Raw genomic sequence first — 111,593 nt, 5'->3', positions numbered from 1 at the left:
CTTCTTCTTGAGAACCCCATTACCCTTTTTCACCAAACTTGGCAGGTAGCATCCCTAAGGGGTTAGGATCTCAATTTGTTAAAATGGGCACCATGCCCCACCCAGGGGGCCCCCAGGGGGCCCCCAGGGGGCCCAAACCCCCCAAAATGAAGGAATCTAAAAATCTTCTCTAGAATCAGAAGTTATAGAGCTAAGATAATACTATGAGTGAGTACATTAATGACTGTAGTTTCAAGTTTGTTCATAGGAGATCCAGGGGTGCCCCTTTTGGGGGCAGATGTGGGGGGGGGGGGGGGTGGTTGGGAAGGTCCAAATGGGGGCCTGAATTGTACATTTTCATCTTCTTCCTGAAAACCTCATAATGGATTTTCGTCAAACTTGGCAGGTAGCATCCCTAGGGGGTCAGGATCTCAATTTATCAAAATGGGCACCAGGCCCCACCCAGAGGGCCCCAGGGGGCCCCAATCCCCCCAAATTAAGGAATCTTAAAAAATTTGGGCCCTTATTGTACATTTTCATCTTCTACTTGAGAATGCCTGGTCAAATTTTGGTAGAGCTGTGAATAATTTAGATTAGTGACTGCGTGAAAGGTGAACTTGCGATACTCAGGTGAGCGCTAGACCCGTGGGTCTCTTGTTACAAATGTACTTGAAAATGAATATAGTGTTCCCACTCTAAACGTATGGAAATGAGAGTTTAGACTCTTGGAGACCCGAAAAGAAATTTTAGAAAATCCTTGACATGTAGGCCTACCTCTTAGCATGGCTGGACAGGAAAATGGAATCATAGGTGTACACTTGAATTGATGGTCAGCTAGAGCATTCAGACATTGGTTAGCACAAGTGGAAAAGTACAATCTAACAGTGGTCACACCATGCTTGACCCATGGGGGAGTTTTATTTAAGTAGATTCCATGTGGTGTGTGGGGATGAAGGCCCTACCCTACTGAGTTTGATCTTTTTGTGTGTGACAGTTAGTTCTACATGTGCTGACATTGTCCCAGTCAGTGACCAGAGCATGATTATTCATCAGGTGACCAATGTCCACCTATCTGATTGGTTGAGAGTGTCGTCAAGGGGAGGGACATGCACACACTGAAGGCTGGCCTATTTGAGGGTTGCTAGGAGGGGTGAACTGGGGTGAGATACATGTAGTCTTAGAAAAGATGTGTGCAGGAAGCTGGAGAAGCTGAAATAAAACCAACTGAATATCTTCAAGTAGCTCATCAAGTAAAATTTAACTTCCTTCCAGCCGTTGACTGAATTCATCATGAATATAAAACGGCTTGTGACACACAATGAATGTATTTCAAAGTGTTCTTTATTTGAGAGGTCTTTTGTATAGTATGTCCCCTCACTTCAGCCTCAAATTCCAAGTCCTCTTGCAGCTTACCATTCACTACACAAATGGGTAACTTACAATCAAGGGGTGAATGGGGGTGGAGTCTTGATGTTTAACCAGGGGGTGTAACCCATTGAGGACAGGCTGATTTTGCTTTAACAAACATTTCCTATAGACACCTGTCCGAGTATACTCGGGACTAGTCTTCAACGAGTTAAGAAATGTTTTCAATTGCGCAAAACTTAACCAGTTCCTTACGGGAACCTGATGGCCTGGGTAGTACAGATCTTTGGGCATTTCAGAATTTAGTATGGAATGGGGTATCTAAGGAAACAAAGGCGGGACTAGTCTTGGTGTGGAGGTAGTACTTTTATGGGTTTTAGAGGAGGATTAGATTCAACATCAATTCCAAGTAATGAAAGGGGGTAGGACAGAATGTTTGGGGTTGACTCAACATGGTCGTAAATTGTGGTTTGATTGTACTTGGTCTTCCATTGAGATGGAGAGATGAGGTTAGATGTTACTTCGTACATGAGGGAACAATGGGATCCTCCTAACATTCTGGTGGTATACTCAAGGGATGATGGAGATTGGTGACTCACTGGAGGTAGAGGTCATTGACTGGCCGGAGGTGAAGAGACGTATCCAGTCATCATAGTGGAATGGAAAGGGGTGGTAATAACTTTGGGTATCATTACCCAACAGGAGGCAAAAACTTTTGAATTCATTTCATATTCACATATTGTGGCTCCTCACTGAATTCATGAAAATTTCATGCATGCTAAAATTTCTGTTTTTACAGCTTTGAAATGGACTTTTGGCCACTACAAACTTGTCAATTATGTATTAAATACAGGTGAAAAAGAATGAGGCTGTTGTATGACCAGGCTGATTTTGTTTTCCTTGATGGGTTGCTCTTCCCATTGTAGATGACCATGAGCTAGGAGCAAACTCCAGCCAAGCAACAAAGTCGCAGCCATCATTGTTAGCCCAAACAGGTGCAAATGATGACATCAAATCAAGTAAGAAACGGTTGTTTATGCTAAGCCATACATGTAATTCTAACTGTGGTTACATATCTTACTTACATATTTTTGTTTTGTAGGCATGAGAACTGCCTTCATTTTTTTTCTTCTTTTATGTGCTTCCTTTTCAAAAGTTATTTTGCAGTACTTGCACAATAGAGAGGTAAGTTTTAGAGAAGATAAGGGGTCCAGTGACAGTTTTATGTTATCATGTTTTGTATTGATAGGAATAGATTTGGGATTAATCTTCATAATGCTTTAGAGGCCCGTCACACTACAGCGAATAGCTAATGATTACAAAGAATGCCAAGCATGTTACAAACTATTCTAGTATTACCAACGGATGTGAACACATCTTCAAATTTTCAAATTTGTTGGACATTCGTTGAACATTCGTTGGGCATTCGCTGTAGTGTGACGGGGCCTTCAGCTAGGCTTCTCCACCTCCAGTAATGAAAAGAAGGGAATCAAAATTAGATAATCTGCAGAGATTTATAATTTGCTTTTACAAATTCTGAAACCACAAAACATGGCTGCCTATTGCTCTGTACTCTACAGCCCAAGTCATTGTCATTCTTAAAGCAAAAGAAAAACGAGGCAAAGCATCACATGAAAGCTACAGTTGTACATCCTCTTTCTCTAAAACTTTGTCATCAATTGCTCTACTCACAAAACAAAACAAATCAAACACACACGCACACACACACACAGAGCAAGAACAACAACAACAGCAACAACTGTAATCATAAGGTAAAGACTATGATGCCAACTTGATGACACCAGGGCCCCGTTTCATAAAAGATGTTAGGACGGCAACTCTTGCTGGAATGGCAACTTCCAATAGTAACAGCCAATCAGGAAGCTGGATTCTTGTCGTTACCATGACAATTGCCATTTCAGCAAGAGTTGACATCGTATCAACCTTTTATGAAGTGGGGCCCCGAAGTGTCTGTTGTGAATGTCCATATGAACAGGGTCTGTTTTTTCGCCCCAGATCTGTCATTGAGACCTTTCTTGTTTTACACCAGAGTTGATGTTATTGTTTGATGTGAACAGGGACTCTGTGTTAATTGTATTTGCTGTTTCTCATAAACTAATACATACATGATTTCATTATATCACGGTTGTGACGTCATCATCTCAATACTTACGCTTTTCTCAATAGATGGGTCTTCAGTGAATGGACGGCCAAAGCTGCGGCATTCCTGGCCTGAAATATCAGTGAAGTTGGGCCAAGATGTCACATTTAATTGTTTTCCACGTACGTTTCTTGATTTTTTGTTCTTTTCCCCATAACTTTCTTATTCAATGTGTCCTTATTTGTGAATCTATATCACCTCCCTAAAGAGGCAATTTTTGCCCACACCAAATAAAAAAAATAAAAATAAATCAGGCACTCTGTAATTTATCAGAAGTGTCTTGTCTCTTTTGGGCAATAAGATTTGACTGTGGAATATAAGGTTATTAAAAAGATACACGTCAAAAAAGAAGAAGAAAAAAAACCCCCACTATTCTCAGTGAAGTATCATCTTCTTTGAAAGAGAGTGCAGATATTTCCTTTTCGAACATAAAAGTCTATGGAAGAATGGTGTTTTCAAAGTTTTTGTCCTCTTTGCTACATTGTATCTGTAGATAGTGTTATTAATATGCACCTTTTAATATTTGACACTGCATTTCCACATATGATTAATCGTGCAGAACTTTCTTTTTCTTTTCTTTTTTTTTTCTTTTTAGATGATCAATTGTGTGTATGTGTGTTTGTGATTTAACTCAAGCTGTGCAGCTGTATAAAAAAAAAAAGGTCTGAAACGGGTCCTCGACTTGCACCTGGGGAAAGTGGGGGAGGGGGGAGGGGGGAGGGAGAGGGGGAGGGGGGGGGGGGGCTGTGTCCCAGTCATTTAATCATGCCATGATTAAGTTTTTGATGTGATCTAAATATTCCCCCAGTCTCTTCTGATTCATACATGTACACTTGACTTGTAACTAAAATTAGCAGTGAGGCAGTTCTCATTTCAAACCTACATACATTATGCGCTCTCGATTTGCAACTGCCATTCACCTTTCTAACTCTTTGATAACAAATTTGACACTGCACAATATACCGGTACATTTTTTTTTTTTTTTTTTTTAAATTAACCAACTACATGTACTTTCAGTAACACCGAACAGAGTGACATACAAAATGTTCTCCTTACATTTTGTACTTAAAGGCATTATTTACCATTTGCAGATGAAACAAAAACCCAGCTTTAGTGCTTCAAAAATATAAAAATGTTAGTCATTATAATCATTGTTAAGTTCCATTAAGTATACAAGATGTGCACAATAGCTATAATAAAATGGATTTTTAGAATAAACCTTCTCCAATTATGGTTTATCGAAAAAAAATAGTGGTATCTCCGTACATTCTAGGCTTTATTGCAAAATTTTTATATGGTATTTAAAGATGTTTTCTGATACAACTGACCAACGCATGCACTCTGTGTGCATCAAATGTGATTTAATAAGTGATATTTTTTTAACACTGCCCCCAGTGGCAAACAATTCCTTTAACCCTGGGAGACATCAAGGCCAGGGTCCCCATACCTATGTTGAAGCCCTTCCCTGCAAGATTCTTCAAGTGCTGTAGACTTTCAAATGATTTCATTTTGAAACAAACCAAATCATATCAAATCCTGGAGACAATAGGGTTAATAGCTGTTAGTTGCTCATTCACATTTATACTTGCCAAACAGTGGGTTTTCAGTTTCCCTGGGCTAGTAATGGGCCATTGGGTATTTAGCCCCCCATTTAGTGTGCTTTGTATTGAAAATAACCAGATGTTATGAAATGATGATAAAGGAGAATCGACCATGCTATTCAGTGTGCAGCATCTGTGACTTTGATATTCTGCTCCAATCCTGGTATTTCATTTCTTTGTATGCACACCTGTTCATTCCATGTTAAACTGCAATTACTGTAACTGGCATTTGATAGCAAAATATTCCATATTGTAAAACAGGGATCCCATGAGTGTTGGGCTTCTTGTTGTTGTTGTTTTTTTTTTGGGGGGGGGGGGGTGGGGTGGGGGAGTTGGGGTGGAGGAGGGGTCTGTTTGTTTGAAATTTGCAAATTTACAGAGTAATGCTAAATGCTTTCTGCAAATCAAAACAGCCCAAATCGTTGATACGTTTGCCTAACGTACCCTTTCTGATTTGTGGTAGTGTAGAGCCCATAAAGTGAGGATACATGAGTGTGAGGCACACGCAGGTATGCTTCATATTCTTCCATTCACTCAGACTTGTCTGCTACCTCTGTTTGATTTTAAGTGTTAGTTTTACGCTACAGCATTAAAAAAAAATTTATTGGTTGTTTTAGAAAATGTGTATTGACTTCTCTTTTCTGTCCCTTTTCCCGTTCCAGAGGAGCACTTCAGCTTCGCCTTCAAGGAGCTGTCGTTCGATAAGGAGGTGTCGCCCGAGGAAGATGAGGAAGATGAGGAATTGCCATGTGAGACTTTACTTGTGTGCAAAGTTTGCAGTGAAGAGAGAAATTCGGAAAGCATTTATTTTATGTTTGTGGGGGTAGTTAGACGATTGTAGACTCAGGAGAATGATGGAGGCATGACTGGTTCTTCTTCATTCACTATTCCCCAATATATTATTCCAACACATTTACACGTGATACATCATGTTTACAGAGCATGTCCCCGGTGACTTTCCGGTGTTGTTTACATTTATACACATCTCTTATATCTCGAGATGAGGTGAAGATAAATGGCAAGGGGAGCGGAAAGGAAGTGGGAATAAAAAGTCAATAGTGGCTGTCGACATGTCAGAAGATTAGTTGATCTTGACGAGAGAAAGAAAACCTGAAAACGATAAGAAGTTGACTGTGGAAGGGTGGTTGTGAGATGGATGACTATGGAATGAATGAGACATGCTGTTCACTGGTACACCATATAGACATAATATTTCTTGTACAGACACAATATCCCTTCCAATGACAAACAGTCAGTATTGTAAGCCCCAGTAACAGAAAAGTCATAAGCCTCATCAGGCTCCAGGGCAATATTGTTGGGGATAGCTCTATAGAAAGTAATGATCAATACCAAGTACTGAAAAACTTTTCTGAGTAATGTTTCATGCACGGGCTTGTGTTTGTTTTTTACTCTGCGGAGTTAGAATATGAAATAGTATTATATGAAACAAGCAAAATATGTGTGCTTTTGTTTTTGCCATAGTTTCATGTTGTGCAAAATGTGCACAAATTTCCACACCACAGATATTTCCAATTTTGCAGTACATTGTGTAACTGGGCATGTTCCACATGTTTGTTTGTCTGCATTTGATTGTCTTATTGACAAGTAATCAGAACGATTTCAAAGAAAACATGAAAACTAAGCCAAATGTCAACGTTGTTGGAGGGTGTATATTTGTCTTTTCCTTAGCTGCCTTGATCCTTTAAGATTTGCTTGTGTGAGTTTATGGAAGCTTTATGTCAGGAGGAAACTTATCTTAAGTGGAGTTATAGGAATGTTAGAAGTAGGTCAAAATAAAAGAGAAAAGATGTACAAGTATTAAATGTTATGCAGGAAAAAGAAAAAGAAAATGTAGACAGTTTAAATGCCAATTAATGTCATGTAGCACCCAGAAAAGGTATTCACCAGAGTCTTGGGATTATGCACAAAATCTCACAGGTCCATGACATTCGAAGAGATCGAAGATAAGGGATTATATCTGATGGTTACTTTCTTTAAATCATATCCTTGTATGTTGATAAGCTGGAAGGTAAAACTCAAACTCAAAACCACCTTTTTCTCTCTGTCTCACAGTCATCAAACTGACAGCGTCACCAGAAAACTCCTCGTCCAGGTCTGTCAGTCAGTCGAGGAAGTCTCAGGGAAGGCCGGAGAAAGTGATCAAACTGGCTCATACGAGGAAGAGTGACAGCAAGAGATCGCCAGCCCATAAGGATGCGACCCCGAAGCAAGTCAACGTCTCTGGGGCCCTGCTCAAAACTCGGAGGCCCCCAGAAGGAAGACTCCACCCAGAGTCGTCCCGCTGGCCCCCATCAGCGGGGAGAAGAAAGCGGGCGTGATCGTTGAAGGGCAACTCCCAAAGCGGCCGTTGCTGGCGACCACGCCGCCATCGCCGAAGGCACCCATCCTACCGGGCGTTAGGTCCTCCTCCATGATAGTTGTGCAGAAGGTGCAGAGCGGTCCTCCGGTGGGAGTCAGCACGCCTCCGAAAGCGAGCCTTGGAACTGTCCTGCCACCCACGCCTCCAAATGAGCCGGTGCCAGTGCCACCGATGATCTCGCTGGCTCTGACGTCATCTCTCACAACAACTCCTCCTCCTGCCAGTGCATTCCCTCCAGTCAATGCATCTCCTCGAACCATGCCGCCCCTGGTGGCTACACTGCCCCGCCCAACTGCGCCTCTTGCCAGGCCGCCCTTGACTAGACCCCCTTTGGCTAGACCCCCTTTGGCGAGGCCCCCCTTAGCTCTGCTTCCTCGTCCCTCATCCCAGCCGTTCGACCTCCCCTGGCTGTCTCCCCGGTGGCCCAAGTGATTCCAGCCGCGCGGCTCCAAGTGATTCTACCGTCCAGTCCTCAAGTACTTCCCATGAGTCCCGCTCATGGGTCTCCGGCGGCTCGCCCCCAGACCCAGTCACCGACAGTCCATCTCCTTAGCTCCATGTCTCCGCAAATCCTCACCCCACCCCACCCTGCTGCAGAGAAGCCTATCGCCTCCATACCACCCTTGCGGAAGCTGCAGTCACCATCAACACAAAGCCCAAGTGAACTGCCGGCAAAAGAGCCTGTGAAACCTGTGAATAACCTCGACAAAGGGTGCAAGAACAGTGGGCAGACCTCTTGTGTGGATTCCCGAGGGTGGACGGAGACACCCCCGGTGCTAAACCCAAGCAAGGGGCCAACCAAAGAGCAGAGGATGACGAAGATGGCCTGATTGTCGTCGATGATGAAAAACCAAAGAATGATAATGTCATTCCAAAGATCCCCAAAGACTCGAGCGTAAATGAAGATATGCAGGAAGGTAAAATGCAATGCCTTGTCACTACCAGTGCTGAGAATCTTGTAATCTGCTATTGCTTGTGTGTAACAATCATGATGGAGTCCAGGCTCAAGAGAGATATGTGCTGGAATAGATAAGAAGCCATGCGTACATCTTTTTCTCACAATTTTCAGTCATCCTTCAAACAGTTGGCTGTCTGCAGTGAAGATATTTCATATGGGCTGCTTTGTTGTTCTACATGACACCACTGGGTTGTTATGGTAACAAACTGTTTTGGAAAGGGGGGGGGGGGGGACATTGAAATCTCATTTATCTCAGGCATATTGTTTCAAGGGGGGTGGGAGATTGCTCTCCAATTGTAAGTACTGATACCAGTGGCGGATCCAGAGGGGGGTGCACTGGGTGCATGCCCCCTCTTTATTTGTTGTTGAAACAAAATAGATAAAAAGAAAAAAATGAGATGAAACCTGGAAATAGCACCAGAAATATTGTTTGCCCCCCCCCCCCCCCTTTACCGAATTCCTGGATCTGTCCCTGGATACTGCGGTTGTAGTCCAATCAATGTGTTTATGTGTGTACCATGTTTGTCCTGATGTAAAGAGGTAATGCTGTTATGATGCATAATATTTGCTGCTTTGATGAGATGTGACAATGGAATCCCCCCCAATTTTCAACACACAATCATCATTTTATGTGTCACTAAAAGCAAGTTGAAACAAATTTTTGACTAATGTGTAGGGCAGACAAGTTGATTATCAAATCCAAATCGTATATATGTGACCCTGCACCACAAAACCAACAAAAAGGCGCCAGACATGGATTTTCAGTTAAGGGCAGATTCTGAAAGTGCAGACTCTAAGCTTTAAATTGATGTATAAATCAATACAAATGGACTCCCCTAACCCACCTAAATACTGGAAAGACAGCAAACACTCTGGAAAAGTGTGAACTGAGAAAAGAGGCTCTGAAGTACATGGTCTATTCAAGCGCTTAATCTTTACCAAGCCGTGCTAGCTGTGCCATGAAAGGGACAAAACTAAGGAGGTTAACCACCGGAGCGACAACAATGAAGGATTATCAGATTAAGCTGAAATTGAGCATGTTCTGTTAGCACATTCTGCCCATGATTAATGCCAACTTTCAAAGCAGCAGCGTCATCCTTTCAAAAGTTATTAGACTTGAAAGTGAAGAGTGTGCAAAGGATTTCAAGACATGAAAAGCGGCCTCTAAGACAAGCCTGAGTATTCTACTCTTCCCCCAAAAAGGGTTGTAGAAAAACTGCTAAAAACACACTTTCCCATTCATGTAATGATACCAAACTGAAGAATAATGTAGAAGAAAGATAGCTCTTTCAGAAAATATGAAAAACTCAAGATTGACTCGGTTGAAACATTTCACCTTTTTTGAGTCCTCACTTGAAATCAACGGGTGCGACGTTTAGTTTGTTTTGTGGTGCATGGTCACATATATGGTTTACGGGACAGAATTAAAACTTTTAAGACAAACTTTCATGTGATTGTGAATTGTGTTCCTGAATATTGCAGGAGCCATGAAACCATATCATGAAAGATTTTTTGTTGACAAAGTATTTGTGAGAACATGATCAGCACAGTCTCACTTCAGCCATAAGAGTATCTATGGAAGCATCACATTGATTAGTTTCAGAATTTCGTCACTTCACTTTCGCTCTCTTGCCACCCCACCCTACTCCAGTCCTGTCATCGCTGAAAAGGAAAGCCGCATCTAGTCCCTGCTCCAATCTCCTCAAAATCAAGTGCGAGAAGATTGACGCCGTCGTCAGGATAAACAAGACTCGCGAAGACCTCTACCGAGCTGGTAGGTAGCCCCCAAAATTGGCTAAATGAGAGGAGGTAAAGAAGTAATATTTCGAAGGTGGGGGGGGGGGGGGGGGGGGGAGGAGGGGGATGAGCATTAAAGTTCACAGTGTCTTTGAAGGTACAGTCCCTGGATTTATGTTGTCATGGGGGGGGGGGGGAGGGGAAGAGGGAGGATCCAAAGTACTAGTATGCTTGACTCATCAAGCTGCTCAAAGTGGTACAGACCTATAACACTATATTGCAACAGTTCCAGACCTCTTGGTTCTCTTCCTAGAGAAGTACATGTACATGAAGATGTCGGCAGAGTTTAAAGTGAGTCGGATGAAGTGCAAGGGAACACATTATCATTACCCATGCAGTTGAAACCAGAATATCTGAAATTTATGTCAGCTATGCTATTATGATACTAAACGGCACGTTTCGATGAAATTTAGCATATGGGGAGAGAAGGCCTGCAAAATCCTGAAGAGCTAATGATGATGATGATGATAATGGTAATGGTAATAATAATAATAATAGTGATAATAATGATAATGGTAATAATAGTGACAACAATAATGATGATAATTATAATGATAATGAAAATAATGATAAGATAATATCAATGAATACCACTATTATGAAATAACAGTTGGTTCTGTATGTCATCATGCCAACACGTTGAGGTGATAATACTAGCCACTTTAGTTGTACTCGATTGTGGTTCCAAGTGCTCCTTTCAAACTTGTTATCAAATTAGATTTATTGTTCCAACATTTCCTGGACACATACCTCATCAGATGTATGACTTTGCCTCCAAGTATATTTAGAGCTCCCCCTAGATCTTATTTTCATTTATTCTTGATACTTTTCTTTACCTAGAAATGATTCTTTGAACTTTGACAGTGTGTTTGCTGTGATCCCTCCGTGTGTGCCACTTTTTTACCCATTCACCTGTGTATCATTATGCTTGAAATCATTTTAATAGTTGATTTACATTTGATTAACCAAATAGTCATTGTTTCTTCGGGATTAATAAATGCAACAATGTTGTGCACATATGCACCATGTTGATATCTTTTGTTGCTTAATTGCACCGATGGCCTAAACAGATGTTGAAATATATTTTCAGCTATTTTTGCCAAGTGTCTTAATAGCAGGTGGTCACTAAGGTAGTACTGACATAGGGGGTAAATATTCTGAAAGGGCATCTCATAATCTTTCACGAACAGTCATCAGAGCTTGTACACTCTTAATTGGGATTGGCTGTTGGTGTTTCAGATAATCATGATTAGATATTATAAAGTCATTCACCATATTTTAGATTTGGCTTTAAACCTTACTCTAGTAGCTTTACACTCAGAGATTTATTTTGAAGAACGCACTTAAAATGCGCAAAGTTTTGCCAGAATACACTAGAACAAAAAACTTGAGTGAATATGAATTTTGCGTGCCCTCTGTCCAAAACATGTCAAATGATCTGATTCAATTCCTTTCCCAGAAAGAGGCCCCGAGAACTGTCCAGGCCCTGCCCGTAGAGGGCGCAGTTCAGGTGGGTTGTCAAATGGTCAAAGATATGAAAGTATTCCACATTTTAGTGGAAAACATGCTTTTAGTGTTATTCATTTTTTGTTTTTCAAAACTAACCAAAAGTGAAAACGTTTGCGCCAGTTCATGCAAACTTTGGTATTTGAAGCATACTTTGGCATATGCACTTTCATTGTAAGTATTTTTAGCAAATTTTTAACAAAATCTGTTTGACCAAACTATGCAACCCAAGTCAGAAGAAAGTAAAAAATGAATTTTTCTTTTTCAATGTCATGATATTTAGGCATCTCTGCTAAACTGCATTCCTTAAGGGAACGTAAATGTAATGTATTAAATCTTAGATGGAACCAACTGCATTTTTCCTTCATATTTTCATTAAACAAAAAATGTTTGTTTTATGTATCAATGTCCTGTCCCTAATTGGTAATTATTTTGTCTTTTATATGGGGAGATACTAACACACTAACTTAATTGAGTGTTGACTAGACTGGTTTTCTTCTGTGTTTTAGTTAGGTGTCTAGGGATGTTTTGGGGTTGTGTGTTCAAAGTGTTGCTGCATTGATATGACACTGATATTGTTTCTGTCCTTCACACCAACTTCAATTCGGCAGTGTTGACTTGTGCGATACCATTTTCAGACTTCTAGTAGTTTCTTTCATGTACTAAATTTTTATCTGTGGCAGTATTAGCACTCATTAAATTAACCCGTTCCTTCCGCAATTCTCTGAGTGCCTTTAATGCCCCCAAACGAGATTCTTTTCGCCCGTCGACAGAGAGGCACACAGGTTGGTAATACAGCTGTGTGAAAGCAGTCAAGCGGTTCATTGTGTCCCCCTTTCTACGGGCAACTACATGTGCCCGTGAACAATATCGATCGGGTGCGAGGTATGAATAGAGCGTGTGCTGATGAGCTCTCAGAATCTTTTGTTCTACACAAAACCAGGTACCTGAATGAGGTGACTGGGGTCAGCGAACCCGCATTTCTAACTGATCTCAGCCTTGATCATTATGTACATGTTCGTATGAGTTTACAGCAGAACGAGCAAAAAACTAAATCAGGAAAAGGTACATAATACTGTAAAACTCCTTTTTTTTTAAACAGCAGGAGAACAAATCCTGATAGAATAAACTCTGAACTTTTTATCAAACCCACTTTTCTGAGCATTTTAACACAAAGAAACATGAATTTAGGCCACTGAAGCAGGCACCCTTGTCTTCATTTTGGGAACCTGGTAAACCAGGTTCCCGTATATCAGTTGCTCCCACGGGAACCTGGTAAACCAGGTTCCCGTAAGGAACGGGTTAACATGTTTTGGTTCAGATTTGAATGTTGACACCAGTGCACCTAGGTGTGAAACTGTGAAAGATGTTCACAGATCATGATCAGTCTGCATATTTTGAGCCTTTTAGCACTGTCCTACTAACAATAATTATCATAATTTGAATTCTGTAGCTGTGCATTCCATAATTCTATAATATGTTGCACAAGTCTAGAAGATTGTGGTTCATCAGATAGTGATAATGCAAGTTTTGATGGAAAATGACTGTAAAAAAAAAGGGATAAAAAAACAGAAGTGCCAATAATAAAAATTAATCTTAAGGTCAAAGAGTCTGTACAAGGAAGGTTAATAGAGCTCTTGTTTATATAACATACACTTCGTATGTAGATGAGGCTCTACAAACGTTCCTCAGAACAAAACAGACATTGTGTGTGAATTCTACCCAATGCACACATCCATTAACAATCAATTGATGCACCCGCAATGTCCTTCTTTCCTCTTGCATAAAATGGTCACCAGAAAATGACAAGGTTAAGTTTATTAAAAGGCAGGGCACCCAGAGAGGGTAGTGATAACACCGACGTGGTTACTGTGGATTATTTAGACCAGAGCAGTCCTTTAAAAATGTAGTATCATCATCATCATCGCTACCAATGTGGATGAAATTTGCAAACTTTAATAGTCGAATAACATTTGATATCATGATAGGCGGTAGCTGCAAAATGGGAGTTTTCAAGGCTTTTGATTCCTCCAAAATCTCTCTTTGCCCTCATTCATTGATGTGTATGAAAGGCAAAAACTCTTTTGTCAAATACGTTTGCTTGTGCATTACAAGCTGAAACTGCTTTAGGCACTTTTCTTTGTGTTAATCACCATATTTTGCAGCAAAACAGCGGTGAGCACATCATGACGTTGTACACACGTGTAGTGTTTGTCTCACATGTACACATACATTGTACACTCATGCACACACACACACATGCACTCACTTGACACACATACACAAAGGTACACGTACAGGACATTGTACTTCTGCCCGCATGCACTTTCACTGTTAAACAAGAATCAATTGTTTCATCACCTACTTTTGTACATTGTAGTTTATCCACCTTCCACGCCTTTTTCGACCGCGAACAAACCAAAATGTTGCTGCAGTTTCTCATTGTTGTTACAAGAAAAGTTTCCTGTTGGATTAGTCACACTTAACCTTCATTTGCTGTTTATTTGTCCTACACTACATGTTGTGTCCGTAAAATGTCACTTTTAGTTGCATACAGTCTTGCCACATTACAAAGTAGGGCGGTGATTTGGCTCAGTCGGTAGCAAGTCTGCCTCCAGATCCAAAGGGTATTGGGCTCGATCCCCGAGTCTCACTGAGCAATGTTGTGTGTAAGCATTCCATCCCTTCTAGTAAGAGGCAAAAACACTTTGTCCCTCCGATAGGACAGTAGATGGAGGTCTCATGTGTGAGTTAGCCACAACTCATACACGTAAAAGATCCCAACTCATACACGTAAAAGATACCACTTCATTCATTCATCGCAGAGAGCAGGGTGCTATCCCAGTGAAGTGGTCCCCCTACCCACCCATACAAGAAAAATGAGCTAATGATACCGACCCCTCGTGGTTCGAGCAGTAGTCAGCAAATGGTATCTACCAGGCACTTTGTGCTGTACGCTTGACTGAGTGAATGAATGAACGGTACAAAGTGGCGGTTATTTGACATATTAGGTATATCTAACACTCGTATCAGGGCGATTACCCTCCAAGGGCAATTACCCCCTGGCTAAATACTGGTTAGTGGTAAGGTTAGAGTAAAGATTAGGGTTAGGAGTTTGGGTTTGGATTGGGATTAGGTTCAGGATTAGGATTAGGATTAGGGCCAGGGGAAGGGTCCAGGGTAATTGCCCTGGCTGTAATTGCCCTAAACCCCTAACACTCTGTTTAGAATATATGGGTATTGGCGGAGAATGATAACCAAGAAGCGGAGATGGTGTACATTGTAGGATGGTAGTCTGATTCTAGAGTGAAGAAAATATGCTGCTTGATGATTTTTGATACTGTGACTAACATACTAGGCAAAGTCATCATTCGATTTTATTGCATAATCTGGTGTGGATTACGAGATTACTTGTCAATATTGCCATGTAGCAATGTCGCATGCAGGTATTACCCAGTCTCCCTAGATTATTCCAAGACAATTTATGGAAACATTAGCACTTGTACAACCGATTTTCTTTGGACATATGTATGTCATTATTCATAGCAAGAGTGTCACCTGAAGTGTGGAATTACTTGTGTGAGGAAATTTACCATGCTTATGACCAGTCCGTATGTAAAGAGAGTCTGGCCAACTGCAGACAAAGGGTGCCCTGCAATCACTCCGGGCAATTGCAAGCAACCCCAAGCTTTCCCCAGGAGCAACTAGTCTACTGTGAAAGTGGACATTTTTGTGCATTCATGCAACCAGATGCTATTGCAAAAATAAAAGCACGAGAAAATTTTGCGTGCCAAATGTTCCAATATTTAATGTCCCAATTTGGTGGGATTCAAAACGTGAAATTCATCTTACCCTGACGAGCATGAAAAATTACTCCTGCGAAAAATATCCACTTTTACAGTATGTCAAACAAGTGTGAATGGTCCAAGTGATATTTGGGAGGGGAATGCCGATATACATCAAGGAGCAAGCTGAGTTGTTCAGATGTATCCAAATTCCTTCTTAGTTCTAATATTTTCATTGCTAATAGTTTTTGATGGCATCCAAGTTTTGTGTTTGATGGTTAATTATTTGTTTCTTCTCTTTCTTGTTTTCACTTGCTTTCTCTTTTATGTGTGCCTGTGTGTTTGTTTGTATGCGTGTCTTATGTGTTGGTGTGTGTGACTTGCGTTTCGTCTGTGCTTTGCTTCTCACAGCTGCTGAGCAGGGCTGCTTCTTCAACGTTGTTGAGAGGGAGCGACGACTCGGGATTTGTCCTTGCGGCCGCGCCAACAGCTACGACGCCATGATCGCCTGCGACAACCCACGGTGCGCGGTGGAGTGGTACCACTTCACGTGCGTCGGGGTCACCAAGGTGCCGAAGGACGAGTGGTTTTGTCCGTTCTGCTCCGAAGGTATCTGAAACGTTTGGGTAGGGCTCGCATTGTAAAGGAGGAGGAGGAAGGTGTTGTCTTGATTGCATATTGGCTGATTTTAGTTTTGCAAAGAGGATGTCTTGCTGGTCACTTGTCTTTCTGCCCTTTTCCAAAAGTATTCATAAGCAGGAAATGTTAGGGTCTCATACTGAAAAGAATTGCTGATTTTGCAGTTTTCAAGTTTTGCACGAGTCACATAGCAGGGAATGTTTCATACTTTATGAGAGCAGGCCCGGCAATACGGTGCAATTATATCACTGATAAGAGGCCAAAGATTTGAATTCCTAACGGTCATCGACGCACTGTGCGGAGGGAAGGACAAAAAATCTTGGAAGTTCACCTCCTCATATCTCCCTTATTTTATCACCAAATCCCTTGAAACTTCACACATAATATGGATATATCATTCTTCATATGATTTTTGGGCGAAAATGCTGGTATATCTTTTGAGATATGTGTATTTTTCTGTTTGAGTCGACTGTGGGAAAGAGTTACCCAGTAAAAAATGCACCCAGTAAAAAGAAGTCCCATAAGTCTAGATAGAATAAATTACAACCCATCAAAATCTAGCTAACATTGAGGAGGATGTTTGTGTGGTCAAGCCCTTGTTTGATGAACATTTCTCCCAAACCGTCTCTTGACAGAGGCTGCCGAAGTGCTGCGGAGGAAGAAGGAAAAGCGTCGGGAGAAGAGGAGGAGGAAGAAAGAAGCAGAGGCCCGCAGGAAGAAGCTGGCGGAGGCTGGGGCCAGGAACAAGGCTAAAGAGGCGGAGGAGGAAGGGCTGTGTCCCTGCGGCCAGCCCAACTCTTGGGACCGCATGATTGCCTGCGACGGGAAGGACTGCTCCGTCGAGTGGTACCACTTCAAGTGCGTGGACGTCACCAGTGCCCCCGACTCCGAGTGGCTCTGCATGCTGTGCCGAGATAGCTCCAAAGGTATGGTTCTTGTAGCGGGGCGGTCCGCCAGCTTGACATCAGAAATGCAGTATCAAAAAGTGTTGGAAGAAGGAGTGGGAGAGGGCAGGGGCATAAAAGATTATATACTGTTTAAAAAGCAAACCTCAAATGTAATGTTTTGTGTGACCCTAGAGAGGGTGTCCAAATCAAGAATTTACATCATCATTTTTCTTTCTTTGTACTCCACAATGGTGCTGTGGAAAAGTGCAGATCGTCTGAGAGTTGCACTTTTCAACCTCTATCCATAAAGGCCTCATCTATCAATGTGCCAGCTTTCATGTTGTACATGGCAAGTCAGACACGAACTGACATTCATCCAAATTCAGATCTCGATTATAGAGCATCAAACTAGTATGCATTTACCATATTTTCCTTTTTTTTTCTTTCTTTATTCAAGAAGGAAAATATGATTTGTAATGAAAAATAAACTTCTCTCTTTGATTTGAACGTTTTTATGTGCAGTATACCTACTTTTTGCACCAAAGTATGTGTTACCTATAGAATGTTTTTTTTTTTTTCACTTGCGGTTTTGTCAACATCCAGAGCCAAACTCCAGTCCGTACGTGCGGCGGCGGCGGAGGTACCGACCAATCCGCTTCTCCATCTACGGGGAGAACCCAGACAGTGAAAACGAGGCAGACGCTGCCAGCAAGAATGACGACGATGACTGGAGCGGCAGTGAGGGCGGCAGCAGCAGCGGGAGCGGGAGTGAATCGGATGGCTCGGCTGCCAATGGCAGCAGTGAGGAGTGGGCCGGCGGGAGACAGATCACCAGAAGGACTGCACAAGCGAGAGGACAAAATGTATTGTCGTACCAAGAAGATGAGGATGAGGAGGAGGACTTTAACGACGAACCCAAGGGTGGGTCGTCTGACGCAGACTTGACCAGAAGCAAACGCACGAGGAGGAAGCGGCATAAAAAGATCGATCTGGACTTCGAAGACGGGTCGCAGTTTGACGATGGGTACTACGACAGCGATGAGATTCTCACAGGGTACGGGGAGTCGAGACTCTGGCAGCGACGAAAGAGGAAAATCTCTTCGTCCACCGAGGCCACCAAGGCTGAACAGGGCGTGGCATGCAACAGTGTTATCGAACGGGACCACATGTATGGGAGGACGAGTGTCAAATCAGCAAAGAGTGTCGCGCAAGTCGATCAATCGGCCACTGCGCCGGGAGACAAAGCATGCAGCGATGGTGCACAGGGATCGGGAGGAGAGAGCGGTACAAAGACTGCTACAGGTATGCCTCTGTCTGGGGACAGGAACTTTAAAGTGGGCACAATAAAGCTGGCTAGGCAATGAATGTGGGTTTACAGGATCAACCCGAGCAAAGAAATGAAATGCAGGTGCACACTCCCAGACCGATATGGGAGTATAGGTTTCTCATGAGCTGTAAGTTTTTTAAGATATGAAATCTACATCTTTTCCAAAATATTGCATTACACTACACATTTTGTAGATTGACCATTTTTTCCATGTCATCCAAATATGTAATTGTGATGTAATTGTGAATATTCAAGTATATGTGAGCAGTCAATATTGCTTTTTAAATAATAACAGAAAAAATTATCCTATATCCGTTGTTTTTACTGCTATTCACTTTCAAATTCTACTTCAAGAACAGGAGCTATAAAGAACAGAGAAATTGCAAAACTTCTTGTTACTCTGTACGCTACTACATCCTGTCTTTGTCATTGATTTTGTTTTTCCTTTTTTTACTTTTCCTCCATTTGCTTGGGAGCGGAAGTGTGTTCTTTATTTTAGAAATGATGAGTTTGATTTAAAGAACAGATAGATATCATTTTAACATTTTTTGAAGCGAGTTAATCATCAGATAGAGAAACTTAAAATCTTTTCAGTGATCCTGCACTCATTGTATAATGAAATATTTTTGACAATATCATTAAGATAATCACATCTATACTGAAGTCATTTTCATTAAGATTATCACATCTGTATTTCAATTATTTTCTTTGTTTTCAAACAATGTACTGGAAGTAAGGGTTGATCTCTCGAGGACTGATTTTGTTTTGTTTTGTTTTGTTTTGTTCTGTTGATATCTCTGTTCTGTCAGAGTCAGAAAACGAAGCCAAGACGTCGGTGGAGCCATCCGATACTTACACGGAGGTGGAGACAGATGTGCCCTCCAGGGGTGAGGAGGAGGAGGAGGATCGGGAGAAGAAGAAGGAGGAGGAGGAGGAGGAAGAGGAGGATATCAGTGGTGAGTGGTCCAGGCCAGGAGTGTGGGGCTGAAGACGAGATCTCCCTGTGGAGTCAGAGCTGCCACATCTCCCTGATTCTATACTAATGGCTGGGTATATGTGACTGTGCATCACGAAACTGAAAAAAAGTCGCATGCCCTGATTTTACCCAAAGACTCAAAATGGGAGAAACAGATCTTTAACCCTAAAAAGACTGGGCTATTTTGGTAGCTCGAAAGACTGGGGGGGGGGGGGGGGGGGGGCCTAAAGGGCCCCCCCTTAAGATCTCGGCCGTGGATCGCGCGATCGCCGCAGAAATTTGCACAATGATAGTGTGCGATGTAATCTACAAGATCGTATATTTAAATTTTCCAAAATAGTCTTCTTTTATTTTATTTTGATTAATTATACTAATTTATGCGAGAAATCAGACTTTTTTATCTAAATCAGTAAATAAAGCTCCAAAAGTGCTCATTTTTGGTCTAGATATTCTTTGTAGCATTCTTAGCAAATGTACTTGAAAAAAAATTCGGTATCAAAATTGATTTCTTATTTATTTTATTGTTTTATGAATTTCTTATGTATTTCATTGTTTTTTCGACCTTTTGTTTTTGTTGTTTTTTTCAGCAAAATTTGTGGCAGACCCTTTTTGAAGCATAATACTACTAAAACAAATTGATTTTAGCCATTGAGAGTAAAAATAAGCATATTTATATGAACCATGTGATAAAACTCAATTTGTATTGACTTTGTACACAAAATCACATTTTTGAGCCATTTTCGGTCTCACATGCATGTACAAAAAGTTATGTAACTTCAGAACCGTACCCCCGGGCGTCACAAATTTGGTGTCAAAATGTGTGGGAAACTCGAAAGAAAAAAGTCATAGAGCATCGCGGCGAGAGCATTGCGTGTTGCTGAGTAATCGCGCGAAATGTCGAGGGGGGGGGGGCCTTTTAGGCCCCCCCCCCCCAGTCTTTTTAGGGTTAACCAAGACAGCCTTGAGTTTTTCATGTTTTCTGAAAGAGCAATTCTTCTTCCACATTATTCTATAAGTTTGGAATCATAAAACAAATGGGAAGTGTTGAATGTTTCTAGCAGTTTTTTATCACACTTTTTTTTTACAGAATGGTGAAATGGACGTGTGTCAGAGGCTCCTTTCCATTTCTTTGATATCCTGTACACGCTCTTCTCTTTTAAACTTGAATAACTTTTGAAAGGATGATGCTACTGCTTTGAAAGTTAGTCATCTCACAAATGACAGATATTTGACAGATTTGTAACATCATTCATTTTTCAATTTTGTTTGTAAAGTTTTGGGCGCAACCCTCAGCGATTTTCATCAGGATAGCAACAAAAAATGTATCAACACCTGACTCAAGATGCACATACAGTGTGTGCAGTTTTGATTCGAAGTGGTTAAATTTTTGCGAAGTGGGTGAGTTGACCGAGTTTTGCAAAATTTCCTCCTGTAACAATAATGAGCTGTATATATTGTCTCCTTGGTGGAAAATATTATCTCCATGGTATTAGATGTTATTTCCATAGTGTAAAATATTACCTCCATGGTGTAACATATCTCCTTGGTATCTAATATCTCCATGATGTGAAATATAATCTCCATGGTGTAAATACTATCTCCATGGTATAAGATATTATCTTAATGGTGTAAAATGCAGTGTATCTCCGTGGTGTATAAAATCATCTCCATGGTGTAAAATATCATTTCCATGGTGTGAAGTACATATGTACAATCCATGGTGTGAAATAATTCACTTTTCTCCTGAAAAGGAAGAAAACATCCTTGTAGTTAATTCTCAATGGCAAATGGAACCACCTAGGAAATATGTGACCCGCTACAACAAAATGGTCCTAAAGTCGCGCACGGTCAAAGCCGTAAAAATCGAGTTTGAAGTCAGAGCATCAAAATTGGTCAAAACTTACGATTTTCTGAATTTGACATATTATTAGAGTGTGACATATCTTCTATCGTCTGTCGAAATTTTGAAGCAAAATGATGAAAGGAAAGACCAAAAAATAGCGTTTTTCTGGGCCATGTTTTTTTGCGTTTCAACGAAGCAGAAACTGGTTCGAACACTTGGATTGAGCGCCACAGATAGGCTACGCCCCTAACAACGACCAGAGTGATCTCATTGGTCAGTTTGCTGCTTGCCGCTAACCGAAGCGTGAAGCTCGCACACTGCCTAGTCGACTGGTGCGTGCTGGCAGGGTGCGCTATGCCCAGCCGCTTCTCCTGGCATTATGGTCCCTGATTGGTCGGTGATGAGACCGCCGACGCTGTGTTTGAATGAGCATTTCGGGGGTTGCTAGGGCTTACCTTCTATTGTCCGGAGGTGAATACTGACTTGCGTGTCCCTTGATCGTGATTGCGTCGCAAGGAGATCTTTTAGGGCGCTTTTCTCGAAACAGTGATTTCCCAGACGTCTCGACATGCTCTCTTTTAAACATTGATATCTCCACAGCCGATTATTTGTATAAGGTGTGTTATACATCAATTTAAAGCAGAAAGATTAGGGAATTGTGTCATGCAATTTTCAAATAATCGGCCTCGCCCGACTTTAGGACCATTTTGTTGTAGCGGGTCATATATATTGTCGTACAAGTCTCAATATATTATATAAGATATTGTACTGGCAAAATAATATGTGTACAGTACAGCAGATATCATGTACCAGTGTAAACATCTTCCGGTAAACGCAGCAGAAGAGGAATCTTATGTGTCGTGACATGTTCATGACATGTTCATGTGACCAAGGAGGCCAATTTTATGTGTCTGGTGATACTTTTCAAGAGAACGTCGCATCTCTTCATGCAAGCTGTGGGGGGCGGGGGGGGGGGAGAGAAAGTTGTATGTGACATTGTAGGAGTTTGAGATCTTTTCGAATTTGTGCTTGTCAGAAGTAATTAAAGCTCTTAAAGCTGATATGACTTGTACATTGTGCCTTTTTCTTAAAGGTCGTTTCCTGATCCACCAGTGCGAGTTGTGCGGGCAGGACTTCATCGTCGCGTCTTGCAAGAAGACAGCAGACGGCAAGACAGCCGATGTCCAGCTGTCATCCCACTGCCCTACGTGTGTGAAGAAGTCCCGCCGGGCCTACAGCAGCAGTGGCGGGGGCGGCGACGCCGACGCCGGGAAGGGAACCAGCTCGGATGATGCGGAGAGGAGGAGAGAGGAGGAGGAAGGGGGGCACGCGGGAGGGACTCGGTCGACCCGCTACCGGGCGATAGTCTCCTGCAAGGTGTGCGGGATGGGGTACCACACCCGAGTGGCCCTCCTCATACACATGAAGGCCAAGCATCTGGGCCATTTGGGCAGCTTTGAGTGTGCGCCTTGCGATAAGCTCTTTGTCAGCCAAGAGGAATGCCAGCAGCATCTAGTGTCCGTCCATCACATCTGAATCATCATCCATGTCCTCTTACTCCTTCCCTCCTCCGTCTCCTCCTGTTTCTTCCTCCTCCTCCTCCTCCTCCTTCCATTTCTACTTTCATCCCCCCATTCCTCCATGCTCCTCCCTCTCCAATGCAGATGATGGCCTCTTCACCCTAGGGTACTTGGAAGAGTGGTGGTAGCCAAGAGCAGAAGTTGCTCAACCACCGCCACCATCACCTCTACCACTACCACCACTACCATCACCACCACCACCACCATCACCACAACCACCATCACCACCACAACCACTATCACCACCATCACCACCACCACCATCCACCATCACCACCATCACCACCACCACCACCACCACCATCTACACCACCATCACCACCACCATCACCACCACAACCACTATCACCACCATCATCACCACCACCACCACCATCACCACCATCACCACCACCACCACCACCACCATCTTCACCACCACCACCACCACCATCAACACCATCACCACCGCCATCTTCACCACCATCTTCACCACCATCTTCACCACCACCACCATCACCACCACCACCACCACCACAACCACTATCACCATCACCAGGGGAAGAGACGTCGGGCAGAGAGATCATTTTCATTGAAAGGTACCTTGCCAGGACGGTCAGCAATGAAGAACTGTAGAAGCAGGACGTAAAGATAATGTCAGCTCTGAAATTGAAAGTACCAACAAAAACCAGCAACAACACAGAGAAAGTCCAAAGTGTGTCACCACATGTACAAAGCAATTGAATTCTGAAGTTGGAACAACTAGTTTATGTCATAAGAACAAAGTCAACACCAAATATCTAACTTATTAAGCTCTGAGAGCATATGAAGAGAAGAATTCAGTGACTCACTCCAAAGTATCAAAGTATGTTGTAAAAGTTTAGGCACAAGAAGAGGAGGTGGTAAGGAATTTAGGCTGTTGTTGTTGTTCAAGTCTATGGCATTTTACATTCAGCTTTTATGTGTATGCCAAGGGAAAGACAACCTGTGTCGACACTCCTAGTCTCTATACAAGGCTGAGTGCATTATTTTGTTCAAAGTTCTGAGATGTGTGTTGTCAGGGAATGATGATAACACAAAGTTGTTTTTCTCATGGTAGTTGACTTTGCAACATGGAAATGTTTGTATACAATGTAAGTGTTTGACTGTCTTGGAGTACATTTTGAGTGCGTATTTCTGTTGTGGTACCCCAGCTTTCATGGAACAGAATCTTTCGCAAAGTATTAAAAGGGGGATATGTGTATGGGATGAATTGTGTGCAATTTGCAAGAGACATCTTCCGCGAGATAATTGGCGAGCACCCTTTTGGCGACAACAGCCTTCCAACTTCCTTGTTTTTGTTGATGCTGTGTTTAATGTGTTGAGTGTTTGTCTGCACGGGTGCAGATTTTGTAATAGGTAATCAATGAGCATTTTTTTCAAGCAATTTTGTGACTCAGCAACGCCGGTTATTCGAACTTAATGTGGCATTCTGACAGTTTTTTACAAGTTGATCCATATTGAATTTCCTTATTCCTATTTCCTTATTGAGTAATATATTAAACTTCTTGCTACGAACTTTGAAATTACTGGCATTTATGATATTTTGCATGCTTGTATTCAATTTGAATTATGGTGTAACAATCAACTACAAATGCTGTGTTTAGAATATCTCTTCAGTTCCTTGCCAAGGAAAAAAGAAGCTTTCTTTTTTTTTTTTAGATCTGTTGACATGAAAATTCAGAATTATGCAGTAATGACAGCTCACATTGTATTATGTATTTGGTATTTGATGAGAATGTTTGTTAAATTGTTGAGTATCAGAACTGAAACCAAACGCAGTAGCGCCAGAGGCAAGATGTGAGCGTTACAGGGTTCAAATGGCGAGCATCCAAGAGCAAGAAAATGCGGTGCATGTGTGCCGTAAAGCGTGTTGAAGTCTTCGATTTTGATGTTGGACTTTGGTTAATTTTCATGAATGTGGATATGTGTTATGTGTCTGATAGTAGTCCCCAGAGCACATTCGAGTCGACCCTTTGGGTTGGCGATGGAATATATTCTTCGCGCAAAGATGTTCTGCTTTGACACTGTGGTTTGGCCGTTATTGTTGGCCTCAGTTTACAAAATTTTGTTGTAAATTGCATTTTTCATAGTTTCTGAGTGTGTGAGTTTATCATACCAATGTTTAAATCTTTTGTGTCAGTGTGTGTCAATGTCGTCATGGAAGTTGCAGGTGGAAATAGTTACGAACGAAAACCATGTGCTGAAAAAATTGCTTTGTTTTTGTTGCCTTATCTCATTTTCACCTCCCCCTTTCCCTCTTCCCCCTCCTCTCCCTCAAAATTTTGTTTAAATTTATTTTATTCATCCTATGCCTCATCTTTTGATTCCTTCACTTGTTTCTCTTTGTGGTTTACTCATTCTACTAATATGACAGTTTAATACGTACAGCACATCTTTCAAGGTCTTATTGACAATTTTTTTTTTTTCCTGTCTGGTCTTTCGATATTTTCACTGTGTGTTCAATTGATGTGTTTTTCACCTGTCAATGACTAATATTCTCTGATCTGTTTTTTTTTCTCTCTGTCCTCTCCCAAGCTTGAAATTTTATCCTGTTACCTTTAACTCCATTCTGGTATTCAGTATTCTATTGACAAGATTTCCTCGAGAATGTTTCGTTTCTCACCACGTAGCATTCTTTGACGAACCAGCATTAAACATGTTGTGGTTTGAATGATGTGAATGGAAAGTAAGAATAAAGCAATGTTTACCTTTTCACAAGAAGCAATAGATTAGTTCCAAAGGTTTTTTCCCAGTATTGTGAGCTCAAGCTATGCAATATGCTTTGTCAAGTACGCAAGTAATTGATTCATATCGAATGTATTTGATACTTTCATAACACCTTATGAGGAGGTAGTTTAATGCTAAATATTTTTTTAAAATCCATTTCTTGATTCTATGTGTGTGAAAGGATGATGAATACATGTATCTAATGTGGGGAGAGCATCGACAAGACACACCTAGGCTCCCATTTTTAGTAAAAGTTGCTATGATGGCAACTCTTGCAGAAATGGCAGTTGTCATGGTAACGACAAGAATTCTTCTTCCTGATTGGCTGTTGCTATGGGAAGTTGCCGTTCTCGCAGGAGTTGCTCTTGTGACGTCATGTAGGCCTATGACATGGGATGCAGATCCAACTGGGTGTTTTCCACAAAGAGTGGACAAGATTCTTGTGAATGACCACTCAGAACTGCTCAGTGGTCAAGAGTCAGTGATAAGATTAACTGTGAGATTACTGTTGAGACCATGAACTCCCATCTCTTCTGTTTAGTCAATGTTGACATATAAGGACACATCGTCAGCCGAAAACCTTGTCCACCTTTGAGACAACCTTTTGAGTTGCCCGGTAGTGTCATGCGGATTTTTATGCAGCGGTGATGTATTAAGCAAGACTTAAACTCTAACTGAGTTTTATGCCCCTTTGTGATGTGAAATGCAAAGGGTCATTCTCAATGAACTTGCTGCTATCTGACCTTGAAATGGTAGGGGAACCCCCATAGAGGCATGTCGCAAGCAGCCTACCACGTCTCTACGAGTTGCCAGGGTTATTGTTTTTTTTTTCTCTTAGATTATTGGTGCTGTTCCTTTTTCTTTGTAATCATGACGAAGATTATGATTGAGATTAATTACTGTAATGGTGACGATGATTATGATTGTAATTCTGATAACATAGATGGTGATGATGATGATGATAATGGGAGTTCATCTATTAGACAGATTTTAGGTCATTCATTCCATTGGACGAGACAACTCGGAGCTCAGATGGCTTTGCCAAGAGGGGTCAGTGACATATGTAGCCAGCAGACTGTGAATCGGTCATTCATCCTGTTCTGTAAGGCCAGTATAAAATGACAAGGGAGCCCTCGTGTGAGGCATTTGCGCACAACTGCATGCAATGCAAGTTTTTACTATCTGGGGGGAATGTTATGTCTTCCATCTGACCCCTCCCCAACCCCCCACCCCACCCTAAATACACACACCTACACACAAAAACCACATTTGAACCTCATTATAAAGAGGAATAGATATAACAAAACCCTCCTAGAACAGTGGTTTTGCTGGTCCCAACACTCTCTGTATGTATATGTATATTTATATTTTGTTTATATTGTAAGTACCAAGACTATAGTGAAAAGGCTGATATAACAAGATATTGTCATTGTTTGGTCCTCGTTTTACCAAGACTCCCCTGTATGCTTTTAATGCATACCAAAGAAGATTTGGAGATAACAATTAAAAGGGTACTTCAAAGGGATGGAAGTTAAAGCCCCCGGAATATCACTCTTATGTTCAGAAGCAATAGGTGGCAGGTCCGTTCTGAGCCACAGCACAGTGATAACCCTTGCCCCTCATGGACCAAATAGTTGTTAAAAAAAAAGCGATGCTCTGAGAGCACTACATGGAATCTGTAGAACTCCTCTGTTTTGAGAGGTTTTTCCAGAGTTTCGTTTAGCATCGTTGAAAATAAATGCATTTGTCTCAGGTTTTGTACTGCTACTGCCAATGGCTAATTTTAGAAAGTAGGATAAATCAAATTAATATTTTACGTCTCTGCAAAGTGTATAATCAGCAGGGGATATCTCTTCTTTCCTTGACTGCACCCATCACAAATAAGATGAGTATTGTTGCTTTTAAAGTGTTCCAGGAAGGTGCTTGCAACACAAGCTTCACGTGAAATGCAGTTTTCAGTTGGAGGTCCTCATTTCAGTTGTCAGAATAGGAGTGGCCTTGGGGTGAATCTGCACACAGAGTTGGAACTGTGACTAAAGCATTTTTCTTGGTTGCACTGTGCATTTTTATTTGAGTTTATTGTTGGGCCTATGCATCAGTGGTCAGAAGGTTTCCAAGTCGGTTTGCGTGCAGATTACTTTTTTCCCCCCTCTATTTCTTTGTGCATGGTACTTGCACCACCAGTTAGAGCAAGAATGCAATAAGTGATTTGTAGACCATGACCGACCTATGTGGCTTCAAGTCGACTTGTCACTACAAGCAACCACTAGTCGATACCCCTCAATTTGTATGCTCATGTCAGATTTTCACCGTTGGCGGTAGTAGTGGTCAAAGTTTTGGCGATCGTAAAACTGGTGAAGGTGCTTGCAAGTTTGAGAATTCCGTCTCTGACTCGGATTAGAAGTTTGATATATCAGTATGTTGCAACACTCAGCAATCCATCACAACCATCTGCAATGGTTTTAATATACTGTGTATTCAAATTTAATACTAGACAGAAAAATAAATCTGGGTGTTTGGAGGAGTTTCGTAACATTTTTTGACTGTGATGGTTTTCCAAATCCGTGAAGCCAGATGTAGTCTCCGTGAACATATCCCTGACGAAAAATGCAGACTGATCTTTTAGTCTAATTTTATGCATACTTACACCTGTATGTGACATAAGATTTTTTTCTCAGACAAATGAAAAGCTTAGCAAAGGTTTGCAACGGCTGAAAAAACAAAACAAAAAAAGAAGAAGAAGAATGCATTCCACGTTTTTGACATGCATCAAGTACAGGTTGATGGAGTAGCTCATTAGTTGGTCCTTAGGGGAAAATGTGCATAAATTTGAATACATTAGTAACCTTGCCTACAGAGAACTTCCAATGCATGCAGTGAGATTTTAAACAGTCACGCATGTCGAATTTCAGCATTATCATTAAAAGAAAATGGCATTTTTTCAAGCCAGCCGTGTTGAAATGCATATTGGCGTTGTATTTGTGTCATGAAATACATACAAGTTGAATGACCTTCCAATACACTCTTGAGATGTGAAAAAATACTGTATGTGCCATATGATATTGCGAGGCTTTTATGTTTGCCAATTTCACTAAGTCAGGTGCTACTGAACTACTAGAAAATCTAACAACACATGAAAATATCAACTCTGATCCCGACGTGAATGTGACGTGCACACGTACATTTCTCCAGTCATTACTACGCTCCCGGATCGCGAATTTAACCTCTCGCGAAATTGTTGGGTAGTCCTGATGCGCAAAAACTTAAGACTCGCTAAATGTACAGTGTAGGGAGTATTGTATGTAAATCACATTCGATGTAATATACTGATATTGTGTCGTAATTGTTGGAAAGAATGGAAAGTTACCCTCTGCCTGGAATGTACCTGGACTTTTCTACTGGCGCCCGCTGAAAGCTGTTTATTTTTCATGATGCATTGTTGATGCGTTGTACATGCCAGGCACAGTATCATTAAAATTGATTTCTTGTTGTTTTTTTGTACAAAAAGTTACTTTGGGTGTGTCGATTCTTGTCTTGTGGTCGTGCTGATTACATGTGACATGCTTTTGTTGAAAGGAGAGAATGAAGGAAAAGAGAGAACAAAAAACCAAAACAAAGAATGATGAGATGGTTGAAGAATGTGAGAGATGCAGGAAATGGAATGTGATCAGCTTGTGATTGAAAAACAATGCCCCTATTCCTCTCTAATATGTACAATTAGTTCTGCAAAAGTCAAATTGGATTACTTGTACGCTGAAACAGTAGTTTCACTTGTGGCCATGGCAAGGTAAAATGTAGATGAAAATATGAGGGATGGTCATAAAGTATATTATGTCTACTCCAACATTGCCCAGGTGCAAACATAGAAGCTTGCGACGAGTCCTAGTTGACTTGAGTATTGCAGAATTGATTTTAACTATAGTGTATAATGTACATGTATCTACCTTCCTTCCAATCTACTGCATATACTGTACGGTTGTATCTATATTCGTACACATGTGCACATGAAAATAACAAATTTATAATAGTGCTTATAGGGATGGTATAGTTTTGATTGGGGTTGGGATTCACATTTTTGAGAGATGATTAAACACCACATTTGGAGTTTTATAGAGCATACTATTCTGAGAGAAATTCCATTTTTTTTAAATAAAAATCACTTTTGAAATGGCCAAGATATCCATAACAAAGTACATGTGAAACAAAGTGATCCTGATTAATTGGTCCGTCCCATCTTTTATAAGGACCTCTGTTTTGTTGTTGTTGATATCTCGGCCATTTCAAAACCAATTTTCATCAAATAAACCAAAACTATGCTGTATAAACTATTCCTTTAAAGCATAGACACACAAATCAATTACCAAATTATCTGTAAATCTGCTTCAGTACCTACATGCACATCATATATACAAAATTGTACGTACAAATACGCACAAAACCCATGCATACACACACACAGACTAATGCTAAGTATATCTACGTATATACCTACTTCCATATAAGAGTGTACCTACATGTACACGCATATGCATGCATATAGACAAAAATATGAATACACACGCACACACACAAACACAAACCTGTGGAGAATGCCCGACTGATGTGTGTTATTTGTGAACTGTTACAGCCAGAATTACATCTTGGTGTCCACCCCTAACTCTTTGTGTGGCACATTTGCATGCCCACCTCAAGGTGGTGGCTTGCCAGCTTCACATACTGTAAAAGTGGATATTTTCGTGTGACCAATTTTTCGCGCCGGGCCGAGTAAGAGGAGTTTCGCTTGTTTTTAATTCCGCGGAATCAAGACATCACACACAGGAACATATGGCTAGCTGAAATATTTGCGTGCTTTTATTTTCGCGATAGTTCCTTGTTGCGCGAAATGCGCGAAAATTTCAACACCGCGAAAATTTCCACTTTTACAGTACAAAATGTACATTGCATTTTGCTCAAACACATGCACTGCTGTGCACTAAGCAATCAGAAAATTGCAAATTGCGTATGGTGTGTGGTGAATGAAGAGCAGTGTTCCATAGGGATTTTTTGAGTGCATAAATCTGATTTTCCATCAGATTGCGTCTTCAAAGAGTCATACCTACTGCACTTACTCATACAATGTATGTTTACTGTGATTAAGAAATCACAAAAATGTTGGTCATGTAAAAAAAAAAATGAAACTAGAAATGTCGCTATGGCGACTGGTATGCCTCCGCCATAATGCATGATTCTCCTAAAAGGTCTATAGTACATGTGGACAATGTGTGATTACATTTTCAGAAAATTGGCAAAATATTAAAATGACATATTTGTCACAAATGTATTGAATGTTTACCTTCCTTGACCTATGTTTAATTGGATGAATAGGAGAGCATGTATTTGGGGATTTAAGAACTTTAACTTGACTTTGACCCTTTCATAATTTTATGCACTGAGTAATTTTCAAGGTGTGGAGAAAAAGTGTAATTTCTGTATTGAACAGTAAATTGTTATCATTTTCATCTGGCCTTTGATTTATAAGAGAATCACTGTCAGGCAGAACATACATGAATATGTACTAAGTTTCAAGATAACTTGAGCCACTTCCGAGATATGGAGAAAAAAGTAAGTTTTGCACTTTCACTTGATCTTTGACCTTTTGACCTTTGACCTTCTTGGCAAAAAAAAAAATCCCAGACAATCTCTATTGGGTTATACAAGCTTACATCAAGTTAAAAAAAAATAATCCTGCTGGCATTGCATAAATATAAGGAAAAAAATAAAATTTTGGAGTATTGCCCTTGACCTTTGACCCCTGACCTTTGACCCCATGAACCCTTAATTCCCTAGATAACCACTGCCAGTCAGTACATGCATATATACTATGTTCCATGAAGATACCTTGAATAATTTCCAAGATACAGAGAAAAAAGTAAAATTTTAACATTTTACTTGACCTTTTGACCTTTGACCTTTTGACCTCATGACCCCAAACTTTCACCACAGAATCTTAATTTGGTAATACATGTATACACTCAGTTTCAAGAAAATATCTTCAGGCATTGCATAGATATGGGGGGAATGGTGAAATTTTAAGCATTTGACCTTGACCTTTTGACCTTTGACCTTGAGCATGTGCACCCAAAAGTTGATAGGCACAACTTCACCCCCTAATACACATACATGCCAAGTTTCATTAGGATACCTCAAAAGGTTTTGGTAGTTACCCTGTCCACAAAATTCATTACGGAACGGAAGGAAGGACGGACGGACGGAAGGACGGACGGACGGACGGACGGACGGACAACCCGAAAACATAATGCCTCCGGCACCACTTCGTGGCGGAGGCATAAAAAATAGCCAATGCCGAGTCATGAAATCTTAAATCACACCAATTAAAGCTTGGAATTTTCTCTACAACTTTGCTGTTCTACATTTCTGGCATAAGCACAACTACAAAAAAATTTAGCAGCTTTAAGAACAAAAGGTTTACAAAACACACTTATGCTGTAAACAGTCTCAGAATGATGTGGCACATTGGAAACACCAAGAATTAATTCTTCTGAACCTAAAACCATGGCAGTGTAATGTGGGTATTACAGTGAAGAGTTTGGTTGCAAAATGGGCCAAGTGCCATTTTCAGTTTTTGTTTTGTGTGTGTGTAAAGATCGTCATCAGATGGAGCAAAATAAAACCTTTCAAGCGATACATTGTACCTCGCTTATTACAAAACAAGTATTTTTGAAGTTTGATAAAATAAAGCACATACATGTACTTCTTATTTTCTTTGTATTTCAGCAGCCTTAATGACAAATATTTCAAATTAACAGATGATGTTGATTCATTCTCCAAGTGCATCCTGTTCATCTCAATAGACCCTGAACACACGAGACAGAATAAAGATTCCATGCAAATTTTGCCATTGCAAAGAAGTCAAGTACTGACTGTGATTTATTTACAGGTTCTTTTGACAAGGCTGAGGCACATGTCCACATGTACAAGTGTATGTACAAGCTGAAGAGAGAAATCTGTGCAGATGGTCAAAACAAACTATTGCTTGGCATGGACAGAACTACAATACCCATTTGGCTGAAAAAAGATCATGACATGACATGACATGACATGACATGACATGACATGACATGACATGACATGACATGACATGATAAAGATCTTGCATAACTCAAAAAAAGAGAAAAGAAAATGATGTTGGACTGATATGACAGAATTTTAAGAAACTTGAAGAAAAATTTTGGGATGTTAGAACTTGAACAAAAAAAAAAAATGTGTTTGTGACTGATGTTTCTGAACTTTCAAATGTTCAAAGTATGGGTTGAGAGTGTTTCCTGACCAAGACTGGCCATACATGACTTGAGAAGCAAGTTCGGAAGACATCAGCTTGAGGTTGATTTGTTCTGATTTTCCTACAGACATACTGTAAAAGTGGATATTTTTGCGCGACTAATTTTTTGCACTCGGCCAGTGAAGAGTTTCAGGTTTTTAATTCTGTGAAATCAAGACATCAACTACTGCAACATATGGCAAGCAAAAATATTTGTGTGCTTTTATTTTTGCACTAGTTTCTGGTTGTGCAAAATGCGCGAAAGTTTCAACACAGTGAAAATTTCCACTTTTACAGTAGCGTGATGAGCATGAGATATGCCTCTGGACAGGTTTCAAAACAAGATCTTTTGCTTGTACATGGGAAATCCTGAGGTTCTTGGAGTACCTTGAAGATGAGATGACTCACCCTCCAGAATTTTAACTGCTGAGGTAGAAGTGTGAAGTTTATCAAAACTCCTCAATGAACTTGACTTCCTACTGTGATGAACTTGACTTGTCAGTCTTAGTGAGGCATCTTGTTTAAATAAGCCACAAAAAGACACTGAACTGAATGCAAATCATCCCTCTGCTTGACTCTCTCATATTATGTGACCATGCATCCCTGCAAACAACAAAAAGTCGCACCAACTGATTTTATGTGAGGACTCAATAAAGGTGAAATGGGTCAACCCAGTCAGTTTTTTCCATATTTTATAAAAGAGCTAATTTTAAAGCTGAGAGTCTGCTCTATTTCAACCTGACCTTATATAAAAATCCGTCCAGCGACTTTTTGCTGGTTTTGTGATGTAGGGTCGCATACATTCTTGTCCTGGCCTGAGAGGTACGTAGGTCATGAGTAATTGATTTTTTTTTTTTTTTTTTTTTTGGGGGGGGGGGGAATTTTGAGAGAAGATTGCAGAAGGATGCTGTGCTCGCAACAAACTCCAATGGCTTCCAAATGCAAAGCAAAATTTGCTTTTAAAAGCAAAGAGTGCAGAGACCTCCTCATACACCGAATCAATTATGAATATCTGCGCTAGAAACGAACAAGTACATGAGCGCTGCTCATTTAAAGAGGTAACTACACATAGATGACAAATCGTCATCCGATAAAAATGTCACAAAATGCAAAACAGTTCCGTCTATGGGAGGAAGTAGCATATCTTTACAGATGCAAGTGTCTCTGCGGGGTATCACCAGATGACGCTAGCTCATCGGTCCCTTGGCAACCAATGATGTCATCGACGTCGGGGTCAGGATCGGCGCTGCCGTGAGCAGCGATCGCAGATTGTGGCTGTCGGAGTGGACGGGCGCCGTCGACGGAATGCTGCTGGTGGCAGCAGTGGCTGCAACGGATGACGACGACGCTGCTGTGGTAGTTGTGGAGGTAGTGGGTGAGGAGGAGGAGGATGCAGGGTTCTCTGTGGCAGGCGTGGTGGCAGCACTCTGCTTCTCGTCTGTGGGAGACAACAAAGATGAGTGATCATCAGAAAACTGCTGCTGGAGATTTCAAATCCGCCTAAAAACCAAAAAATTATTTTCCCTGACATTATATGGCCTTTGTGATGATGCTCACATATACAAGAATAGCATAGATACAAGTTGATTTGAAAATAGACAAGGCGAAGGAAAAATATACAAGCCAGAAAATGCTTAAAGGATGGTACTGTTTCAGTTGAGATGGGACTTCGGGTTTCCAACTTTTTTTAATGATGATTCTTTTTTAGATAATGAGAAACTTCTTATGAAATATAAAAGAGCATATAATTCTAAGAGGAAGTCAAAGTTTATTTGATGAAATAATGGCTAAGATATCCAAAACAAAGTGATCGTAACAAAAGGTGGGACACACCTTTTTATTAGGATCACTTTGTTTTGCTTTGTTTTCAGATATCTCAGTCATTTTAAAACCGATTTTCATCAAGTTAACTTTGAATTTCTCTTAGAGTTGTATGCTCTTTAACATTCTCATAAAGTGGTTTCCATGTTTCTGGCAAAACGTTAAAACCTGAATCCTCACCTCAACCAATACTATACCATCCCGTTAACCCACTCACCCATTCTCTTTTTGTAAGCCTTGGTCAGTGCCTGAAAGCACACCGTGGGGTCACTCTCGTACCAGTGTGCAATCTTCTCCCGCTCCTCCGGCTTGCACTCCTCGAAGCGCAGCCAGCGGTAGGAGGCGCAGCGGCTGGCCCCCGCCAACCCCTGGATCAGGTTCTGGATGGTCGGGTGCGAAAAGCCGAAGAACTCCATGGCGCGGTCCCGCGACTCGTTCACGATGTCTTCCCCGCTGGAGAATGAGATGGGAGAGGAACAATATCCAGTCATACAAAGAAAATATGACATACAATTTTAAGCTAATGTAACACCAGAAATATTAGTGGCATGTAGCTCTCATGAATTGGAGGTGATGGGCCTTTTCGCAGCACAAAACTTTTGCGAATTGTCACTGGCATTCAATGCAATGTTTAGACAATACATAGATATATAGATTTCTTTATTTTGTAATACATTAAATCATTACAAGAGATTAGAAAATCTGCTTTAATAGAAAGGTATTACCATTCAAGGAAAAGAGATTGCTGTAACCGAGTACAACAAAAAATAACAGATAGAGAGAGAGAGAGAGACAAAGAGGGAAAGAGAAAGAGGAAAACATGGGAAGAAAGAAATGGAGGTGGAACCGACATGGCTTGAAAGAGATATTGGAAGATCTCAGAAAGGTACAAACGACTGCTGTATAATCAACAGGGGAAAAAAAGGGTTTCTGCTACTTGGCAAAGAAAAAAGGAGAGAGAGAAAAATAGGGGAGGGGGGAAGAAAAAGAAAGGGAGAGAGTGAGTGAGTCTTACAAGAAAGTGGAGGAAAGAAAGCAGCTATCACACTCACAATGCTTTGTTGACGGCCTGCAGCAGTTTCTTGTGACATCTGGATGCGGAATTTGCCGAGAAGGTGACCGGAGGATCGCTGTCGTCTGTTATTTCAAACTGAGTAGGCAAAGATATGGCACCAGAAATCATTGCTTGATGTAGTCATTATTCTGTAAATATTCCTTATGTCCTAGGAAAATTGCCCGAGACGAAAAAAGTGGACATTGTCAATGTTGGAAATATGATGCATCAATAGAGGACTTTAGACAGCACATTACTCCTTGTTAATAGACCCAAGTAGCGACAAAAAGGAACTGAAAATAAAAATGATATAAAGAATTGAAGATACAGGGAAATCATTACCCCTTATAACAAGATCACTTACAGAAGGATAACATTTTGACTGAGGTGAATTCTGCAGTTCCAATTCTTCATTAATGTGCTTAGCTGGTCATTTTTTTTGTACGTTTAAAACAAGGTACCGTTATAACAAAGTAAAAATCAGTGGGCCCGGCAACCTTGTTATAAAGGGGTTTCCCTGTAAAACTGACTCTTAAAATTAGCAGCACACATGAAAGGATTAAAGATCCTGTTTCTCTTTCAAATCAGCATATCTTGAACTTTATTGCACAGTTTCTATGAATTTAACCAGTGTCTTCTAACATTTCTCTGATGAGTACTGTGTAAGTTATTTTCATGAGGGTCTAATTTTCGCAAATTTCGCAAATTTAACAACACACGGAAATCTCTTGAACTGATAGGCATTAGTGTACTTACGACAGCCTTGGTGTCAAAATTGAGAAAAGAACAGCTCATGAAAATGTCTGACTTCCACATTTGCAAAAATATCGTAACACGAAAATAGCAGCTTACACAGTAACAGTAATATTAAGAGTGGCCTGTGAAATGAGGACAAGACGTGCATTTTTGCAGTGAACTTTACAAGGACCTGAGGACCAGTTCAACTTCATATACATGTGGATAGAGTGAAAGCAGCAACATCTGCAGAACACATCAGTGAAAGTTTGAGGAAACTCGGACAATCCAATCAAGCTGTCCTTTGATATATGTGACCGTGCACCTCAAAACGAACATAAAGTCGCACACACTGATTTTGCGTGAGGACTGAAAATAAGTGAGACGGGTCAACCCAGCCGAACTTGACTTTTTCATATTTTCTGAAAGAGCGGGTCTTCTCTTACATTATGCTAAAATTTGGTATCATAAAACGGGCAGGAAAGTGTGTTTTTTTAGCAGTTTATCTTGAACATTTTTGGTAGAATAGTGTGATTAGGTGTGTCTTTAGAATCCCTTTTTCATTTCTGAAAAAGCTTGTCCACACTCTTCACTTTCAACTCTAACAACTTTGGAAAGGATAGTGCTACTGCTTTGAAAGGTGGCATTAAATATGGACAGAATGTGTTAATGAGGCATGCTTAATTTCAGTTTAATCTGATAATCCCTTCATTGTTGTTACTCTGGTGGTTTACTTCCTGTTTTTTGTCCCATTCATAGCACAGCCAGCACGGTTTGGTAAAGATTAAGTGCTTGAATAGACACTGTACTTCAGAGCCTCTTTTCTCAGTTCACACTTTTCCTGAGTTTGAGCTTTCTTTCCAATACAGTGGAAACTCGATATAACGAGATGGTCGGGACCGAGTCATTTTCCTCGTTATAGCCGATATCTCGTTATATCAGTAGGCATAAAAGAAGGCATAAAATAAAGACATTAATTTGCACATGTGGGACTACCCATCATATTTCAATCAATTCTGATAACTTGATATTATGTGTAAGGGAATTACTCACCTTTATGGGTAAGAAGATGTTTTTCGCCAAGGAAATCCAATATCAAGAATGTGTTTCTTATTAATTGTAGATGTTTGAATTTGTAAATTTATATAGCTTGCGATTGTATGAAGATCGTCTGTGGATTGGTATGTGGTTATCGTATGGGTGTGTGTTGTGTGGAAAGCTTGAATATGGTCTGCACAATGCTGTGTGTGTATGTGACACATTCTGTATATGACTGCGTGTGTGTGTGTGAAGACGGGGAATTCCCTAAGTAGAAGGTCAATCACAGCATCAGATTGCCTCACACCTGCTAAACGTCATGATGATGTCATGTATACATATGGCAGTCCCACCACATTTTCTGCATGTATCAGTGTGCGTGCACACACACTTCACACGTACAACATGCAGTGCTAGCTGGAGTGCACTGAAGAAAATGATTGTGTGTGTACAAGACAGTTTTTGGCGCATCAAGCTTTACAATCTCGGAAGATGATAGCACAGGCGAAGTAAAGCCTTACCGAAGGCATTTTGCTTTACCTCGCTATAGCAGGTTTGATTTACTATGTTTTTCTTTGTTTGGAAGTCACAAAATTTATCTCGTTATAGCAGTTATTTCGTTATAGCCGATCTCGCTATAAGAGTAGCATTTTACATAGACTTGTGTGGAAGGAAATTTGGGACCGAGAAAATTTCCTCGTTATAACCGATATCTCGTTATAGCAGTGTTTGTTATACCGAGTTTCCCCTGTATTTAGATAGGTTAGGAGAGTACATTCGATTTGAGTTATACATCATTTTAAAGCTTAAAGTCTGCTCTTCAAGAATATGTCTTCACTAAAAATTCATGTCTGGCGACTTTTTGTTTGTTTTGAGGTGCAGGGTCACATATTTATCAAAGAAAGCCCAGAAGAGCTCACCAGGGCTTCGCCGTCCGAGTTGAGAATCTTGCAGGTGTAGACGCAGCGCTTGCGGGGATCCGTCCTGCCGCCGTAGACCCGCGTGCTGTGGAAGCCGGCTGGGTAGATGTAGCGGTCCGAGTGGAAAGTGGATTTCTCTGGTAGCACCTCGCCCAGGCTGTGCACTGTCAGGCTCCCTAGTACAATGGGGAAGATTGGCTGGTCTGGGGGCAGGGGAAGGGGGGGGGGGGGGGGGGGTGAAGATGGGTGTGGCGTATTGATTTGGATTTTGTTTCAATTTGGATTTTGTTCATTCATTTCCGGACAAATGAAATTCTCTAAAAAAGATGCATAATTAAACACAAAACAAGGCAAACAACAGCTACTGCGAATAGGTGAAAGTTTCCTCAAATTGTTATGTGGATTCCACATTGCAGAAAGATTAATGAAGCAATCCATAGGAATTCTAAGAAAAGCAGTTCATCTGTTCAAAAGCTTTGAATCTTTTAATTCCACATGCCACCCTCTCCTCCTGATAATCCTTAGATTATATGTGATATGAAATAGCAAAATAATGTAAATAAAGTTACCAAAAGAGGACACAGGTCTTCTTTTTCCTGTTACCTGTTTTTTAACACACATTTGGAGAAAATAATTAAGTAATTAAACTAATCAACTAAATTTCTTCTACGTCTTCTAAAATGGCGTTTATGCTCAACTTTTCGGGGCTGGAAACAGCATTTTGAGAGCAAAACACAGTTGCATCCCGACTCATCTTGATATAAACAGTGTTTCAAAACATTGATTCAAAATGCAAGAATTTGTGCATTAAAAATCAGCATGTTGCTCTAATCATGTTTACAGGGGACGCATAAATACACAACACATAATTATAATGATGTTTATGTGACATTATCTCTATCCCTTTCCATTTCACATGAAGTAGAAACGTATGCTGAACAGTTCATTACAATAGAGGTTTAGACTATTTCACCAATGCACAGTGTATGTTTGTGGCATCAACTCTTTCTTGAGCTTGAAAAAAATGGAGAATAAACAGTACCCCTGTGAATGGCGTTTGGAATCAACGTGATTTCAAAACACTAATTTTGCCTTTGAAAACTCAGCATAAATGCATCCAAAAAAGAGCCAGGTCAAATCCATTTCAAAGTCTTTAGAGAAAAGAATCTTTGTGAAGGTTTCCCTTTAAAGGCAAGCTTGAACACTGAAACGATTCCCCCTATAGTATAAAATGTCCCAATTAGGAGAAGCAAGTTTAGAATGAGACACCAACCTGCAGCATCCAGTGGAATGGGAAGAATGTGTCTCTTGAGGCTGCTGCTGGGTTTCTTCTTCTTCACCACATTCATTTCCTGCTTCTTCTCAGCCTCTGTGGGGATTTTTTATAAAACAAATACTGCATCATCAGAGGTCAGCTTTCATCATTTCTACATTAACAAGCAACACAAACTTTATGTAGTGTCGACTACACCAGTATCAAGGAACAATCATTAAAAGAAATATATCAAAAAAAAAATACTAATAACAATTTCAAACAAAAACCTTTTGAAGCGTGAAAGGCAATTTCTTGCTCCTTGAAAGCACAACAAACAAGCAAAACAACATCAAACATATGAGGAAGACATTCCATTATTCCACCTCCACTATTCAAACAAATAAAAACAAACACATTCAAATTGTGTAGAAAGGAATTGAGATAGCTTTGTTGATACAAAGAACTCATTACATAATACTTTCCAGTCAACTTATTAAATCCAAATCAGATTTCAACATGATAAGCTGATGAATCAACAGTCAAACTGTGAAATTGTAAACAATAACTGAACATCTATGAGACAGGTCATTGGAAGAGGTATAAGCAATGTATTTGTAAAAAATGTCTGTAAAAGTGGGAAAATGTGGACTATATTACAATGCTAACTTTGGACATCACTTTATATACTTACAATCTACAATTTGTGGGGAGATTTTGTATTTTCAATGCACCAGTCAACTGTTACACGTTCTGTGACTGAAATAGACCCACATTTACAGGGAAAAAGACATATCATGATATGAATAGTATGTACAAACGTACTTCAGTGCTTCACAATTTGACTTGGTATCATTCATGGTCTTAAGTGCCCCTTTGAACTCACCTTTAGCAGCCTTCTTGTTTTTCTTGTGCTTGTGTCGATTCTTGTCCTTCTTCCTCTCTTTTTCTTTTTCCTTCTCCTTCTCCTTCTTGGCCGCCTTCTCGTTCTTCTCCTTCGTCTTCTTCTCCGCCTCCTTCTCCTTCAGCGCCGCCTCCTTCCTGGCGGTCTGCCGGTCACTCTCCACGATGGACTGACCGGTCAAGGCCTGGTAGTGGAGGAGGCGCAAGAGGAGGAACCGTCGCTCTGCCCTGGCTCTCGGGAGCTTTGCCTCGGTTCTGGCAACCTCGTCGCACAGCGCTGCATTTTCCTGGATGTCAGAAAAATGAGTCGTGTCTGGTCAAAGCACTGATGTTTGGTCAAAGTATTATTGGCAAAAAGAGTACTCCAAAGATGTGACGGCAAGAAAAGAAAACAGTTATGGTCAGGATGACCACAAATAATGCGTGTTTTACTCCATGGCAAAAAGGTGCAAGTAACAAATGAGCTAGTTCTCAAGAATAAGCAAAGTACAAATCTTTCCAAAACAGTGACATTACTGCAATGTTACAATGTTTTGATACTGACCTCATTCTGCAGAAAAGGTGTTACTACTTACAGATTGACATTCAAGAAGGATAATTATGTTTAGTCTTCTCTCAAATATGAATTACTCAGGAGTGGCTGGCTGGTCACTTCCTCTTTTTTGACAAAGTACACTTGTAGAGCGTCGGTGTAATGCAAGTTCTCAATTCTCACCATACACAAACAATCTTTGAGACAGAAAAGTTAAAATAATTGTTGAGTGAACTCATATTCATACATATAATATATAAAACCTTTTACATTGATGGATTAACACAATGAATAAAATGGTTCTTGAAAAGGTTCATGATAACTCCATAACATTTAATGCTTATTCCATATGTTTCATTACATTCTTATCTTTGTGAATTTTGCCAGTCATCTGATACTAGTAAAGAACGGCTGCTCCTTCAGCATAAATGCAATGATTCTTTTATCAAAGGTGGGAGATCACAAACAGCTCTCTTAAAAAAAAAGAAGAAAAAAAATGTAATTTACTTCTCATTCTGTCACTGCACATGGTTCTCAATTACAGATTTAACTAACCATGAAATTCTCTGCAAGTTCCAGTTCAGGAAACTAATTCACCAAATGTATGGCATATACATATGATATATACATTAAGCCCGTTCTCAGTTACAATTTGAGCACAAGCAGAAAAAAAAGTGATTGCCGAAATAGACGTATGAAAAACTAGAGAGATTTCCATGAAAACTATGGTATCATATTCATGTATGAACCAAGGTGCATATTGGTATGTGCAGATGGATGGGTATTCTTTTCAACCAAATCAACAAAAGCTATCGTGCAGCACTTACAATACATGTTCATTACTGCTCTGTACTTGGCTTTCTTTTTTCAATTGCTCTCGTAATTTGAATAATCTCTAATTAATACATGTTTCAAAGGGTTTGTGTTTCTTAAGGGCATAGCAGACCAAACTGTGAACCAGCTTATTTCACCCTGTGGAAACAGTACATAAGAATGCATCAGGATGTTGTCTGGTATAAGGACAAAGGGTGATGACTTACAAAGACCAGGGCCTTGATGAGTCTCCGCAGGTTCTGACTCTTCCTCCTGAACTTTTCCCGCTTGGCCAGGAGCATCGCTGCTGCGCTGCCCGGGGCCGGTTTCGATGATGCAGACTTCGACAAAGATGCCGACGATGAAGCGCTCTTGGCTGCCGAGGCGGCCTTGGCAGTGGCTGATGACTTTGTGGTAGTGGATGTCTTGGCTGTTGTAGTTGCTGCTGCAGTTGTCTTGGTGGCGGATGTGGTGGCAGAGGAGGAGGAGGACTTCTTGCTTGACTTCTTGGCTGCCTTCCGCTCTTCGGGGGTCTGGAAGAGCCAAAATGAATCACAGGAACACATGATGAACTTGAAAAGCACTAAGAGAGCACAGACCTCTGCCAAGTAAGCAACTTGTTTCTCCCCATACATGCTAGCAATGTCCAGCACGGAAGCCGTTTGTATCATGTCATCAACTTCCAGCTGCGCGGAGTATGTAGACCTTCAGTAAGCGCAGTTTGGACTCCCAAGTTCATTGACCTTGTATGCCAAAAGATTTGATAATCCTTCAAAAATCCTTTTTAAAATTCCTGGATCACTACCGAAATTTAATCATCTGTTCCTTGTGTCATCAACTTTTCCTGCAAGTTTAATTCAGATCCATTAAAAACTTTTTGAGTGATTTTGCAAACAGTCAAACCAATGCTGGTGTCACTTAAACTCCGTCCTTAGTGGAGGTAATAATGGGAAAGTGGAACACACTTGCAAAGATCTATGAAGCAAGTCCCAATCATACAGGGTGGAAAAAAATTGAAATGAAATGGCAAAAAAGCCTACTACAATAAATCATAAAACATGCACAGATTGTCTCTTTCATGAAATTAGAGTAATGCACTAGTAGCATTTTCCATGGGGAGAAGAAATGTTATGACTGACAATCTGCAAATTCATATGCAACTGTATAGATTTGGCATCATGTACCAAGCACCTGATACTAAAGACAAGTAGCTTTGTGACTACAGTTGACTCCCTTCATAGTGCAGTCCTCGGGACTGGCAGTTTTCTTTCTTTACATTGAAATTTCATTCTAAAAGAAGAAATATAGTACATAAAGATTCTCACAAAAAGTTATTGTAGGACATTAAGTTTGACTTTGTTCAATCAGGAATTTCAATATAACCGAATTTGTTATCACGAAAGCGTACTATACAGAGTTTGCAACATCTCTTAAGGGTCAAAATGACCAGGTTAGGATGGCAACTCTTGCTGGAATGACAACTTCCCATAGCAACAGCCAATCAAGAAGCTGCATTCTTGTTGTTACCATGACAATCCAGCAAGAGTTGCTATCAAGACTATCATATCAACTTTTTATGAAATGGGGCCCAGATGCCATGGTCACTCACCATCAGGCTGAAGACGTCCAGCTGGGGGTCCAGTCGCTTGAAGCACTTGCTGCCCTTCTGAATGTCCCTGTGCATCAGGGTCTCCAGGCTGGAGCGGGCATTGGGTCCAACCAGGCCCTGGGCCACTATCCGCTGCTTGATGTCCTTCAGGGCCAGTGGCTCCTGGGCCTCTCCGAGCACAATCTGGACCAGAACAGATAATGGAAGGGCAGGGCTCGACAGCAGTGGCCTTGGGCCATTAAAAACTGTGAGATTCCATCTCATATCACAATGTAGAATGAAATCAGACATAATTTGTAAAAATTCAATTTCACAGGACAAGACATGCTGTCTTCATGTTGCAGTTAAGTGTTGACGTGACACTTCTCTTCTATACTAGGGTGAAGATTCAAGTTTATTAAAAGTGGGTGATACGTTCAAAGCTTAATCAGTATTTGCCTGACACAGCATGAAACAGTATACACACATGTGTGTGTGTGTGTGTGTGTGTGTCTTTATACTAACCTCAGCAGCATCCAACCAGGACATCTTGTCTATTGGGGGTCCCCTCACTCCATTACCCTGGACGTCAAATGCACTAAAAGTTGAAAAAATATAAAAACAGAACAAATTAAGAAATCAATCTACCACAAACACAAGCACGAAGATGACACAGAAGATTACACTAATATTTTCCTCTGGTGTTCTCTTAAGGCCACTAAAATAGATGAATCTGAAATTATGGTGGCCTGAAAAAGAGTGTAGTGGCCTGAGTTGTGACCCAAAATAAAAGGAAATATAAACTGCCATTTTGAATTTTACCTGCCCAATCAGAGAAAAAAAAAAGACCTTTTGGAAATTTGGTGGCCCCAGGCCATCGAGCCACAACTAATGTCGGCTTTTAGTATGCCTACTACAAAATGCTGAACCAGCTGAAATAATTACAAGAAAAAGAGACAATTTTGTAGGACTGCTAGCATTGAAACAACAAAATTAGGAAGGTTCTACTAAAAAAAAAAAAGATCTAGTCTCAAAGTTGCATCCATTCCCTCCAGACTACAAGGTAATAGCTAAAGGATTCAAATCTGATTGATGTGCCCAATGAAATCCCGTCAAATTGTGTTATAATTAGTCCCTAAACAAACTCACCTTGGAAAGAAGACCTGAGAAGGGTGCATGGCCGTGTGTTGTGGGAAGGGGAACCCCGGGGAGTGCTGGAGTCTCGCCTGGAGAAGGTTTGTGGGGGACTCAAGTGCCGTCATGGCCGGTGGGTAGGCAAAGCCACCAAACGGAGAGTGGCCCATGGGGGACAGCTGGGTGTTAAATGAGAAAGGGCTTTACGTTATGATAGACCACAAATTATTCATGACAAACAGATACATCACGTAAAGAGAGGTCCACTGGCCACATAGAGGTCCACATAGAATATAGGCATGTTGAATGGAAGTAATCTTGATATTGTGCATAATGGACAATATTGTTACAGCTAAGTGCAACAACGTATATGTGAAGTGTCTTCGAGATACTTGGCACACTAGTTTTGAGGGCTCTAGAACTCAAGATGGTATCTGCTCTGGTTTCGTCTTTACCGGTATGGTACCTTATATTATTTCTGAACATATTTGACCACAACAAATTAGCCCCAATCAAAGGACAAACCTTTTGCGAAATTTGTCTGAAGTATGTTTGCAGAACATATAAATCTATGGATCCTCGGAGTATTTGACTCACTGGTGGGGGACTAAATTCTTCTTATTATGAGCATGAATGTTTCTTCACAATCCTTAAAATACAATTTTATAAAGATGTTGCGCAAAAATATATTTGTAGCACATTGCCGTTAATTTAAAAACAGAAAAATCTGTCTGTCCGGTGGAGTCTTTTATCATTTTTTTTTTTTTTTTTTAATTGGCTCTCCTCCATGGACATATAGGAGGGGATCTGTGAAGCCAGACGCAGTCTCCATGGAACAGAATTCCCGACGACCAGATACAGACCGATCTTTCGGTCAATGCTGTGATCGTATGCTATCTCCTTGAGGAGAACCCTGAATCTATTTGACGAAAAATTGTATAACTACTGATGAAAGCAAAAATTGAGACGTAAAATTCAAACAGCAGACACAACAATCCACAACAAACTGGATGGTTGTCTGGCAAACAGTATTTGCTACGCATTACTCGTTGCCTTGCAGCATTTTTCAAAGACAGCTCCGGACTAGAGACTAGAGAGAGTAGCTAGCTACCACTGCTCTGTGGGCATCTCTTGAATGTGGGACAAGGTATCAATGACTTAAAATCCTGGGAATGTGATGATTATCATGTTAAGTTGTTGATGAAGCCTGCGTCTATAGAACCATGATCTAACCGTTAGCCGTTAGACCTATCACTTTTCTACCAAATAGAAAAGGGAATATTTTCGGGCAACCTCCTTGTTCATGTGTTTGAAAAATTCAAAGAGGTACTAGTCCCGTGTACGATACAAAAATGACAATAAGATTTCAGCACGGTTGAAAAAGTTGCCAAAATAGCTTGCTAACATTACAAATCATTATATTTACCAACGGCTGTCCGTCTGGAGTTCGTGGGCCCGGAGGCAAGCCGTGCAGACCGACAGGGCCAGAAGACATGGAGAGAGGCAGTCGTAAGCCCGCCGCTGGAGGGGCCGCAGCCGCGGCAGATGTGCTTGCACCGACCATATTCCCAGCAAAGCTCATGCGGGGAGTTCCGGTGGCACTCATCATCGGCGACATGCTGTATGCACTGACGAGGTTCGTGGCGGCAGATGAACTCGCATTCCGAGCAGATTGCGGCGGCTGTTGGTCCATTGAATGACCAAGGAATGTGACCCCAACTTGACTGAAATCGTGGTTCGTCGTGATAACAGGATTTTCGCCATGACTTGTTGTTGGGTGTTGCATTTTAGAGATTAATTCCGAGTTAGCTTTGACTCAGTGGGGTACACACTCACAAAAAGAAGGCCCTACTGAGTACTTAGTGTACCAATAGAGGGCAGCAGATTTTTTTTTTTCTTTTTCTGTTCCAAACAATGCTTCTATCATCCATCCCGATTTTTATAGCAAATACATTGATTTGTAATGTTAGCAAGTTATTCTGGCAACTTTTTAACCGTACTGAAGTCTTATTATTTTTTTTCTATCATGCTAACCTCTTTCAAACAAGGAGGTTGCTCTAAAAATAACACAAACAGTTGAAATTTACCCTGGCCCTTACTAATCAATAGAAACTTGATGCAGACTTTTAAGTTCAAGTCAAAACTTAAATTAATCACTGTTAGTGTGATAATCATTGACATTTTCTATGCTTTGCCTTTGAAGTTGTTGATACTTATCCCACATTCAAGAGATGCCTAACGGCATTAGCTAGCTAGAGAAGAGTGCAGCAGTGGCATGCAGCTACTCTCTGTCTGTGAATTGCTGCAAAGCTCCTACATTTTTACATATCTACTCCATACTTGCCAACATTTTGAAATCCTGATTTTGCGAGGGAGCGGTGCGCTTAGTCTTTATTCAAGGCAGCGAAGGGAATATCCAAAGGTTATGATCATGTCCAAAGCACTTAGTGTTTATACAAGACGGCGAAGGGAATATCCAAAGCTTATGATGCATAGTACATGTATATCCCTTTATCTAAAAACAACAACAACAACAAAAGCAATTCCTAGTGAATTTTACCGTATTTTTCAATCATTATCATTTTCCGGTGAAAACATTACGGTGAAAACACTAATACCACGCCAATGTCGCTTTATTTCCATCCAACAATGAGAGATAATGCAAAAAACAATGTACCGGTACAATACAATACATTTAGATAAATAATGTTGTAAATGAACAGGGTGATTTTTGTTTAAAACTGATCTATTCGTTGAGAGGGTAGTATAAAAACAGTATAGATAATCCCTTTTATTAGGAACTTTAGATATGATAACGGTACATTGGTCTAGATAAAGACTAAGTGCATCGCGTGACAGCTATGGACATCATAACCTTTTGGATATTCCCTTCGCTGCCTTGAATAAAGACCAAGAGCACCGCGTTTACAACAGAACACCTGTGAACATACAGAAGACAGTCGGCTCTTCTTTATATAGTGCAGTTTCGAATCAGAACTATAGGGATATAAAAACGAGACCAAATTGGTTAAAAATTCATTTATTATGACTAAGCTACTCATTTGGAAATGCTATCATAGCTCGATAAGCATATCTATGCCCGACAAACAAAATGACACCAAAAAGGTTTTGCCACCTCAGGTGGTACCAATAACCCATTTTTCGGGTCTTGGCCCATGGACTATAGTGGTTTTGAGGGGAATGCGCATTACGAGCTCTGCTTTTTAGATAACCCATTTTCAACATTTCAATCATGCATCCTGGCTTCACAATTTACTGTGTATTTATATCATAATCATTATTTTGGTATATGAAAGAATATATATTTTTTTCTTTAATGAAGTATTTTGAACACTTATATGGCCTATTTTATATAATATTATATATGATATACAAATTGTATTTATATATAATATATATCATATAATATATTATATATATATATATATATATATATATATATATATATATATTATAATGAATAAATAAATGAAAATTGTATCCCGTTGTTCGTGTGTTTGGTGTGAACATTTGTGAGTAGGTTAGAGAGCGAATGATCTTGCCAGGCAATGGCATGATCGCCTGAAGCAATTTGTACACTATCTTCTATGTGACACAATAATGATATTGTTGCGGCAACTTGTTGCTGCAACAGTATCATTATTGTGTCAATAGTGTGCTTTCATAAAATCCCATTACTTTCTCATTGTGAGTCCCTACATTATAAAACTACTTTTGCCTCTATTTTTGCTTGTTTATATTTATAGATAGCTGTCAACTTAAAATGAAGAATGACATTGCCTTAAAACTGAACTTTAATGCTATTAAAGTTTAGTCACACAACTCAACCTGACGGAGCATTGCTTCAATGTATTTTAATATTGGACTACAATTAAAAAAAAAAAAGATATCTAAAGCAGCGTTTCCAAGGGTAAGCCTACTTTATTGCGAGACTTATTTCAGTTCTGATTCTCATTTTGTGACTTGAATCCTATAGTACTACACTCGCTACACTAAAACACTCATCTGATATATTTGCGCACATATAATTTTCATGTATATTATACATGTGTAAACAAAGATAATTAAGTTTGTCTTTTCGTTAGTTTTCACATATTGACTTAAGCTACAGTTCTATGTGTAAATTCATGTTTGTATATCATGCGGCTCCATGACAGACCACTTTAGTCTATTTTAGTGATTTTTTCTCTATACATATAATATATGCATACTACTTATATGTTTATCATATATATATATACATATTATGTGAATAACAGCAAAATGTTTCTGCTCTGAGTCTACAAAGACAGTTAGTTCACAACAGAGGAACAAACATTAATTTAAGACACAAAGATATAGAAACAACAGTTTATAAAATCGACAGAAACAGGTGATTTTACTTGTTACAAATGAAACTTTACATTATGGTCATTGATAAAAAAAAAAAAACTTATCAGCTGCATCACAGTCTCAACAGTAATCTTCCGTACTAGCCAATACTGGATTGGATTTAGCAAAATTGCATTGCTATAATAAGAAAAGCTGAAAGTTGAGTACCTTGAGAAAAACATCTGTTTCTATCACACGCAGGTAGGATAGGCTTCGATAGATATAGATAAAGCTTCATAGATTTCATAGTTTCATATTATATATATATCCTTTCATAATATTGATATTTTGGTCACCACAACACTTCACCACTTCACGCACAATCATGTATGTGCACGTGCGTGTATTTAGATCTTTGGTGTATTAACAAACCATCACCGCTATCAAGGAACACTGCATAATAATTGAAAATGGAATAATTTACATTCAAGAAATAACAAAACATTGCCCAATATCTTTATTGTAAATTAGTTTTTTTTTTCACGTTACTGACACTATCTCACCAGCTTATCGGTGCATTTATACAAAACGCACTGCACAAACGTACGTTTGGTATGCAAGTGAAAAAGAGAATATATATCATTTGAAAGATTTGAGATCTTATCTGCTACAAAACAAAGAAAGTGATAAAATACAATAGATAATAATATATATAGGTACTGTATCTGCAAAGAACTTTCTTATATATATATATATATATATATATATATATATATATATGAGTATATGAATATAAGAACGACCCAAGTCCATGGAAGACCATTTCGAGTAAACTAAAAAAAACTTCATATCTTTTTTGTTTGTCCAATAATATTCTATTTAACTGTGATGGGATGGCAACATTGTATATACAAATTAGAACATATATTATTATGACAATTAACACTAACATTAATTGTGGAGAGGCCATTTTGTGTGATGGACTTGGGTCGTTCTTTGATTCATATACATGATATTCTGCTATAGAGATGAGAGAAGGACGAGAGAGGGCGCTATAATATGAATGTAAGAATGACCCAAGTCCTTCATTCTTACATTCATATAAGATTTAACTCATTTATTTCAGGCACTTCCGGGGGTAATTAGGATTTATCATTTCTACACAAGATGAGTCCATGCATGAGCTACAATTTCCCATGTCAAACTGAATTTGGCCAAAAATTGGACTTGGGTCGTTCTTATATTCATATACTCATATATATATATATATATATATATATATATATATATATATATATATAGTATTGTTATATAAATTGCAGTAACATTGGTTGATAACCACAAAAGGGGGAGAAATGGTTTATTTCTTTTTTTTGCTTTTTTTTTTGCGTTCAGACTTTTATTAAATCATAATGAATCGACTGTCAGTAGATCTATGTACAAATAAGATAACAATATACTCCAGTCGATTTTTGATTCTTTGCTCTTAAAGAAATCAATCATTCCATAAAATTAATATCCTATACTCGACGCTATACGATGAGTTTCACTTACAACTTCTTTGAGCGTTTTTACCTATTTAAGAACGTACTGACATAAACTGGTTCAAATTCCTGGAATTCAGTGAATCATTGATATAAAAACTGCTCCTTCTATATGTTCATTTAGGAGATAATTTCTTTTTTTTAACGATCTCATAATAATTCCTCAGAATTGGACTAGCCTATATCATAAGCGTATTAATGCGACTCCCTATAAGGGAATCTGCATTGCCAGATTTTCGTTATCGGTTGCAAAACAGTCAAGCTGTGCATTCGTGCTTACTCTTGGCAATCGTTCTGCATGCAAATTAAGATGTGACTCATGTAGTTATATTACAGATGTATTGTATGATTGACGAGAATGATGATAATAAATTATTGTTGAAAATATTTATACTGCTGTTATTTTGAACAATGTTAATCAAATTGCAGAAAATTGATTATTTGAAAAAAAGGCATACAGAAAACAAATCAAACCTAACAAAATCAGATCAAATCAAATCAAATCAAATGAAATCAAATGAAATCAAATCAAATCAAATCAAACCCTTATCATCGCCACTATTGCCCGAATTCAGTTAGGGTTTGGATTAGAGTGTCTTCAAGCCCATTTCGCAATTATTCCATTATTTTCCTTCTCTTCCAAAGGTGTCACACTTGAAGAGTTTGTTTGCAAAAACCGATAAGTCCATTTTTGAAGATTTTGAAGTACGGTCTCTGTCATAAAGTACAAAATAATACTTTTTAAATGATGTAATGGTCACTACATATAAAGGTACATTTTTGAAGTTATGGTCAAAAGAAGCAAAAATTTTGTTATAATTCTCTTTTTTTCTTGACCTTTAATCGCAAATATCTCTATTTGGCAAATATGGACTTAAAGGTTTTTGCGAACAAACTCTTCACTTATATTTTATTTTTCTACAATCTTCCAGATGTCTCCGTCTCTGTTTGATTCTCTTGTCTGTTCTCTGTTGTCTTGTTGCTTTATAGTCTTGGCTGCCTTCGTCTTATTTTTTTCTTCCAGGAGGGTCCCACATTCCACAGGCAGTCTTTACAGTGGGTCCCTCCATTTTTCACACAATGTATATTGTTTACTTCAGGTCAATTACTTTGTAGAATACAAATATACTTTGCCTTGAGAGTTTCAGGTAAAAACTGCGGGCAGAGGTGACTCCAAAATAGTGCTTCTTAACGTGTGGCGCAGCCCCGATGTGAATCGTACTTTTGGAGGCACCGAGGCCTAAAGTTTTAACCAGAAACTCGAAATTAGGCAGAAAATTGTTATATATTTTAGATTTAAAAAAAAAAACAAATGGAGGGAAATTTGTTGGGGGAGAAGTCATGTGGTTGATGCGATGTTGCAGAGAGATCCTACGTCACGGACCGTACAAAATCAGCGCTCATTGTCAGAGCTGCTTTGTAATGTTTTGTTGGAAATTGCTACGTTTCACAGAGTGACGGACGGGTACGAATCAGTGCCCGTCAGAATTGCTTTGTGACGTCACAATTGATTTGTGTCATCATTTCACATTGTAATATTCACCATCTAGGAAATGTCGTCATGAATGTGACGTCATTTTGTAAATAGTACGCCATGGTGTGTCCTATGGGCTCCATGCCAACATTCTGACATACTAGTAGCTGAAAAAAATATAATCACGTGAAGATCTTTCAACCAATCACTACAAAAATAATTTTTTTGATCCAAAATTAATAACATCCTCCATTACAATAGTCTGGCTTCCAGACCCTCTGCCGTACTATTTCGCTATTCAGGATATTGACGCCCTCAACGTCGAAAACTATAGTTTAAGGTGGTTTTGGTCGGCAAAGGCGACGACTACGTCGCCGCGGAGTTCAGTTGGCAAAGGGTCTGGAAACCAGACTATCGTTACAATGACACTGTATCGTTGCTATAAAGTTTCATTTTTTTGTTTGTTTTTTCATTTCTCTGTCATGAAAAGTGAGATCTATGTTATTTCTATCTTTTTTTTTGCCTAAAACGGAAATAGATTTTAAGTTGAATTGAAGCAGAGTAAAAACTTTCATCATTCGTTACAGCAGTTATAAACTCTTATAAACTCTTGACGAGGTTCGACTTCAGTATGGGCACTTCCCTCGTAAAGTAGTTTTCGCAGTGATTTGGCTTTTTCATTATATTTACCTCAGTAAAAAGTTTTAACCCTTTGAACAACGTCGTTCTCCAAACTAAGCTTCCAGTTTGCAGGATATTCATCATCTTGATCCATTTTTATCCTCGTTACTCCCATCATGATTAGAACGTATTCAGTCAAAATGAGTGTCATCACTTAACTATGCAACACATTTCTTTGACTCGCCGCTCATATCAGCATTGTTTCTCAATAAGAATGCAGTCTAAAAAACTGCATTTTGTACGCAGCTTCTCAGCTCTTTGACAATCTCCCTATAACCCTTATAGGACAATCAATGACATCAAATTGTCTGAGCCAGAAACGAAAAAAAAAAAAGAGCTGTATAATTGCAACAATTTATATTTAGAATAAAATTTCGGTACATTGAAATATTTGAAGAGTTTGTTCGTAAAAACCGATAAGTCCATTTTTGAAGATTTTGAAGTACGGTCTCTGTCATCAAGTACAAAATAATACCTTTTAAATGATATATTGGTCACTACATATAAAGGTACATTTTTGAAGTTATGGTCAAAAGAAGCAAATATTCTCTTATTATTCTCTTTATTTTTCTTGACCTTTAATCGCAAACATCTCCATTTGGCAAATATGGACTTATCGGTTTTTGCGAACAAACTCTTCATTTGCTACTAGACAAATCAGTCGTTTTTATTTGTCCATCCCGTGTCTCGTTTCCCGCTCGTCCATCATTTTTGACGTCCCTTAACCTATTTGTACTGTGACCAGTGGCGTATCTAGGGGGGGGGGGGGGCAAGGGGGGCACGTGCCCCGGGCGCCACTCCTTGGGGGCGCAAAAAAAAAACGAAGAAGAAGAAAAAAAAGAAAAACGAAGAAAAAAAAAGAAAAAAAAAGAAAAAAGAAAAGAAGAAGAAGAAGAAGAAACTCACCGGATGGGGGGGGGGGGCAGAAAACCAAATCAAAAAAAGATAAAAACAAAACATAACGATGACTCGGACAAAATGACAATGTTTATTGTGTTCACACAAGAATTCTATGTAAGCTGAAATACAATTTTCGGCTTGCTCGCTGCGCTCGCTCTCTAAATTTTATATAGAAGAAGCAGGTAAGAACAAAATTTGATGATGAAGCCAACAAAATGACAATGTCTATTGTGTTCACACATGTCATTTTATATTTAGCAGACAAAATGTTTCACTGAGCAGCGGCTGCAATTTCTTTCGTTCTGAAGCGATCGCCAATTGGATCAAAAGAAGGCGCCAACGGTTCCGAACATACGGGGAGGGGGGGGGGGGGCGCCAAAAAAAATCAAACAAGATAAAAAACAAAACGTAATGATGACGTGGAAATATACAAATTTCGGCTCACTCGCTCGTACTAATTTAGAGTATTTCTTCAAGCCCTCAGTTTGTTGGTAAAAATCGTTATCTATAAGGCCGTCACTATACATTGTGTCTTGATTAGAATTGTAAGATTTGATAAGCAAAAAATGACAAGAGTTCCATGTTTTGTCAGCTGAAATACAAAAATTTTCGGCTCGCTCGCTGCGCTCGCTCGCCAAAATTTATCAAAATAAAAAGGAGATAAGAACAAAACGTGATGATGATGCGGAAATATACAAATTTCTGCTCACTCGCTCGTACTAATTCAGAGTATTTTTTCAAGTCTTCAGTTTGTTGGTAAAAATAGTTATCTATAAGGCCGTCACTATACATTGTATCTTGATTAGAATTGTAAGATTTGATAAGCAAAAAATGACAAGAGTTCCATGTTTTGTAAGCTGAAATACAAAAATTTTCGGCTCGCTCGCTGCTCTCACTCGCCAAAATTTATCAAAATTAAAAAGGAGATAAGTACAAAACGTGATGATGACGCGGAAACATACAAATTTCGGCTCACTCGCGCGTACATGGGGGGGGGGGGCATTTCATGAAGCAATTTGTCAGATATTTCGTCTGACAAACTGTTAAAAGCTACTGAAATCCTTGCTTCTGATTGGCTGAAAGTACTAATTTTGTGCGACAAGTTGTCGGACAAAATGCTTCATGAAATGCCCCTCTGGTTTAGAATATTTTTTAAAGTACTCAGTTTGTTGGTATAGATAAATCGTTATCTATAAGGCCGTCACTATCTTGATTAGAATTGTACGATTTGATAAGCAAAATATGACAAGAATTCCATGTTTTGTCAGCTGAAATACAAAAATTTTCGGCTCGCTCGCTGCGCTCGCTCGCCGAAATTTATAAAAAAATTCATTACATTTAAATCACCCTCAAAAGACCCCTTTTAAGGGCTTGAAAAGCATATCATGTGAACTTTGCTTAAAGTCTCTACGGGGATGGGGTTGGGGTTGAACACTAGTCTTTTTCAGAAATTAGGGGCGCAATTTTCGCGCTTGCCCCGGGCGCCGTTTTCCCTAGATACGCCACTGACTGTGACACCTGATTGTTCAGTTTTCGTATATTATTTTTGTATATAATTCTTTTCTTCAGTTCTCTTCTTAATTTCTCTTGTATATTCATATACTTTTCATGATGCTATTGATTTCTGCACGTTCTGATTACATTTGATTCATCCCAACTTTGTTTGTAAATACAATGTATACGCTATGAATAAATGTTCACGGTCTTGCTGAAAACCAGCTAACAGCTGCAGTGGGACGGTACCCCAGGCGCTTGTCGCTACCCCCCTCGACATTTCCCCGTGTGCAGTCGTAAGAGTCCAAGTTCGTGGTATTGTAGGAGGACGGAGAATTCGCTGCTCATTCCATGTTTCTTATTCAGCAGAATGTCGTCGAAATAATGGTAAGGTACCCGCTCGAACCCCGTGTCCAGCCGCAGAGGGAAGGGCCAGAAACCGTAGACGTGGGTTTCTTCGCACAACTGCAGGGCTACGTGGACTATGTAGAACCCTGTCAGAAAAAAATCAACAAAATAAATGTATGTATATGAATATACTTTGACTCAACTGCACTTTGCGACAGTAACACGAAAATCACGTTTTTTTTTCTAAGAGTATTATACTAAAAGTGCAATATTTCCCCATCGTTTTCAAATTCTTTCGGAAAATATATTAAAGTAAGATTGAACAAATAGAATTGTTGAAGTGTCATAGAAATCTGACATTGAATTAGAGGGTTGTGACATTATCAATGTTAGACACGTTTTTATATAGTTACACTAGTTACAATCTTACCAGCAAATTCATAGAGTGGATGTCATCATCTCACAATTATAATACCGTTCTGTACGAAAAAAACACGGTGTAGCCTACACAGGATACTTCGGTCAATGATCATTATTTAGCATCTTTGCCCTTTCCCCGGTGTTCCCCGTGAAAATTATCGTCGCTATCTGCTATTACAAGACTGTCACGCGTCAGTGGTGTGGTTCGCGCGCTGTTGTTGTTGTGCTCCAAAGAGGTGAAGAACCTCTTCGCGCAGAGGCCTCGCTGTTGTGATGTGCGCATTGCATGATGGGATGTAAAAACTCGAGATTCTAATCCCGACCGTTCACACGTACCAGCGCGCGGCCAATTACCCCGCTAATTGATGAACCAGCGCAAGATTTCTTGGGATTAGCATCGCGATGCTTATCCCGCTAATTTTCGGGTTTTTTTCTGTCCACACGTGCAAAAAACTCGGGATGACGATCGCGATGCAAATCTCGAGATTTGTATCCCGCTAATTGGTGTACGTGTGAACCCGGCTATTATGCCAATGATACAACTCATTAGTTGACATCATGACAAGGCAGGCAACGCGGTGAAGAGTTATGTATCAGCTAATAGGTGCACCTCGGCACCACCATGCGATTTTATCAGCACCTTTTAGTGAGAGGATGAGTAACTGTGGAGCTAAAGGTCGCAGTTTGATGAGTCTGACAGCTTCAATTCTGTTTTTATTTTAGATTCATCAAATCTGTCAAAGCTAAGTTGAATATGGAGTTGACTCGCACTGATAGCGTTACATACGTGCCATCGGGGAAAGGTCAAAATATTTCATCAGTAAAATTTAATACTTTAAAATAGTCAGGGCTCCACACTAACTTTTATTTTTGGTGGCCCAAAGGCAAATGTCCGACCTTTTTTGGTGGCCCGATCAGGCCACCAAATGCTTCATTTCTGAAATTTTGGTGGCCCGACGTGCGTTTCTGGTGGCCCGGGCCACCGGGCCACCGTTAGTGTCGAGCCCTGCTTTAGTTAATGTAATCATAATAACAAAAAAAAAAAGGCTTCAGTCATGTCAATTCTGAACTTTCACGCTATACATTTCTGAAAAAAATGGGCAATGATTACAGTCAAATCTGTCCTAGGGGCCACCTGCCGTATACGACAGCTAAACGCAATTCCCTTCGAGAGAGAGAGAAAAAAAAACATGTTATAGCAGTCACCTGTCCATAACTTGTTTGTATCCCGTACGCGTGGTTGGCTGCTATTGGTTATAAACAGGTTTTAGTGCACCACGTAAGAAGATAACAAGTATACTTGATTTTGGAATTTAACTCTGACATGTAGATTCATTACATTAATATTGCGAACATGATTTTTCAACTTGTTTGGATCAATTTAAAACAAAATGAAAAAAACAACAACAACAAAGAAACGGGTACCGGTGGACGGCTGACTCGTGAAGTTTCTCCGTTTCCAGAAATTCCAGAAGTTGACGAACTCTTTGGCGTTGGCCACGAGGATGCGCGGATCGCTCTGGTCTAAGTTCGCCTCGTCCTGCACCGTTGACAAACAAACGTTGTGGAGCGAAGCCGCCCCGATACACGGCATCCAGATGTAGCCGTGGTACTGCGAGATGTTCTTTCGAAATGCAACGTAGTCTTCTTGCCTGGCGAGGGAATTGTATCTTGGGAAAAAAAGCGACAACAGCAACAAAGAGAATAAAATAAATCAAAACAGAAAGAACGGACCTCAAAGACTTAGACCTAACACCGTCCAAGGACTCGGGTTCGAGTCCAGAATCTGACATGAGCAATGTTGCGGGTAATCATAACGTCCCCTCTCGTAAAAAGCAAAACACTCTGTCTCTCAGATATAGAACATGAAATGGAACGTCTCGTGTGTCTGAGAGTCACAACTGATGCAAGTTAACCATCCTGCTTCATTCGTTCATTCTTTGTATAAGGAGCAGGGTGCATAACCCTGAAAAGAGCTCCCGCATCACATCCAACTGAACCCCATGGAAGACCAGCTATTGGGGGTAGCCATGCTGCCATCTTCTCAGAGAAAAAAAAATCAAACAATCAAACAAACAAAAAACAAAGTCTGGTTATTATTCATTGCAATGCAAATTCTCTGATACTTTTTGGTCATTCTATCACTTTCTCGATAGTTTTTTTTTTTTTTTAGTTCTCGAACAGTCGATATGAATAATTTATGCAAATAGTGAAGTGGTGATATCATCCCTCACAACTTGCCTTATAGTTTGTACATAAAAGTTTGAAATTTCCAGTTATTCATTTAAACACAATTACGCCCCATTCTTTTTCGAAGTTATTGAACCAGTAATCATGACATCATGTTCTACACTTGGACAACAGACACATTGAAGTTTTGCCATTTTCTTCTTGTACACGATCAACGGAAAAGTATGAGGTGACGACATCATCAGGTCACTCATTTGCATATTCATATCAACTGTACGAGAACTGAAACCTATACTCTAAAAAAAAAAATCCGGAACCGGGTCCGTTGGGGTCACACCCCGTTCCGGATCAAAAATGACTTGGAATTTAGTCAATGAAGACCCGGAACGGGGTCACCCTGACCCAATTCATGACTCTGAATGGGGTCATATCTGACTCCATTCCCTGTCATTTCTGAACCGGAACGGGGTGTGACCCCAACGGACCCTTTCCGGATCAGTTCTGAGACCCGTGACCCCAACGAACCCTTGATCAGTTCTGACCCGGATGTTTTAAGAGTGCATACTGCAACAATTAGTGGACCTTAATTCACTAATTCATATCTTTCCCAAGTTTTATCCGATTTTAATCCAATTTTCACTGTCGTGTTTATAAGGTTTTACTCCTTATCAGACTCACTAATAAGTGGACTGGAATTCCTCTTTAATTTTTATGAGAGGGATAACGTTAAGCTGGCATCCAATGCACTGCGATGGAAACTACATCACTTATGTGTTCTGACTTACTTTTGATGATTTAATGGTCATAGTGTCAACAAAAGACAATCCACAATATCATTCTATGATCACACTTGTAACACGTGTATATGGGAGACTATTATACAATGCTTCTGTGCCATGTGGAAAAACGCAGAACTGCTTTCATAATTAATTTTTAGGGTTGTTTCAATTTTGAATGATCAAAAAAGAAAAGAAAAAAAAAACAGAAAGCGAAGTGACACGTGGCTATACGACGCAAACTATACGCTAATTTGTGCTGCACATCCAACTATCATTACGAGAGCAATGACAATCGAATGTGTATTAACCAAAAGGTAATGATGTTAGAGTTGTATAGACTTACGTCTGTAGTACATAGGTTCGCGCAGAATTACACAAAATTAGACTAAAAATAAACCCCGCAGTTATAGAGTATAATATATAGTGTTCGAATACCCGTTATAGAATAAGTCTAAATGCTACAGATTGAGAAAGGTGTTTCGGGTTGTTTTGTTATTTGCGTTAATTTTTTTCATTCAAGCACTTGATGTGTTTGTACTACAAGCAGCAATTTAACAGCATTACTTACTTTTTGTAAAATATACTTGGGTTGAAGGTCGTTATATTGCTTCTCTTTCCCGCGTCCTCAGAGAAATTCTTCATGGGCGCAGCGTTACATCTGGTTAAAGAATAGATGGCGGAAGTAAGGAATTAACATTGTTGTCATATGAAAATGGATATATTTTTGGGACTGCAATCATGGTAGTGATGCTTGTTTATTCAAAGTATAAACTTAATGTGGGCGGGAAGGCAAATAATGTATCAGATGTGACAGGAACTAACACCCTGCACATATGCAAAAATCTATTCATCTCCAAGAAGAATGAAATCATTGTTGATGACGTTCTAAATTCATATAACGTCATGCTATGTGGGCGTTCAAATGTTCAAGGCTGGTCCGACTTTTTATGACAATTCACAACACATTCAAAGTGACAAACAGAACACCAGGTTTAATCAAAGCGGGTTTCATCAGTGACAAGACGGCATTTGTGTTGCGTGCAGAGAAGGGAATTTTCCCTCGACCAAAAATCTGTCGCTTGCATGACTGGGTAATACACTTCATCTCATATTGAACCGAAATGTTAAAGCTTCGTTGTATTGAAAAAAAAAAATCATAATGAACGTTAAGGTCTTGCTATTAATTTTCATGCAATTCCGTTGAACGGAGGGATGCTTTGCTCCAATTCACAAATTTGACTCTAATGCATTTTTTATTTCTCCCATTTCTCGATTAAAGTCAGCTAGCTGATAGTTCAATTTTATGTAATCCCTGAAGTCTTGGTGTCTTTTTGCTCTCTGAGACAGCTAGTTAGCTTCCACACCACAAAAGATAAGAAGCGTATATGGAATGGTAAAGTTGAACATGTTTTCAGAAAACTATATACTGCATGTTTTGGTCTCTGTATTGAAGGAGTGATGTAAATTACGATAACACAACTCTTTCATTGGTTTACACAAAAGAAATGGAGATTTAATTCTACACATCACTGATGCTATACCTGCAAAATTAAGATTCGTATAATGTGTGCACTCGCATAATCGTCACTTTGTACTGTCATTTTGAATGCACTAGGAGGATTGCCATCTGTCTTTTTGAACGATGGATTTTCTTTCTTGCACAAAGTCCTAATGACACGGAAAAGAAAGGCCCTGCTTCATGAGTTGACATGAAATTAATTGATTGAAAACGCATCTAAAAAATGCATCAGTACCTGAAAACCATATCACTTGAGTCGATTTCCCTGCCACACCCGCTGTTTAAGAGACTTCCGCTGTTCCCCACCACTGCGCACTTCTTGTAGTGTTTCTCTCGGAAAGGACTCACCTGTGTACGAGACAAATGATAATAATAATAAAACAGTAATAAAAATATGTCACGGGCAAATGTAATATGAGGTTCTTATCATATACAATTTATTACATTTATGATATATTCTTCACTTTTGTTTTTTATTCTTTTTGTTTGTTTGCTTGTTTGTATTTTGGTGCAATGTTTATACGAAAGAAGCATTTGATGAGGGTTCAGAAGGCCTCCCCCACTTGCAACATGGGTGGACTGTTACTCTACAAGGGATATAGTGATAAATCTTATTTTCGAACCTCCAGGGTCACATTGTTTATCTTTTATCCGTCTATTGTGGATTTTCTTCATACGTATTTTTTTTCTTGTTGTATTGTTGTAATACTGTATTTTTTTCCTATATATGATTTTATTTTTGTATATTTTGATATACTGTATTTTTTTCCTGTATATTATTTTATTTTTGCAGATATATGAAAGCTTGCCTATCACTTGCCTATAGCGAATCTCCTGTTACCATTACGGTGTAATGTATTCCACCAACGAGGAACCTTACATTCCATCGACTTTATTGCACTACTGTATATAGGACCTACATCAATGAAAAAAAAAACTTCGCCAGAGTCACAGAGTCAAGAGAGGATTCCATGTTTACACATCTCGTCAAGCCTAGAACAGCTTTTCCAAATAAAAAGAGCTCCTTTATTGTACCACATAAGTACACACTTTGCTCTTCACAGATACAAAAAAAAAAAGGAATACATCTTTCCCACGTTAATTTGTAAGCCGAGCACTCGAAATGAGTGCAATTCACTCTTTTTATTAGTCTTGACCTTTGAAAGAAGTGTCAGGACTCCCGGATGTAATTTTTTTTTGAATAATTATTTTGCCAGTCTCACGCCGTATGGACATTATTTGCATATGCGACCCTGCATGACAAAATCAACAAAAAGTTGCAAGATAGGGATTTTTAGTTAAAGGCATATTCTGAGAGAGCATAACTCAACGCAAATGGACTCCTCTATCCTATCTAAATACTGGAAAATAAGCACACACTTTGGAAAAGTGTGAACTGAGAAAAGAGGCTCTGAAGTACAGAGTCTATTTAAGCACTTAATCTTTATCAAGTCGTGCTAGCTGTGTGTTGAAAGAGACAAAACACAGGATGTAAATCACTAGGGCAACAATAATGAAGCAATCGTTAGACTAAGCTGGAATTGACTATGTTTTATTGATACATTTTGTCCATGATTAATGCCAACTTTCAAAGCAGTAGCGTTATCCATTCAAAAGTTATTAGACTTGAAGGTGAAGAGTATGCAAAGGATTTCAAGAAGTGAGAAGGGGCCTTTAAGACATACGTGATCATTCCAGTCTCCCCCCAAAAAGGGTTGTAGAAAATCTGCTGAAAACACACTTTCCCATTAACTCTGTTGACCCATTTCACCGTTTGTTTGTTTTTTTTTTTGGAATCCTCACGTAAAATCAAGGGCTGCGACTCTCGGCTTGTTTTGTGATGCACGGTCACATATACACTGCAAACGGAACACAGTTTTGTGCTTTCATATTAGATATTTCTTCCACTTCTTCTGCTGAGAATGTGGATTAGTTTGGCAAAAGCCTTTTCAGGCAAAGGCGAGCAAATATTAGCCAAAAAATATACTGTCAATGTTTGCGAATAGAGCCGCGTCACCATGGTCAAAGCCTATAGTCGAGCAAATAGAGAACGTTCTTTGTATTCATATTCGTAGGGATTCTCACAGATACGCTGGAGCCGATTTTAACATTTTGAACACGTCTAAAGGCTCGGTCACAAATACCAATAAGAATTACTACCAACGTCGTACTAACGATTTTAGACAATTTCGTAAGATCTTTTTAAGAAGGTCGTACGAAACCGGGGTTCGTAGACCGTTCGTAGACTGTTCGTAAGTTCGTAGCCTGGTCGATGATCTTGTCCAAGATTTTTTTAACTTCGTATGAAACCCTCTCTAGTTTAGGCGGCCGTACGAACGTCGTACGAACATCGTAAGAACTACGCAAGGTTTTGTAGTTTCGAGAGACAATTCTAGAAGCCTTAAATTCTTACGATGATTGTAAGAACGCCTTATGTCGTTCATAGAGGGATCTTACGACTTTCGTAAGAATGCCTCACGAACGGAGATTCGTACAGCGTTCTTACGAACAACTCTTCGAGTTTGTAAGGCGTTTCTAGGGGACTCGTATAAGGCGTAGATACACAATTTGTGCAACTGTTGAGTTTTAGGGGGTATAAAGCCAAACGTGCGAAGTTCAAATCCTCACTCTGATGTTCTAGGTGTTAGACCAGAAAACATTTCTGTTAATATGGGACCAGAGGGAAGGCAATCAAAGGGAAAAGGGGGAAGGGGAAGAAAAGAAAGGAGGGAGATGAGGAAGAAGGAGTGATAGAGGGAAAACTATACTTGCAGATGCATCTGCAGTTGTAGTCTCCTTGGCACTACTGACTGCCATCTTACAGAATTTTCGACAGGACACGGCAGCGTCTTTTTAACAACCAGAAAAAATATACAAAGAAATCGCAAAATCTTCTTACGAATGACTTGAGAGTGCAGTGAGTTGCACGTATGACCATCTTACGACAAAAAGAAATGGTAAGATGGCTGTAAGTCTGACGAAAGAATAACTCAAAGTATTCTTACGAAAAACGTACGAATTCAAGGGTCATTGCATAATTGAAAATGTTGTTTCTCTAAAAGGTCTTAAGTTGCTCTTGAGAATTAAACAGCTTTTGTGCAAAATTCATAAGAAAGTCGTAAGAATCTGTGCCCCATCTACGAATCTCTATCTGATACGATCTCAAGAATTCGTACGGACAGTGACATCGTTCGTACGAACCTTTGTGACCCTATAGCTTAATACAAAACCAGCTCCATTGTATATATCTTTGCGAATCCCTATAAATAGCTACGAACTATTCTAGTATTCTAGAATGCGAACTTATCTTCAAATTTTCGAATTCACTGGGCATTCGCTGGCTCAAAACCCTCTGGAGTGATGCGGTCCCAACATCTTTAAAATTTTAATAATAACGAAAATGACGAAACAAAAAATGAAAATTGGTTGTGCATTTGATCCTTTTTACGATCTTCCGCTTAAAAAAACCGGTTATGTTATTTGCATGACATTGATTTATTGTAAATGATGTATCTGGAAGAATGTGTAATATCGGAGGTAAACTTTGATTTAAATTGTATTTAGTGGGTGTATCCAACTAACAATGATCGACTACCATATCAGTTTCCGTTTGACAACAAACAAAGGAGAGCATTAATTCATCTTTGGAAAGATCATTCCAAAATTAAGGACTGGGCTAAAAATGTGCCATTACGTGGAAGGTGATATGAATCTTTGTCTCGTATAGTAGGGAAGGCATCTTTTTTTAAAACAAACATATTATGTGTAAATTGTTATGTAAAAGCAAATCAGTAATCTTAAGGAATTGATTTATTGAAAAATTCATTAGTTTGATAACAAAAGCCCACTAAATTGATTGTGCGAATAGACTGTTTCCGTATTTTGTTTTTTCAGGTGGGGGGGGGGGGGCTTATTGTGCTTTTGGTTTCTCCGTTGGAAATAGCATAGAGATCTATGGAATATTGCTTTGATGCATGGGTAAGTATCAAAGTGAAAGTGATTTTTGAAATGTCTGTATGTCTTCCCATGATTTTCCCTCTCATTTTGATGCTGCACGGGCTATGTGCTGTAATTCAATAAAACCGAAATCATCGCTCCGATAGCAATGACATCGCTTCTGGTGTGTGTTATCACAAAGAATCACTGCAATTTGAAACCCTCACTGTTGGCGTACAGTGCACTCCCGTAAGAACGAGCAAGATTTAATATAACAAAATTCTGATTACAACGAAGTAAAAATTCAGACCGCAACATTACCCACTCTTTGATTTTATTGTTTCATTGTTCGGTTACACGGAAATTTTGATATAACGAAAGAAAATTGTTATAACGGGAGTCCACTGTATACATGATTTAAAACATATATTATACATCCCGCTGTCGAGGCTACAACCTTCTCTTCAGTCTATTTAATCTATTACAATAAAAAGAAATGAAATTGCACATTAATGCACATATCGGTACACAAAATCAGTGCTAATATGAATACTAAAATATGTAATCAAAGAAAATGCTATGAATGCAATAAATGTTATGTCTTTCGTGACAAATAACACCTTATTTAGAGGCAATATCTACATTTGGATAGCCAGCATTTGTGTGTGTGTGTGTGTGTGTGTGTGTGTGTGCTTGGTGATCCTCTCGACACAGCTGAAGCTAGAAGCTGATGTCGAGCTCTGATCATTTGTTGTCTAACGTATGTCAAACTTCCATGCAGATTTTTTTTTTCAATGATGCATACTGAATATGATGATGTCAATAACGCTGATACAACACTAATCATTATTAGTTTATAACATTACAGCAATCATAACGATGGTAATGGTAATGACATTGCGAGTGTGTGTGTTTTTTTATTTCTTTCAGGAAATGATGTTGAAGGCCCGGATTGAAGGCACTCGATTACAAACCGATCCACAGCACGCAAAAAGGCGAGCTCAAGAAATGTCTGAGCTCAGTCTAAATGAACCTCTTTCATTCATATCCAAAGTTCACCATAACGACTTCTCTGGTTACCTCGAGGTATAATGAACACCACCAACGAGGAACTTACTACATGTATAATACCGCAGCACACAAAAAGGCGAGCTCAAGAAATAACTGAGCTCAATCTATGTGAACCTCTTTCATTCATATCCAAAGTTCACCATAACGATCGACTTCTCTGGTTACCTCGGTGTATAATGAACACCAGCAACGAGGAACTAACATGTTTATAATTATCATTTTCTCATTGCATCGGACAGCAAAAAGTCCCTATCATCGGTAAACAGCGACTTTATTGTACTATTAAATGTCACCATTGTGAAATAGTGGTGGAAAAAGAGAAAAGAATGTCATATTCACAGTTCTCATCAACATCTGGCTATCCAAATGTAAGGACCTCCTTTGTTGTATAGAAGGTTGGAGGAAAACGCGGAAATTACCGCAATCTGTTTTCACAAGCATGTTTGCGAGAAACCGCTCGTTCCATAGATATCCGCCTCGTCATTCAGATGAATTCCATCTGCCTTTAACTGGAACTAGAACCTTTAACTTCAACTAGAACTATGTTTACACAATCTATATTTACATTTGCTGGAACTAAATATTGGAACAACCTTTCTAACAGTTTAAGGACATCCCTAAGTTTAAGTTCTTTTAAGAGTAATCTAAAGAAAAATATTTTGAACAGTTATAAGAATTTATCTAAATATCATTATGAAAATTAATTGTATATCAATTGAAAAATTGTGTTGATTCTTTAATGGTTGCAAAAAAGTGTAAAATTCAACCTTATATTCTGTTGAAATGACAACTAAGCGGCTCCATTCATCCACTACCTCTCGTGTCCCTCTATTTTTTTCTTGTCTTTTATCTTCACTCCACGCAATACGTTGCTTTCTTTCCCTTTCTCTTTTTCTCTCTCTCATACACACACACACACACACACACACACACACACACACACACACACTCTCTCTCTCTCTATTTCTCTCTCTCTGTCTCTGTTTCTCTCCTCTCTCTTCCGGCATGACAGCGACTTGGTGTAGGGGTTTGTTCAGGGTTTTTGTTTCGGATAAGTTAGGTTATAGGTCTTTTCGTCTTAGTTTCTTTGTTTCATCCATTTTCAATGTATATAAGTCAATCGATCATATAATTTTTTGTATTACGTGTGGGGGGAATGCGCCCTACAAGCTCAGCTTTTTAGCATTCCTCCCCATTTCCAACATTTTCGTATACTTACAAGTTTTCTGTGAACTTATCCTTTACTTTGTATAATGAACTTTATGTACTGTATTCAATTTTTGTAATATATTTATATGTTTTTGTTGGAAATGAAAAATAAATGAATGAATGAATGAATGAATGAATCTACAGGAAGTTTTGCAAAAATATGGCGAAGCGGCAGATGGTAAAGCATTAAAACTCAATGAAGAGAAATCAAAGAAAATGAACATACAGCTGTCCACATACGTGAACATGTTAAAGGGAAGTCCTAGTCAGCGTTCCTATTGACTTAAAGGGGTGTTGCAGTATAAAATTGGTGGAGATGAGGATTAGGCTCTGAACTTTTTGCGAGTTTATACCAGAAGCCACTCTTGGAATATACCATTGTATGAGGAATTCAGTATAAAATTGGTGGAGATGAGGATTGGGCTCTTAACTTTTTGCGAGTTATACCAGAAGCCACTCTTGGAATATACCATTGTAAGAGGAATTCAAAGTTTATTTGATGAAAATCGCTTTTGCAATGGCTGAGGCATTCCAAAACAAAGTAAAACAAAGTGATCGTAATAAAAGATGGGTCTCACCTTTTATCATGAGGTGGGTCCCACCTTTTATTATAGGATCCCTCTGTTTCGGATATCTCACCCATTTCGAAAACAATTTCATCGAATAAATGTTGAATTTCTCTCAAAATTACATGCTCTTTCACATTTCAAAAGAGGTTTCTCATTATCTTACAAAAATGTTAGAAACCTGAAGTAAAGTATCAATCAAAACTATACGATCCCTTCATTTCAGGAATACCACTTAAGCAACAACAACAACAACGGCGACGACAACACCATAAATGGAAGTTTGAAAATGATAAGTTTATTAACAATGATTATAATAATTTGAGTCTTATTTAAGTACAACCTTAGTCATCAATAGAATAATTTTGATTTACCAAAATTTCATGAAGTTCATACATTTGAATAACGAAATTTGTCATGTCGTGGGATAAGAATTTCGAATAAGGGGTCTAGGGCAATTACCCCCTGGGCAATTACCCCGCACCCTTCCCCTGGCCCTAATCCTAATCCTAATCCTGAACCTAATCCTATCCCTAACTCAAACTCCTAACCCTAACCCTAACCCTAACCCTAATCGTTACTCTAAGCTTACCACTAACCAGTATTTAGCCGGGGGGTAATTGCCCTCTCGGGGTAATTGCCCGGATACGCGAATAAGTTAACAAGAACGATGTAAAAGGCCTTGGTTGGAATAATTTCAGGAGACAGGTGAATAATGATCTTTTGAATACTCTAATTTAGTAATCATTATTGATCGTATAAATAGGCGGTGTGGGGGTGGACATGCAAGGGATATCAGTCTTTAATACTGATCTCATTGTATCCTCCCATTCAAGTCATGTTTGTTATGGAAGCTTGTTTTTGTTTTTGTTTTCATTTATCTCTTTTTTGTATTTAACCTAATGTTGTGTAAAATATTATAATGAAGGTATTAAGTTTTGTGCTTGAATGTTTTGTGCGTATTTCAGTTATGTATTGGCGTATTATTGTATTTAGGCCTATATGCATTTGTTTTTAATTCACCGACTGGCCGAAAAATAGCCACTGGCTGAGCCCAGTTTACCGTATTGAAATAGATGAAGTGAATGAATAATTGAAGGAATGAAGCTTCGTTTGTGATAGAAAAGCAGAGTTATGAGATGTTAAAGATGGCCCTTCCCTTTTGCATTCCTTCCCAAATAGCACAGAACATGATATATTCCACCAGAATGACAAGACTATTGTAAATCTATAATATTTTTGTGATATTTGAAGGTTGTTAGCCGTTAAAATTCAAATAATGCACCAAACGCTCACCGTAACGTATTATGTGTACTAGGCACAGCTGCATACATTAATCCTCCTGGAGTTGTAATTATGATACTTATACTTCGAACAACAGATATACATGTTAAAGCTGTCAGAAAAGAAGAATTCACTAGCTTCTCTTACTTTGTTATCAATGGCAAATAACAACACACCACTTACATGAACTACATGTACAACTACTGTAAGTGCATCACACAGGTCTGTAAAACTAGACTAGTATTTAGATTTGTAATTTTTGCGAAGTTCGCAAAAATTATTCAAATCTTAACGGTCAATTTAACTAAACAAATAAAGACCCTCTTGAGTTCAAAATTTACAGGAGGTTTCCAAATAGTGTTTTCTTCAATACCTAAGTGTTCTCACTGTCACGAGCGGAGTGACAGACGCTCTTCTACACTGAGGTCAATTTGCATGGAATTTGTAAATAAGCACTTAAGCATGTAAATTGATTGCAAACTGTTTAACATGTCAATAGAAGACATTCCAGACCGCTCTCGGTAGAGCCACGGTAGTGCTATGTGTGGCAAGGAGCGGCAGTATGACATCAGGCCGTGAAGGGGACATCACGCTGTGGTGCTGTCTCCGTGACACGTTGTAAATGGCCACTCGGTAACGGTGACAGGGGCCGCCACCCCAGTCAGTATTAACTAGAGATGCCCACAGATAGTGGGTTTCCGGGTTTCCCGAAGGGTCAAGGACCCACTGACACTGCAAGAGGCAGGTAAATAAAGGCGTCGTTGACTGTCGACCAGCTCCGAGGCAGTAAGGGAACATAGACTGTTGACTGAACTTCATTCCTGGATGCTGAGGAGACATCGCGAAGACGTCCGTCGGGAGAGCGACCACGCGAACGGCAATCGCGAAGAGTTGCTACGACAGACCACGCGACAGTCCATACCAGCACCAGCGTAACGGGGCCCCGTCATCGGCCTACATTGTCACCGTCGTACGTCATCGTCATACCTCGTCGTCATAAGCCATCGTCACACAACTTACATCCGTGACAGCCAGTTGCATAATCGAGGTGAAATAAGTCCAATTTAAGTTAAACATAATAAAGTCCTAAGAGCCATAAAGCCACTGAACAGGAAGAATTTTATGTTCGTTTTTTCCTTTTTATAATTTGCTGTAAAACCAGAAGTCATAGGTATAGACAATTAAAATATTTGAGTTAATTGAATGCACAATGGTTTCCTCCGTTTCGTCTTGTATGAGTTACAGCCTGCCGACAGTTCTCAGAGGTTATGACAATTTCGTTGTTCCGTTTGTTTCCATATAAAAGGATGGAAATCGGGGAAATTCTGTGACAACTGGGGGCTCGTCCGCTGGAGAGAACTTGGCAGGGTTTATTCATACAAGAATTTGAGACGTGATTTGTGTAACCTCATGTTGTGTGTATAAGATATCACAATGGAATTAGAGAAGTACATACAGTTAGGTACAGATTGTGGACTGCAAGGTCCAGAACTAGTGGAGTTTGCCAGCACTGAAAGAGACAAGTATCTCGAAGAAAAGAGACGAGATGAAAAGTTAGAAAGAGATGAAAGACAGGTGCAAAGGGAAGAAATAACCAAGCAAATGAGGATTGAGTTAGAAATAGCTCAATATAAGAGTGTCAATGTGAAGGCAACAAATAGTGTAAGGAGTAGCCTACCAAGCTTGCTTATCTGTTGCGCTTTGAGAGATATGCAAAACAAAGTCAGTGGCCAGAGGAATGCTGGGCTCCTGCATTGGGGAACCTTTTGACCGTGCGCGCTTTAGAAGTTTATTCTCTCTTACCGGCAAATGAAGCCGACGACTATGAGAGTCTGAAAGATAAGCTCTTGCGGCAGTTTGCGCTAACTGAGGAAGGCTTTCGCAAACGTTTTCGAGAGGCGCGGCAGAAAATGGGCGAATCATTTGGGCAATTTGCAACACGCATAACCGGATATGTTACTAGATGGGTAGAGATGTCGGGTACAAGTAAGTCCTATGAAGGGCTACTAGAACTAGCGGTGCGTGAACAGCTGCTCGAATGTTGTGATCGTGGATTATCTGTATTCATTCGTGAGAGAAACCCACAATCGGTGAAAGAGATGGCAGATATCGCAGATCGGTATCGGGACGCACACGGGCATGGCGGCTCCGGTAAACGCGCACGCGACGATAATAAGTCTCGTAACCAGGGCAACGAAGCAAGACAAACAAAGAAAGGGGGCACTACGTCACGTGACAACCAAGGTTGCTTTGTCTGTGGTAAGCAAGGACATTTTGCTTCCAAATGTCCAGACCGTAAAACTGACCAGTCAAAAGTAACTAGCAAGCAGTATGTGCCAAAGTCAAAACAGACGGGGGCAACATGTGTGGTAGGAGTATGCCCTACTCATGATGCTCACGAGAGAGGGAATATTTGGGGCACACCTTCTGTTAAACTGATGTGTGGTCACGAGTTACCCCTTCTTAGCGGTGGGTGTAACGTAGGCACAGACATGCCGACATGTGAAGGTATGTTGAATGGTAAAAGAGTGAAGGTGCTGAGAGACACCGGTTGCAACACCGTAGTGGTGAAACGTAAACTGATAGAGGAATCACAGCTGACTGGTGAGATTCAAACTTGTGTGCTCATAGATGGTTAGCGGTGCTAGGCAGCCTGGCGACGAGGACATCGGATGGAGCGGAGAGGATGCTAGGGAGAAGCCGTTAGCTGAGGAGATGACGACCTCCGGTTCAGAGGCAGAGTCTTCGAAAGGGACAACGCAGAACGGCATCACAACGACCTCCGACAGTTGTGATCGTCCCCACACTGACGAGAGTGTGAAACAGTCACCGACACCCCTACCTACAACCAACGAAAGTGCAGCAGTAGAGACAAGAGGCATGAGGAAATCGAAGGAACGGCCGTGGAAGAGACTAGGATCAGCAGACCAGCCGACGATCACTGCTACCAGGGAGGAGATGATCAGAGAGCAGGCGCGAGATGCCACACTGGAGAAACTTCGAAAGTTGGCGGAGAAGGGTGAGGCTAAGGCTGGAGGGAAAGGAAGTGAGGTCAGATATTTTTGTCGTGACAATCTTCTCTTCCGTGAATACAGGTCTCCCTACGTCGAGAGAGGAAAGATATTCACGCAGCTGGTGGTGCCCCAGCCGTATCGCAGTGAAGTACTCCGACTAGTACTCCGACTCCCCTTTGGCAGGTCATTTGCAGACAAAGAAGACGGCTGACCGGATTCTTGCTCACTTCTATTGGCCAGGAATTCATGCCGATGTCAAGCGCTACTGTACATCATGCGATTCCTGTCAACGCACCACGCCAAAGGGTAAGATAGGGAAAGTACCCCTGACCATCCCCCTTTGACTGACACATGTTTCCGTAGAGTGGCGGTCGATTTGATTGGACCACTTGAACCGATCACTGAAAGAGAGAATCGATATACCCTGACGATAATCGATCTTGCTACTAGATACCCAGAGGCGGTAGCGTTACCACGAATCGAAGCAGAACGGGTAGCAGAGGCGTTAGTTGAAGTATTCTCGAGGTTAGGCATTCCTAATGAGATACTCTCTGATAACGGCACTCAATTCGTTTCAGGTGTGATGAAAGAAGCAGCTCAACTCCTGAGAGTGAAGCAATTTCACACGACACCATACCACCCGATGGCGAACGGCGCCTGCGAGAGATTCAACGGCACTTTGAAACAGATGCTGAGGAGGATGTGCCAGGAGCGACCCAGCGACTGGGACCGCTTCCTGCCAGCTCTTCTCTTTGCATATCGAGAGGTGCCTCACGAAAGCCTTGGCTTTTCCCCTTTTGAGCTCATGTACAGCAGAGTGGTGAGAGGACCCATGACTGTACTGAAAGAGCTGTGGACTAAGGAGATCCCTGAGGAGGAAACGAAGACTACGTACCAGTACGTCATCGATCTCCAAAACCGACTCGAACAGACGTGTGAACTCGCCAAAGAGGAGCTGTCCAAAGCATCAAGGAAGTACAAGAAACACTTTGACGTGAAGACGAAGGAGAGAAGCTTCGAGTGCGGCGACAAAGTGCTACTCCTGTTACCGACGACGAGGAATAAGCTGCAAATGCAATGGCGAGGTCCATTCGAAGTCGTGCAGCGAATCGCCAGAGACGATTACCGACTGCTTGTGAACGGTAAGGAGAGGACCTACCACGCCAATCTCATGAAACGGTACATTGGGAGAGAAGACGAGAAAGTCAACGATGTCGACAGCAAAAACCAGGGACAACTGGAGGCGAACTACGTCAGTGTCGTGGACGACCAGGTAGATGATGACGGATTGGTGCCCATCTCATTTCCCTCCATCGAAGCGTCGGAAAGCGTGCATGACGTGAAGTGCAGTGACGAGCTAGACGAGGAGAAGATGAAGGAGGTAAAATCCCTCTTGCTGGAGTTCTCGGATGTCATGACCGATGTCCCAGGAAGGACCGACATCATCGAGCACGCCATCGAACTGAGAACGAACGAGCCGATACGTTCTCCCCATACCCAGTCCCCCGGTCACTGAAGGAGACCATCAGAGAGGAGGTCGACACCATGTTGAGGATGGGAGTGATCGAAAGGTCGACATCGCCATACGCACCCCCCGTGGTCCTTGTAAAGAAAAAGGACGGGAAGAATCGCTTCTGCGTCGACTATAGGAAGTTGAACGCCAAGACAGTTGTCGACAACGAACCAATCCCAAACATCGAAGAACTGATTGCAGAGATAGGAAATGCAAAGTTCTTCACCAAGATCGATTTGGCCAAAGGCTATTGGCAGATACCCGTGGTCGAAGAAGACCGGAAGAAGACCGCGTTTGTCACCCCAGACGGCCAATACGAGTTCAAGGTACTACCATTCGGGCTAGTAAATGCCCCAGCAGTGTTCACTCGGATGATGAGAGCTCTGCTGGAAGGCCTGCCCCATGTCGTCCATTACATCGACGACATTCTGATCTACAGTTCCTCATGGGAGGAGCACCTGAACGACATCCGACAAGTCTGCCTCCGACTACGGCAGGCTTATATTACAGCGAGACCGACAAAGTGTCATGTCGCGTGTAAGTCTGTGGAGTTCTTGGGACACATCGTAGGACAAGGAAAGATGAAACCCACCCCAGAACAGATCCAGAAGGTGATGGCGACAACGCGACCGACAACCAAGAAGGAGGTGAGAGCATTCTTGGGGCTCGTGGGATATTATCGGAAGTTTATTCCGAACATGTCCACGATCGCTGCTCCCCTCACAGACGCGACGAAGAAGAACGAGCCTGACAAGCTAAGATGGGACGAATCCCATGAGCAAGCACTGGTCGACTTCCCAATTCTAAGACTACCCGATGACGACAAGGAGTTCGTTCTACGGACCGATGCATCCGATGTGGGACTCGGCGCTGTGCTGATGCAGGAAAGCGAGGGGAAATACTTCCCCATCAGCTACGCTTCTCGAAAACTGCTGAAACGCGAGCGCGTGTACCCAATCGTAGAGCGCGAGTGTCTAGCTCTTACGTGGGCGGTCAAAAAGTTCTCGTACTTTTTGTATGGCCGAGCATTCAAGCTGCAAACTGACCACTACCCGCTTGCTCATCTAACACACGCGCGAATGCAAAACCCAAGAGTCATGCGCTGGGCGCTTGCACTGCAGGCATATCAGTATCGTGTACAGGTAAACAAAGGCTCAGAGAATGTTGGGGCTGATTACCTCAGCAGATGCCCTACTGAGTAGAAATAGAGGTGTAACAGCCCATGTTATCTCTACTATATGTGAGTTTAATCACAACGTAATTTTGCAATGAACTTATTGTTACTGTTATGTACATTGTATATTAGGAGGTACTAGGTGTTTCAAAAAACATTTTCCACTTTTGATCATTAATAGCTCAAATACTATTCATCCGATAAAACTGTCATTGATATAAATAATAGCTGAATAGTGTACAATTTGGTTAAAGGTAATTTGAATGCAAAAGCATAAATCAGTTTCATTAAATCTAAGATTGATTTTGAAGTAAGGTTTCAGATTTTGGTCAAATTTCAATCCTCTGTATAAAAATTGAACCTTGCACAGGAACCAATGATGTGTATGTGAGTGTGTGCTGACAATGGCCCTGAACAATGGACATGCCTGAACCACCTGTTGACTAGGCGTCAGTCTCGTGCTCCCAGGCACATGAATGCTTAATCAATAATTCATGTGGATTGTCCTGGGCACTGCTAGTCTGGATTCATGCACGGTAAAGGGTAAACTGCATGCACATGGAAAAAGGAAGCACACGTTTCCATGTGCTTGCAAACACCACATTCCATTCCAACTGGCAATCATTTTCAATTTTTGTTTCACATATCACTAAATTTGGGATATAAATAAGCATAAATGATCTGCAGTTCCTCATTTTAATACAACTGTCTACTAATTAAATAGTCTGGCAAATTTTTCGCTTTTTGATAAAAAGAAATCATTTTTGGTAAAGAGTTCAGCAGCATTTATCATTGGGGCGATATGTTTCACAGTAGATTTATTTAAGGATCCATTTACACAAGTGTATACTCTAATTGATTTTCTTTGCTTCCTGTCACAATGTTTACGATAGAACAGAAGGTATTCATGGTAATTTCATTTTTCAGAAGTAGGGAGAGCACTGTCGAATCCTAACGACAGTATCTGCAAGCGTTTGACTTTACACAGATACTGCCAGAGGCTGAATAAAGACTATTTGTGATGGTGGAATTTCTCATGAATAAATAATGAAGCATTCAAACCCTAACCATTGTTTAGGACCATTGTCAGGGTGTCAACCACACACTCCCATACACACCCATTGACCCCTGTGCAAAGTGAAATTTTGTACAGAGGGTTGAAAATAGAGCAAAATCTGGAACCTAACTGTGAAATTAATCATGGATTTCATGAAACTGATTTCTGTTTTCATATTCAAACCACCTTCAACCAAATTGTACACTATTCAGCTATTACTCATATCAATGACAGTGTTATCATATATAGAGTTTACGAATTATTAAGAATCAAAAGTGGGAAATGTTTTTTGAAACACCTAGTATATTGGAAAGCTATAGTATTACACACATAATGTATGCTGAGTATGAGCTAAGATATGCAGTTGACTCATACATCTCTGAAATTATTTGACTGCTCTGAATCAGACACCCCGGTATAATACCGTGCATAAGAAGGTTTTGCACATTACATTTTATTTTGTAGCAACAGCTAATGCACATAACATGCGATTAACACAGGTATCATAATATTCTCCAAGGTTATACTGGCAAAGTGTCAATATTGTATTGTGCGGTGTAAAAAGGTAATTTTATTAATGAACTGTGGCTGGTATAATAATGCAGAGGAGCTAGTGTTAAAAGAGATATGATGTATGTTATATGTTATTGATTGAGTAATTAGCAAATGAGATTGTATAGTATACTGTGGAGTTTGTTGGTTCGATAGGAATACACATATAAACTGTCCCATGGACTGCAGCCGATATTTGGAACAGTAGTCTGTAATGTATCACGAGAGTGAAGTATGAAGCAGCGAATGTTAATGTTTGATTTAGAAGAGTAATGGTGAGAAAGTGTTTATCTGTTACAGACATTGGATTTTTATTGAGAGATGAGGCTATTGTTTCAGAGCGACTGTCATCTTAAATGGGGGGTCATTTGTCACGAGCGGAGTGACAGACGCTCTTCTCCACTGAGGTCAATTTGCATGGAATTTGTAAATAAGCACTTAAGCATGTAAATTGATGCAAACTGTTTAACATGTCAATAGAAGACATTCCAGACCGCTCTCGGTAGAGCCACGGTAGTGCTATGTGTGGCAAGGAGCGGCAGTATGACATCAGGCCGTGAAGGGGACATCACGCTGTGGTGCTGTCTCCGTGACATGTTGTAAGTGGCCACTCGGTAACGGTGACAGGGGCCGCCACCCCAGTCAGTATTAACTAGAGATGCCCACAGATAGTGGGTTTCCGGGTTTCCCGAAGGGTCAAGGACCCACTGACACTGCAAGAGGCAGGTAAATAAAGGCGTCGTTGACTGTCGACCAGCTCCGAGGCAGTAAGGGAACATAGACTGTCGACTGAACTTCATTCCTGGATGCTGAGGAGACATCGCGAAGACGTCCGTCGGGAGAGCGACCACGCGAACGGCAATCGCGAAGAGTTGCTACGACAGACCACGCGACAGTCCATACCAGCACCAGCGTAACGGGGCCCCGTCATCGGCCTACATTGTCACCGTCGTACGTCATCGTCATACCTCGTCGTCATAAGCCATCGTCACACAACTTACATCCGTGACAGCCAGTTGCATAATCGAGGTGAAATAAGTCCAATTTAAGTTAAACATAATAAAGTCCTAAGAGCCATAAAGCCACTGAACAGGAAGAATTTTATGTTCGTTTTTTCCTTTTTATAATTTGCTGTAAAACCAGAAGTCATAGGCATAGACAATTAAAATATTTGAGTTTGAATGCACATGGTTTCCTCCGTTTCGTCTTGTATGAGTTACAGCCTGCCGACAGTTCTCAGAGGTTATGAAAATTCCGTTGTTCCGTTTGTTTCCATATAAAAGGATGAAAATCGGGCAAATTCTGTGACACTCACCAATTTTTCAAAAATTTGCATGCAAAAGGGATTGGCTGTCTTTAATGCTTAATACTTTTCAGTAAAATAATTACATTGGTCAAAACAATTTGCTAGGTCCATGGTCAAAACTACATGTTTTTAGGCGTAGCCATGACGACCGCTCTTGAAATCCGGGTAAAGATGTATAATATGACACTTGATACTCCACAAGTTTTTTTTTTATGATTTATTGGAATTTACTAAGACACTCACAATTCTTTGTTTTAAAGCTATGTTCTCGCTTTTTTTTTTCGTAGATATTGATATGCCAATCGGTATCTGCGATGCTTCCGCCATATCGCATGATAGTCCCAATAGGTCTGCTGCACATTTGACACAGTTCTTTCACATGATTGGCAAACAATCCGGTATAGTAATAATACACTTTTTTTTTTCATGATGACACTTACAGCCAATTTCAAAACATGAAAAACAGATCACTTTTTTTTTTTTAATTTTAAATTGACCTTTCACCTCATGGCCCAACAACTTCCCATTCTAATCATTGTGCGGTAATAACGTGTAGGCTATGTACCAGATTTGGATAATAAAATATACAATGTACTTTAAGTGTATTATACGCAAAAGAGGGTATGCAGAAGAAAGTATAAACCAGCCTGAAATGTAAATTTTAGCGTTTAATGTAACCTCTACCCTTCGACCTTCGACCTCATGACCTTAAACTTCCTAGAAGCATCAGTATTAGCCAATACAATGATGCATAGTCATGATAACATACTGAGTTTCATGAAGACACCTCGAGCCATTTCCGAGATATGAACAAAAAAGTGAAGTTTTAGCATTTTCACGTGACCTTTGACCTCTAACTTTATGGCCAAAAACTTTCTCTATACAGAATATTTATCTGGTAATACACGTATAGGCCTACACAAAGTTTCATAAAAACGCATCGAGGCATTGCAGAAATATAGGAGGAAATATTATATTGGAATTTTTGTATTTGACCTTGATTATCACTCTGTAACTGCGCTAGGGGCCAATGCCCATGCACTCCAAAAATTAGTACACATGGAAGTGCGTTACAGCTCATGCGATATGCATTTACTGTAGTACATGCGCAGTATAACTCACTCCCTTTTGTTTGGTTGTTTGTTTGTTAGATGAACTTCGCTAGCAAAATCGCAACGCGATCTAAACGTACCGTCCATTTGCACAGTTGGCCGTCTAACACAGTGTCTATAACATTGCGATTTTGCTATAACATCGCGATGTTCCCTGTATTGCAACCGTGATGTCATGCAAATTTTACCTAGCGACTGTCGCAAATCGAGCTCGACGGAGAAAACATCGCATATCACAGTTCAAATTTAGCCGACTTCGCGATGGTAGATCACGTGACTAAATATTTTAAGTAATATCTGTTCACAATGCAGTACAGCTCAATTATGAGATATACAATACACTGCATTCAGTGGCCAGAGGGGTAAGGTGGCACTCTTATCTGCTGTTTCGCACTGGGGAAAGCGAACATTGCATGAAAATCGTTTCTTGTTGGCTATTCAGAACATAAAATACACCACTCCTCCATCTTCTCATCATGCAAGCGTCACGGTGTTTGTCGCCTGAGATATATGGCATGCGTACAATTGTCCTCATAGCAAAGTACACAAGGACCGTTCTTACCTCTGGAATGTATCTGCGAAGCTCTTTGGTTACGTTGTAGTAGTACAGTCGCCGATTCTCTTTGCCAACGCTCACCCTGGTGCTAGCGTAGAACGGGTACTGAGAACCGAGGGGCGAGTTTTCGCGGGTCATTATCAAGGTGTTTCTGGAGTCCACGCCGTCTTCTACCAACTCTTTCCTGATAAGGTGATCAATATGCAATGGTAGGCTAACTGATTAAACGCAAAACATAATTGAGGGGGTCGGGTTCTTTGCACAAAAAGAATGCGAGAGAGTAAGAATTCAGCTCATAATGAGAAAACAAAGGAAAAGACATAACCACGTAAATTGCATAAAAGTATATGGAAATACAAAAGGTAAATCATGACAGCTTTTGTAAGCTCATATCCCTTTTTTCTAAATAGTTTTCGCTTCTGTCTGAAGAAACATAGAAGAAACATATTCACGCAGAAAAAAACAACAACAAACGAATATACACAAAAAAGCCTAGTTCATGTAGACTCCAGGACCTTTGGTGGAATATTTAGTTCAGCAATAGACGACAAAGATGGTACAGCGCATGCGCTACGCATACGTCAACACGTCCGTTACCAGCACTCATTCATTTCATTTCGTTAACAAAAATACAATTGCAATAAGACATTTGGATACACACAACTGCACAAAATCTGTACAACACTGTAATTGAGGAAAATACAGTTAACTGAAATACAAAGTGGTTGTGACTTTTATTACAATCCGACCCTATTCGACGTAGCGATTTCAATGTTTCGTTGTATTATACTTTATAGATTGAATTTCAGCCTACCTGATGAGTTCTAGATTTGTCCTATTGACGTGCCAGTCGTGCTGTAGCAGTTTGTTGTACAGAAAGAGCCGCTCCGAGTCAGGGTCATCGAACTTCCAGAGCCCCTCCGTCAAATACGGTCTGTAACATAGCATGTGGGAACATACGCACACACACGCACACACACACACACACACACACACACACAGAGAAAGAGAGAGAGAGAGAGAGAGAGAGAGAAAACAGGAGAAAGGAAAACCAAACGTTAGTCTCCTATACAGCCATTCAATTGTGATATGCCTGACATTTGTACAAATTTTCAACTGACTGTTCTTGAGTACTTGAAAAACATATCAGATCTATTCATGTCTAAAATTATGTAATTCAGTGACCCTGGACCTTTGGGTTGCCCCCAAGTGGAACATGCATGGTGACCATTTGTATAAAGATATAATCTCCTTAGCCATAGTACATGCCAAGTTTGGTAAGAATTTGACCAAGAGTTTTTGAGAAGAAGATCAAGTGATGAAAATTGGCCCACTTTGCCCCCGCCCCCCCCCTCAAAAAAAAAAAAAAAGAAAAGAAAAAAAGAAGGGCCCCAACAGGGCATCTCCAGATCGAAAGAATATGATTATATTCAAACTTGAATTTGTACTCACATCGCTTTTATAGATGAAACATTTTATAAAGACTCTCTAATTTCGTTTGGCATAATGCCCGTTGGTACTTAAGAAATCTTCACTACAATCAGAAGGAGACCCTTGTAGAGCTATAAAAGTTAGTACTTTAAGTACCTCAATTGGTGACTGTAATTTCAGGTTGTCACCCAATTTTTCCAAGGGATTGTAGAACTCTTTAATCAGAGAATCCTTAAACAGAATATTACAACCAAAAATGATCGAGCTAAAAGATGCTCCCATTTGGGTGCCGGTGGCATAGTGGGGACCAATTTTATTTTTCTTTCTTGAAAACACATAATCATAATTTTCTATAAAACCAGAAATGTTCTGAATTTATTTGTTTGTTCATTTCCATCTGAAAAGATTGCTGGATAGCCGATATTCAGCTACACTAAGCTGGTCTTCCATGGGGTCTGGTGGATGCCCCTTGAGTTATTCTACTTTCAAGTCGTTTTATTTTTTTTCACAAAGGTATTCCCAACTCTGCCCGCTTAATTTGAAATGTTGCTCGACGGACGCACCCTCAGGTTAGCGTTTCACTACAGTAACATCATAGAAATTCGTTCAAACGTCAAGATTCTTTGAGTAAATTTGAAGAAACTGCGGTCGGAACTCACCCTTTGTTTGTGACGTTGGCTAGGTGCACCGTCCTCGCTCGATAGTTCCCCTTGAGTAAGTCGCTGTACCATATTTCATCGTAGGCGGCGCGCTGATTTTCAACAGGATTTCCTTTTTCGTCGACGATCAAGGTCTTTACACCGATCTGCTCTTGTTTGATCACCTTCCCGTTCCGAATGGTTTTCCGAATTAGCCGTACCTGTTTTTTCTTCAGCATCGTCGACGAGGGTGCCTTTCGGGCCGGATCCACCTTCCGAGGCTCGTCTTTCGCAACCTCTTTCTGCGGCTCAACTGCTGCAACTTTACGTTGTAGGACTAAGGCATTAGTGTCATTGCCGCGCTCCAAACTTACTTTTGCTCGAGGCTCTTCGTCAGCTATAACATCAGGATCTTCCCTCCCGTCTGCAATGGTTTCCCGCCTCGCGAAGGTATCCTTCTCTTCGACGTCTTCCCGCCCTGCCTTGGATTCCCATCCTTCATCATTGGAACGTAGCACTGGATCAAGAGGTGCTCCTGCTGCGTTCGGGTTGGCGGCTTCCGCAGGTTCACCAGCTCCGCCTACCGCTTGTTCGTGAGAAAATAACTCGCCCTGCTTCAGTCCTCGGGACCGTTCTTGGGCTTCTTCGTGCTGCCTGGCATGAGACGTTCCCCCGACTTCTCTTTCAAGTCTCAAAGACCTTCGGAGTAGAAACAAGATATAAGCATGACATAGACAATGCAAAATGTCCTGTTACGCCGACATTGGTAATGAGGCTAACCAAACCAAGAGCCATAGTCATCAACACCACGATAGGTATAGCTTCCTTTTTCAATGATTCCAGGCGGCACTGCGATTTTCATTTTGATTTAGCAATAAGCTGAATGTGAGAAAAATAGGAGTCAATGCAGTTGGTCTTTCACACACACTTCAGAGAATCTACACAATTTTCATGGGATTTCCTGTGGATGACAGTGTTTGCAACCGATTACAGATCCATTTACTGTTGAGTCAGTGAGTGACATTTCTAAATCACGGAGGTCGAAAAGGCAACCATGTCCTTGAGAAACAGCAAGGTTTGTGGCCTGGAGAGAATCTCTGCAGAAACGCTTGTGGAGGACCAATAAGACAACTTCTAGGCAAGATTATTGATATAGCGTGGTTTTAACGAAATACTCCTGAGGACTGAAGCAAAGGTGTCATCACCACAGTGGACAAGAAGGGAGACAAACTAGATCCTGTCAAAACCTTAACCTGATCTTTATTACTGGGGAAGTTTTCTGCAGAATGATATTGATTAGATAGGAAGCAGGAAACCATAGACAAGTATCAAACCGAGGACCAATATGGATTCCGTAGTTCTATAAAGGCACCACAAAAGCTGTGTTTGTCGTTCGCCCGGTGTTTGAAAAGGCTAAGGAGGCTAAGGAAGATAGGGAACGTACACTGAAACATTGCTAACTTCAAAGCAGCACTCAATTCCAATTGGCGAGAAACCCTCTGGAAGTGCCTTCGCTCCACCGGAACAGACCAAGCATCACTGTATCACTGCATCACGTGTTCGAGGCTACATGTATAACGGACAGAGTGCTATGAGCTATTGAATGGAATGATCATCAGCTTGTTCCGAGTAGATACTGGTGTTAGAAAACAGATGTCTACATGTACTCTCGCCTAGCCTCTTCAATCTATTTTGGAATTTAACATGAAAGATCTGCGGAAAATGGACGATGATACATAATACATATCCAATTGGAGGAGTTAAGCATCACAAAATCCGCTACGCAGATGACACCACCCTCTTAGATATAATTATTCTTTTACAACTACAGATCTCTACCAATGAACTGGAGAATGCATGTAGCAAAAGGAGAATGAAGATCAATCCAACAATATGCAATATCCTTACTGAGGACAGTTGAGACATCACACCTGATATTCTCCCGTCGACAAAGTTCAAGGGAGGCAATGTCCCATCTGTTAAGGCTGACATCAAAAGGTTCACAAGACTCGCAGCTTGGGCATTTGGCAGGCATATGAATACTGTATAGACCAATCATGGTATCTTAAGCTCACCCAAGTGAGAATAAAGGCCTACAGAACTCTTATCACCCATCGCCACCTATGGGGCAGAATCATGAACCTTCCGACAAGTCAACGCACGGCAGCTCGAATGATTTGAAACGAAATGCGTTCAAACCATTTTAGGAGTGCACCCACAATCGTATCCGTATTATGTGCCACGTTCGCACGCCCGACTCAGTCGACGGCGTGCCAAGTTTTGGAGTTTTATCTAAGAAAAATGACGAAGTACATAGGTATCCAACACGACAGAGTGATATGTTTCATATACCGAGAACTAGATTGCAAATACCACAGAATACTTTTATTTCCAATGGCCCCAAATTTTAGAATTCTTTAGACATGTTAGATAGTGAATTACGACGAACTCCCGGTTGGTATTCATTCAAACGTAAGCTTAAGGATGAACTTCTTTTGCAATGCTCTGGTGATAATATCATGAATTGATATGATTTAGCAGATGATTTGAAACTATTAATACTGATATAGATTATTCGGCATGATTGTAGAATAGGTCTACATGGTTTTATTTTGAATTCGTTTCTTTCATATTTGTATTCTCTTGCATCTGCAAGTACCGTCATTAATATTGTCCCTATGACGGTCTTGTTTGTGATTTCTCCTCTTCTTTCTCATTCTCTTCTCCTTGTGTGTGTTTGTGTTCGTGCGTGCAGGCACGCTTGACCAGGCGCACTTGCGTGCGTGCAGTGTGTGTGTGTGTGTGTGTGAATGTAACAGCCTGCGTTTGATTTCTTTCGGTAAACCTACTCCCACAAGCATCTGTTTCTACGTAGATTCCTTCCACACACAATTTTATTAATCCGTTATGAATGTACCCTTGAGAATGATTTCAATTGATTTTGTGCTATGTAAATGCAATTCGTAAATACTGAACTTATAACTTATAGTAATATTTATGTATTACTTTACATTGTCATGGATGGATGTTGTAGAAATAGAACACTGTATGATTTGTGTGGAAACGTAATAAATGAAATGAAATGAAATGAAATGAAATGAAATGAAATGAAGTGAAATATTCTGCCCAAACGCCCCAAACCGTCCAAACCGATCGATGAATCGTCAAATGCCACAGTACATGAAAGCGTTTCTGGCTACTCCATTCCTGTCACTTGTAACTTTAATACATCTCAGCTATCTAACACTGCGTTCACATTGTCCCCCGCGCCGCGGGGAAAGTCCCGAGCTGTGGGACTTTCTCCTCCAAAACCATAATGTGAACGCTCGCTGGGACTTGTCCCCTCGTCCCCGCGAATCAAGTCGGGTACGGGGACAAGATTTGGAGGAGAGAGTGACCTTGGGGCGAAATTGATAGCGTCCAGCTGTGGTCATCAAATGTGCGCATGCGCTATGCCTGGCAGAGCTCGCCCCAAGCCCCAATTGCCCCCACAGCTCGGGGACAGATGAGATACCAATGTGAACGGTCAGTCGTAAAAAAGATAAGATCTCTTGAGGCTGTCCCCGCGGCGCGGGGGACAATGTGAACGCGGGGTATGTTCCCTTCTATATCTGCGAACATGACGCAAATCTCTCGTTCGAAGAGGCTACACCCCCGTAAATAATGCCAGTGCATATCTTGGCAATCAATGACTTCAAATCAAAGATATAAAACACCTGTTTCTTGACCCTGGCCTAATCTAAGCATCAGTCATCGCCACAGCACTACAGGAGGGGGGGGGGGGGCACCGCGAGAGGAGGAGATTGTTTTGGTTTTGGCATGGGCTAAGTAGCTCCATGGTGCGTGTGTGTGTGTGTACGTGTGTGTGTGTGAGTGTAGACATTCAGCGTATGCAGACAGAGCATGCCTGTACTGCAGTGACTGGAACTATTGTCATTCCATTTTGTCTCTCCCCTTCTCCCTCCCCCATCAGATCGTCTCTCCCCCCCCCTCTCTCTCTCTCTCCCTCTCTCTCTCTTTCTCAGCAGGCTGATTGTAACCAGGGAGGTAGTCTCACCTCCCCGTTGTAACTCACTGCCAAATAGCACATTAGTTACGTTCAGACGGCAGGCCCTAACCTCGAGGTTAGGAAACCTCGAGGTTTAGCTCTTGCCCCCTAACTACGACGTGTGTCCACACGACGAGTCTTAACCTCGAGGTTACGAAACCTCGAGGTTAAGCTTCTGCCCCTCGTAACTACGAGTGGGTCCCACTCGATGTTAGAACCACATAACCGGAAGTTTCAGCCCACACTGCTAACAAGGCGTCTATTTATTCTTTTGTCCAACCCTGTCGGACTCGCTTACAGGTACTCTTTTTCTCTGTCATGGTATGCAGAGATAGCACTGCACTGATGACTTTATTCCTTTATGAAGATATTCGTCGAAAACATTTTTTTAAGCGTCGGAGAAGAATATAGAATACAGTAGCGATCTAGTTCGACGTGTTCAGTTTCAGAGATCAAGCGCATGGGAAGAAAAGATGATGTTGTTGTGTCGTTCGTCATATGTTTTTCACGTGTAGTGTATTTGTGGTGTACGTTTGGGAGGTTGACCCGGAAGCAGAGAGAAATTGTGGGGGCTGGAGTTTACGGCGAGGTCACTCTTAACTTCGAGTTCGTTGTTTTTTGTGTCCACACGGTGCTTAACTACGAGTGGGGACCCCCCGCGGCTCGTGGTTAGAGCGCTAACCATAAGATTTCTCGTGGCTCGAAACATCGAGCAAACCTCGAGGTTTGCTAACTACGAGTGCGTCTTCACGGTCCCTAACTACAAGCTCTAACCTCGAAGTTTCCTAACTTCGAGGTTAAGGGCTCCCGTCTGAACGTAACTACTAGTTAAAAAAAAAAAAAAATGTTTTCGACGAATATCTTCATAAAGGCATAAAGTCATCAGTGCAGTGCTATCTCTGCATACCATGACAGAGAAAAAGATTACCTGTCCGACAGGGTTGGACTAAAGAATAAATAGACGCCTTGTTAGCAGTGTGGGGTGAAACTTCCGGTTTTGTGGTTTTAACATCGAGTGGGACCCACTCGTAGTTACGGGGGGCAGAAGCTTAACCTCGAGGTTTCGTAACCTCGAGGTTAAGATTCGTCGTGTGGACACACGTCGTAGTTAGGGGGCAAGAGCTAAACCTCGAGGTTTCCTAACCTCGAGGTTAGGGCCTGCCGTCTGAACGTAACTATAGTCAGCACCGGCAAACTGGCAATGCTCTCCTTCTTATTCATGTATTTTCGTTATTTACGGGTCAATTTTTTTCGTTCGAAATGTAAAATGGATGACCATAGAATTTCTCAATAGAATATAAAATTGAAAACTTTAGAAAGGATAGAGAAAATTGAGTTCACTTTGAATGGTCTGCCACAGGCAGATATCCTTATCATGCTCTTACGTAATACGACAGCTGCTTTCTCAATGATCCAGTCAGCAGGCTGATCGTAACCAGGGAGGTAGTCTCACCTCCCCGTTGTAACTCACTGCCAAATAGCACATTGTCAGCACCGGCAAACTGGTAATGCTCTCCTTCTTATTCCTGTATTTTCGTTATTTACGGGTCAATTTTTTTCGTTCGAAATGTAAAATGGATGACCATAGAATTTCTCAATAGAATATAAAATTGAAAACTTTAAAAAGGATAGAGAAAATTGAGTTCACTTTGAATGGTCTGCCACAGGCAGATATCCTTATCATGCTCTTACGTAATACGACAGCTGGCTGGAGTCATCAAACCCTGGCTTGGCCTCCAGGTTTGTCACGTCTGAGCAGAAAGTTTATTTGCAATGGACAAGTACTTCGACTCCCAACTCCCAAACGACAAATATACGCACCCCACTTTGGGGAACCCCAGTTGGGGACTCGCCTCAAACGAGGGATTGACGGCATGAAATTCTAAGCTTCTGTAACTGTTTTGCTTACAAATGCCATGCTGCTACATAAATGTAGCTACTGGTCATTTAACCCTCTGTGTGCCATATCTACCCTGGCCAGTATGTGTAATTTCCACACATTAATGGAACAGAAAGGATTAAAAGAAAAATAATCACAGATTTGTCAAGCAAATTATATCAAAGCAAAGTTTGGCATTTTCTGCAATAACTCTGCTCCTTTCATGTCCAGGGTAACAAACAAATTTATAAAAGCTGAATGGATTTGAAAAACAAAATGTTTTCCCAAACCATGACTACGTTGCTGTATCTGAATATTGTGGCAAACAGCCGGTTTACACTATGGCCAATAAAGAGTGATGTGAGTTTGCTATGTAATCACCCCTTCTCATTGTGATTTGCGATGAATTTTGAGAACATTCTTATTCGTCACCCTAGTCACTATACATTCTGGAGCTCTGTACCGATTATAACCAATACATAGATGTTGAAATGCAAAAGTAAAAAAAAAAATCATTCGGAAGTCACCTTTTTGATAAAAAAAAACGCTAAATGCAAAACTTTGACGATTGCAGACTGAAAAGGCATTTTTTAAAGACAATGTTTGAGTGGGCAGAGGTGGCAATATCGGAGGGACAAAAGAAGCCTGTACTTTGAATGTTAGTTAATTTGAATGAACTCCTACACCAGCATTGCACATTGCTACGTGTATCGAATTGTTCACGTGCTTTGTCACACGTTGCCTGTTGGCCGCTTTCCTTTTCTATCGCACGCTTCCTCTTCACACTTTTGCTGGTAACTCAGAACTCTATTTCAGACCATATCATTATTTACTATGGCTGATTTCGTAAATGCACCCTTTCATTCTATGTCGAATGATGATTTTTTTGAATTATTTAGACACACAACATCCGAATCTGATTTAGTTGATGGAGTACCAGTTACACATGCAACTCCCTATGATAATTTCGCAGCCGATAATTTGAATTCATCAGCTCCTGAATTTACTTATGATTTTGATGATTCAATTCAGAACCCGCTATGTAATTATATAACTGTTAATGAATGTAAAGATATGTATCATAGTTTTTCTAAAGACACGTTTTCTTTGCTGCATCTAAACATAAGGAGTTTAAATAAGCATTTTGATGAGTTACAGTTTTTATTAGAATCTGATCTCACTCAATCATGCTCTGTCATTGGTCTGAGTGAAACTTGGCTAACCGCGTCGTCTGAAAACTCTTTTGCTATCGACGGATATAATATGTATGTTAATAACAGATCTGACAGGAGTGGAGGTGGCGTTGCATTTTATGTCTCAAGTTCTTTTAAATGTGTTATTCACAGCGATATCTGCAGAATGGATAGTACCGTTGAATCTCTTTTCATTGAACTTAGTATTCCAGGATGTAAGAATGTGGTAGTTGGAATTATATATAGACCTCCCAATTCAAATATTGTAGATTTTTTTTACTTATATTGCAGATTTGGCAAAAAATCCAATAATTCGAAACAAGGACTGTTTTTTACTTGGCGATTATAACATTGATTTGTTGAAATCAGGAAATGATCATTCTTCAAGTGAGTTTCTCGAAACGCTTTTGTCTTCTTCCTTTCTGCCCCTCATTTCCAAACCGACTCGGGTTACAGATCATTCGGCCTACTCTCATTGATAATATGTTTTGTAATGTTTTACCCCTCCCTGACTCTTTTATAATTCTTTCAGATATAACGGATCATTTTCCAATAATGACTTCCTTTACTTTGAGAACGCTTGTTAATGACTCCAAATCTTCATTTCCTTTATTTAAACGTAGAGTGTCCCCTGAAAAGTTGGCCAGTCTTGATGCCGCTCTTGATAATGCAGATTGGTCACGAGTATATGACAGTGACGATGTTAATTTGTCTTTTGACAATTTTATGAATATTTTGAATTGTTTTTTGGATGATATAATTCCTAAACAAAAGAAAAGAATGGATTATAAGAAGACTCCTAGGTTACCGTGGATAACTAAATCAATTCTTCGCTCAATTAACAGAAAAAAATCGTTTATATTATAAATACAAAATGGAAAATACTGATCAATCGAAAAGGAAATACACATCTTATAAAAATACACTAATCAGAATTTTACGTTTTGAGAAGAAAAATTATTACTCACGACAGTTGTCAAAATTTCAGTTTGATATTAAAAATACCTGGAAAGTTTTAAACCGGGCGATGAATATACAGAGCAAAAAAGTAGAGATTGATCAAATCAAATCGGATGATAATTTGATTAACAATTCTGTTGATATTGCCAATGTTTTTAACTCTTATTTTTCTCAGATAGGTGAATCGCTTGCTCAAGATATCCCGGCCACAAAACAAAATTTTACTGAATTTTTAGGTCAATGTAACCCAAATTCTGTTTTTTTTTATTCCAACGAATAGGTATGAAATTATTGATATTGTTTCTTCTGTTAAAAATAAGCGCAGTTCCGGTTATGATGGTATTGATAATTGTATTCTTAAAGGAGTCATATCTGCAATTGCAGACCCTTTGACTCATATCTTTAATTTATCAATTTCTCATGGTATATTTCCTGATAAAATGAAATTGGCGAAAGTAATACCAATATATAAGAAGGGTGACAAACTGGATATCAGTAATTATCGCCCAATTTCTTTATTATCTTCATTGTCTAAAGTATTAGAAAAAATAATTTATACTAGAATTATAAATTTTTTTAATTTGCATAAAATTTTTACAAAGTCTCAGTTTGGATTTCGAGAAAAACATAGCACTATTCATGCAATTCTTCATTTCGTTGATAACGTGGTTAACGCAATTGACAACCACGCTCATTTAATTAGTATTTTTTTTTGGACTTCTCCAAGGCCTTCGATACAATCAATCATAACATTTTACTTTATAAGTTATCGCATTATGGAATACGTGGGAAGGCCTTGGAGTGGTTTAAGAGTTACTTAGGTAATAGGAAACAGTTTGTTACTATTAAAGATAATAATTCAGTTATAAGAGATGTCAAGTGTGGTGTTCCTCAGGGAAGTCTTTTAGGACCGTTGTTATTCATAGTATATATCAATGACTTTTCTTCTGTTTCTGAAATACTTTCTTTTATTCATTTTGCAGATGATACCACTGTTATTTTTGCTCACAACGATGTTGATATTTTAGTCCAAAAAGTTAACACAGAACTGTTAAAAGTTACTAATTGGGTCAGGGCTAATAAATTATCATTGAATCTTCAAAAAACAAAATATATGCTTTTCAGTAATACTGTCGATGTATTAAATTCTAACATAGTTTTAGATGATATTAATTTAGAAAGTGTATTAGATTTTAAATTTCTTGGTATAATTGTTGACAATAAACTGTCTTGGAAAACACATATTGATCATATCTGTAAAATCATTTCACGTAATATAGGTGTTTTGAACAGATTGAAATTTTATATTCCTCAAAAGTCATTACTCATGTTATACTCCACTTTGATACTGCCTTATTTGAATTATGGAATTTTGGCTTGGGGTAATACTCATCAGACCCTCTTGAATAGAGTGTTGTTACTGCAGAAAAAAGCCCTCCGTATTATTTGTCATTCTCCTACACGTTCACATACAAATTTACTGTTTACTTCTAATAAGTTACTAAAAATAAATGAGTTGTTTTTATTCAACTTAGGTCAATTTATGTACATGTTTAATAACAGTTCACTTCTATCTATTTTTGATTCAATGTTCCTTAAAAACCAATCATTTCACTCCTATCCCACCCGACGTTCAAATGAATTTCATTTACCTTTTTTCCGAACAATTTTAGGGAAAAATTCATTTATCTACACTGGTCCAAACTATTGGAATTCTCTGAACCACGATATAAAAACAGCTCCCTCTTTGTATTCATTTAAACGGAAATTAAAAGCCTATCTTTTGCGATTTTACAATAACATTTGTCATGAATCGGATAAGTTTTACACGTTATTCATTTTGATACCCCTTTCATAAAATCCGCATAGTTGTTTACACATTGTCGCTCGTACTAGCTGACCACCGCCAAGTTCGTGAATAAAGTTTTGGGTTAAGTTAGTCAAGCAGTTGATGGATTTTTCTTCGGGATCTGCACTCTATACGCTTATATAATGAGGGATTTTTTTTTCCGTCCGGTCTTGTCTCTGTCTTGTTTTTGTTTTCCGTCCGGTCTTGTCTCTGTCTTGTTTTTGTTTTCCATCGTCCAGCCCTCGTGTATCGTTATCTCCGTTGTGATAGTCTTACTTCCTGTCGTAGTCTGTCTTTTGCGTTTAACTATAGCCTCGTCGATGTCCCAGTGTCGTTTTATGTCCGTTTATATGTTAATGTTGTCATTTTGTGTTTTTCTTCCTTTTCTGTCTGACTCTTTATGGGCTTCCATTTCTAATTCTATTTTGTCAATGTTTTTAAACATTTTTTCCTCTCTACTTTTTTTTTCTCTGCTGTTACAACTATTTTCGCTGTTGTTGCTTCAGACATTTTCGTTGCTGTCCTGATGCCGATAATTATTACCAATATTTTCACTGATTCTTTCTCTCCTGAGGGGCCCACACTCTACAAGCTTCGTCTTTTCAGTGGGTCCCTCCGTTTTTCGCCTTGTGTACGTTGATATTCAACTTTACTTTGATTTACTTCAGGCATTGTAATGTATCTTTACTGCAAGTATACAAGTACTGTTTTACTCTGTTAAACTCACTTTGATTGTTTGTTTGTTTGTTTGTTTTTTTTTGGTACGATTCTTATCACTGAAGAAAGAGTGATGTATGTTATGTTATTTTTTTACTGTCGAGAAACGGAATAAAAAAAAAAACTTGAACATGTTAATACCGACTCTGTGGCAAGGCACATGCAGTTGTTACGCACCTAGACAACCGTGACAAGCTCGTCACGGCAAGTTTGCCTACGGTATTGTCTGTCAGTAACAGGATGAAGCAGCTGAAGACGTGCGTGGATGGAAATGTATCTTCGTAGAAGTCACGGTTCTTTCCTAGTATTGTGTTTCCCCCCCCCCGCACTTTGCCAAGGACGAGTTATTTTTATGCCTGTGTTGCCTCATCTGTTCAGAGTGATCAAAGTAAACAGATGCTTCGCCTTTTTGAGTTATGGAATTTGCCAGATGAAGCGCTGGAAAGGTGTAAGGGGAAATTTCTCTTTCACTGTGTTACTAACATTTCAGTATAATACTTTGTGCATAACTTTGTAACCAACACTATGTGTAGGGGGAAAATGTATTCATGACACAATACGAAAGATGTATTACGCTGGACCACAGTCATCGGCCAGCGTGTCGGCCACTACGAGTGTGTGCGCTCAGAATCCAAACAGTTTATAATAGCATACAGGATAGTTACGTTCATGTTTTATTCCGATAAAGTCTGCTTCTCACACAGCACATGAAATATTACAACGGATTGCCCGTTGCTTAGGCATAGGCCTACATGAATTGATGATAGGTCGGTCAATCCTCGGGTGGCTTTGAACTTGACATAAGTATCCTCAGCTATCTTATGATGAAGGAAATATAATTTCAGGCTAAGTTATTTTATTAGTTTCCTACATTTTGTAGATATTTTCAAGGACGTATAAAAACTAGCAAGTCCACCCAACTATACTTTCATTTCCATACAAGAAATGCTCTTTGACATGTAAACTGTTGCTCTGTTGACCGAGTCGCTCAGGCTAGCCTAAGTCAAGGCGTCTGATTTTTAAGAGAGACTTTTGTAATAAAGGTATGCGAAGAAGGCCTATACTTATCGATAAACTGATCTATTGAATGCATTGTCAACGTAATTGAAAACTTGACACACGTTCGGGCGTTGTAACAATAATAGAGATAATGATCGAATTAACAGCTATAAAAACAATGGTCAAAGCAATTGTAATGACGATAATGATAATAATGATGATAATATTGATGATAATCAATGACTCAGCGTTCTCTTTTCGTATTCTAATTCCGCCAAAACTCAAGCAGTCCACCTATCCTGGTTTTAAAACTGACCCTATCGAATTGGCTCTCTCGCTGCGTATTCCTGCCCTCAGTTCGAGTCCATCCCGTCGCACTTTTGTCCTCTCCAACATGTCTCTTGCCTCCAGCGCCCCGAGGTCTCCGTGAGAGGACGATATTCGTGACGTCGCTAGGGTGATGATGAGGAGGGATGCCACGCCTAGCAACGCGAACCGCTTCAGTACCACCACTGGCCTCCGTAGCTTGAATAAGCGCATCGTGTTGACTAGAATGGAAACGAAAGAAAAGGAAAGTGATGAATTCTGTATGGTTACGTTGAAGCCTGATAACGTTGATCCTTACGTTGGTCAGCGAGTCAGTGCATGACCGAAGGTTAACTTTCTCCCAACAGAACATGTTCAGTGCGCTTTCCTTTCATTAGGTGATCCGAAATCTTTCTTTATTTTTCTTCAAATCTTGTGCATAGGATAACTCAAAAAGTTCTTCGACTGTCACCATCAAACTTACTCCACCCAATGTGTATCATGTCCTGCGGACGATGAATCTAATGTATCAATGTGATCAGTTATCCATGACGTAAGTATGACGTCATTATCTAAAAATCACGTTCTCAATCGTAATTATCTAGGCGGAACAATCTCCTCGGGTCATAGCGTGGAGGTTGAGATACTTCGGGATAACAATATCAACCATGCCCCGAAACAAAAAGTACATATCTATAAAATATATGATGCAAAGAAGAACTAGATAGGAATTACATTAAAAAAAATACGTGCGCGAGAAAATAGAAGAGAAATAATATAATTATGCTTTGCAACAATGGCGTAGACAGGTCTTCTTACCTATAGGGAGTACGATTTGCAATCACAATGTATGTTCAAACAACCACATTTACACACATACACACACCCCTCTCTCTCTCTCTCTCACACAAACACACACACACACACACGCACACACACACAATCAATATACATTGCCGCAGGCAGGAAAAGTGGCAGGGACATTTTTTTTTTTTTGCTATAAGAGGAGCAACAAGCGTATTCACCCTCCTATACATGAGGGAGCTTTTGCATTTTTTTGACCTGAAATTCAACGATCTGAAGCATATTTTAGCGGAACATCAAAGTGAAAACCCTTCTTGCACCATTTCATATTGCTGATAATACCAAGAAACTTACCTGGCTGACGCGATTTTCCGAGATGATGAGTTCTTTTGGAGTATTTTGAGATCAAACCGACTTTTATTCCAGAAGGATCCAGACTAACTCGGTCCAAGGGACAACTCAGCCCTATTTCAGACAATTCACACGCAGTTCGTGATCGCCATATTCTATACGTATAGGTGCAGGTTCATTTTGTAAGCGCGCCAAATAAGGGGTTACTGTATTTGATGCGCGCGTTGTATCAACTTGGCCCATAACTTCGACCAGCCAGAAAGCGAAGCGCTCCAAAAGTACAACATTGTACAATCCAGAGGGACAACTCGGCCGCGCCGTCAACTTTAAGCGAGGCCGAGTTGTCCCCGAGTCTGAGTTTATAATCTGACCCCGTGCTGAAATTGCGGCTCCGGCAAATCTTTTTGGTTAATATTTTGCATTTTCATCGTTACCCAACGAATATCTCGTTGATATAGCATTATTCCACACTTTACATTTTTCTTTTTCTTCTTAGGTATGAGTCAGCTATGCAAGTTGGATCAGGCGTTGCAGCCAGCTCACTGTATCGGGGTCGGGTTGGTCAGACTGGTGGTGGTGCTTTCTGGTGGGCTTAGGGTGGAGCAGTTGTGGATTACATGGTGTGCAGTCTGGTCGGGGTGTCCACAGATACTAGCTGCCGAAGGGTGCAGGCCCCAGCGATTCATGTTCTGATCGAAACGCCCAATACCAGTTCGTAATCGGTTCAGGGTAACCCATTCTTTGCGGGCTAGTTCTGTTCCGGGTGGCAATAGTGTATTTGGGTGGACTGTAAATTGGGTGGGAAGTTTGATTTCCTTTCAGCGGGCTCTCCATGCTTCGAGCGCGTTGAAGTTGGACTGCAAAGGGTTGTGGCATGGCGAGAGAAAGGGCGACGGGAAGGTAGTCGTTGGTGGTCGTTGTTGGGTATCTGGGCAAAGTTGTGAAGGGGGTGTCCTGGATCCAGTGAGGCTTTTTTCACCAGACTGTGGGTTAAGTGCACTCTGTGTAGGGCTGCAGGTGCTATGTCAGCTAGCACAGGGAGGAGCTCAGATGGAGTGGGCCTCAGACAGCCAGTGATGATCCTCAGTGTCTCATTGAGCGTGGTGTCAAGCTTGTGTGTACGCACGCTCCTGCACCATGCCGGGGCAGCATACTCTGTAGCGCTATATACCAGGGCAAGGCCTCCAGTACGAAGTGTGGATGTGTTGGCTCCCCAGGATGACCCTGCTGGCGACGAAGGAGGTTGTTTCTGGATGACACTTTGGCTCTCATTGACTCAAGGTGATGTTTGAATGTCAGCTGCCGGTCTAGGTTACCCCGAGGTATGTTGGGGTGGGATTATTTGGCAGAGGCGAATCGTTAATTAGACATGTGTGTACATTTCGTTGCGAAATTCGAAATGTTTTTTTCCTGTCAGGTTTTTTTTTTTTTCAATCAGAAAGTGAGAAATAGTCATGCAGGACAATGTGGAAAGCTAAAGTGGCATTTCCGCGTGTTAGCCTTTTTGTCGGGTGTGCTACCTTTATGGAGGTGGAACTGGCAGGGAGAATGTATGCGTCTACAAATTAAGAAAAGACATGAAAGAGGGAGCCTTTGCATTTGTAGAATTGAAATTCAATGATCTGGTGCACATTTTGATGGAATTTAAAGAAATTTTTCCAAAAAAAAAAAGGTTAGAAAAATAAATATTAACGGATGTGCTAGCAGTAACGGTTCAGTTGGGAGATGTTTTTAGGAAGAGCGACGGTGACGCTCACGTCAATTACAATAGGCATTCGCTTATTACTGTGTGTCAGTTACTGGATGTGATCAAGGTGATGATAGTGATGATGACAATAACAGGATAGATTTATGCACTTACACCATCCCCGTTGTATATTCTAAAAAAATGCAATGGTTAATCAACAGTTTCTCTGTCTCTCCTCCAACCTTTCCGAAAATAAGTGTTAGATTTAACACTCAAAATATTGTATTTATCATTTTCTGAATTGGTACGTGTTACAAAAAAAGTTTCCTATTTTTATCCTTAGTAGTTCAAATACTATAGATAACACTGACATTGATATGAACAACAGTTGATTAGCGTATAGTTTTGTTAGAGGTAATCTAAAGATGAAAACATAACTCAGTTTCATTATGATTTAAGATTAATTTCGAGGCAAGAGTTCTCATTTTTCTCTATTTTCAACCCCCTGTACAAACCTTCACTTTGCGCAGGAGTCAACTGGTGCGTATGGGAGTGTGTGGTTAACACCCAGACAATGGTCCTGGACAATGGGCGGGGTTTGAATGCTTTATCATTGTACATTCGTTCATGAGAGATTCTGCTATCAATTAGCAGCCATAGTCTTCATTCGTCCTGAAACGTAATGTATGCAAGTACATGAAAACATGTGCTTACACTGTACTTATTTCATGAGCACGCATTTCACTCTTTACCATGAATTCAGACTGGCAGTGCCCAGGGCAATCAATCATTAATTATAGATTATTCTAAAGTGCCTTGGAGCAATACACCAGAGCCTAATCAACAGAGCTGTGAACAGATGATATCCATGTCCATTGTTCTGAACAGGTGATATTCATGCCCACTGTTCAGTTCAAGGTCATTGTAAGCACACACTCACATACACATAATTGATTCCTGTGTAGTGTTCAAATTCTGCACAGAGGGTTAAAATTAGACCAAAATCTGGAATCCAACTTTAAAATTAATCATGAATGTCATGAAACCGATTCATGTTTTCATATTCAAATCACTTTCAACTAAATTATACCATTATCAGCTATTAATCATATCAATGACAGTGTTAGCTAAAACATAGTCTTGGAACTATAAGGATCAAAAGTGGGAAGTTGTTGTTGTTATTTTAAAGATCAAAAGAAGAGAGAGAGAAATGGGGCCCTATACAAATAATTTGCCCCAGACAACACTTATAACATAAAACAAACATTATAGATCTTAAAGAGATATAAACAAGAATATTAAATGCATACCAAGTCTCCTCGAGGGAGCTCATATCGTCTCCACGAGGGAGCTCAGTGTCTCCACAAAGGAGCTCATAAAGTCTCCACGAGGGAGCTCATATTGTCTCCATAAAGGAGCTCATTACGTCTCCACGAGGGAGCTCATAATTATGATATTGATGAATACCTCATATTCTTCAGACAAACTCAAATAACTACACAATACACGCGCGCGTGTACCGCACACTAACTCATCCACGTGCACACACTCAACCACATACACACACCTCCAACCACGCACAGACACACCCATATCATGGTTCAACCCAAAATAATGTACAGTATTTAAATAGAGCACATACACAATGATATGTTTTTTACGAAATAGATAAAATTACTATAACTGGGAAGTGGGAAGTGTTTTATCTAACAGCTATAGTAGTTCAACATTTTGAGTGTAAATCTAACATCTCTGACACGTCTGAGTGCTGAATGTAAACGCTGGAAGATTAACATCTAAAATGTTGATTTTCCTTTCATTTTGTTTAGAGTGTATATACAGGTATCTTGTTAAACATTTAAAAACCCCGTCCCAATAGAGACATAAGATTTTTTCGTTTTTGTTTGTTAGTAGTTATAGTAGTCTAAATGGTGACGCCCTATGGGAAATCGCGTGTTGTAGGCGAATCGGGGGTGTTCACTTTCCATAGGCCCTGTGTTAAAGTTGGACTTAGAATTTCTCCATAGACGCTGTAGTTAAGAAATTAGCCGAAATTTTTTGGTGACGCCCTATGTTATAACGTGTGATGTGATGTTGATATTTTGTCTAAGTCCGAGATATGTTGGAACTTAGAATTTTTTTGGGTGATGTGTTGAGTGAATGGGTGAAAATGTCTTGGTGACGGTTGTATATGTTATAACGTGTCATGTGGTTTGCGTGTGAAGATTGTACACGAATGTGTTAGTACCGGTTTTGGTGTTGCGTTGTGTGCGTGTGTGCGTGGCGTAACGGTCCTATGTTATAACGTGTGATGTGATGTTGATATTTTGTATAAGTCCGAGATATGTTAGAACTTAGAATTTTTCTGGGTGATGTGTTGAGTGAATGGGTGAAAATGTCTTGGTGACGGTTGTATATGTTATAACGTGTCGTGTGGTTTGCGTGTGAAGATTGTACATGAATGTGTTAGTACCGGTTTTGGTGTTGCGTTGTATGCGTGTGTGCGTGGCGTAACGGTCCTATGTTATAACGTGTGATGTGATGTTGATATTTTGTCTAAGTGCGAGATATGTTGGAACTTAGAATTTTTTTGGGGTGATGTGTTGAGTGAATGGGTGAAAATGTCTTGGTGACGGTTGTATATTATGTTATAACGTGTGATGTGCTTTGGATTCGGTTGGTGAGGACCGTGTGAAGATTGTACATGAATGTGTTAGTGTTGGTCTGGCGTTGCGTTGTGTGCGTTGTGTGCGTGTGTGCGTGGAGTAATGTGTGGTTGATGTGTGATTGATGTGGGCATGTTTTTTCTTTGTGTGTGTGTGCGCGTGGTCGTGGGATACAAGGGGTTCTTTCATATTTCTTTGTTTTACTCTTTATTTTCTTCTTCGGAGAATGTGTTGCGCTGTGTGCGCGTGATCGTTGGATATAAGGGGCTTTTTCATATTTCTTTGTGTTCTTCTTCATTTTTTTCTTCATTTTTTTCTTAATGGTGGACATGCGTGGAATATACATCAAACATCGATGTACGTAAAGAAGTTCGTTGGTATTTCTTTATTTTTTTTCTGAATGGATGAGGAGAATGATATATAATATATTTATATATATATACAAATAATGATTTTGAATGACGTTCTTTTATGCATTTCTTTATTTTCCTCTTTATTTTTTATCTTCTATATGTTACGTGTGGTATAATATGTTAGATTTGAAAGCATTGTAAACGCAATGAGAATATATCATCGATAATAAATCTATCGAATTATTTAGTTTTAATGATTCTATGCTTGTAATGACTATAGATAGGACTATATACAGTACACATATAGCTTAGCTACAAGGCAGCGAAAACTCGACATTTTTTTTTTTAATCGCTTTCCTCTGTATCGGTTATACAAGCGAGCTATGTCTATACAACAAATAGCAACCGAGTTATATGGATTTTCGTTATTTATCGTCTTGTTATTGGTAACACAAGTGATATACGAGGAACATGGCAGAGACGTATGTACTTGGTTTAAGAATTAGTATTACAAATGTACTAAAAAAATATCCGAGATATACCAATAACATATATATCTAGGTCTATATTACAAAGGTACATAAAATCAACCCAAGATATACCAGTAACATAATAGGTCTATACACTTTACCTGTAATAACCCGTTCCTTCCGTAATTTCCCGAGAACTGTCGATGCCCCCAATTCCTTTACGCGTAAGAACGAGAATGGACAATATTGGTCATCCGCCAATGCGAATGCACTCACTCATAGTTGAGAAGTTGCTTGGTTGTTCTCTGTCGTTTTTATATACCTGTACATTGTATCCGAACACAGCTTCGATACACGACACTTGCGTTCGTGTCTGTACTCGCGCGTAACATGATAGTCTTGAACGTATGGTCGGCCGATTCTGCCCGGGCTCGTCCACTTACCATGCGTCGAGGCTGCGTGATATTCAATTTTATATTTCGTATACTAGTAACACTTTCTGCCACGACTGTATTGATAAAGCTGTATTGTAGGCCTATGGCAGCGCTTTCACATTGAATATATTTATTGAATATATTTCGTATCGGATCATAATTATACAAACAATGTCACAAAGAAGGAATATGGGTGTGATGAATGCAAATAGCGTGAAATAGTAATATCATATTGTATTAAACATTTTCTGTGAATATTTGCAAATAGCGTGAAATAGTAAGATCATGGGCAAAATATGAACGTGAAAACAAAAGCTGTCAATGGTAATTACAAAGAGGTAACGCGGCAAAAGTAAACCTACATGCCGATGACGTATGCAAACTCGCCGATTTCTCACGATTACTTACATCGATTCTATGACGCCGCAACCCATAGGGCAGTGTATCCAAATATTGCAGACTGATTGTGTACAAAACGATATTATGTTTTGTATTCCTTAGGAATTATTCTATTTGACCGTGTGATTTTTTTTCTCACTATTTTATGTTTATTTTTATCTTCGTGCAGGAGGAGGCATGATCGATGAATCCATTAAAATATCTCTATTTTGGAAGAAAGTACGAATTTTATAGATTAGGGTTGAAATGGTTGAAAGTCTGGGTGTGAATGAAATCGGGATGTATCACGATTGCCTAACTGCAGAGGGGTCTGCCGCTGTTAACAAGCACCAATGATTTGAAACATTACATAAGGCAATTTTAACGAAATCTAAAGAAAATGCACTGGATATATTTTGAGATCAAACGTTGAAATCAGAACATTGTTGAACCACCTATGCTAGACGTACCTTACCAGTGGAATCAGTTGAATCAGGCTATCCATTGCACTTCGAATGTTAACTTTTTTGAAAAGTTGCACTCATGACTCATTTGTTCGTAACCGCTTTCGAGCATACAAAATGCAGATTATAGTTGTTGTTTTTTGTCATCATTATTGTTTCATTTATTTTTATGTACATGCGTGTTTAATTACTTTTGTATTCCATAATTTACTTTTCCTACTGCGCCTTGAGTACATAATTATTTTGTCATGTGGAATTGGCGCATCAACGAGTGCCCGGTATACTGATTATTATTAGAATATAAGTGAATATTTTCTATGCAAAACAAAATAACAGTATGTTGATGTGAAAACTGCAATGATTAATTATGGTATAGTATAACGTATAGAAAGAACGTACATCTTCTCGTGCGCTTGTACAAAGGAAGAGTGTGAGGTCAAGCAGCTTCGTATATGTACATTGTATTACATAACTTCTTTGCTTCCGACCGACGGCAGATTCGATATCATTGTGCTGGTGGGCTATACACTAAAACTGAATTGAAATTGATGTGAAAACTGCAATGATATGGTATAACATATAGAAACAACGTACATCTCGTGCGCTTGTATTGAGGAAGAGTGTGAGGTCAAGCAGCTTCGTGCGTATTACATAACTTCTTTGCTTTCGACCGACGGCAGATTCGCTGTTATTGTGCTGGTGGGCTATAACACCGTGACAAGTCGATGTCGTGATTTTATGCATATCGCTTACTGATTGTTTTTACGAGTTTGGTCTCCTGATTTGGTGAATTGTAATGGAAGGATACCTGTGATACGTCTCTGTTAGTTCTGTCAAGAAAAATACCCTCATTTCATTTCATCTATTTCCACATTAAAAAGACGATCATTGCATTTCAAGTCATAGTATAAATAAATTCATTGTGGGGGACCAATTAAGGTATTTCAGGCTGGTTGGGAATAGGCCCCAAAGTAAATACAAGACTTTTTCAACTTACAATAATATATAGGTACAAAATACATAGGACACAAACGGTACACAATCAAAGCAGGCTAAAGGAGGAAAAAAGAAAACAGTGAAATACTGGCAGAATATACAAAACTATGTTGCTATTAAGTACGAAAGTGCGTCTAAAATTCTTTATGAAATGCGGCAATGATTTGCAGTTTTTCAGTTCCTTTGGTAAATCATTCAACAAAATGGAACCTTGATAAAAAGAAATTGTTGACTTGGGTAGTTCAGTTCGGTAGAGGGGAGGATGAATTTTTTTGGTTCTTGTATTATTAGAATGAATGCTGCTGTTGAGATGTTAACATTGTTGTATAAAGGGCGTTGGTAATGCACCGAATAAATACTGTTGCATAAAGATTCCCGTTTGAAAGCAGATTATATCTTGAATTGGTAATGTATTCATATTTTTTTTTTTGATAATGCAGATGTTTGCGACAAGTAATGTGAGTGGGTTATAATACGGAAAGCTTTTTCTTGCGACAAATGCATGCGTTTTACATTCTTTTTAGTTGAATGGCCCCAGACGGGAGTACAATAACTCAAACGAGATGAAATGGAAATGGTCGTCTGAGTATTTCAACTATTGTGGATTATGATATGAAACGAGAATTCCATCGTGTGAGATCCCTTCTTTTTAAATTTACTGAAGTGAAGGAATCAAACAAAAACACTGCTAATCCCGCAAGCTGTACATTCGGTATATACATAAGAACCTGACTGCATGGAATTTAAATGTATAAAACTCACGTTGTTACTCTTCGGACTGTTTGATGAGCAAAAATAGTAAAACTGAATTGAATAGAACAAAAAAAAAGCATTTCGCCTACAAACTTGCACGGTACATACAGGGGTTGTATATAATAACCACCACTATACGAATAATTGATGACATTGTTCACGAATCACCTATACACTCACGCATAATATTCACCACTCATGATACGAATTGACAACGATCAATCCATTGGGACTCACCTATATACCAAAGAAACATACTCTATATACAAATCGTATACGAATGAATTAACTTAACCGAAGCAAATTAATCAGACGCTCTGCTTGTCATTACCCCTCACAAATGCAAGGCACTATGCCCCAGGGAACGGCACCTGACAGTACGATAGATTTACCGAAATCAGTGGAAATGATTATGAGCACATTCGACCGTACATGGCACTGCATGGTGAATGAAGTTAAACGATGTGGACGAGGTTTCTCCCCCTTTCAAGTTGAAGAGAAGTTGTGGCTTTTGAAAATGGAGAAATACCAGTGCAAATGACACTGAGAAAGAACCAGGTGAAAGATGAAAGATGTATAGGGTGCCATGCTTCAATCTCTTGGTTAATTCTCGCTGACAACGCGTACCAGCATATAAGATGGCTACTCCGAGCGAACTTTGCAACTCAGTGGAAACCAGCCAATCCTCCATGGCATCCGAGGGATCTCCTTCTATGTATCAGGGAAAAAGGGCAATGCCTCCTCTTACGGCTATACGGGTAAGTTAAACAAACATTACATAAAGTTATATGAATTTTACGTTCGTGAAATTGCATAATATGCACTGCACAGTATGTTTTATCGCGTGATTAGGATAGAGGGAGGAGTAAAACGAATGAAATACAAGTGCAAATGGTACGTTTATCAAGCTGTTTTACGGTAATGCGAAAGGTAATGTACGTTTTTCCTCCCTAAATGTTGATTTGAGTATCTGCATGAAAAGCATCGCCACTGTATTAATATAGACAATTTGAGTAACACAGTGTTTGTAGCTATTTTTATTTTGTATGGTATAGGCACGGTTGTGAGAGAAGAGGGAGAAAGGGTTAACGGTACTTGAAGAGATGGGTATAGTCAGTATAGCCATACAGTGCACTGTTGAAATGGATTACGTTCTCTGTGAATTTGAATAGGGATTTACACCATTTTCATTTGGGAGGGAAACGTTTTGCCCTTGACAGTAGGCAGCGATAAAATATTTGCTGTCCACGGTGTTCGAAGTCATTGCTTTGGATGAGGAGTAAGAGTGCTTTCAAAATGTATGACAAATTACAACGAACAAGGGTGATAACATGGCAGCTTTGCCATTATGAAAGCGTGAGCGGAGGGCTCAAGGAAGCAAAACAAAAGAAGAAAGCATGCATACATTTTACAAAGGCGATGTCATTAAATTTACTTTGGTACATGTCTGAAATTAATTTTGAGCATCTATGTCAGTTCTTCACGTGTTCTTTGGTTTTTAGAGCATTTTTCCCTGCTCAAGCACCACAATATAATTCCACAAATCAAGATATGTAGCTCTCGATTTATATAGGGCTTACTACATTTTATATGACATTACGAAAATCGTACTGACTTTCACCTTTAACAATATTTTAATGTAGTCTGCGCTGGCAAGAAGATTGTGAGCGCGTAATATTTGATGAACACTATGCTTCGATTTAAAAAAAAATGATTTGATGGTCAAAGTTTGCTTTTATGCATCTTGTATGGTCGGTTACGGCAAAAACAGAAATGTATATACCTATATGAATATATATCGCTGAAATGTGAATTTACATGCCGTTTATGCAAGAGTCAAGAATATTCACCGGACTGACGAAATGATTGAACAGAATTAACAGAAACGCACAAAAAAAAAATACATATGCGGGGAGATTTCTTTGCTTGTATGTTTTGGGGGGTTTTGACTTGCTTTTTTGTAGCGACTGGCACGATCATAAAATGTATGCTACATGAAAAAGTCTAATATAGTCGCAGTGTATAACGATACAAAAAAAAAAACAGTAAACTGTGAAACGTAGATGGTCCGATCAAGTTTATTAATTCTTTACTTCGAGTGTACTCAAAGAACTGGCGAACACGTACCAAATTATTGCATAGCCCAAAAATATCATATGTTGCAAACGTTGCGACTGTAATTTTGAGAGGGAGGATCAAATATCATGCGGTGATGAAATGAAAAAGTGTTTTCAGGAGATGACGCTGTCAACGATTACTGCAAGTGGTTATTTGGAGATGAATCGAACGTGGATTTATAGCCCGTAATTCAAACGCTACGACGGGGTCTTTGTTCAAAAGTATGTATACAGGGCCAAATCTCATTTTCACCGTTCAGATCATAAAAAATGCCTCTGGCTTTTACGTCAAAAACATTTGCGTTGTTAGAACTGAAACAAAGTGTTGTCTTTTTTTTTCACACGATAAAAAGAAAAAAGACAGAAAAAAGACAGAAACAACAATGAAGAGGAGAATTCTTGAGAACCACATGCAATTACTTCAGAGGCTCCTATATTCGACATTCTTACTTTCTCGCCGGTAAATACCAAACATGCTCCATCTTCAACTTTTTCATACACAGCTGTACCTATGGTATATAGTAGAGCGGTTAAGCCCTCAAAATCATGAGAATTGTGCAAAATTTGACTAAAGTATGAAACTTTTACCAGTGTTAGTACATACCATAAGATTCATTTTAAGATCGGGAGGTAAGTCTGATTTGACCTCTGATGACCTCCAGAGGTCAATGAACTTTGAATATCAGAATATTGATGTTTGGAGGCATTTGTGAATGATAGGCTTAGATCTTGGTTACGCTGCACTAAATATGCATTTGTACTACAAATCTTCTGATTCCACAGGGCATTGACAGGTTTCTACCTTTGACCTCTGATGACCTTTAGAGGTCAATGACCTCAAAATATCATAATATTGATCTGTGATGTTATTAGTTAATGATAAACATGGTTAAGATGTGCAAAACAAGCATATCTGTTTTGCAATGAAACTGTCTTTATATTCCAAAGAGCAAAGACAGGTTTCTAACTCTGACCTCTGGTGACCTTTTAGAGGTCAATGACCTCAAAATATCATAATATTGATCTGTAATGTCATCATGATTAGTTAATGATAAACATGGTTAAGGTGTACAAAACAAGCATACCTGTTTTACAAGAAATTGTCTTCATTATTCCAAGAGCACAGATAGGGCTCTACCTTTGACCTCAGGTGACCTTTAGAGGATGTACAAAACAGACACAATTGTAGCCCAGATAGCTACTAGCACATGTTTATGATAAAGAATAGAATAGAATAGAATAGAATAGAATAGAATAGAATAGAATAGAATAGAATAGAATAGAATAGGATAGAGAGTAAAAGAAAACAGAACACTGCAGTCTTTTTCCTAGACACCCTGTGAGGTCAATTATGCTCAGTCTTTTCCCCTTCTTGCAGTTTATGAAACCGTTTATCTTCCTTCCAGCTATTTCCTTTCTTTCTTTTTTTTTTTTTTTGGGGGGGGGGGGGTCAAAACCACCTCTTCCAAGAAAAGTCTATGGTCATAGGAATTTATAAGTTTGATGTTGGCTACTTTCCCCGCTAGTGGTCAGCACTCTCCATCCCCAAAGCCCCGTGTCAAATTACGGAGAATGACGTGATGACGTGTTTTTGCCCTCTAATCCCCAAACATAAATGACCCTCTGAGTCTGAGCTGGAAGGTGGCCCTCCTGTCAGAATTTATCCCTCTATTTTAGCATTTATTGTTTAGTGGAGTGGGTCAAACAGGAACTCCAAAGACAAATTCAGGGATAATGACCCAGAACAACGATGACGCTGGTTGCCATAAGGACACTAATATTCATTTGATTTATCATTTTGATATCCAAGAAACAATAAAGTCTTTACCAGTGGTTACAGAGAACAAGTGAATGAAGAAACTAAAAGACAGTGGGCGAGTTAATCAGAAAATGAGATGAATCATAGAAAATTGAGTTTTCACAGAAACGAATAGAAGGAGCAAATTGAACATTTGACCAGTAAGGAATTAATTTCTAGTGAACGCCACACCCCGATATAAGATTGAGCCAATGAAATGCTTTAGGGAAAGGAAGTTTGTTAGTAAATTAGTCATAAAAAAAAAACATGTCTCAGCCGAGAAATCAGTTAGAGTGGCAAACACAGTGGGAGCGGCTTCACGCTATTTAGTGAAGCAAAGGCTGCAGAGTTTTGAGGATTTTGAGAGAATTTTCAGGAACTTTGAGAATAGTTGGAGACCACAGAGATAAAGTCAGGAGTTCTACTTTCTTGGTACATCATGCCCCCCCCCCCTCCTCCAAGTCAACCAACTAATCTTTATCGACGCTGAATGCACCATCGACCTACGCTGTGAATGTGATGAGGATCTGACTGTCATGACTGAACCGGCGAGCAGCAGGACAGTAGGAAAAACTATGAGTCACGATAACACAAAACTCTAGTTTACGCCAATTTGGAGTGCAATTACAAACTCCAAATAGTCAACTGGTGTTATCGGAGATGGAGATGTTGAAGCGCCCTGTCAGACTGATACAAAGTGGAGAGTGATGGTGACGAAGAGAATAGGCCTACTGAGAGCGTGACGGCAGACCGCTCAACGGACGGCCCAGTCACACTGACGAGATCGACAATGACATGCAGACGAGGACCTCATTCGTCGACCGAGAGTAATCATTTAAGAGGAATGACTTTCATTTACGTTTGAAGACATTCCAAGAGATGTAGTAGTCTGATATGTTAAGGGGCAAATCATTCTACTGTTTGCAGTCTTGTAAACATACTTGTATCTTTAGCGAAAACTGTTCGAGTACGTGGACAGTGATAAGTAGGCCCCTATAAATCACTCTGTCGAGTAAATTATATATGAACTAAATGGCTTCTTTTGAACATGTATTATGTTGAAAAGTTCTTGGTAATTCTTTTCCAGGCAAAATGTGTACATGAAAATTCCGATGTTAAAAGCATGTGATGGGAAATGTTAACAGTACGTGCGAATGCTTCTGTGTTTCCTGCTAAACTTGTTTGTTAGTGGGGAAAAGAAAAGAAAAGAGAAGAGAAGTCTCGCTCTACCACGTCTTTATACCACAACGCCTACGGATATCTTTGTTTCATATTGTTAGTGGAGAAAAGAAAAGAAAAGAGAAGTCTTGCTTCATGAGAGATGTTCAGATCCTGTTCCACACCACAACGCCTACGGATTTCTAGGAAGAAGGTGGGTTTGAATGTCTTATAGGGCCGATAGAGCACCAACAGTAAGTGCAGATTAATTGGCACGCTATCTTTTGAAGAGAAACAATACTTTGTTTCACACAAGATGAAAAAGCAGAAAGACAACTGATAATCATCCGCTCATGAAAAATCAAGCAGAAGTTTTTCAAAACATTTCAAGAGGCATCTTGGTGAGTTACAGTCTGTTAAACATGCCAATAATACTGTGAAAAACAAATTGAAGGCCACCTTCAATAGGCCACATGCAATACAGCCCGGCATTTTCCGACATCACAAAAACTTTGATCAACCCGTTCCATAATTATATACTCGTGATGGAGAGGGAAAATAGTAAACAACATCATTGCAAGATTGATGCATTTCTTCCAAGACAACAGACAGGAACAGATTCCATGTAGAATACATAAACATGTACTTTGATTTTTCCATTCATTTTTCCCATATCATTACACACAATCATTACACACGTATACTTGATATGGTATTCAGCTGTCAGGGCGGTGAGTTGGCTCAGTCGGTAGCGCGTCTGCCTCACGATCACGCGGCCCGGGTTCGAACCCGAGTCTGGACTGAGCAATGTTGTGTGTAAACATACCGTCCCCTCTAGCAAGAGGCAAAACACTCTGTCCCTCGGATAGGACATAAAATGGAGGTCCCGTGTATGAAAGAGTAATAACTCATGCACGTAAAAGATCCCGCTTCATTCATTCATCGCAAAGAGCAGGGTGTCTAACCTGGTGAAGTGGTCCCACCTCACGTCCAACTGGACCCCATGGAAGACCAGCTTAAAGTAGCTAAATATGGGCTATCCAGCCATCTTCGCAGATGGAAATTAACAAATAAACAAACAAACAAACAAACAAACAGCTCACTGTGTGCAGACTGAGCACGACCCGATAATTCAGAACCTCTGCCTGAGAAAGGCTTCTAGCCTATCCCGCGAGTCAAAAAGAAGCTTTCTTATCATCTCGTGCATCCTGTACTCTATGTGCAATGCACTCATCATAGAGACAAGCTTGCCTTCACCCAAACTGTTTAGATATTGCCATTGGAAGACTCTGATGATCGCATACAGTGGCTGTGCACCTTTAGGAACGCTGGTCTGACCTCAGGATGTCTATCCAGTTTAGTCGTGGAGGAGATCTGTGCAATGTAAACTCAATCGCGTGCTTCACTGAAGACGCAGATGCTGCCCTGTCTTGAAAGAGATCGAGGGTATAGATCTAGACCAATTTCAGCAGGTTACACTGAATCATCACTTGCTGGCAGAGAGTCTTAACCGGATCATGCAGGTGATATTACCCGCTGCCAGCGTACCCTGATTCACACATTGGATGCAAACCGGATGGCGGCATATTGGAAACAACCAATATTTGGGCATGGGGGCACAACTCTTGGCCAGGCCCAAGTGTTAAGGAGTATCGGGCATAAAGAAGACAATTAGAGTAAATAGTAGTTCCACTCCTATTTGGAAATGAGGTTCCTAAACAGGTCATTGAAAAAATGCCCAAAATTTCCTGATGTAATGACCCAAACTTAATTGGATGACAATAGCAAGTTGCAAGACACAGGGTTGCTTCATGTGGAATGCATGTTATGCCTCACAGTATGTCGCTTTCCAGATGGTCCATGACGTCACTGTATGCTCCAGGACCATGAGTCATTCACCGGAATCATACAGCCCACGAGCTTGACACTGACCAACACAGGCCCGCCAGCTCGAACCTAGGTAGCATTGCCCATGAGCGTGACACTTAGGCAAACCAGGCCCATAAGAGTCCGACACATGGGGGGAGGGGGAGGTCCACAAGACCTACACTGAATAGATTAAGCTTTCTGATGTAATACATATATTAATCTCGTGGGCCTTGTTTTCCTCGAGTGTCGAGCTCGCGGACCGCACAGCTTGTGGGCCTATTATATTTGATGTCGAGCTCATTGACCTTGTTCATCTACTAGTATAGTATTTAGGTCACGGGATGTATGACTCGTGGACTGCGTAACTCATGGGCTGTACGACTCGGGTTGTTTGACTCGTGACGAACATCTGATGAGGTGGGCCTGTTGTTTTCTGGTTAGCATCTCCAGTGTCACCCTTTCATCCAGTTCAAGGGACTTTGCCATATGCCTGTTCACAAACTATTAAGCATCAACCCAAAATATGGTACTCCTCTCCCCACCTTCCATGTTTAAGCGTACAAATTTTGTCCAGTGCAAATTGGATAATGTTGCACATAATTTCATGCAAGCTAGTCTGCATAACTAACCCAAACATAAATATTATATTTGAGGTCACTGCCATCACTGAAGACACGTAAGCTTCATTTATGAAGTAATTGACCGCTCACATTCCTGAGACCTGTTACTATGAACCAATGCTTTGTGGAATGTGCATACATACTTTGATTATAATGTCAAGGCATGATTTGTACATGATTAAACATTTAGGATTAAACCAATGAAGCCAAACATCAATATTCGCAATCCTACACAAATTTTTAGTGATATTCTAAAAGTCTGACCTCACATTGTCCTTAGAGGTCAAAGTTGGATATACACAGGGTAATGACCAATGTTCTGTGGAATGAGAAGACACTTCTTGTACAGTGTAGTATAAATGCTAATAGCATAATGCATGATTGCACACCAGGTATACAGTTAACCATTGAATATACATCAAATATCGATATTTTGATATTTTGAGGTCATTGACTTGTCACAGTCCTCAGAGGTCAAAGGCAGAGACATGTAAATAATTTCCCTTGATCTGAGGAATAGGAAAACGATTCAGTTGTAACACAAATGAATTTTTAGGACATGGTTATGTTTATCATCAACCAATTGCACCAAATATCAAAATTCTGATAATTTGAGGGCAATAATTGACCTCTGGAGGTCATTAGAGGTCAAAGGTAGAAACCTGTCAAGGATTTATGGAACATGAAGACAATTCCACTGTACCAAAAATGAGTTTTTAGTACATCATTACCATATTATTTAACATTAATCAATGATGCAAAGTATCAATTTTTATCAAATTTTGAGGTCATTGACCTCTGGAGGTCATCGGAGGTCAAAGGTAGAAACCTGTCAGGGTTCTATGGAACATGAAGACAATTCCACTGTAACAAAAATGAGTTTTTAGTACATCATTACCATATTGAACATTAATCAATGACGCAAAATATCAATTTCTATCAAATTTTGAGGTCATTGACCTTTGGAGGTCATCAGAGGTCAATTCAGACTTACCTCCCGATCTTAAAATGAATCTGATAACATGTACTAACACTGGTGAAAGTTTCATGCTTTAGTCAAACTTTGCACAATTTTTCGGCTTATCTGCTCTACTAATAGCAGCTATTGAGAAAACTGTGCGCATCAAGTGTCAGAATATGCTTTTCATGTAAGATGCAAGACCCACTCTGGTATCGTACTATTTGTGTTGTGTATAATTCATTATATTGTAATGATCGAGTGTCGCTTGCCATATTTTTGATGGTGTGAGTAATGTTCAACTCGATATTGAAAGTTTAACTATGTTGAGGAGAGTAAAGATGATTGTGACAGGTGATGATGTAGGCCTAGTAGGTAAAACACGTATCTGAAAATGACTGTACTTATGCGATGTACTTATACGATTGACTTTTCAGGAGAAAAAAGATACCGATGTGTGACTTTACTTTCGAAGATTTAATTTTTAATGTATAGTCGTAACAAGATTGATTTTACAAAATGGATTAAAAAAGCAGACATACGAGGAACGAGAGCATTGACTATAAAACTAGAATATAAAGACTAAAAAAAAAACAAAAACGGAGAGTGAATTGTGTGAGAGGGGGTAGATTTGAAGTGTTCTAAAAAAAGAAGAATAATTTAAGGTAGTGTGGAATTATTTTACGCTTGATTTCTTCACAATGCATTATCATCGAATGCTTTAAAACAGGATGCTCACACTGAAGTGAAAAACAAAATTCATCAACAAGAAAGACCAAAGTTGCCGCTCCCTGCCTGGGTTATTGAGCTGGAAAAGACATTGATGGAGCTTCTTGAAAAGAGGAGGCAAGCACGATGCTTTCGATGTGGAAAGGTGGGACATTGGAAGAGAGAGTGCCCTGTTAGACTGAAAAACAAAAACACGCAGGTAAAGAAATTTGGTAAACAGTGTCTCTGTTAGACCCGTTAGATCGCACAAAATTCGTGTTCAACAAGAGAATCATAACGCATGATTTTAAAACTATA

At 39.9% G+C, this 111,593-nt stretch overlaps 2 protein-coding genes across 2 annotated transcripts; both read right to left on the bottom strand.

Annotated features, from left to right (window-relative positions):
- Nucleotides 1–34,037: 34,037 nt before the first annotated feature.
- LOC139713135 (uncharacterized) lies at nucleotides 34,038–46,426 on the bottom strand. The gene is made up of 11 exons (XM_071624887.1): nucleotides 46,067–46,426; nucleotides 44,656–44,819; nucleotides 44,032–44,104; nucleotides 43,528–43,710; nucleotides 42,146–42,451; nucleotides 40,557–40,860; nucleotides 39,692–39,787; nucleotides 38,419–38,621; nucleotides 35,724–35,821; nucleotides 34,889–35,124; nucleotides 34,038–34,288 (listed from the first exon to the last, which is right to left on the bottom strand). The coding sequence occupies exons 1-11, from the start codon at nucleotides 46,424–46,426 to the stop codon at nucleotides 34,038–34,040; spliced, it is 2,274 nt and encodes a 757-aa protein (XP_071480988.1).
- An 8,888-nt stretch (nucleotides 46,427–55,314) lies between these two features.
- LOC139713134 (uncharacterized) lies at nucleotides 55,315–94,532 on the bottom strand. Its single transcript, XM_071624886.1, has 10 exons — nucleotides 94,390–94,532; nucleotides 93,850–93,881; nucleotides 92,702–92,933; nucleotides 80,762–81,439; nucleotides 79,486–79,605; nucleotides 78,678–78,855; nucleotides 60,557–60,669; nucleotides 59,371–59,460; nucleotides 57,259–57,503; nucleotides 55,315–55,559 (listed from the first exon to the last, which is right to left on the bottom strand). Exons 1-10 carry the CDS (start codon nucleotides 94,530–94,532, stop codon nucleotides 55,330–55,332), a joined length of 2,061 nt encoding a protein of 686 aa, XP_071480987.1. The 3' UTR covers nucleotides 55,315–55,329.
- Nucleotides 94,533–111,593: the final 17,061 nt, after the last annotated feature.

Source organism: Diadema antillarum, unplaced genomic scaffold (assembly GCF_040938485.1).
Source record: "Diadema antillarum isolate AM-2024a unplaced genomic scaffold, OU_Dant_1.0 seq00001910_RagTag, whole genome shotgun sequence".
Classification (NCBI taxonomy): domain Eukaryota; kingdom Metazoa; phylum Echinodermata; class Echinoidea; order Diadematoida; family Diadematidae; genus Diadema; species Diadema antillarum.
Note: the sequence above shows the minus strand (reverse complement) of the source record. Positions and strands in the feature narration are given on the sequence as shown.

Coding starts and splice junctions, on each gene's coding strand:
- LOC139713134 (XM_071624886.1), bottom strand. CDS start 94,532: ATGAATCGCTGGGGCCTGCACCCTTCGGCAGCTAGTATCTGTGGACAC. Junction 78,856..79,485: donor ACAAATCTAGAACTCATCAG/GTAGGCTGAAAT, acceptor TCACCTTATCAG/GAAAGAGTTGGTAGAAGACG. Junction 55,560..57,258: donor CACGAGTCAGCCGTCCACCG/GTACCCGTTTCT, acceptor TTTTTCTGACAG/GGTTCTACATAGTCCACGTA.
- LOC139713135 (XM_071624887.1), bottom strand. CDS start 46,426: ATGCAACACCCAACAACAAGTCATGGCGAAAATCCTGTTATCACGACG. Junction 40,861..42,145: donor TCATCAAGGCCCTGGTCTTT/GTAAGTCATCAC, acceptor TCTGACATCCAG/GAAAATGCAGCGCTGTGCGA. Junction 38,622..39,691: donor CATTCCACTGGATGCTGCAG/GTTGGTGTCTCA, acceptor CCCTGCCCCCAG/ACCAGCCAATCTTCCCCATT.